General features: G+C 40.5%; 1 protein-coding gene across 4 annotated transcripts; it reads right to left on the reverse strand.

Moving 5' to 3' along the window:
• Positions 1-1,665: 1,665 nt before the first annotated feature.
• On the reverse strand, positions 1,666-103,938 carry HACD1 (3-hydroxyacyl-CoA dehydratase 1). 4 transcript variants are annotated; one of them, XM_074865274.1, is made up of 9 exons: positions 103,605-103,938; positions 48,357-48,452; positions 38,232-38,330; positions 32,615-32,701; positions 20,827-20,971; positions 18,469-18,581; positions 17,048-17,140; positions 13,628-14,100; positions 1,666-9,296 (listed from the first exon to the last, which is right to left on the reverse strand). In XM_074865274.1, the coding sequence occupies exons 1-8, from the start codon at positions 103,730-103,732 to the stop codon at positions 13,632-13,634; spliced, it is 1,230 nt and encodes a 409-aa protein (XP_074721375.1). In that variant the 5' UTR covers positions 103,733-103,938; the 3' UTR covers positions 1,666-9,296; positions 13,628-13,631. The 4 variants fall into 4 exon arrangements, 3 of the variants coding, with proteins under 3 accessions (XP_074721375.1, XP_074721384.1, XP_074721394.1); XM_074865283.1 differs by lacking the exon at positions 103,605-103,938 and adding an exon at positions 48,745-48,919; XR_012628608.1 differs by lacking the exons at positions 1,666-9,296; positions 13,628-14,100; positions 17,048-17,140; ... (3 more) ...; positions 38,232-38,330; positions 48,357-48,452 and adding exons at positions 85,994-90,854; positions 90,970-91,446; positions 92,916-93,094; ... (2 more) ...; positions 98,321-98,339; positions 99,565-99,682.
• Positions 103,939-113,288: the final 9,350 nt, after the last annotated feature.

Raw genomic sequence — 113,288 nt, forward strand, 5'->3', positions numbered from 1 at the left:
CGCATACTTTTCCAGCTGCTGGCTGTGATGTGGTCATGACCCCAGCTCCCCTAGCCCACTGCCATGGCTTTCAGCTTTTGGACTAGAATTTGGCCATTCTCCTCTCCTGGACTAACCCAGCGCCCTTATGTTGTAACATCTTCACGTGACACTTTTTGCCAAATGGTATTTTGAGGCAGGAGGAAAACCTAACCTGGTCTTGGACAATCTTGTCGCTCATGGGAAAATTCCTTCTTAAGACCTTCTGCCACCAGTGCCCATGTGTTTCCTATAGCAGAAGTGCCCCTAGGAGCATGGTTTGCGCTCAGTGTGATCCAGAGGTCCTACAGTTGTTTGACAGGCATAACCTCAGCGCATAACCGCTCCCCTCCCGCTCTCCTCTTGCCCAGCCACCTTTTCCCAGACTGCTCCCCTTCTAAGCAGGGGATGAGCAAAAGGCAGTGCTTTGTCTGGGGCAGCACTCACTCTGTACCTGGACCAAGCAGTCCTAATCACCAGGCAGTGCTGTTCTTTCAACATTTAGCTGTTCATCAGCTAATATTTGATATGGCTAAGCTCATTCTAAGACACTTACTTCCCCTCGCAGAAATCACACTTCTGCTTTAGAAACTGCTCCAATTATGAGGACACATATTTGCATGTGCATCACTCAGATACGCAATTCCAGCTGTCAGCACAGCAAACAAAAGAAACCCTTTGGTTTTGATCATCTGTGAAAGACTCACACACTACGGGAAGGAGGGAGGCCACAAAGATCCAGATCTTAATCTTTGGACAGCAGCCACTTGGTGGTCCATGAGGCCAAATAAAACCTTTCAGTTCCATCTTCTGTTCTGGCTGCAATAAAATTTGGCAATTGCAGTTCAGTCCCTAGAGGGCCCTAAAGGATAATAGTCCACATCACAAAACAGCTGCATGTACATATTTGACCTGATTTGATGAGACAGTCAGCTTCTATTTGGAGAAGTCACAGTAAGCAGCACAGAAGCTACATGGCTGCCTTCTGGCCCAAAGTAAAAAGTTAATGTTTTGAGGGAAAACGCTTTCTCTGAAATTCATCTGTTTGAAATTTGTTCACTACAAGTATCTGGGTATGTGACTAAAACCTATATTAAGAAAAAAAAAATACATATGCCACTAAAACATGTCTAGAGGTCTACTAGATACTCATCTACCAGACATGCATTCATGGTCAGTATTTTGCATGAAAAACTTTTGCATTGGTGGTTTTAAAATTTTCAGTTAATGACTGTTTTCAAAGTGTTCAGTTATTTTTGAAGATAGTTTTCATAGCTACTTATAGAGGAAAATAATAATAATTTTTGTTTCTTGTTTGATTCCTTGTTTGATTTTACTTCAATAAATAATTTTTAAAAATTATTTCAAGTCATTAGAAATAACAAAAGAAGATGATTAACTGTGTTGCCACACAATAACAGAAAAGACTGAAATCACATGAAGGTATTATTTAAGCAATATATATGCACCAATGCCCCAACCCCCCATACCTGTTTTTAAGCACAGCTTGCTTTTTTCCTTGTACAATTTTAAGGAACTCTCCATATTTCTACTGTCAGTAATGCATTTTCCACACTGCTGTGCTTCAGAAGACATATTTTTGATTGTTAAGTCTTGGGAATTCAGAAAAGAAAAAAAAAATCACAATTATGCCTAATAAGTCTTTATTTCCAAACAGAAATTGCAAAAATATTCTATTACAGAACAGATAACAAGTGCAGAATTCTAAGTATGCGTTGTAACAGTGAAACCATTGCATCCTTGACAAAAAATCATTAGGCACTTAAAACATGAAAACAAAGTACAAATTAAATCAGCCATAATAGATGACTCAACAATACAAATTCATCTTGGTTTTCTGTAATAAAAGCACACACACAGTTGAGGGGCTTTCCATGCCTCCTCCTAAATCCTGCGCAGAGACACTTCTATGTTACGCTGCACACATTCTACTCAGACAATATCAAATTCACATCTGAAAACATAAGTAAGTTCAGCACTGAGAGAATTTGAGAGAACCTTTTTGGAGACAGCAGTAGCAGAGCCTACACTAGCAGCTTCACACAGAGCTTGGCGCATGTGGAGGAGCACAATTATACCAGCTCCGGGGGCAGGGGGGATAAGCTCTGCTTCGACAATTGCATTGAAAAGAATGGAACCAAAATGAATGCGAACAATACACATTTTAAGAGACAATGAAACCTCTGGCCAAAAGCTATCATGGAAACTTTATGGAATTACATTACATTTTGACACATGAAACAGTCTCTGAAAAGGAAGGCCAACGCATTTGCCATCCCTTAGGAGCAGCCCTGGGTAGAACCTCTCCATTCGCCTATCTTCTCACTTGCAGATCTTGAACTAAATCAGAAGCAGAGGTGGCCTCTTAGACCCACCTTAGAAAGGTAAATATAAGAAGCAAGTGTCCAAATGACTAACAAAAATACCCTTCTAGAAATCAGTCAGATGATACACTTAAAAATGATTCTGGGTTGTATCACTGTTTTTTTTAGGTGACATTATGTAACTTCCCCCACAGTTTACTCTGGTAGCATAAAATATAATGAGTATTTTAAATAATTTTAATTAGACACTCAAATAAAATAATATTAAGAATATTAACATAAAGAACACATATGAAGCTACTATATAAAATGTGCATATAAAACATGCAGAAATATCAGCTGTTATACTTCAATTTCACAAGAATTTAAGAATGGGTTTGTACCATAAGCACTAATAGTAAATACATCAAGAAGGAGGAGTTTTTAGGGAATCACCTCACAGCTGAGCCAAGAACTGGGAAGCACAGCAAGTTGTTGAACTACAGACTTGCGGTGAAGAATCTCCTCTTGTCAGGGACTAAAGTGAACAGTGAGGAACTTAAAACCAGCAATATTGTCTTAGACTAGACTATCCCATCACGACCATTAGCATGATTCATTCTGATGGCCTCTTGCCATGATACCATGAATTCATGGTGGGATCATTAAATACTTCCATCATACAATTGTCTGAATTTTCTCCCTCACTGGAGAAAAGAGGGATAAAAAAAAAAGATGAGACACAGCAGTACTTCGTGCAGCAACAAACACCAATGTATTGCTGAAGCCACGTCAGGATTTAGCAAAATACAAATCTGACTGTTTATCTGATAGCAACATGAGGATGTTACTCCTTGTATTTAACAGCCAGATTGTTTTCATCCTTGAACCAGTATTTGCCAACACCTGCCACCGAAGGGCAGTTATTGCTCACACAGGGATGTGAGCTCAGTCAACTATCACACATCACAGTACTAAGTTTACTCCTTGGTCTATGGCAAACCCAAGCTTATGTACTCCCATCATGTTAAGCTCTTGTATTGCTTGAATTTGATCGACACTGAGAGTGTACTGACAGGCTGCTACCCCAGCTGGACCAGTGCATGGTACCCCAGTAACCTGGGGTCATTCCCTTGGCGAGCTGGTGTTCCCAGAATAGGAAGGTATTCTGAAATGCAACTTTATGAAAGGAGATCACTAAACAACAGCAATAGTTCCTTTGTTTAGTGGAATGCTGCAGATCGTTCCATGCTCTTGACCATTATGATAATTTTGAGCCAATTAAGAAATATTTAATGAAAATCTGTAACAAAGTATAATAAATATAAATCTGCCCACTCATTGTGCATTGTAGCTGAAAGGCCCAAATGATTTCTCCAGAATACCCTGAGAGATCAGCAGCCTTGGCTGTCCAGAAACTCAGAGAAGGATGACATTCCTGCCTAAAATGACAGAATTCAAAATCAAGAGAGCCATGCTTTATATGGTAAATACACATCCCTTTATCACCGTCCTTGGCTAGCAGACCTAGAGATGAAAGAGATCAGCTGTTGAAGTACCACAAAATGAAGGATTACCTGGCTGTGAATATTTCAAACTAAGATATACTTAACTAACAAGCTCATGTGTAAGAAGTCTACTGCTTCAGAACGTGCAACAAGTGGCTATCAGCTGTTTGAAATAAAGCTGTCTCAGGATAAAGCACTCCACGGAACACTCCTTGGGCTTGATCTCACACAGACTCCTGTACACAAGTGGACGTGTGCTTTTTGGACATGAGAGTCCCTGGAGGAGCTACTGCACGGATGTTCAGGATCTCACTCTGCAGATTTGTCACATGAGAGCGAATGACAGGACAGAGAAAGACCTCCAGGTCAAACATTTTTTAAACCTAGATTCCCATGTCAGTCTGTAGCTCCACCACGGAGTCCATGAGGCTCAAGGTCTAAGTGATCAACTAACCAGACCAATTAACCAATCCATATATATATACCTGTACTGGATAAAATCAAATATTACATAACAACAGGAATATTTTGCTAGTAATTTGAGGAGCCCACAGAAGGGCTAGGTCACCTAGGTCATTTAGTTTCTTTTTCTGAATCACACAAGACAGAGAATTTTATCTTGCATGGTAATATGGCAGACATCTTACTACTGCACAAAGGAAAGAAAATCAAAGTGAGATTAACTGGTCTCAAAACCACCAGACCTTGTGCAGCTCTGTTCTCTGCAGATGCTGCTTGAGATGCTGGGATTAGCAGAGACTGAAAGCACAGGCGTGCTGAATAACGAGCAAGTTTATGCAAGTTTACTGTCAGTGAACTGAGAAATAGCATTTACAGTCAAAGGGGTTTTTTATAGTTATCATTTCTGAGCCTGCTGGTGGTGAACAGGTTTTTAAAATGACTGTAATGGGAAAGAGAGAAGAGGGAGCAATAATCACCCAGTGTAGGTACCTAGAGTCCTTAGTGGAGGTACCGTAGAGTCCTTAAGCGCCTTCTGTCACCACGGGGAGAGACGGGCTCCTGCCCACCAGAGCAGCCACCATGCTGCGATGCCCCCTTGCAGGAGCCCATCTCTCCTCTCTGACCAGGTAGGTCCCCAGAGATGTTACCTTCCTGACTGGACCAAGGTTTCAGGGAACTGCTGGGCCTGTCCAACAGCCGTCAAATAACAAACGACCTCTGCTGTGTCCCTTTGGTCCCACCTGCATGGTCTCACCCCATCCTTTACTTTGACTCTGAACTGCCCCTGGCCATACTGGCACAAGCCAATTTTCTCTTTGTTGCCATGTTAGGTTTTTGCTGGCTCAGTATGCCAAAACAGCTCAGTGCAGGATCAGACAGGAGCCAGAGACAGTATGAAGGAAGGGGTGCAGTGCAAGAATGAGGACTGGACTGCACAGTCAGCCATTACAGCTTAAGTCACTGTGGAGCTCCAGACCAAATTTAGCACCTCGTGCTAGGCAATGTGAATATCCCACCATGCTGCCTTCCTTGAGATGTAAACCAAGCCATTTAAAGTATGTTTGACTGTGCTGCAGCATTTGACTCATAGCCATACAAACTCCGTTAACAGACACCAAACAGGACTACATAACGCAGCGCTGGATCCTACAGGAAGACACAACATTAAAGATTCAGAGAAAAAGGAATAAAAGCAGCCAAGCAGGCTTTAATCTAACGATGCTGTGAAACAGTCATGTGCAAGGACACTGTCAGATTCTGCAAAGGTACAGCGGAACTATTAGCACGTTGTCAGTGTTTCTATCTTTAGAAAAACTATTTAATCTTATTATTCATTCCACAGCATGTGACCGCATTGGAGGCCCACAAACCCTAAAAAATATTATTCCTCATGTGAAGTAGAGGGAATTGAAAGGCCCTTTCTAACCTTTGATCAAGAATCCTTAATCAAAACTGCACTTGGCTCAGTCTTGCAAAAGTGTCATAACCATTCCCAACCAGGTACAAAATCCATTTATTCATCATTAATTTGCACAGATGTAAAATAAATGAGAAATAATTTATTCGGCTACCCGAGAAAACATCCTTTCCCACAGTGAGAGTACTTCAGCAAGTCTTGATCAATCTAACTTAACTGTACCCTGTCACACAGAAACACTGCTATTAACTTGCCCAGTCTGTGCACAAATTAACATGACCTAGTCACAGAGTACACAGCAGCAGTAGCTATAATAAAGCCGAGTACAAGGTCTGCACTCCTGTGAAGTGGATGCAACTAACATCTCATAATAACTTCATGTCTAGTGCAAGGCCTGAGAAAGCTAAATTAAAGTCTAATCGAGCATATTTTTATTCTGTGAGGAGTTAAGAGAATTTGTAGGACAGGGTAGAAAGGTTAACAACTCCTTGACACATTTCTTGTCAGTCCTGTGCTTCACACAAATCACTGAGAGCTCTGAGAGCGCAGAGGATCAGGTCTTCAGGTCAATGCTAAGTTTAAACTTTGCTGAAACAGTGCTAAAAAGTCAAAGTGTCTGTGTTACAGAGCTTTCCACTTGCTGTCATTTGTGAGTGCTGCATCACACTCCTTCAGTTAAGACCTCTTTTCGTCAAGGAAACTAGAATAGGTTTCTTCTTTTTGGCTAAACCTCTCTTAAAATCTCTCCAATAATTTTCCAATTACTAATACATGTGTGTTATAAAGAACATAGCTGCACGGGAATAGTCCAGACACACAGTAACTTCAGCTCTTTAAGGTGTGTCATGGTACACTATACATTTATTCACTGAGATAATGCAATACAGTGCTAACTAACAAACACTTTTGAAAAAAGTTGCTTCTCCACTGCAAATAAATTTAATTTTCTGCTCTCCACATTTTCTACTTACACACAACCAGGTTTTGCCACTTTACTCATGCTTAGTAATTAATTGAATTTAATCTGAGCAATGAACGATACCCCTTGCCTCATCTCTACATATACACAAAGCACCTGCAATTGTTCTGGATACAATGCAAGATCCTCTCAATCTCTAAAAGATGTATGAATTTTTCCAAGTCAAACCATGTAGCTGCTACACAGCCAAGATCATCTCATTGCACTGCACTAGACTGGAATAAGTTATAGTCCTTGACTGAACAACCCTGGTGCATCTTTTTCTCTCTGGATGAAATACGATGTGGTTCTCCTCAACCTAGGTTGTTGGCATCACCCAAAGGACAACTACATCACTTTGCACAGCTTCCAGCTACAAACACTCAGGGACAGCCTACATGAGTGATTTATGGCATAGGAGGAACTCTTTTGGGAGCAAATTTGTCTTTGATCTATAACTAGGGTCTTGAAGTAGGCAGCCATCCATAACACTTGTAACATGGATGCAGGGTCTTGCAGCAGTCAGATCTCTGCACATGAGCAGCAGATGTCTGTGGCCAGAAACTAGCACAAATTTCACTGCTGGTGAAGACAAAATGTGGAGTTGTGGTGCTGGAACCATAACAGATCACAATAAATCAAACTCTTGTGCTCGCCTCTTTCAGTCGCCAGCTGGTAACGCAGATGTACCCATCGACTCAATTCTGATGTCTTTGTTTCTGTTAAAAGCCCTACTGATATTCAGAGCTCTACTCATGTATTAGTGGTGCCATTCAATGCCCCAAAGTACTATCCATTTTTTTTAAAACCTTATTTTCAAAGATTGACTTTACTGCTTTATGGCAGTTCTGCTTGGGTAGGAGTAGTATTGGATTCTGCTACCATTATCTTGGAAATGGACCAAGATGCTGAATGTGTCTCAACTCACAGACCTGGAACCATAATGATTGATTCTAATACTTTCAGGATTATTTATGTGATTATAAAACTGCTGCAAGGTAAGCTTTCAAATACTACAACAATATAGAAATGCTGTTATGAAGTATCACTTTAAAAGTTTTTTTGAACCTTATTTTATAAGGTTAAACTATTTAAGACGGATTTTTTTTGCAGACATAATCCTGGATGAGTGGAATATTGAATGCTCTTTAAATCAGTTGACTGGGGATTTAATGCTACAGTGACAAAAGGAGTTTTAGTAGACAAAATACCCGATAATATCCGGCTGTAAAAGAAGGACACTCTATCTTTGAACTGATCATTCAACAGACTCTCGAAAAAGTCACTGAAACCTTTTAACAGAACTAGGTATTAAAAAAATGTGTGTAGCTTTTTTTTCTTTGTTTTTGTTTTTTCTCCTGCGGTAAAACATATAAGCAATAACATACAAGCAGCCATAGCTAGGGCAACAACTGCTTGTTGTAGCTGCTGTAAATGTTAATGTGATTCTTTCCATTGGGCTGATATTTCACTTTCTCTTGTCGCAGGATGTTGCTCCAGGTATTCCTGGACCGTATGGAAACTTAAAGCATGGGTTTTAAATTAAGTGACTGTTAAGTTCTTTTCTCTGGTATTGGAGAAGAGCTTGGGGTTGACTGTAAGAGGAACATTCTTCTACTAATGCTTAGTACAGTTTTCATATGAGCTATGCTAGGTGAAAAGAAATCGAAGAATTCATAGGTTTGGTACCTACCATTTTTCTAATGAATGGGCCATCTCCTATGTCAGCTGAGATACAGAGCTGGGATAGCAGGAATGTGTACAAAGTCATGCCCTACCAGGACTCTGGGGATTGCAGCATGGAACCTAGTTTATTGTCCTCATTTGGAGCTGAACTGGACCTTAGACAGGAACACAAGCGAAAACAGGGGTTTAAAAACAATTATACAGCTCTGGTCCTTCAAATACTTGTACACAAAATTAACATCATTCACATGAGTGATCCCATTAAATCCACAGCATTATCTACTGCCCACAAAATGAAAGCCCATTAAATCCACAGCATTATCTATTGCCCACAAAATGAAAGCCCATAAACCACTTGACTATCTCTAACCTGAGGGATTTTTTCATCTGTGCACCCTGGGACAAACTAAGAATGACATGGCTCTGAATGAATTACTCCTCTGTAGCTCTTCTCATCACCTTTCTCATGTAGATAAATGCTAGTGTTTACAGGATCAAGTTCTTAATTGAAAACGTTCACTGCCAACTCACGCAGCTGCCATATAGAGACAATTGCCTGTATTACATGATATTAACAAAACCAGAGATCTTATGTCAAAATATTTTAATAATATTTTAAGAAGCAAAACATGATGAATGTCACATATTGCCACCATCTTGAGATTGTGCTTTGCTACAATTAAACCAATAGTCAGGAGTTTCAGAATTTCCCAAATAAATGTTGTACTGTATTTAAAAAAACGATTACTCAAAATTCAGAAATGTAGCAGTCACTGTGTGAAAAAAATCACTTCCTTTTCTCCCCAAGTGTAAAATATTTCTCTATTGTAATAATGCAGTTTAATGCTCACAAAATCACATCAGATCAAATCCAACACCGAACTGCTGACATACACACAAATTGTCTCCTTAGGATCATCACCCTGGAATTAAAACAATAAAATACGTTATTGATATTTCTTGTATAGTAGGAAAGCTGCTTTTTATATTCAAAATAAGCCAACAGCTTTGTCTTCTGTGTATGCATTTCACCTTCTGCATCTGCTTTTTCATCCTTATGTCAGACTGGGAGTCTGTGACATTTATTATACAGCATCACAGGCTCACAAAATTCTCCTGGGTAAGCTGGACTGCTAGTGTCTGATCTAGCTCAAGCATCTGCCCTTTCTAAAGGAGGACTCCTTCACTCGAATACCCCCAGAACTGCTCACACTCACCCCACCTGCACCACCGTCTTCCTAAGCTAACCAAGGCGGGGTCCAACCAGTATATTCATGGGACATGTCCACTGCTAATCCAAATATGGATATGTTCTAAATTATATTATCATAATCATATTTTGAAAGAGCTAGAGATTGAATTTATTCTGTTTCTTCAGCAAGCTAGTTCTGCTGTGGAAAAACCAAACCAAATGAAACCCTTCTACATATGTAAATACTTTTTCATATGAGTTGAAATCTAACATAAATTCTAGTTTGATTTAATCTATATTTTTCTATTCTGGTGGGGTTTAACTAAACCAGAAGCAACTTACCTCCACTTGTTTCATTACTGACACTATTCTTAACGATTAAACTTACTTAGTGGCTGAACACATGAGCAAAGAGTGTGCTTAAAACCCTACCTTACGGGTACCAAAGCAGAACACCTTTCTTTCAACGATGTATACATCTAATAATTTCACGCTGGATAATATTTGCCCAAGACAAGGATAGGCTGAAATCTGGCTGCCTGACAGGAATCTGGAGGTGTCTTTATTTTCAAAATGTGGTATCATTTTTCTCAAGGTCATTAAAAGTGAATTGTGGGGCAGTTCGTATTTCTTTAGCTACACTGAGACACCACAAGCATAAAAGAATTTCAGCAGAATTTAAGCTCATGTTGGTATCCTTCTGTTAGAAATAGGTTATTTATAATAGTATTTATCACTTATTTGGATTGTACCAACTTTCAAGATTAAAAAAAAGATCACACACTGACAGAGTTTAGAACAAAATGATTCTCTTTGATGTTAAGTCCTGAGCAAGTAAGCAGTCAGCCCCCTGTTTTACAGGATGCTGCCCTGCGAGCTCCACCTTGAGTGAAGGGCTGCACTGCTGCTCTGTCAGAAACAGATGGCTTTTAATCATCTGTTTGGAATTAAAAAGCCCAGTTCCAATTTTTACTTTCCAGGTAAGATACACTCACACGTAGTCGAAGGTTCAGCAGTCCTTACTCCCTACGCACCAGCGCACCTCTGCTCAAGCTCTCCTCCTTCAGTCCTTCTGCTCAGACGACTGAGCACTATTCTCTTCCTCAGGCTCAAGAGTCCCAGTTTCATTCTTTCTTTCTGTGCTCTTTTGACTGACTCCTCTGAGCAGCTGTTTAATGTTACTGTGCTGTATGTCAAAGCAACACATACTCAATCTTTCCTGCTGTCTCTTTCTAGCAAACAGAAAACCTGATGGATTCTTGGTCAGACAAAATTTGCATTTTAACCAGCCTTCTGGACAATCAAATTTTTGTCAGTCTGATTAATTTATCATCTGGCAATTTTTCTAATCAGATTTTCCTGTCTATTTTTAAAAATGAACCAGGCCATTTCCACTCCTTGAACCTACATTTACTTTGAAGCTAATGACATGCCCTTCAGGCTTATCAGGTTAAACCAATGAACAAACAAGACTTCCTTCAGCTGCAGGGCCATACCAAAAATTATTTTGTAATTTAATACAGAATAATAAAGATCATTATTTTAATTACATTCTAAGGTCTTGCTGATGTCTCATTTTCCATTTTACCATCTGTGATAGGTATGCATCTACTTTAGCGAAGACACGTACATGTCTGTTGAGCATAATTATAAAGGTGCAGGAGCAGATATTAAGGCAGATGGAGTTTCCCACATTGCTCAGTGCCAGCTCTACAGGGCTCTCCTATCTGACAATTCTCTCCATCCAATAAGAAAAGTTCTTTACAATGGCAAGGATGGTGTTCAGGAGCAATACTGCCAAAATGATTCATTGGGATGCAATCATGCTCTCCCTATACTGTTCCAGAACCTGCTACCTGCTTGCAACATAGATGCTTGCAGCAGAGCAGCTTCCTTCACTTCTTATTTACAGCAGCAAATTTTTGTGGGCCAGGAATGTGTGAGGGAAGTTCTGTCTGAGACTTCTGTGGGCACTCAGTGGCGTAAGGAAGCTTCAGCCACCCACTAACAGGGAAGAGCGTGGAGCAGGGAAAACATAAAAGGGAAATTGAAAAGAGAAAGGAAGTTGTTCAGTTTTTAGAAAAGGTCATCTTCAGGGAAATATACTCATTACAGAATTTAAATTATCTCTAATAGTTGATAATAGTACCAGGATAGTAGCTTATACTGAAAGCATTTAATTTATTTGGTTTTAAAGGGCTAACTTCACTTTGTAAATGTAAGTGTAAATCAGGGCAGCACAACTTATCCTTCTGATTGCTTTTTTCTTTACAGCTTGTTTTGCAAATTTGGCCACAGAAGTGTTTTTCAGTCTGTCAAGCATGGACAGCATTTAATTAACCCATACAGATGCTTAAACATTTTTGTGGCTTCTATGTGCTTCTCTCTAGATTAAATATTCATAAAGAGATGCCTTTCATTTTCTTAGCTGCTGTAGTTACTACAATTAAAATTACATGGTATGTCTCCAGCGATTTATATTACAGGAAGAATAGATACAATAGAAACTGCAGGGTATAAACAGCTTAGCCACTAAGAAAAATTCATTAGGTATTTCTTAACCTTTCCAATATGCTGCAAGTTTTTACAAGCAAAAAAGCATACCATAGCCACATGAAACTGCATACACATGCACCTCCTCCTAGGTAATCTCCTGCCACGGACTAGGACAACTAGGATTCACTAGATGGCTTCTAAGTCCCTTCTCACATGTTTTATATTATTCTAATAATAAATGAAAGCAGTTTATTTTTCTATTTCTTCAAAGAAACTGAAACTGAGTGAAATTGTGCCTTCTTGGTACTAGCAATCTGCTAGTTTAAAATTTAGGAGTCTCTGATGATGAACCACGTATGAATGTATCTTTGATAGCACACTTTCTAAATACCATCACAGGATATTTTCAAATACATTTCAGAACCTAGCCAGAAGAAAAGCCCTTAGCTTTTGAACTTAAAATTTCTGGTTTGAACAAGAAGATGCTATTTTAATTTATTTAACTTGAGTAATACAGTCGTGAGATTGTATCAGTCCAATTAAAGCATATTGTATACAATGGTAGTTCTACTGTAAATTTTACTTACTGTTATATTAACTTGAATCCCCTGGAAAAATAGAGTTCTATGAAAGGCAAATCTGACACATTATTGTGAGCTGGGGAATTTCTGAGTTAGCTTAAAAGATGAGGAAGTATTTATACAAATTGGTCTTATTCTGTCAACAGGGCAAATGAAGACTGAAAACATGCAGACAAATCTCGTCAAAGTCATCTGTAATCCGTACATGGCAAACTGGCTCAAGGTCAGAGTCCAGACCCTGTGCTGCATTTCTCTGAGGCAATACACAGAAGGTAGAGGTCCAAGGGGGATGGGCCAGTTCAAAAGGACAGAAGAAAGCAAATGACACTTCATCCTGTATCTGTAACTCCCAGATGCTGAGCTGTCTTATGGTAAAATCCTCAGCAAGACCTGCTGTAGTGTATGGCAGCTTCCTCACTGCTGTTCACAAGCTGTTCCACAGCCCAGGGCTGCAAGACCATACTGCTCTAAACTTTACCTAACAAGAGGGAACAAGTGCACATAGGCATGCTCATCCTTCACGGGGCAATCTTAATCCTTACTTTGGCCTCTGTATACATCTGGAAAGGCTGTGCCAGGATTAGGTGTCTTCTCTTGTAGATCATAGCATCTGACTCCCTTTAATAAAGCAATTCACAAAGGAGGCTGGTTCATGGGAATTGATACCAAACCAAACATAGGTTGGTAGAGACATATATCTGAGATATGCAGACACTACTGACTGACTGTGAATTATGCTGATAATGTGTATCTATCTATGCTTCCCATCTAAAGTTCACAATTAGAAAACATTGCTCAGCTTTATGGTACATTATATTTATTCAGAAAACTCCAACCTTTCACTTATTTATGAACACAACTTTCACCAAGTGTAAGGTAGAAACATCTCTCTAAGGAAGAACAGACCCACACTGTTCTCAAAACAAGTTTTCTCTTGACACATTACTTGAATAAAAACATTTTATGTGGTAAGAATGTGACCTACCTTTTTAGTCTGATTCACATTTACCAAACTGCAACTTCAGAATGCCTTTGCCATGAAGTTGAAGGATCTGGTTGTATTCTTTGGGCATTGCATGGAAACCTGGTTTAGGCAGCTGGTTGTCGTAATAGTGGTGGCTGATTGGCATCTTCTCTGTGGATTTTGAGAAAGGCCAGAAACCATAGAGCTTCACATTCTCACACAGCTCAAGAGCAGCACTAGTGATCATAAAACCAGATGACAACCGGTAGGCTTTCACTCCCTTAGTTCTCCAGAACTGAGCAAGACTTTTCAGATAAGCGGGGTGAAAAAATATTGCCCTTTGGGTTGCTTTGAACTCTTGCAGAGTGTGATATACTTTAAAAGAAGTGGCTGTGTTGCTTCTGAAGGAAAATGCTGGTAATAAAAGGAAAGCATCTCCATAGACCGCAATGTTCTCCAGAAATTCTGTCTTCTTTTCATTTAGTTTGTTGTATCTGCAAAGTACAACATTTTAGGAAAAGAGTGAATGGAATGTACTATTGATATAAATATTACAGACCAAACCAGCACAACTGCACTTGCATATATAAGCTATGAACTCTGCTGAACCAGTTCAGCCCGTCTACATTGCAAATTTATACCAACCTGTTATATGTTGTCATACGTGCAGTTATGAAAATATGGCTTTATTGTATAATAAGAACACACTTCACAAGATTGAATTTGCAACATGGAAGCTTCTGAAGCAGATCAAATTCACTGCTAATGAGACCATTTTTGGTCTCATTCTGTTTACAGAATTGATCAAGAAATTTCAAAGGAGAATGAAAAAAAAATCGTATTTATACTTTCTCTGTTTAAAAATACATGCACTATGATATGTACTGCATGTGTTTGTGAAATGTGTTTCTTCCATGAATAGGTATACAACAACCTCTCTTCAAAAGCTGGGTGTCTGCCCTGTGTGGAAATACAAACATGCATGTGAGCAGTCTTGGGAGTGTTAAAGATTAGTGTGTGCTCAAGTTTTGCAGGGTCTTAGTAGCTTTTGATATACTTTTAAAATAGCTGAAAATATAGGCATGTCTATTTATCTCCTTCAACTACAAAGGGAACACATGGAGATCTGCAAAGACTTAGAGATTTCACAAATGATGAGGATTTATCCTCAGATGCTTTGTGTCCCCAACAACCAGCAAAGAGACCTAGTTCTCACCATTGGATAATTCTGTGCTCCCAAATACTGAATAGTGAACTTCCAAAGCTATCCAAGAAGAGATACAAGACACAAGGGGGTCACTCAACCTGTTTCCTCTATGGATCTGAATTGCCTCAACCACCTGAACACCCGATACTCCCACCCTACCCTTTGGGATTCAAAGCACTGCGTCCTCTCTTGTGGGTAGTTGTCTGTCTGAGCAGTGTATTTTCACATTTTAGGACTACCAGAACTCACTTTCACAAATGGCTCCATCAGAAACTGGAAAACTTAGTTTCATTTCTCTTCACAACTTGAGTAGGTTCAAACCCTCTTCTCATGCAACACTTCAAGACAAGAGGACAGCAGCCACTGCCATTTCCATTCAAAATGCTCATGGAGGAGTTATTGGTTACCTCTTGCACAAATGAACTCATGTGAGGAGTGATACACCCCTTCCCACCCTGAAGGGGTTTAAATTTACAGCTGCTGCTTCCCAGAAAACCACCATTACCACCAGACTCTGAAACAAAATGAATGAGAGAGACTCAGCCCCTCCTGTTGACCCTGGATCCCCGTGCATGCAAGAAGCACCCAGCCAAAACAAGCAAGAAACACCTGAGTCTAGGAATTGTGGCTGAAGGGCCACATTCTACTCCAAGAATGTTCTCTGTTTCTACTTAGTGTAAATTATATAAAGAGCCTTTAGGACAGAACTTAGATCTCTGTTATTCCTTAGCTAGAAGCCTGAACAACTCAACCTCATCTTGTTTTCCTTTGCAGCTCTGCTACTGTAAGGGGCAGTGTAGCCCAGCTCCATCAGGACACATAAGAACTGTGCTTCTTTCCTCCAAAAGAGTCACCTACATTGTACACCCTGACAGACACAGCTCAAAATCTGATTAACCTTAACAATAATAACATCAGACTAGACCAGTACCCAAACACAGAATTAGAAATTAAAGTGAGTAAAGTCAGAATAGGTCTTCTGAGACAAGAAACTTAGTTCTGTTAAATGGTGCCAAGTTGCTTCCTGCCCCTCCTTCAAAAGCATTTACAGCATTCTCTGAATATTTAAATAATTAATTTGTAAAAATCCTAAAGTTCTCTCATAATCTCATTTTGTCCTCACACAGGTTTAGCTCCTATTTCCTTCAGTGTAACTCCTATTAACCCTGGTGTGGCTTAATTTGCCTAAAAAATGAATGCAGCTGTGGCAGAACACCTTGATCAAGCCCAGACAAATCGTGCATCAGGTCAGGAGTCACCAATGATGCTGAGTCACTGGACAAAGTTTTCCTTCCTCATATTCTTGTGTCTCTCCACTAACACCAATGAGTTAAATCTGGTTTTGGGGAAGCAATAATTCATCTTCTTTTAAGTCAAAAAAGGCTGGGTAAGCATCAAGGTAGTTAGTACTCATTGAAAAAAATCCAATTCTATCCTGGAATCGATGACAAATGCCTGTTAGTCAGTTCTATGCTCACTGTACTTTATCCTTCTCCCTTTAAAGGAGAAAAAAGAAAGCTTTGTCTCATTGACAAATACAGATATGACAGACAATAAGATACAGTAAGATCAGTAAGCAGTAAATAACATGCCACAGCAGTCCTTTTCATAGATAAGCTGCAGTTCCAGCCTGCTGAAGATGTCAGATTAGTCAGCCTGGCCTTATTAGATTTTCTTTTCATCAAGAAGGTAAAAAAAAAAAAAACTTTGCTGAGAAGAAAGTGTGTGAGCAGCTTTCGTATGGATTGAGAAAATGGATGACAGAACTTGGGCCTCCATTCAGGAAACAGCCTTCATCAGAACAGCCTCTAAACACATTACCTAAGAACATGAGCTTACAGTCCTACTGATAGAGTCGGACACACATTTCCAAGCTTTCCTGATTTATGATTACAATTCCTTTCTTATGCTGGGGGTCATGAGGGTTATAGCAGGGGGAAAGACGAGGCTTGGGCTTACAATCATCAATTTTACTCTGTCATAAATTGTGGACTGGTGCCAACCAAGGCACTTGCTAATCTGAGTTTGGCTGACTCTTTTCTGCTACAAAAAAGGCCAGGTTTAACAGATTTCCATTTAGACTGCTACATATTTTACATGGAAACTAAGGTTTAATGAAGTAATCTGCATGCACTGCTCTTCATGCTGGTATCCCAATGGATTTCCAACAAAATCTAAATCATGTCAAACAATTATACAATATTGCATAGAACCAGTTTTGCAGTAGTACTTACTTCTGAGCTATGATACTTGGATTAACAGTCACAAGGTTTGTTTTATTGCCAACATCTTTGCTAATGCTTCCCGTGGTTGGAGGCAAGTTACACCTGAAATTGAGAAACATTTACTCAAACAAATGCACACCAGAAATGCTTTACAGTTATTATTTGCAAATTCCTCCTTGTTCAATGACACTCTCATGTCAGCTCCCAGGGATCTCTAAGCACTTTACAAATATTAAATAAGGCTTATGGCACTTCTAGTAAAAATATTTAATCTACTGTACAGATGGTTAAAATAGGGCACAGAGAGCTCATTTTCATAAATCATCTCACAAATCAGGAGCAAATTTAAAATCCCAGAAGGAGCCAGTCTATGAATGCCCTATGTTCGCCGCTAGGAAATACTGCCCCTCTTGCCTAAACGATGCATTTCTTCTGAAAGTCCTCTATTTTCTGCTTAAAAACAGTCTGATTGATCCCAGTCCCTAAGCTTGCACAGCAGTGTCGACAGCTGTTTCATGAGACAACAGCATAACTTGCCTAATTGCAGAAACAGTGGTTTCTGTAACAAGTAAAGAAAGCATTCTTTTAAAGCCAGTCACTTAGTAAGTTTAGCATCTTAGTATGTAGATTTCCCATTTTTATTAAGACAGTTATCTAACTGGAAAGACTGTTTTTTGTTTGTTTGTTTGTTTTTAATTTCAAAAGCCCAAGTATTAGTCAAAAGCAGGAAAGGAAACAAAATCCAGCAGACTCTGTGATTGGATGTCACTGAGAGAAGAACCTTCACTTGCTAACTCTGTTCCCTTGCAGGAGCTACAAAGTGGGAGTCATGTACTGATAGAGTGAACCAAATTATGGTTTGAGTATGCCTGGCTTTCTCCACAATCTACAGAGGCAGCTGAAGAAAAATACTTAAATTAGATGCCTACATTTTTAGATGGCTAACAGAAGGTGAGACAAATACTGTGGCCGTTAAATAACTGCATTAGTGAGACAAGTGAAGGCCACGTAAACCCTTTGCTAAACCAGAGTTAAACATGTGACATGTAATACCAGTCTTTCTTATTTCAATTTCAGGGTTTTCTTTATTCTCTTCTCCTGATTAAAGAAAAAAACAAGAAGGAAAAAACTTCCCTCTCCTAAAGAATGTTAAGTGAACAGAAATTTCAGGTTCTCAGATAATCACATTTCATATCACTGGCAAGGTATCTTTGAAATCATAAATCATACATGTATCCATACAGTCCTCTCTTTACTTAAGAAGCAGCGTTCTGAAATCCACAAAACAGAAGGACTACCCTTAGAGAGGCATAAATAAAGAAGTGTCAAGATCCCTCCTCATTGCTACAAACTGGCATTGCCATGCTTCCAAGCCTGCCAAGTTTTTAGAAACGTTTCCACACCCTTCAGTAAGACAAAGCAGCTCTTACCTAAACACAAAGTCAGAACGATCAATTTCAGCTCCGCAGCTAGAATTTTTCAGAATGCCTCCATTTCCAACCACGGCACAGGTCTTGAAGTGATAGACTGAAAGAGGAGAGGACTGCAAACAGATAAAAAAACATAGCCAATGCCTTATAAATCTTTTGATTGTTTCCTTGTGTCTTTAGTCATTTGTCCTTGCAGGTTTAATCCGGTAAACCCCAGTGAAAGCAGTCACCATTTAGCGGAGAGGGTTGCCAGGCCTGGACAGCCAAGAGCCAAAAATAGGCACCAACAGACTGAGAACTGCTACTTCTGTTGTCAGTACCTTGAGGGAATAACACTGGATTGTTAAAACTGGATGAATATCTTTTAAATACACTTAACACAAAAATTATCTAGTAGCGGACTGAATCCTTTACAAGCTAAGGAACTAACTTGTACTGAAGATAAATTAACCCATTTTCCTTTGCACTGTAACAGACTGGGGGTTGTCACATAGTCATTGACTGTCATCTAACAGAAGGTAACTTTGTAAATGCTTTGTCATCCCGCAATTACATTTAATGTAAAATAACAAATTTGGGGGAACCTGAAGATGCTGTAAAGGATAATCATGTGCCCTGGCTTAACTCATGGTGAATGTGAGGGCTAACTGAACAGGTTACTGTTTCTGGCTGTTCACCCTTCCTAGTGTTCTTGTTAGAAGTTGCTGTCTTGCAGTGGGGAAGCTGAATGGGAGCTAAGTGCATCCACTTGTGAACCAGCACAGATCACAACCTAGCAAATTAATGTAAATTGTTGGCTGTTTCGGATGACATTAATATAGTTGGCTGTTATCCCAGGGTCTCAGAAATATCTCATACATCTTGTTCAGCCTTTCCTGCTGTGGGAGCACTGACATTCAACAGAGAGGCCAACAGCTGGGCTACTTTGACTGCAGAAACTGAACTCACTTGTAAAATTGAGTCAAAACTTGCTTACACAAAGCGTTATCCTTCCTCATTCTCTCATCAGCTTGCCCAAAGAGAAGCAGGAAGGGACAATGTTATGAAAAGTGTGGGGAAAGTGGCAGACATCATGTTGCCTGGTAATATATTACAAAACATGTTCAAATACTTTGTTCAATTCTGAAAAGACAGTAGGAGAACACAAAGGCCAGACAACTCTGGCAAGCTTAGCAAGTATATATGCACATAAAACAGACTACTTTTTTCTTTCATTCAGTTTAAATTTGGAATCACTGTAACCTCTACTGCAATGAAGTTTTTAGTGATTCACAGCAGCGTGAGAAAGGACTAGACTCATGGTAGCTGGGATCTCACAAATCAAGAATGCCAGAGATCGGTAAGAGGGCTCCCATGTGCTATTACTTTTGAGAAATTAAGTACATCTCTGTGCCCCTGTTTGTCTGGTCTCCAGAGCTTGTATGCCTATTATAAGCCCTGAGCTACAAAATCTGATTTCTTTGCTCAACTTGTGTTTCTGGCTGCAAAGGCCCCACCTCAGCGGGCAGCAAAGCTGGTGAAAGGGCTGGAAGGAATGTCCTATGAGGACAAGGACTTTGGCCTTGTCTAGTTTGGAGAAGAGGAGGCTGAGGGGCGACCTCATTGCTCTTTACAGCTTCCTGAGGAGGGGAAGTGGAGAGGGAGGTGCTGATCTCTTCTCCTTGGTATCCAGTGATAGAACACATGGGAATGGTTCAAAGCTGCACCAGGGGAGGTTTAGACTGGACATTAGGCAGCATTTCTTTACTGAGAGGGTGGTCAAACACTGGAACAGGCTTCCTATAGAAGTGGTCGATGCCCCAAGCCTGCCAGTGTTTAAGACGCATTTGGACAATGCCCTGAACAACATGCTTTAACTTGATCAGCCATGAATTGATCAGGCAGTTGGACTAGATGATCATTGTAGGGCCCTTCCAACTGAAATGATTTTATTCTATTCAGTATCAGGTATACCACCAAAATAGCTTTCGTAAGTTATATGCCCAAGCCTGCACTGGAAATGGCATGGAATACCAGAAATATGAAATGTTGTTCCAGACTGAAATGCCTTTGAAAATGGGAATGAGCAAAGCAAGGCAAATGTTCTCAGACGATTTACTCCTCAATTCAGCTGGCTGCCAAACCAGGCTGCAACTTGTGTTCTGTAGTAACTCTGCCTACAATCTGATCTATGATACCCTGTCCATGCCTTCACCACTGCAGAGAAAGGCTAAAAAAAGGGTCTTAGAAGGTGAACGAAGTAGTGCATACAGGGCGTGAAGGGTCTCTTCCAGAGGAATCAAACAAAGCAGCTCTATTACTAACCCAAAATACATATGATACTGCAATTATAATAACAGGTGAAGATACAATTCTTACCACAGGCAGCATCTTAAAAATGTCCTCTGTAATGAGGATGGTCTTTTTACTGTCCACTTCATAACTCATGTTACTTCCCAGTGGGGTGTTGTTTTGAGAAGCAATAAAACTGTGAACTGCATCACAGCAGGAAGCTAATTCTGACCTGCAAAAAACCCAAACAAAACCTGCTCAAAGACTGGCAAATAAGTAGGAGATTGGTGGTAGAGAACTAGATGAATGAAAACCAGTTCTAATTAACTAAACAACAAACAGCTACAGGAACCTCTATCACGTCATTTCCCCCGACTTGCTTTGCATTTGCAAGTCCATTTTCACAGCAAATGTTCAGAAACTAATCAGACCAAGAACTCCTTTCTTAACCTGTTTTTCTCTCTTGGTCTCCCCTTCCCATCCAGAAAAAGTTGTAATCAGTCTTCTCCTTATTAATTGCTAAGTTTATTATAGAAATACTGAGAGACTTCAGTCCCCAAAGAATTAACAATGTGATCTCAATCAACACAGAATGAGTGACTGTAAGAAACTAGAAGGCTGAAGAAAGAAAGAACCAAGGAGGTGAAAGGAATGGTCATGGGAAGTACTGGCTGTAGTACTTAGTGAACAGCTAGATGGTTGCAAGCCAATTCATTAATAATTCATTTCTGCAACTGTTCGGCATGGTTTTCCTGTGCACAGTATCACAGATGTTAATAAATTACATCACAACTTGTAATTAAAGAAGATGATATCTTTCTGATATAGACAGATAGCCTAGCTGCTCCCCAAAACACCCAGCAGAAGTCCTTAAATAGATAAGAGTGCAATGGATTCACTCAAACTTTATGTAGGAGCAAAGGCTATCACCCATCTTACAATTTCTGTTACCTCCAAACTTATAAAAATATTATGTGTATAAACATCCTATATTATTAACAGTGAAATGCAATGAAAAGCCCCACCAGACCTGAAACGCTATAATTCATTTCGCTTTAGGGAATGATGTTCTCTCTGCTGCCACCGGATCCAGTTTCAGACTGTAAGGCTGAAATATTCATGGCCAGTCATTATCTATCAATTGGTAGGACATAGCTACTAACAGAACTACCAACCATTTAGAGAATAAAATCCATTAATAATAGAATTGCTTGGAATTTTGAAGAAGATAACACAGCATGGAAAAATAATAATTGCTATCCTAACACTGAAAGTTAATTGTGAAGAAAAAAAAAATTTACAGTTAGAGCCAGAGGGATAGAAAAGTTTTATTTCATGCTTTTTCAGTGAGCATGGTAAACCAAACCAGTGGAACTAGTTAAACAATACAGGTCAAATTCTTCTTGAAGTAAGTTGACTTTAATTAGCTAAGACACAGGTGAGAAGAGTAGCTTCGTTTGACTTTATCAACAATGTACACAAAGCAAATATTCTAACAATAATAAGATGATCGTATTTCTCATGGAGATGAAGCATAGTCTAGCACATGAAAGAACCCAAGGATTATGTTTCCTGGAAGACAGGGAAGAGAATGAACAGGTCTGGCATAACTCCCAATCTCACTTCTCTTGAAACAATGGTCAAAATGGGGGGAAAAAGGTTGGGAAGGGTGGTTTGATTCATACATAAAACACCAAAGGGAAGAGTACCATTTCAGTGGTATATTAACCCATTTTGAATACTGAGGTCTGAAACTCCTCAAAGACAAAGTTTCCAGATGTGTGAGTAATGCTGGGAATGACTGAATGCTGGGATGGCACAGTTCTGAAATAATCATACTAGGAGAGTTACCAGGAAATGTTAATGGGAAATATTACTGAGGGAGGAATCAGTAGGGCTCAGACTTCCACAAGCCATATTCAGCTCCACTCCCTGAACACAGTGATTACCACTGCCTTGCTCGAAGCCTTAAGGGGCAGGAGGGGTCTGTGGTCAATGAAAACAACTAGGTTCAAGGGTGGGGATGGAACTGAGACTATGCTCTTGTGAGTCAGAAGGTACACACATGGTGAAAACAATTGCTCTGGGCATATAGTGTCCTATTTTGAACGTATAGAAAAATACAAATGGAGCAATGAGGCACGAGAGTCAAATGATTAAGTCTGGGAAAACTGGATGCTATTGAACCACTCTTTTCTTTCTTGTACACTTTATCCTATAACCAGCTCTGCAGTAATAAGAGGATTCAGATATCCCTGTCAGGTCCTGAGGGCACCACCAAGCCTCACTACCCCTGGCCAGCCCCCCAGGGTCACCCTCACCCTGCCCACAGCCCAGGACCCCATGTCAGTTCCCTGGAGCCATCAGTCCCTGCCCAGCGACAGGGACACCACAGCAGGGACAGTCTCCAGCTGTGCCCAACCCATCCCCAGTTTGGTGCCTGATGCCTGGGGCTAGGGCTGCCCCACTCCTGGCTGGGGGTGGGATGGGCCCAGCTGCCAGTCCCTGCTCTGCAAGTTATTGTGCTTGGATCCCACTCCCTGTCCCTTAGGGAGCAGCCGTCCCTTACTGTTCCTTGGCAGTATGGACAGACATGGACATGAGGAATCACAAAACCCATACTTCTGATTTCCTTGAAGTTTTTCTTAAAGCTAAATGAAGCAGGCCTAAATATTATCTGTGTCAACCACAGGATGTTCAGAGGAGAAGGAATAATGCCCAAATATTGTTGCTCAGCTTTCGTAAAAGAGCTGTTTTGTGTGTGATGGCTACCAGAACCTGAAAACGCAAAGTGATGATAGATAACATTCATTAATACAGATGACGCATTTTGGCTTTTTATTACTCATTCCAGAAGAACGAGTGCTTCAATAAAAGCAGAAACAGTCGGGAAGAAAAACAGATATCAGAATTAATAAGAAAGTAATAGTTTAAATTAATATTATGGATCCACTGAGGAAGTAAAACAGAGCCAGGCTAGTTCAGAAATGCAGTGAGAACAGGAGAATACACATTGATTAATGATATATATTCTTATGTTACCTAAGAGCATATGTGCTAAAAATTTGGAGGTAACAATAAAAACAAGTTAGATCAAATCACGACACAGAATCCCACCATGCCCAAGCATCCATGTACAGAGCTCCAGTGGGAACACATGTAACCTGCAGACAGCAACACCCACTGGCAATGTATTTAGCGATCTGTTCATATAGGATTTTGTACAAGCTGTCACACATGGTACCCCTACAACTGACAGCAAACAATGAGAAAGGGGTAGAGACTGGGCAGGTCAAGCAATCTATTACTGCAGCCGTCACCACAGTACTAATGTCGTATGTAGTCTCTGTCATGAGGTAATGACATCCTAAAGAGCACGTACTTCATAAGATTATGACATGTATTGTACAAGCCTATATGTAAGTGCTGTATGTAAGGTGTTTCAAAGCCGAGACAACATTTTCACTCATGTGTCATGCCACCTGGGGAGAGAGAAATTAAGACCTACCATACAAAGATGTTCCTAACCAGATGGAGGGATAAGAGATGAGTCAAAATCTTAACAGCACCAAACAGTACTAACTTAAAGCCAAACTCTGATTTTTCACTGGAAGAGTAGAAAGTGATCCATGTTTGTTCTGACCAGGAGAAAACGCTGAGATATGGGGACAACTCTTGGAAGATGGGATGTTGCTATACAGGCTGAGCATACGTGTAAGAACATGGATGTAGCTTATGGTGAGAAGGCTTAAACTGCAGTTGTTAACAGACCTGCTAGGACTGGGGGTTGCCCTAGAACAAAGTGTATTTATGATCACAGCATTAGAAGCCCAGAGTGAAGGAAGCTGGAGACAAAGTACCTCAGTTTTGTAGGGCCCTAGGTTTGGAAAGTATCTCCTCTGGAGTATGGGTTGGTACTGCCAGTTTCTTATTTGGAGGAAGCCTTCTCTCCAACATTTCTCCTGCAAGTAGCTGGAAGCAGAGTAAGACTTAAGAGCTATTTTTAAATCCTGAGGTGTAACATCAACCACAGATATGTCTTATGCCAAGATAAGCAGAAAGGAAGTTGATTGCATTATCTGGAAATTTCACTTCTAACAAGTAAGGAACAAAATAAGTACCTGGAAAAAGACTACACCATTTGGACTGGTAAATACATACCTCATAAAACTGAGTAAATACAGTCATGATAGTCTTAATCAATAACCTGACTGGAGTGGTGTGTTGCATTTGTCTGTGAAGTTTTGTTTGTATCAGACAACATAGAAACATTGTTGCACTGGAGAATGTTTTTTGTTGCTCAGCAGGGGCTTCTGTTGAATTTCATCTTTTGTGGACCAAGGACGATGGACCCACTTTTGTACTGAGGCCAGCTGGGATGGAATTTGGAGTCCACATGGCATCCAGATAATTTCTTCAGGTTTGTGGCTGCTGAGAACTTAAGAAAATACTGGATTCTGAAGCAAGTTATCAAAGCGTTGAGACAAGCCAAAGGAATAGTATTGTTTTCCAACTGCTATGCAGTTAAGTCCACACTGAATTGTGGGCAGCAATAGAAGACTGCTGCCTTGATTGTACATGTTTCCAAACACCTGTGTGTAACACAAACACTTCACATGGAAAGTCCACTCTATCTAGTGGAAGTCAGTATCTGCAGGATCTAAACAGGCTGATGCAGTTTCTTTGCAGCTCCTGTAGTAGCTCTGTAGCCAAGAAGCTCAGTGTGAACTACTGCATCCCTCCTAGCACTGAAATTAATTAGCTTAGCTTGATTCTGCACTAATATGAATATATACATTTCAGCCAGTTCAGCGCTTGCATACAGGCTGCATGTGCCTGCTGTGTGTGGTGTGCACACATCCTGAAGAGACTGTAAGCGTCTCAACAGCTTTCTTCCAACAACTCAATCTGAACCAGCCGTAAGGGCTAAAGCAGCCAATGGTTAGTCAAGGGCTCGCAGTTTCTCAGCTGGTCCAAAACGTAGCACTACCCTTATCCTGAGTGGAATGGGAAGAATCTGTAATAAGGGTGAAATCTGTCCTTATGCGAAGAGCTTCTGCAGAGTTTAAAAACTCCCCACTCCTCCAAACTACTGATACAAGCACCAAGAGGACCTCTGATTGATCGTCCCCCAGTAAGTAGGATGGCTTTTATTCAGGACACCTTCTTTCATTAGAAATGCTTAGCTAAAGTAATTTTGTTCTATATTTTAAAAAATATTCAGATATGTAACTGGTGTGAAAAGGCACTGGTTTCTGCACCAAGACTTTATGCAGCCTTGTACTTTGGGACACAGGAAAGAGTATACCACTAGAATTGTCTGCTCCAGCCTAGAGCTGGACCACTGGGCCAACACAGTTAACCGTGATCTTCAGGGGGTTTCAGTAGCCCCAGGGGGACATGAGCCCGCAGAAATCTGATGAAGCTGTGTGAACTTAATAGTACTTCTCTTGTGTAGACTACGTTTCAATGTGACACCAGTGCCTGTAGACCTGGGGCCAGAGGGCATTCTTCATTGCTGAGGACAGTGTTCATACTTTACTGTCATTATATACGGACTAAATTGAGGTGGAAGGAGGGGAAAAGTGGATGGGGATGGACACTGCTGAAGTATCAAAATATGCAAAACATTGTTCTAAATAGTAGATGTTCAACTGTAAGGCCACAGTGAGGAGAATGAAGAAAATCATCTTAATCTGCACTAAAAAAAGCTTCAGTTCAGTTTTAGGAAGCACACTGAAACAGGTTGCCTAGGCAAGGTGCAGAATTTCAATGACTGGAGATTTTTTAATAGACATCTAGACAAACTTCTTTCAGTAATGGTGTAAGTCCATTTGATTCCAAGTCACCTTTTACAAACATCTGTACAGCAAACGTTTGTTTGCAGAAAGAATATATCAATCCTGTTATAAAGCACTTGCACATTATCCACACCAGCAATGCTTACACAGACATATCTCTTTGTGGATCTACAGTTACCCAACACACATAAACATCGCATAAAAGAGATAACCAAACACAAAGTAAGACTAGCAAATATTGAAAAATTTAACTCCTGTAAGCCTGATGCTAAGTGTATTTCATAACACAGTTTGTAATTTCATTCGAATAAAGGGCAAAGTGTTCCAAGAGACAAAAGTCTGTGGATTGCTAACAACCAGAAAAAGTCTCTGCTTGTCTAACAGCTTGTTTTAATAGCTCATTACAAATAGTTATTTGTAATCATTAGTTCATGTGAGCTATTGTACTATACATGTGAAGACAACAAAGACTTTGAGGTTTCATATTGAAGAGACTGTCATGACAGTACAGAGAAGAACCACCCAAATTTCCACTATGTAACAGCAAAATTTCAAGAGTGCAACTACAAACAGCAAGTCTACCTTTAATCTATGTCCACTGCTGTAATATTTTCTAATGAGCAAGCAATTATCTTATTGTACTGCACTGGAGGCTCTAGACAATGATATGGGTTTCTCCAGGCTCTTCTCAATCCACGTCAATAGCATCAAAGTGTAATGAGGCATATTATGACATATTCCAACCTTTTAGAAAAGAATGTTTAAATCTGGTATCTGAAACAGAACGTGTTGAAGTGGAATGCTACACTGACAGCCCTTGAACTGTCTATAGATGAAGTCACATCGTAGCTGTCTAAGGCAATGAAATCCAACAGGGTTGAATCTGAAATCAAGGCTGAATATGTAAAAAGGGTAATAAAATTTTCAAACCAAAGACTATTTAAAGAGTCCACCGTGAAGACATAATTAACTCAGTCTGATCCACAATTAGGTTCCCCTTATAGGAATCTGTCAACCTTTAGGAAAGTATATAGTCTATAGAGCAATTAAAAGATTCAACCATTTCTCCAAACTGTCACCAATTACTATCTCTCCACTCAGCCTTTTTCTCTTCTGAAATAGAAATATGTCTCGGAATATATACTCCTGATTTTACATATGATTTATTAAACCTATGCAGCAAATGTACTCTTAAATCACACTATAATCTCAAGAGTTCTGTGTATTTTCTTGTATACTGGAATGGAAGATTTCAGAGAGTACAGTGGAATTATTGATCTGTTTAGTGTTAGAAAAGCTATTGATTATGTGGTGGTGTGAGCTTATGTAAGCATAAATTGACCTTGCAGGGTATTTTATTTGTGTTTCAACTGTGGTTGACTGCAGTACACAGATGTGTTAAGCAATACTGTTATATATGTTAAGAGTGTAGCACGCTACAAGTTAACCTCTTCAAGGAGTGGGATTTTATAATCTGCAGGAATGTTTAACACACACTTTTCAGAAGAGATATTAAAGTGGGAAAAGGGTAATAGAGGTCGAGTGGAATAAAAAACAGAAGGGGAAGTTACAGGACTAGGAAAATAGGTTGATCTTTTAACTATTCTTTTCAAGACCCAGAGTTATTTTTTAAAGTAGTAATGTTTTCTTTTAAAAAAGTTAAAAATATTTTGGTGGGGTGGAGCAGTGTGCCAGCTAAACTGCAGTGTAATATCAGGGATTTTAAAACTCTATTTACACATTGGAATTTCCTTCTCCCTTCATTATCAGATGCAAATAAGGTTTATCAGAAATGGTATTTCCATGGAGAGGGGGCCCAATATCCACAGCTCACACAGGGCTATTCCTGTTGCACTGCTTTGCCAGGCTACAAGCTCAGCAAGATAGCCCAAAAATACAATGCCAGAGGCTTCTCTGAAACACAGCAACACTCAGCCTTTCTCCATATCCTCCCTCCCCCTCACCCCAGTCATTCTGAGGGTTGTTTTAACTATTTGATAGCTTCCAGCAAAAACAGGAGTTGCAACTATTTGGAAAACCTACAAATTACTTGCAACCTAATGAGAATAAATCAAACTTAAAAGTCTGTAAAGCAAAGAGATGTGGAGGTGTAAAAAACAATTACAGCTTGCACCCAATTGGGCTCTGTAATTTGTTGCACTAACGAAACATTTCTTTTAAGTGGAAAACCTTTGAAGAATACTAATATAATAATTAATATTCAGGTTACCTAGGGAACCTGAGACTCTACTGACTGTAGCTAGAAAAGCCTTTGCAGACGAAGTTACCCAGCACGGCTTTTTTTCTGGAGCTTTAAGAATGATGCTTCCAGGCAGCTGCAAGATTATTTCCCCCCCTTTTCCACGTTTCTACCAATCCTCTCTTATAACCAAGAAATCCAAGGACTTGCTTTGTCTAAAACAAGTCAGACCTGATGTAAATCTGAAAAGGGAAGAAGAATTCAGGTGGGCTTAGAAACAAAGGAATAATGTGGAGATGTGAGATGATTGTAGAGCCATAAAGAACAACAGAAATAACAAAAGAACAAGAGAAGCACAGCTGAATTTCATAAAGAAAAGGTCTGAATAAAAAACACTTAAACAGTTCTCTATATGTCAGTAGCAGTAAATGTTGGAGAAGACTTTCCCTAAATCACTGTTAGTAGGATGCTGTTTATACCACTTCTGGTGCAGGTACATCACCTTTGCTAGCTTCTATTGTGAAGTTAGATAAAACCTCTTCAGCAATGCCTGACAAACACTACTGTGGAGCACAATAAATCTTAACTAGATTGCAAGAGCAATGAACCAAGTGCTTGCACTTGCTCCTCTGAGGGCAGCCTAAATATGGCAGTGCTGATGTCAGCATTACAGATACTGAAATAAGTGAAGGGCCAGGAGACTGGCTCCCTGACAGACGCTTGGACAAAGATCAACCAAAGAGTGACTGTGAATATGGGAGGTATTAGAAAGAACATCATGGCTTGTACTTGCCTCGTGATTCTTCTTGATTTTGAAAAATACATGGGTAAACATCACGTAGCTGTCAAGAACCACTGACCACTGCCAGACAGCAACCTAGCCAAGTGCATCTGAGCCTGCACAGCAGAGCAGCTTTAGAGGAAGCCATTTGGAAAAGGAAAAGGGCAGCTCTCTGATGAGAAATGGACACAGTTTGCACGGCTGCATGGCAAAGCTGAGCTAGGTAGTAGAGGGTCAACCTGGAATCCTGTACTCTGTTTTTTGTACAACAGGTTGGCAGAAACTCTGTGGTTTGTGCCACGTATGGCTGTCAGCTGCAACCCTTTTGCCAAATACAAAGACAAGTATTTCTTTCCTGCATTGCACTTCTAATTCATATTCTGTTATCTGACCCAGATCTGCCAGGAGTGTGGCTTACAAAGAGAATTGATGTGTACTCATTGGCACACAGTGCTGTCTTCTAGGAACTTAAGAGTTACTGGCTCAGATCACATATTCCTTCACTCCACTACCAGTATGATGGTAGCCAACAGCAAAAGCTGCAAAGGAAAACACAAGAATGCTTCTCTGAGAAATTCACTACCCCACAGGAAGCTGCTTTTGAACCTTATTAATTAGAGGTTAGTTTATGCCCTGAAGCATAAGACATTAAAACCCTTATAAATATGCATGTCTGTTCTTCAGAACTTCAGGATAATACAGAGTCATACAATTGACACCATGCCTGAGAAGCATGTTAAGTGTTCACTCCATTTAACAGATGGGCAAACAGGAAAAGAAGTCAAGCAGCTTCTCTGCAGTCGAGTCAGCAGGCAGACTTCTGGTGGCACTGGCAGGTGAATAGTATGACACAGGCAGATCCAAACTCTCCTCCTGCAGGCGGCTAGCTGTTTCCTGCTGCACAGCCTCTTCTGCCAAATGGGTGTGTTTATCTACCTACTTAATGAGATTTTTAGAACTGAATAATATTTGTATTACACAATTATTATGCATTACTGACACTAGGCAAAGTTAGAAAAAGGAAGAGATGTACTGCCAAGGAATTATTAATTAATTTATTTCACCACATTTCTAGAAGCTTTGTTCCCCATAGAGCTCTGTCAATGCATGATTTCTCAGCTAGAGTGTCCTTGCAAAGCTAGTTCCAGGCTCTTGTGCTTAAGTCTGATAAATAAGTTTGGGAGTGCTGTAAGCATGAAGCGTATACAGATTTAGTCAGTAAATTTTATACTGAATGTTTTTTTCTTTTTATTTTATTTTTTTTCAAAGCCTCTATTGACCAACTGCTAAGAGCCTTGAAAGGCTCCAGTATGATCTGGGAGTGAGGAGAACTGTAAAATTTTAATATCCTATTTCCAGAAAACAACAGAGAGAAGTGGAGCTTGAGAGAATGGAAAAAGAAAGAAAAGACATGCAAAAGCACACATCTTTTGTAAAATAATCATCTGCAATGCCTAAACCAAAGTACCAGTCCTTGGTCGTATCAATGGAATTTTTGGATGATATCAAAGCAGATCAAATTTCATAGGGACAGAATAACATACAGTACCGTCATCAGAACTGCAGCATGGGTTGTGTACACATGAACTAGTTAATATTCTAGCTAGTTTGGATGTTAAAAAACAAAGAAACCATAACAAGGCAGCCTTTGAACATCAATTAGGTAACAAGTTTGTCCAGCCTGTGCTGAACCATGGGTTTCAAAAGATTTTTTTTTGCTTGGTATTTGAGCTAAGTTAAAGCTAGCAAGCTCACCTTAATGTACATACAGTCCACATTTTCTAGGTGGCTTTTCATAGGCCTATTTCATTCCCACAGGCCTAGAAGATGTAGAAGAAGTTGGCCCAGTGGAAGGAAGATTGCAGAAGCAATAAATGAAGAAGTCAAGCTGGAACAAGGAGTGGTTACTCTGCCACTGACTCATACACCCAGCACAGCAGGAGAAGTGGCAAATTGCTGGTAAGTCATGGCTGGTCCGTTGGGACAGAAGAGCAATTAAAAAAAGGCTGGAAAACAAAACACCTAAATGTAGAAAGGTGAAGAGCAGAAGAGAGCAGCTTCACCTCTTGTCAACTCTGTGCAAGACACCTGCCTGTTCTGAAACAGAATGGACTGCTTCTACAGCTCCTTATCACGCTCTGATATCTCTGTGCACAGCTAAAGCCTGTCTGAGTTAATTGAAAGTTTCTTAAACCTTAACTCTGTGTATCCTCCTACTTCAGTTTGGGAAACACCATTAGTCGCTTATGATACACGGCAAAACCAGCAATTTATGTTGCACAAAAAGCTTTACCCCTCCCCAAAACTACTTCTTCCAAGGATATCATGTCGAGCATGTGGGTATTAAGTTTTCATTGCTAGTTAACTCCAAAGAGTTGGAAGGTAGGTCATTTTATTTATTTTTAATGATCATGACAGAATTTTTAATTCAGATCCATGTAATAATGTAATTCAAGAGAGTATTTCCCCCTGGAGAAAACAGGCTTGGCACAGTGAAGCTGTTCTCTAAAACCAGCATGATGCATTTCCAAATGAGAATTGAAGCTTTTCAGGGATCACTGTCCCTACTGAGCATGCACTTATGTGCCATGCTGACCAAAGACCGATGTCATCACATGCTTACGCGCTCAGGGGCCATGACATGCAGCATCAAACCTAATGAGTGCCTTGGGCACTTCAGTAACAGAAGCAATAGTCTTCGGGTAAGAAATACACTACTTCATTACACACTCTTTTTACCAGAGTGCCAGTTCAGATGGACAAAATCACATTAGTGATTTTTTTTTTTTAATACTGTAGGTTTTGTGTCAGGAATATTTTAATCCATTCTACTTAACTTAGTTAACTATTCATTATAGTGGAGATAGGTGAAATTACTTCATTTGCATAGTTCTTTTAACCTACTCAGTTTGCACAGTTCAATTCAAATAAACAAGAAGAGCCCCAGCATCAAAAGATTAATAGAAATGTACAGCTATGAATGCAGTCTAAAAGCAATACAAAATCACCTTTTCAAAAGGGAAGATTTAAATATATGGCTTGTTAGACAAATCTAGGATAAACAGCTTTTCCAAATGAGACAATGAAAATTACCTGAATTTTGTAGATTCTTCTGGTCTCCTTATCCAGGTGCAGTTCTGCAGTTTGGTGACTATGTGAAGATAATAATCCTCTGAATATCTAAAAGAGGCAACAACATCAAACACCAGAATATATATGTATGTATATTTAGAAACAGTCTCTAAAACATTCAAATGATGCATGTATTAATAATAATGTGCATGGTGCATATATAATAGATTGCTTTTAGAACTCCATGACCTATTTTATTTTTGTAATTTGTTACAGTATTACCCTCATTTAATTAGCACGACCTATTAAACATCTCTTCTTAATAGTGATGTCCTAATGGACTTTTCTTTTCAGAAACTTTCAAAAGTACACTGGTTTCAAACTTAAATATTTGACCATAAATAACCTGAAGTTATTAGAAATCATCTCAAGTGCAAAAGTCCAAAATAATACCAAAAAACTCTTTCTTGTACTTGGTGTTTTAAAGTTCAAAAACGTTTTGAGATGTGGCTCTTGCAAGCCAAGATGAAACATTAATCTTTTTATGTCTGTTCTTTCATTTACTTTATAGAGTCCCCAAAGCTCAATTCAATCATCTAAGACCGCAGACCAATATTTACAGATGTAAGCTTTCCTTCAAATTATCTCTTAAATAAAACAATCTGTTGTTTTACATCAACCAGCACTTTGGTTACATTGGTACATGTAACCAAAGAGCTTTCTGCACCTTTTAAACCCTTTCAAGAGATTCAAATGTGTCCATATGTGAAATACTTCAGAACATGTAAGTCAACAGAATGGAGACATTTCTTCCCTTCTAGGTTTAATGTTAATACTTACCCCATTTGTGCCTGGATTCTCTGACTTACGAAGAGGATTGGGGGAATGGGAAGAGAAGATGATACGGATGCCATGACTACAAATTCTATGGGACTCGTCTCCAGAAAAGATCTACCTGTATTATTTTAGCAAAAATGGCTTAGCATTGGCCCAAACCAAATGACAATGAGTTTATTTAAGCTGGAACTTAGAAGTGTGTATTTTTAACAGTTTTACAAGAGTTGGGATGGCAAGAAACCTCACCTATTCTTAAATGGAGCATGAAAACTGACAAAAAGGAATATAAAAAAGGCTGTGGTGGCTTGCAGCAGCCGAGATCAACAACTCAAAAGCTTCCTTCTCTCTCTGTGTTCAACATGCTTTTAGTACTACAGCTTTATGATAAACATTTGAAAAAACAGATGCCTTGTTTGTTCGCTTCACAAAAGTACTGCAACTACTAAAGTTAACTTGTTTATCTACTCCTGAGTAAAATCATGTCCCATTTCCACACGGAAAAAGAAATGAAACTTTTAAGAGGAATACTGTATTAGAACTGGTCTTTGGCTCAAGTTTGTATCTGTGACAACATGTACAATTTTTCATTCTCCAGTCTTAGCAAACTCTTAAAGGAACTAGATGATTGTGACTAAACCAATTTTACTGAGCCCTTGCACAACGTCAAGAGAGCAGGAATTAATGGGCAGAAGTGGGAGAAGAGAGAAACTAGTTTCACTGCAGCTGATCTGACCTGGTGCAGTACGTTCTTCCTCCTTCCAGTCCTACTCTGAATCTTTTCTCTCTCTTGTGCCACTGCTGGTACTTACTTGACTCCACCTCTGTTTTGGTTTTGTCAAATGACTTCATAGGCCACTTTAATTTACTACCACGACAAAAAAAATAGCCCAGAAGGAAAAAGTATGCATATACATTTTCTTCTTCTTTAGTGTGTTAAACCAGATCAGGAAAGATTCCACCAAACACTGGAGCCCGTATAAGCAAGGAGTGATGGGAAGAGAGAAACTAGGAACAAGGCCTTCCTATTTTGGCAGCTGCCTGCTGGTGTGTTGTATTAGCAGCCTTGGAACTGCAGCCAGAGCAAATGGAACTACTTTCTTGCTGGAGCTGCTACCTAAATTGTCTCACTATGGAGTCAGACAAGTGTCACTACCAGCACAGGGCAGGACAGGGAGTGCATGTGGGGGGAGGAGGGGATAGAAGCACAGGACTGAAATAGCCCATGCTGATGTTGAATCACTCATTTAGTTTTCCTCCTTAAGGCTAAAAATAAATCTTAGATGCTGGGACTCATGGAAAAATTCCAAAAATTAATAGGATAAGAGGGCATGAAGAGTTACTTAGGCTATCATTATCCAGGAGAAAAAAAAAAAAAACATAGAAAAAGCAAATTCTAGCCTAAAGACATCGATAAGATGAAGATCAGAGTCAGAAATGAAAAGAAAAATTACCATCAGCTCAGAAAGAAATTGCATGGACTGACAAGTTATTAGCAAGTTACAGGGAAACATTCAGTAAGGAGAAAAATCAAAGCATCATCCGTAATGCTAGTTCTGAGGATTCATGAGAAACGTAGGCACTCACTGTCAGAAACTGTAAGGACCTTCTTATACATGTAACAGAAGCTGCACCTAGGATGAAAACACCAATTATAATGCAAGAACATTGCTGCCTTTCCACGGCTGTCTAAAGGATGGAATCTCTCTTGCTTGGAGGTGTCCAAGCTCACCTGCTCACCCAGAAAAGCACCACTTACAGGTCTTTACAAGGCAGAACAACACCTCTGCTTGCCCCACGTATCCAGTTTTGCTCCTCTTGGGACTTACAAAGACACTTCGGACTGTCAGAACTCCTCTTTGCCAGTGCTGGCACAGCGCTGCAAGCAGCGGAGACATCTCAGCAGCATGTCCTGTGGGACAGGAGCTCCTGACTGTGGCAGCTCTGCAAGGTGGCCGCCACATCTGCTCACACTGATATAAGGCTTCCATGAAACAAACTCTACTTGAATACAGTCAATATTCCCATAGATTAATTTTTTTAAAGACACAAAGTTCTGGGATATGCTGCAGCTGGGTTTACAGCCCAGAAAGCTTTGTTTTTTCTCTCAGAAAGCCTATTTTAGTACTTCCTGCTTTAAAGGAGCCTTGGGGACTCACTCCTCCAATGGAATCCATCCAGGTGGCCATCAGAATGTCATTTCATGGCTCTGCTGTAACCCACAGTCCTCTTCTCCACTGCTCTGTTTTAAAGAGCTGGGACAATACATATATTTCCACTGGCATGCAGGAGCTTACAGCACATATTCACTGACTCTAAAAGGGTTTTATTATTAAGATTAAAAAGCTTAGGCAAATTGAACTATAAAAGTACGTGGACAAGACAATAATTACAGTGCTGAGAATAGTGAATGAAATACGTTTCATCCTGGTTTTGTCTGCCACCTGAACCACAACCATTATAATAAGTTGTTGCTGTAGGAAACTCACTTACACTGTATAAGCCTTGCTGACAAATAACACCTGGAAGGGTTTTTTTGCCTATAGCACTTCGTCAGGTATGCAGTGACCTTCTATGTTAACTGCGGTGGCTAAGGTGGAATTATTATGCATAGTCGAGGCACTGACAAAGTGTAAGTATCTTCTAATTTTTGGCAGATATTTAAAGGACAACAGCAAGGACAGAAGTGCTGAGATAGTAGGAAGACAATAGGTAAAATGTCAGAACAGAGACAGATGCAGTCTCACTGGTTGTTTGCTAAAACTAAACACCTACTTGGCTATTTGAATTAGAAGGAAAATTGAGCAGCAGGAGTGAAAAAAAGAGATATTCCTACTTGGCAGCTTATGTTCAAGAAAGAAACAAATAAAAAGAAAAACAACGGCAGGAAATGCAAGAGAAAAGGATGATCCCTTTTGCCTTTCAACACTTTAATACTACCAAAACAACTATCAGTTTTTAAAGCCCTCAGGAGAGTGTGCACAGGGCTTGCTCTAGAATAAAAATGGAAAACTGCCAGCAAAGCTCAGCATTTCAGGCTTTTTATCACCACCAGCACATACTTGCTATAATAATAACTTCCCAATTACATATCATTTTTTACTATCAAATCATTTGACAAGCTTTAAACTAGTATTTTTTTTTCCCTTTCTGGCAACTTAAGAGGAAAGAATGTCCAGAATGTCCCCAAAAGTCTAGAACTGTAATATAAAGAATCTATATACCATGCCTGTGGGTCACACCTTGAAAAAGCAATGAAGATTCCTGTAGCTCTTCTCAGTGAAGGGCAATGAGTTGCAATATTCATGGCACAAAGGAATCCCTTGCTCCTCTGTTCCCAGCACCAGTTTCTCTTCCTACCTGCCCAATTCATCTTTTTCCTTGTTAAATGGTGCAGCTCCTGTCTCTTTAGCCACAGAACAAAGGTTTCACACTTTGTAAAGTTTCTCCTACGATCTCATCTCCAAAATATTCTAGATATGGCAAGCACGTCTGCATTGCTGCAGCCTGTACAACTTCATAATACACAGGATATATAACTGCATTTATATTGTTATAACTGGATTTTGGAGGCAATACAGTGACTGGTTGTCCTTCTCTTGGTGTTAAATCACTCAGTTTTTCAACCAACTGTATTCTTTGACCTCTGTTTGCCTGTCTCTGTTTCAGCTCTCACTAGCAGTGCAGCAGAAACAGTGGTCTAACACCTTTCAAAATAGTAAGGACTTCAATGATAGTGTTGCTGATGAGGTGGAATATTGGTGGGAGATGAGGTTATAGAGGAGGAAAAAAAAGAAAGAATTAAAAGTAAAGACAGAATGCTGGGTATATGGTAACTTAAAACAGGTGAAAAATCTTAAAATGCAATGAGAAAGTGAGGAGAGGGCAGAAAAGACGGGAAAAGTTTAAAAATTATGATTTAATGTTGTTTCTATGTTAAGGAAAAACTTGACTTCTCCAGTCCTTTTAACGGGAAAGGCACATAATTGTTTTTAGCAGAGCTTTTGTTTCCCATTCTACTTCTCTGCTCTTCACAAACGGAGGGGGGAAAAAAAAGCTTCCCATTTTAAAGACACCATGACACATAATTAATTTTAAGCTGGAACTCAGTCCTAATGGGAAGCCTTTCTTATTTACAATGTTTTATTTATTGGTGCATCCATATAGGCAAAATGTTACATGTCAAAAGCAATGGGCTGCTTCTCCCATTATCGCTTTAGAAAGTGGCAAGAAATTTAACCAGGGCTGATATAAAAGATTTTTTTTCCATGTCAGTAAAAGGCAGAACAGCAGGTTGAAATCCAAATTAATTTGGGTGTTTTTTCAATGTATCTAAAATTGAATTATTAGTTTCCTGCAGACTAGTTGTTATAATGAGTGCAATTAATTAGCAAGTTTTTATACTAGTATATTTCCATACTTACTCCAGCAAATATGCTGAAAGGAATCCCATAATTGAGGTTACTCATAGCAGGAGCATTTACCAATCAGGAAAAAGACACTCAAGAATGAAATTATACCTCACAGATTCTGTTCAACCTTCTTGTGAATATCTTGTAATAAAATGTTGCTAACTGGCAACGAGAAATCTTGTTGACTTATATTGTGAAAATAAAAAAATAAAATCCAATCTCAAATAAATCCAACTAACGTGAAAGAAAAACTGCAGGCAAACATTGTTTGAACAATTTCAGTTTCCTGTTGTATAGCTCCACATTAATATCATCAAGAATTATGTAAAAGAGGACAATCTTTTATCCTTCTATTTAAAACAAACAAAGCAGAAATCACAGCAAACACCTACCTTTTCTTCTTGATAGATGATGACAAAATGTTGTCCTGAATTGCCTTACATTTTGAAGCCTGTTCAAACTGGTACATTCCATTTTTATTAACAGTTGTTCTGTTAAAAGGGGGAGGGGGGGGAGAGAAAAAGCAACAAACTTTAAAAAGAGAGAACATATTCTGACAATGCTGTCACATTTACCTTGCTATGACAGTAAGATTAATAACCGTTGATTTAGCTGAAAACATTACCAAAGAAATCTTACTGAATTCTATTGTGAACCTCTTGTATAGAAGAGGAATTTGCTGCTAGTGACTATAAAATATTTGATTCTTTAAAGTAACCCTATTTTATAGTCTGAATTATATTTTCTGCTTTACACTGTATTCAGAAAATGTAATTTAAAAAAAGAAATTAAAAGGAAAGCCTCTTGAACATTATGTTTTGAAGATATTTAAAATGTTCACCAGTAAAATATTTAGCAGATGTGAATTCCTAAAGTTGTTGATGAAATGCAATATTCAGAGCCAATATAATATGTACAGGAAACACCACAGGTGAAGTGGATCTTTCTACTTGGACATTAACTTACTGACTTGAGCTTAATACTTCCTCCCTCATTTATTCTTTATTTACATAATAAGAATAAATATTTGTAAAAGGAACCAAGGCAAGTGCCAGACAGTGATCTTTAATTCCTGTTGTCCTATTTTCACCAAACTCCTGTGTGGTCCTCTTGCTCCGGCAGTCACAGTAGAAGACTGAGCTGTAAATCAGTAAATGACTGAGATATCAAGGTCTTATTCCATTCATCTCAGTTCACCCTGTATCTAGGTTCACCTCATATAGTCACCCTCTTCCATCACCAACCTTCTGCTGTGCGTACTGTCATTTATCATGAAGTTTTTTACCTCCAGCATTTTTATTTTCCTTGCTCCTCACCATCTTCCCCTCTCCCCCCTCCCCGTTCCTTTTGGGTCCTTTCCATTGATTCACTACTTATGGAGCACTTGGACACTACAGCTATTTGTCCAAACCAGAACTAGAAATACCAAAGACATAGATGCTGTGTCATTCACTCCTGGGTGAGAGCTGCAGCAGTGAACAGAACCCATGCTGTTCTTAGAAACACAGAACATCCAAGCCATCTCTGTACAAAGGCAGTCAGACACAAAGAGGAAGGGTCTTTCTGCTTTGTACACAATGTGCTCTGCTTCTGAACCATCATTCTTTTTACTCACAAGGACCAAAACTCCATTGCCTTCACCTGTTAAAATACAGAGACCACTTATCAACAAGATTTCTGACAAGCTGATTTTGAAGCTCTTCCTTGGGAAAGATGCCATTTCAAGTCACAGAATCACAGAGTGGCTGAGGTTGGAAGGCACCTCTGGAGGTCACCTGGTCTAACCCCCTGCTCAAGCAGGGCCACCTAGAGCCAGTTGCTCAGGACTATGTCCAGATGGCTCTTGAATATCTTCAAGGGTGGAGACTCCACAACCTCCCTGGACAACCGGTGCCAGTGCTCAGTCACCCTCACAGTGAAAACGTGTTTCCTGATGTTCAGGGGGAACCTCCTGTGTTCCAGTTTGTGCCCACTGCCTCTGGTCCTGTCACTGGGCACCACAAAGAAGAACCTGGCTCCATACTCTTTGCACTCTCTCTTCAGGTATTGATAAGGTCCCCCTTGTTGTCCGAAAAGCAGATTTGTCGCCTGGTGTGCAATAGGTCAATAATCACACACTCAGGAGAGATATTGCTTATTTATTTTAGGGTTGCGCAAGCCTTAGTGCTCCATGGTTTCCCACAAATCAAGCACACCAATGGGACTTTCTGTGCTATATTTATACACAAAACTTGCAGAGTTAGTAATTTTCGAAGTCCATCCTCTCTTTGATCATTGATTAGTAATTTACATACAATTATAATACTGCTGACACAATACTTCTACTACTACGTGTGCTCAGGGGAAGGGTCTTCATCTGGGCAAGGGTCTTCTTGACCTATAGGCATGATTTTTAGTATTACAATGAGGGTAGTTCTGCTAAGGATACATGGACCTTGAGTTTGCTTGCCAAGTTGGCAATGTACCCTCTTCAAGGTCTAATAGCTCCAGGAGGCCCTTGCTCAAAGAAGGGTATCTACTTATTCTTCTGATGCCTTCAGAAAGGGATGCCTTTGGCTTTACATATACAAAGAACATCTTTCTTGACCTAAGCATAATATTGCTACATTCTTCTAGAAGTTTAACCTTCAACGCCCTGAGCCTTCTCTTCTTAAACAATTCAAATGAGAAGAAGGCTGACTGAAGAAGAAAGAGCAGAATAAATGCTTGCTTATTTTGCTGCTGAACTGACTGCCATGTTCACAGCTATGACAGGGGAGGAAAAGGGACAAAGTGCCTTGCCTTCTCTTTCCATTGCCCATGAATTTGCTAGTGAATCAGTCACTCCATAGGAGCAATTCACCCAGGACACAGGCTGCAGAGGAGAGAGATCATCTCTCTTCCTTTCTTTCCACCATCAGTATACTTTTAGTGCCCCTAAGGAAGTATGCCCCTTGTTGAGGGCAATGGTAAGACAACACAACGTAAACCTCTGTCCTTTCAGTTCTGCAGTGACTTTAATAGATAGTAACACCTGGCACTACCAGCTCCTTGGCTGATTTTGCATACAGGTCCTTATCTAATTTTTTTTCAAGGAGTGACATACAAATGTGAGGGCAGAAGGCTCTCAGAGCACACTGTTCAGAGCAAACAACTCAGCAGATCTTACACAGTAAGTGCCAGCAAATATTCTGCCTATGCCATTTACACGCACAGGTTTATTGCGGCTTAGTCTGAATGGTTCTGTCTACACTGAAGAACCAGGTGGGCCCATTCCCAAAAGAACCCAACACCAGTTCCCAAACAAATTTAGCACTAAATGTTTCCTCTCTCTTGCTTCTTTAACTCAGTAAGGTCAAATGATTCTGCTGCAGCTGCAGCTTCAAGTAAGAGAAATGGCTACAGGCAAAGCTTAGCTACATAAATGGCACCTTGATAAAAGAACTATTGATGTCATAAGCCAAGTGCATGTTGCTGCTGCAAATAAGTCTTCCATTACAACTAAAAATCAAGATGCTGGATGCTGATTTGAGAAGTGGCCCCAGCCCTTCTGAGCCACAGTTGGCCAGAGGAGACCTCTTTAACACATGAAGCCTGCCAGGAAGACCAAGTCAACGCAGGCAGTTAGGTTTGATCAGCTCGCTGTGAGATGCATTTGCAGGCATCATTGGAGAACAAACATTCTTTCACAAGTAGGTTTCAACTCTGTGCAGAGAACCATTGCAAGGTCCTTGCAGCTTCCTATTGATTTATGTCCTGAGATCAGTGGAGCAGTGAATAAATATTCTCTCAACCAAATGCAAGCTTTACTCAACATACTTTTAGTCTTTTAAATTCACAGTACTAAGATCAGCTGAAGCAAGTTTTTTAATATGTAATTGCTTTTTATGCACACATTTTCAAGGCTTGAAAAATTCAAAAAGGAAGAAGTCAGATAAAAAAGAATGAGCAAACTAAATCCCCGTTCTGTTTTGTCATTAAATCCTGACAATCACTTCTACAGCCAGTGAGGGGAGAAAAAAGGAATAAGGAATCTTTCCTTCCTTTTCCATGACACATGTAAAGACTGGTGAAAATGGCACAACTGTGGGGAAGACCAGACACGAATTTTAATCCAAATTCTTTATCCCTATAATGCAGGCACAAGACAGATCACCAAAGTGCTGCTTCTGTGGCTTTTTCCACCAGTTTACTGGAAAAAGTTTACTCAATGCTCTGTATATGGTGCAAAAAGATATAAAAATAAAAGAATTTATTTGCAAGACATGCAAAACAATTACTCATTCTAGTAAAAGTTAAATTTCTGAATTTCTGTTTCACGGTCAGAGTGGCCTCTGCTTCACATGAGTGAAAGATTTTTGCATTCAGACAAAAGGGGTGTGCAAGGGGCAGTCCAGATTTCTAATGCATTATTCATTGCAGAGTTGTGCAGACATCAGACTCAGATTAGATTTCTGATCACTTCGGACAATTATGCTAGGCAATATTTATCACTTAATGAATTTACCTGACCTAGTAGATGACAGTCTTTGTTCAATACTTAGAACTGCACTAAAACGTCTGGAATGAAATCAGATAACATGCCTAAAACCACAGATATCAGGCTACATTCAACTAATTTTACAAATCCTTAAGCTACATGAGAACTTGAAGTGGAAACCATGTTATATTCTGTTGGCTTGAACTCATAAAACTGATAAAACAGGGAAATTTCTGCTGCATTTCCCTTGGGGTTTAGATGTTCTCAAAGCCAATCTCACTGGCCAAAATCTGAAAAACAGGGGTTTTTTTTAATCATATACGAACAGCTTGAGGACCACATACTTCCTATGGTAATTCTAGGAACTCTGAAAGTACACCATCTGTACTTTAATAAATCCACAGTAGATTAAGACCATGTGCCATATTTATCAGCATGTTGTTATTCTATATCTTGCTCTCAGGAAGACAGCAGTTCCTTAAACCATAGAATTCTTTAAGACAACGATTACACCCACCTTTAGAATAAGAAGTATTAGAAATAGAGAAATTACATGGAAAGTCCATGGCCCCTTTTGCTGCACCTGTAGCACTCAGTCTTAAGACTATAGGAAGCCTTAGTGCAGGGAATCACGGGACAAACAGGTACCTCAGTTAACATGGAGTTCTGGGGGAGCCGCGGTACAGGGCGGGAAAGAAAAGCGAAGTCCTTTAAAAACAAAACCAAACTCAACCCCAAACAGTTATCAGAGTAGGAAGATGGATGGACATAAGATGGATGAAAAAAGGATGAAGCAGGGGGCAGGGAAGCAGATGGATAAAAAAATATAGTGTTGTGAATTATACCATAACATGAAGACATGACCAGGACTGAGAGGCCAATCCTCCAGAATTCCCACAAAATCAGCTGTAAACAACTGAAAGAATGTGGAGTGAAATTTTCAGAAGATCTCAGGACTGGACTGTCTGGCAGCACTGAAAGCAACAAGAATTTCACCCCTAATTTCAGCAAGAGTTAAATTCACAGTGAACATAAGGAAGAATCCCACTCATGGACTCTATTCACTGTGTTCCCAGCAGAAGTAGTTCTTGCACTTTTCCTATGGCTTCCTGCTCTTGTCTGCCTGAAGCAGCACAGGACCTCTGATCCCTCTTCCAGCTGAGCATCTCCAGCTAAAATGGGTAACTTTTGCATGCAAAACTGCACATTTCTATCCTTCTACCAAAGTGGCACTGAACAACACTATCCAGATTGTGAATATCTTCTGTCTTAATCTCTCCCTTGAAGAGACTAATTTGTATTTGTATCTCATAGTCTATTAGTCAAATACTATTAAAAACCCGTAATCTATACTTCCCTAGGAAGAGTGCTCTGCTAGCTTTGACACTATTTCAAATGAATTGGATTATAAGAATATAGTGATGTTTTTAAGGTTCACAACACCTTGATTAATAAGGCAATACACAATTTAAATGTATGGTGAAATGGACCATAAAAATGACTTTATCAAACCATATGAGTAAGAATTTGTCTCGTAACATTAATCACAGTAACTGTGAAAGAGACTGATCCTACTATCCTTGTTCAAGTTCCCATGATTATCTAAAGAATGCTAAATCAGGTCTTTAAGACAAACTGTGTTTCGAAATTATTTAGAAGACCTCTGGTGCATTCACTAGAGTTATACATAACACCAGGTACTTCTTATAAAATCCATAAACTGTATGACAGGTAACATGACAAGCAGCATTCAGAGTCTCATGGTGGGTAAAGTGAAAAGAATAAGGAACTTACACTAAAATGATGTTACAATAGAACACAATAGACAGAATGACAGAGCGGTTTCACTTGGACCACGTAAAGAGAAAGAGGCTGGGAAACCTTTCACCACTGTCAGAACGTAAATGTGTCCTGGCAGCAGCTTTCAACTGAACACCTATTCATTTAGACAGAAGTAATACACAAGGCATGTGTTAAGAAATGCGCTTCTGAAATATGTCTGCATGCACCACTTGGGAGTGAAGGGGAAAAATATTAAGAGAGCAGTAAAATTAGTGAAGTGGCCACCAGTGCTGACTAATCTAAACTGTGGCAAATTATTTGTGCAATATACTAAGCTACTGTTCATAACTGTGGTAATAGCCTGTCTCTTCTTCCCCTTCTGTCTGCCAGAATGCAATATTTTGACAGGAGACAGAATGTACAGGTCTCTGTAGCATAGTTAATTAAGTATAGTTGTTTATTCCCTAGGCCTGCATAAAGATCTACTGCTGAGAGAAGAATTGGAGAAACCAACACTATGGAACACTGTATTAATACTAACTTGTTTACTCACAGCTCCTCAACCACTTCCTCCCACTGCTCAATTACCCTAACAGTCTCGACACTGTGCTTGCCTTGGACCTGCAAAGACAGAGAGTAAGTTAGGAAGATAGTAAGCAAATGCCTTAAAACTGGCGACACAAACAGAGTAACACAGTAGTGGTGGTCTGTTCTTCAGTGTAGTGCTGCCTTGTTACTACCTGTATATAAAGTATATATAAATAGTGCTTGAGAAAACTATTTTCACTTCCCTTGTAGGAGCTGTCATTATTTACCTGCTATATATTCCTGGGCAGTACAAAAGGAGCTAGAATTTCTGCCTAAGCTTAACATAGCACACTCCAGGCCTCACAACTAAGACCACCTAGCTCCTCTTCTTATTGTCACCTTCCCCTGATAAGCACTAGCAGTACTGAGCCTTCTATTTTGCTATTAATGCCGTGACTACACAAACAAATATGCTAGCACAAACACATCTGGGGAGGGAGAACCAAGTATCTGAAGGTGGGACAAGTGCAAGACTACTTCTTTTGTTTGTACTGTTGGTTCAAGCAAGTTTAAGCTGTACTTGCAGTTACAGCTTAAAAACTGAGAGGATGGTATGAGGCATAGACATGAGGATTTACCAGAGAACCATCGTATTGCAGTGTAAATGATACTAGTTCCATGAATACATTTGGGGACTACTATGGAAATATTACTAACAATGGCTTTTTTTTTTTTTTTTTGTAAGAAACCCTACTAACAGGCACAGTAGGCTGTGAAATAAACCCAAGACAAAAACTGGAAGTCACACTGTAGAGGCAGTCACATCGTTTATCTAACACTTAACAAAAAAAAAGTAGTAAGAAATGTCCTGTAAAAGACAAACCACATCTTCAAGGTTATTTGCTAAGACACAGATCTTCAGAGAACTTTATGTGCCTGGTCACCACCTAATTAAACATTGCTTTGCGTAGTAGCTGCCTAAATATCTACGAAGTCTGAATCAATCCCCTGCTTTTCATCCTTTCATCCTTCAGTTTCATCCTTTTAAAAGAATTACTCAAAGTAAAAGAACAGATTAGCTTTCAATATTGCGAGGCAACAGGATAATAGGGCCTTAGAGATTCTTCAGGAGATGTCTGGTTACAAATAAGCCTCCAACAGCAAAGGAAATCACGATAAGAAGATAAACTTGCGATTCTGAAGGCTATCTAGATTACTTTAATACTTGGATTTCAAGAAGGATAGTGCCCAGATTTTTTTCTTTTTCCTTTCCTGAATCCTCCCACCAAAGTTGGTGAGAAAATCTCAGCTTTCCAGAAAAATGTGTCAAACTGATTAAGAGATCAGAGTCTAACCTAACATCCATGCATACTCTTACACAGGAAAGGACACTGCTGTCAGCCACACAGCAATGCTATCCAAACTGTCAGGGTACTTCAGGAGAACAATACTTTGGGAAGTCTACACCAATAGATTGTTCCTAGTTTTATGCATCAATATACTTATGTAGCCTCTTCTGGTTCAAAAAATGCACCAACTCCTGTACAACCTGTTTCAACGAGGGACTCTTCTGACCTTTTGCTATACTCACGGATACTGCAGCAAAACCCCATTGCAAACTGGAATCCAATTCCTATTGACCAGACCATCCATCTCCATCACTGAGGGATTGGTCTGCATCTCCTGAATGAGTCCAGATGCTCTCTGGATCAAATCCCTCCAGCATGGCCTTCAGCCAGGCCCAGTCCAGCTGCTGCTTGGATCAAACCCCTGCAGCATGGCTCCCTGCCCAGTCCAGCTGCTCTCTGGATTAAGTAACAGCTCGCTCTCCTTCCTCATATGCCAGACATGCACCACAAACACCTGTCAGGCCAGCTTACTGAGCGTAGTCACTCAGGTGAGAAAGAACATCCTCTCTTGGATTCAGCCAGCAAGCTATCTCTCCAAAGACACTATGGTTATAGGAGCTAGAGTGAAACGAAACTTTTTTTGATGAATAATTCACTTGTCACACTTTTGGAGTCACGTAGTCACGAAGAAATACAGTTTCAGGTTGATCAAAACCAGTTCTGAATTTGTGCCAAAATCCTCCAATTAGATTAAGGAAAAACATGTATTTAAAATCTCATGATCACTTGTCACCTTATTACAGAGACTAGGAACTGACCCATACATGCTATGGATTTTCAGCCCTCTTCGGTATGTGCCGCTTCCACTTTGCTCCAGTTGCGACTGTACTAAGAGCAGATGGGAAGTAGCTAGACTCTGTTCTCTGAAGTGCTCTCTGCCAGCATTTCTAGTCAATTTGATTCCATGGTTTAGCACACAAAGCCGAGTGGAAGGAGACTGCAGCTCAGAAACTAGCAGGGAAAAGGAAGAGTATGAGAAGATGGGGCAGGGGGAAACCACAGACATAACAGAAAACAGAGCGGAGAGGAGAATGGAGTAACAGCTACAAAAAGCAAAGCAGAACAGATTACGTACTGCAAAACCAATAAATTGTAAGGAGTAGAAAAGAACGAAAAAAAGGCAGAAAGGGAAAAAATGAGCACAGGAAAGAGAAGCAGGCTAGAAGCACGTAACAGCAGTTAGAATTCTGCAAATGTTCCTGTTCCTTTTGTTTCACTCTAATCTTGAAAGATGTTATAAACTTATGGCTTGTGAAAGCTCTAAATTTTGAGTCAGGGAGCACAAGGGCATCTCATCAGAAACACGTAAGAAACGTACTTTAGGGTACACTGCAATGGTTACTACGATTAACGTCACTTGCGTTCACTTAGGGAAAGTATATGTTGTTTCAACCTCAGCTAGACTGGGTGAGATAGTGGCCTCAGTAAAGTTAACTGTATTGTCACCACTGACTTCGATATAACCAGGAGATCACAGTTCCCATTAAAGACCCAATTCACAAGTTCTTTTTAATTTTTATCATGTGTTTTTGATCATAATATATATTAACATATAATAATCATTGGAACTGCAATGGCAATGTGGCCATATAAAGTAAAAAAGAATTGCAAAAATACTTGCAAACTACTTCTTAGATAGTAATATCTCCTGCGTGGATTACACCACCCTCTTCTGCACTATTAGTTTTTCTACAGTGTGTGAAGACTCAAGAGCATGAAAACACAGTCATTAATATTGAAGCCTGCATGTAAGACAGCTAATTTTACCAACTATTTTCATATTAAACTTCACAGTATAAAATAACAGGCTGTAAACCAAAGATCTGCATTGATCGAAAAGATCAAGACATGGGATCAAGTGAAAGGGCTCCCACGAAGTACGATGCTACACAACATGAAAAAGGCTTCATATATCTTGCCTTCATCCTATGAATTTTAAAGGAGAAATCTGTATTTTTATAAATACACATTTCAAAAATGGTAACAACATTACCCAGCTCCAGCTCCACCTTCCTGGAAAGAAGAATAAAAGATACCTGGAACATGCCATTCAGCAACACTTTTTGCATCGTACGTTAACAAAACTGCTACACGCAACATTTTATTGGACTCAAAACCAACGGCAGAGTGACTGCTGTCATTAAAAGGGCCTATGAGCAAATAATTTATTACAGTTAAAGTGAATTTTCACTTTCTCAATCTAACAAGTCTCTAACGCTCTCTTTGACTAAGCTGCCAAAACAAGAGGAAGAATGAATTGGAGCGAAGGCAAATTTCTGCTTCTGTAGACCTTCCGCGCAGACCCACACCACGGGTGACCGCCGGCGGGCAGCCCCTACCTGTTCTCGGTCTGAGGAAGGGACGTCAGGGGAGACCTGAGGACTCGCACCACTTTCGGCGTGACAGCAGCTACACTCGCGTCCTCCTCCCAGCCCCTGGCAAGCAAGACGGGAACACAAAGTTGTCAAAACCAGCGATTAAACATCACCAGGCGTGAGCGGCGCCGGTCCCCTCCCCACGACTCCCTCACACGCCGCCAACAACCGAGCCCAGCCCAGCCCGGTCCGGTCCGCGCCCGGGGGCCGTCTCGCCGGGCTCCGCCGCGCCCCTCTCCCGGCGGAAGGCGGCGGGGGGCTCGCCGCGTCCCGCTCTTTCCTCCCCAGCCGGCCCCGGGCGCTCCCGCCCCACGGCCCCGCCGCAGCGGGCGAGGCCCCCCGGCCGCCCTACCTGGCGCGGAGGGGCTGCTGGCCGCCCAGGCGCAGGAGGCAGCCGCCAAGCAGCAGGCTGCCCAGCGCCGCGGCCAAGGCGATGACAGCCCGCATGGTGCGCTCGGCAGCGGCGCCCGCCGCAGCTACGGCCGCCCCATAGTATTTAAGGCAGGCTGCGGGGAGGGGGAGGCGGCCATGGCAGCCACAGGGTCTCTCTGCTCCGCCCCTCGCCCGCTCCGGCGGCCGCAGCCCTGCGCCGCCGCCGCCGCCAGCCCCCCTCCCACCGCGGCCGCTGCTCGGGCCCTGCCCGCCGGCGCGGCCGCTCTGAGGGGCCAGGCGGGCGCAGGCCGGGCTTCCCGCCAAACTTTCCCCTCAGGCGAGCGGCGCGGCGCCCCCCGGGCAGGTTCCCGAGGGCGGGCGGCGGCTTGGCCGGGGGCTGCCGCCCTGTTTTCTCCGCTCGCCCCCGGGGCGGCGGTGCCGGCTCGGCGAGCTGCAGCGGCGTCAGGGCAGGACCCGGGCGGCCTTTGCGAAGGGCCGCTCGGGGCGCCTCTCGGTAGCGGAGGCGGCGGGCGGTTACCTGCGGTGCGAGGGAGTTAAATACCATCGAAACTTTAATTGGGGGGGAGGGGGGCTGCGGTGCCGGCGAGCGGGTGGAGGCGCCGTGCGGGGGGCGGCGGGATCAGCGTGCGGAGATCCCGGCAAGGGGAGGCCTGGGCAGCTGCCCTGCCCTGCGGGGGGGCCGCTGCTGCTTTAATAGATCTTTATCTTGTTCTGAAATAACGTTCAGTGTGGTGTTTGTTTTAAAAAAATGTATTGGTGAAGAAATGTTTCTGTAGTAAGCTTGCATCTTTTTACCTAATTGTGCACTTAGTGTTGTTTTCAGAGGGCCAGCCATTGCTATGAAAAACCCAGTAAGGTGATGAGGTGCCATTAATTAGCCCCCTTTATTAGGAGAGCGGGGAGTAGAGGTGCTGTACCTTACATCAGCCTTTCAGTTGTGAACCAGCAGACACCTCGTTTTTGCAGATTCTTCCCTTTACTTACATTTTCTGTATCTGCAAGTGTTCCCTTAAGCCTCGGAGCTGCTCTTATGTTCTGAAACAATGGCTGGAAAGCCTCAGAATAAGAGCTCTGCTGCAGCTGTATAAATGAAGTAACAAGGGACTTGGTATTCTGACTGGTAAGTGGTTAGGTATGACAATGTGAAGCAGCATGCCTGTGGTCCATCAGAGGAACAGCGCAGCACCAGCTGTGATGGACTATGCCAGGAAACATCTAATTATTTTTTTAGGGCCTTTGTTAGCTCACTGGTGAGTAGTGCTGTGGGTGCTGGTGGGAGGGAGCTAGAAGCAGTTGCAGGCTGATGTTGCTAAGGGGTAGCAGGTATTGGACTGGCTCATTGCACAGTCCACCTGTGAGCACAGCTCAGCCTCTTGGCTTTGAAGTACTTAATTGTAATAGAGAAACAAAGCCAGTGTTAAGACTTCTGAAGTCTGGAAGAAGTTTGCTGTTTCGAGGTTGTCATGAATCATAAGTGTCTTGAATGTGAAAGTGTTTCAACAACCACTTCAGCTTCAGGCCTATCCTATAAATTCAGTTAACATTGTATATGAACATGTAGGGGCCAACAGTCAAGCTTTTCAAGGTACACTGGTCAGCAGATACTAGAAATTTCAGTCCTGCTGTTACCTCTGTAAAACTTGAAGGCTCCTACTTACATTAGTTGATATTATCAACTGTTTTATAATATCCATTAAATATGTAAAACAATAGATCTTCCATTTTTGGAATGTCTAGTGGTATTCTATTTCAGCTCTGAATGAAAGAAGGCTAAGAATTACAGTCCAGAAAAGTATTTGTTTTTTTCTCTCACTGTTTTTTTCCTCTGCAGTAGTATCACTGTCAGCTAATCCATGGGAAATTTAGTGAGGTCAGTGGGGACATTGTATTTCAAGTTAGAGGTCTGTTGCCAACACCAGTCTATAATATCAGGAGAGATTTTTTCCCCATCAGAAGGTTAATTTTTGTGTCATATTAAAGTTCTTGCATAGAAAATGGGAGGATTATAAGATATATCTGTTTAAATTAGACTTGGCACTTGGTGCTTGTTGTTTACCAACTTTACAAATATTTATTGACTGATTGTCACAATATCTCTAGGTGTTACCAGCCTCAATTTCCTAGCAGAGCTGCTTAGTAGAGAGGTTAAGTGACCTAACTAAAGGGTGAGATGAGAATCAATGGTAAATCAGGATTCAAATTTAGGAGTGCTGGATTCAAAGATCAAGTTTCTCTTGCATCATATTGCCATGTCAGAAGCGATGGTGTCAGGTAACACATTGTAGAGGGTCAAAATGATAAAGGCACAGGTGCCAAAGATGCCACATGGGAACAGACAAAGACTGAACAGTGTACACTGAGACTGTGTCCCCTCCCGTCCTCCTCCTGACAGCTGGAAGCTGCTGCATCTTGGCAGCATCCCCCAGCCTCTGATTCCCATTAGCTTCCGAAGTCAGTGGGAACTGGTAATTGCTGGCTCGCACAGAAGGAGGAGATCACTAATCAGCCAGGTGGTGTCATGATGACTTTGTTGCTGAGTTCCTACAACCCTATTTAGCTGCTAATTTGGAAAAGTAAAATGTAGCCTTGGGTCTCATCTGTGAAAGGCTGCTGCCCCCCCAGGACGACAGGATTGCATCTCGAAAGGAGTCTGATGGTAGTGCCTGTAGGGCTGCTGGTCACATGGAGCTAGCTTAGCTGCCTTATTTCCAGCAGCTAAATCATATTAAGAAGCAATTAATGTTCATTAAATGCTTTCCTAATGCTGCCTTCTCATCTAAGCAATGGCTGTCATAGGGATATTAGTTATTGTAAATAGGAGGGGAGATGACTGGTACAATTAGGAAGAAGAGAGGTACTAAAAATATTTGGTGAAATGGGAGTCTCACGGTGTGGCAAAGCATGCGAGTCCCCAGAGTGAGGTGTTGGTGCGAGACTACGATTTCAGTATCTTTAGTGTAGTCATCAATGTGAGTGCTTTTAGCAAAAAAATATAATCCAACAAACCCACCAAACCAAAGCATATGTGTTTCAAACTAGGAGAAAGTTATTGGTTCACTGCATTTCACAACTTTTTTATTTATTTCCACCCACAGTTCTGGGCAGCATGGTTTGAATAATGATAAACAGCAAGAACTGAGGTGCTGTCTGCCAAACTCCAGGACATCAAATTGTCCAGATCATTTCACAAAATAAAAACAGAAAAAAAAAAAGTGCATTCCTGTACCCTATTAAAAAAAAAAGTCAATTCCAAACTAAATAATCACCTTGTGTGGCTCTTGCTGCCATGCTTTTTCAGTCTTGCCTTAATGTTTTTCACTATTTTTTCAGGATGAGATTTTGTGTCCTCAACTTACAAATTAGGCTTTATTAAAATAATAATGTAATAACTAAATTTGCTGACAGTCTGTTGAGGTCTACGTAAAACTAGCTGAAGTATTAGGTATTTAAGAGCAGTTGTGTGTACCCCAGTTTTGACATGTTCATCAAGTGTGCCAGTGACGACTCATCCTGTAAGTCACTGTTCACTCTCCAGAGAAAGTCAAGGTGAAAAAGGGGCACATGGAGAAGTCTTCAAGATACTGAGGGTCTCATAAGTGTCACACTTACTGTAGGACTTGCCTCTTGTGCACAAAACTACTGATTTTTGCTAGAGTAATGTATTGTGTGTGCTTCACCAGATTCCTCTGTTTAATTTAACCAAGTAACCAGCTTCTCTTTAACAATCGTCATCCTGTCCCATGGCAGATAAATATTCATTGCCAAAAATGCATCTTGTAGCATAAGCAGACTTGAGGCCAGAAACTACTGAAAATTAGTGCTCTACTGGCAGCCACTGTGCAAGGCTTCATCCAATTAAGGGCACCACGGGAACTGAGCTGCCCATGATTGTAGTGCAGTCCAGCGTGTATGTTCTCCCGAAGGAAGCTGATGGGGGGGAGGTGGGGGGGAAGAGGATCTAAATTCTACTTAGATACAAAGGAGGATTTTAATGCAGAAACCCTGAAAACTTGCAAGTTGTTAACCTGAAGGGAGAGGTTGTGGTTTTTTCCTTTCTCTCTTTCTAAATGCTCTCAGCATGACTCCTTAACACCACACTGTAAGAAAGGCCCTATTGGGTCAGACTAGAACAGCATGTTCTTCAGGCAGTGCCCAGCAGCAGACTCCTAGGGAAGAACTGTGCAGTGATCCGTCCCTAGGATCCTTTCTCAGCTTCCAGCAATCAATGGCTCAGGGAAGTTCTGAACCAGAGCTATCTGTGTGTTTAGTCGCCTTTCATGGATTTTTTTCCATATTTGTGTCTAATTGCTTTTTGAAACCATGTAAACTGTTGGCATCAACGGCAGCTTGTGTCAATGTTTTCCATCCAAGCTGAAATCCTTCTCATTACGATTAGCCAAGGAACAATTTGCTAAAAAAGTCTCTGTTGTTATTTGGAAACTCTGATCTGCTATGCTAAAGGACATGAAGCGGTAAGTATTCGTCTGCAAAGAATTTTACTACACATTGCACAAATCAGCGCTGCTGTTAATACAAATTCACAGCATCCATTGCTAGAATTCAGAGTGAGTTATTACAGAGCATACTGTGAATGCAAATTAAAAATAATGCACAACACTCCACCAAATCCTAATGGACCAATGGCACAATGTCAAATACATCAGGAGCAAAGACTTTTAATACTATTATTACAACCCCAAACAAACAAAGCAAGTAAATCAGCACTGACAAAAACTGTTCGAGCAACATTTACTCATCACAGATCAGCATGCAGACTGACGGTACAGCTCCCAGCGGTTCTTAAAATGCCTGCACGGCTGAAGGGGGAATATGCCTCCAGGGATGTCACACAATGGAAGGGTTCTCATCAGACACTATGGTTGATGGTGGAGGTAATTATGTCAGGCTAAACATTTCTTTTCCATCAGTGAGTGCGGCACAGTGTGTCCAGCTGCTTATCTGTAGAAAAATCTGATTTGGGATCACGTGTTTGCTGAAGTGTGCATATAAAATACTCAACAATAGAAACGAGGGGCCATAGTGGAGCTCGGAGTCATCCTTAATGATACGTGTGATGGGCTGCAGTGGTCAGTCAGCATCGTTTATGCTTATGGGAAATAGGAGCCACAATTTAGAAAAACAAATAAATGCATGATGTAGGCAAATAGCAGGGATTACTCAGAAGAATAAAAGAAAGGGATGGCTGCATGAGGGCCTAATTTTGGATGGAAAAATTATCTATTGAGTTTCATCCAGGATGATGGCCTGACAGCCCGGTCCAAACTGGCTTCTTGGGATCACAGAGCACTGAAAAAAGCTAGAGCCCATTTTTCTGGGCAGTCTAACATTTCCTTTGTTGAAATTCACATAGAGTACAGTAAATAAAAAATTAAGGAAGCATCATATGCTGATGTATGAGGATAGACTACTTTGTTGGTACCGAAGAGAACAACAGAAGTGATACAGAGCACCATATACTCATGGATTTGAGGGGTGTGGATGAAGGGAGACAGGACCTCTGTGTTTAAACAGAAAAATCCATTAACCTCATTAAATAGAGTTAAAAATGTAACTGCCCAGATTGCAGCCTAAACCTGTTCTCTCATAAGACTGATTCTCCCGCTCTTTTCTGCAATAGAAACTGTTAAATACTCCACAAAAACATATCTGCTGTGAATCCCAGATTTGGCGTGTTCCATCATTGGGTACTTAAGCTGTTTGCTGCATTGTGAAGTTAATGCTGCTAAGGCTGTGGCACAAGGGAGGTGCCAAATGGGTGCAGGGGTGCCCAAGCCCCCTGCCTGAGAGAGGGACCTGGGGATCCACAGTGGGGGCAGCCATATGGGGCTTGTGATTGTGAGATCCTCCGCTTAGAAGAGGGTATTGCTTGGGGGAGAGCCCATATCCCAGAGATCAGGGGGCTGTGTAGGAAATTAATTGTGAGGGTGCTTGAGGGCCAGGGAGCCATCTCAGCAAGGTGCTTTAGCTCAGATGCAGCTTTAAGCACATGAATATTTCTGTTAAACTGGGGCCAGTCTCATGCTTCTGGTGAAGAACCTGCCAAAGTCCTCTGAAATCTCAATGTGTCTCCACAAGGAAACATCAGTTTTTACACAGGACAAGAGGCATATCTGTGCAGTGACAGGGAAAAGCAAGGCACTCACCAAACCTTCAGCATGCCCTGGGAAGAGAAATGATGTTGGAAAATAAGCCATGCAAAAAATACCTCTTAGCATCAGGGTAGCCTTCCTGTTTCAGGATCCTCAGTGAAACTGAGGAAAAAAAAAAGACAATTTTTTATTTCTGTTTGTCTAGTAACATCTTGAGCCATTTATGAACTGTTATTGAAGAACTTTACCTCCAGACAAATATGTTTGGGCTACTTCAAGAGACAGTGAGATGTACAGGTGTTTGGGAAGGCTTATTGTAAATTGGGTCGTCTCAAATGTCTTTTTTTTCCTCCATTCTGAAATATTTTGTGTCTAAATGATACCAATTATAGACCAGCATCCAAAATGGGCCAAAACACAGTGGGATTCATGCTGACAATTGAAAGAGCCATCTCAGCCAGCACACGAAGCTCGCTGTCCTGCTGTGGTCAGAAAGGTAGTGAGGGGAGCAGGGCTGGGGTCATCCCTGGCAGCCACGGAGCAGCACAGCCCCTCTTTGGCATGGGGAGCAAGTGAGAAACCTTGGATGAAATGTGCCAAGGCCAGGGGCTGCAAAAGCTGGTGGGTGGAGGCCAAGGGAGGGAGCTAGGACATTCCCCCTCTCCCAGCAGATCATCACTTGAGCTCAGCTCTCTGTTCTCTCTGTCCTCTAAAGAGGTAGTGCTAGGTACAGGACTCCATCCTCACAGTGAGATCCTTTGGTATATAAATATAATCTCCTCCGTGATTCATGCATTAATTAAAAATGACAATTCTTTTAAATGTTGCCTTCTCCATTTCAGTAAATATGCTGATATCCTGTGCCTCAGTGACAGGCCTTGCTGATCGTATTGCACTCCTGGCTCACTTTCATTAGGCTCTGCAAATATACTGCCATTCTCACAAAATCTGTGTGCTGGGTAAGCCAGAATCTCTCTTACGGTCCTCAGATAGCCACTTATGTATTTGTCTCCCTCTCAATTACTGTACTTCCAGAGAAAGCACATTTTGGTTTATTATTATCCAGTGCTTTCAATGGCCTGGCAGGAGAGAATTAACGTCTAGCAGAGGGGTAAACCAAATGTAGCCTAGGAAAAGTGAGTGCCATCTGACAAAAGGGATCATTAAATACTCTTATATTTAGCATTATTTTCAAAACAGGTATTCAGTACCTAGCTCCCAGGTGAGACTTCTGCAGCACATGCTCAATTTCTTCTTACAGATTGATCAACCTTATTTTTAACCTTGAGAGCTGTAACAACACCCATAGTACTTATTTAAAATGAGACCACTGTGTGAGGAGCTTAGAAATGCCCCAAATTATCAAGCCCAGCTAAGAAGACTAAGCTTATAAATGTATGATTTACATATAGCATTTCTGAGTCTTTATTCAACAGTCTTGGTGTCACCATCAGATCTGAAGGAAGCTAAAAACATCAGTGTTTGGGAGGAAGACCCAAAGGCGAGAGCAGGAGTGAGAGGGGGAGGGCAGAGGCCCTGGGGCAGCAAGGGGGTGCGTGGGGAGCCACCAGGGCTCAGCGTGGGGGACGTGCAAGGGTGTGTGGAGCCCCAAGGGCAGAGGGGAGGGAAGATGAAGGCGTTTCAGTGGAGGGGAATGCTGATGCTTAAAGTGCCATTATCATATGCTGGGGAGATGTGCATTTTAAATACCAACATTTAAAATCCTTTGCCTTTAATGTCGTGTTTGCATATTGCATGAGTATGCATCTGACCGAATAGCTGAGCATGTGTAAAAGGCAATTCTAAAGCAAGGAATCATCACTTGAAACCTGCAGCTGGAGAAAATTTATTCAGGCTTTCCAGATGTACTCAGGCTCAGCTTGGCTGTGCTTAAGAGCACTGAGAATTTAACAAGTAAGCAATATGTGATTTTATTGATAACTGTTGGGTATGGTCATGAATAACTGAATGAACCCTGCTGACAGCTGACCAGAGGGTAACAGACAGCAGCAAGGCGACACAGCAGCACCTCACCCCAAACCACACTGCCTGGATCTTCCTTGGCAAGACATGCTCTGCACCACTTTTTTCCTTCTTGTGTGAGTCACTCTTCGGTAATGGCAATAGTTTTTTTGGGAAAAAAAAGACATGCCCCCCCTCGATCTTTTCACCAGGGGTGAGATTGAGACCTCAGATTCAGTCCACGTTGGAAGAGTTGGAACTAGCTCCCTTTCTCAACCTTGGTAAACCAAAATATCAGCATTGAATCGCATGTTTTCATTTCTGTGGCCCATTAGCATCTAGCTAAGGATGAATAACGTGTAGTGGCAGGTATCTGAAAGAGCTGCTCTATGGGATATTTGCATGTAGCGTACTGAGCCCTGTAAGACAGGAAGCAGTGGTTGTCATGGGGCCTGTTTCGTGTCTGACCCAGTGAGGCACATTGAGATCTGAAGAAAGATGATCTCTGGAAATTAAAAGGTGTCGAGTAGTTCAAATTTGTGACATATTGATTTCTTCGTTCAGCCACTGTATGGTTTGTAAAGCTGCAACACAGCACTATAACTCAATGTGTTGCTCCTCAATGACTGGTCAGTAGCCCAGTTATAAATACTGTTTTATCATTTACTGACATTTTACATTTATTGAGCATATATTTTACCTAGACTCATAAAGAGAGTGCAGAACATTTTTAATAAACACGAAAATATTCAGGCTAAACAAAAGCAAGAATGCATGACTGTGGGAGTACATTGCCAATGTGTGATGAGAAGGTGCTGCCAGATGTTCTGCAGAAAATTGGGGAAGGAGGCACCAGCCAGGGAGCTGTGATGGAGCATGGACAGTTGCACTGGTAGGGCTCTGGTGCCAATCTGTGCCATGGACACCAGCTGGCTGAGGTCCTGAGCCTGATGTGAAATGAGTGGAGGTGCTTTGAGCTTTTCCCCCAGAGAAGGCATCATCCTAACCACATCCCGCAGAAGCTGTTGGAGGGGACAGCAGGGAAGGGAGCTGTGTCTTCCCCAGGCTCTGGGTGAAGAAGCACTGAATGAGCTGTGGGGTGGGCACATGAGGATCAGATCACTCTTGTTTTTTTCCAGTTACAGCAAACAGACATTGTGTTTTTCAGACTATACCATCTGCATTCCCGGGTCAAAGTAATGTAATATAAAAGTGACAGAACTCCCCCTTTGACTGTACTGATCTGTTCTGTAATCATAAAGTTAAGATTGTATAATACTTGGAAGCTTGTGTTAGATTCCTGATTTCATATTTAGTCACTTCTCTTATATTTAAGAACAGAGAACATTTCTGGAAATTAAGTAAGTTATTAAGTATAAACTTAGTTTCCCATTCACATTTTGTTTTTAAATAGCCTATAGATACTGTGTTTTCCCAGGCAGGATGTAAAATGAATAAATGGTGTACAAACAGGCTGGTTTTGCCAGCTATAGGTACAAAATGTTGTAAGGGCTTCTGGTTTAAAAGGAAGCTGAAATAATACATTTTTCATGCAAAACATGTACCTCATTAGATCTAGTTATTTAAAAGATCTTTAAAAAACAAAGACATAAAAGTCTACTTTTATGGGACACAGCTGGGACACCATGGCTGGATTTCACAGGATCAGATACAGTCATATGAAATATATACATCCACATCAGAACCATTCATCCTGGCTCCATTTATACTTAAAGGAAAGATACTTACTTTTGGGGAGAAATTTATCTCATCCAAAAGTGAACATATTTAAGCTCAGATCTCTTACCATGCATATAAAAAGATGCCAGAGAGACTGGTTCAGCTACATGTGAGATAAAGTCCTCCTCCCTGACAATGAGAGATATTTAGGGGAATTAAAAGCATTCCTGTCATCATCTGAAAACATAGATCATTTCCTTTATTCCAATGTATTGTGCTATGAGATGACAGCAAGCTTTTAAATGAATATTTCTTATGTGGCCTGGTATACAAGTTCTACTGAAGACACAAGGTTGAATCAAGTCACATTTTAACATGGACGGATATTTAATTATGTAGGAAAATTAGTTTAGAGACTTGGTACAGCGCATGCATTCATGTCGTTATTGATATGAGTTATCCTTTCAGTGGACACCCTGCTACATTCACACTGCCTACTTCAATTTCCCCTGAAATTAGAGGCAAAATTTGCTTCTATCTTCTCTTTCCTTTTCATGTAGAAAATGGCTGCCACGTTCTCTCCCACATCACTCTCTCCCTTACAGCAGGGTGGGATTTTCCAAGCACTTACCACTGAAATCAAAGGGAGTTTTGCTGTTAAATTTCCCAGGGAGCAGAATTAGTTGGTAGGAACTACTCAGAAAAATCCTGCCCCCACCAGAGTAACTCATCCATCATCTGTGAAGGGATCTGGTACCCTGAATCTGGACGGCACCAGCATGCAGAGCACCACCAGGCTTGTTGCTCACCGTGTTTATGTTAAGAAGGTCACACAGCATGTGCTCGCTTTGGCAATTCAATTACCAAAAGCCCATTTCCTCAGTTATTCTTCCCCCATTCAGAGACTTGGAAAGACTATTGGGTTAAATTTTTATTTACATTCATGGGAAAAAAAAATATTAATGGAAGGCTAGGTGCTGTAATGTTCCAGAAAGCTGAGAGAGGAGCAAATCAGTGAACTAGTATTCTGTCAGGCTGAGCATGCTCCTTCAAGAAAACAAGCTGCCAAAGGTTTTATTGTACTGAGCCATAAATGTGCAAGGTGATTATAGCAGATAAAGTCCCCGAAAAGAGTTCACGGGCCTGGGCACAAAGAGCGCTGAGATCTGCAAAGCGTTGTGAGTACAGACGCAGCCCAGCCATGCAGGAGGCCTTCCCGGGCAGCATTACAGCTGGAATATTTTACTGAACAAAGAGGAGCTAAACTCCTCGAAAAAAGGATTGGCAACAGTTTAAAAAAACCTTAAGCTGCGAAAAAAAATGAAAGACTCACTCTGTGATTCCTGGAAAATGACAGTCAAATTAAAGCAGGGCAATTTCTAAACCCCTCCTGTGAACCTGTTTCAGGAACTTTTTTCTGTTGCATTTGAGTCATTGTAATGAGTTACGGAAGTGGAAGTGTTAAAAGAATTTCCATCATGCAAAACATTCAAAGCTATTCTTAATTTTGTAAATTCCTCTTTAAGAAGTAACTGTTATGGGGAAGGGAAACTAGTAATTAATGTAGATGGTACTGTCTCAGGAAAGAGTGAGCTTGGCTGCACAAAGAGCTTGTTTCATGTTTCTCCAGCTATTACCTTTTCTTAAAAAAATATTTACTGAGGAGCCCTATTAGTTTGAAATAATATTTTTCATAGGATTTCTTCAATGCACATGCTATTCTTAATTTGAACAAAACAGACATTCTTTGAGTAGCTGTCCAATACTTTAGTCTATGCTTTATGTAAATAAATTTTATATTTATACATGAGCTGGGAACAGTAATTTGCCCACGATATAGCAATGGATTATACTGCCATGGAATTAAAAAGCAAACAATTTGGTCATGAGTTAGCTTCATTGCAAGCCCTAAATTAAATTAGATTAGGGGTGATTGCCTTTTCCTGGCCAGGATTAAAATATTAGCTGCTTTGGAGATCAGGAAAATATTCCCAGGACCAAATCTCAAGAAACTGAAGGATGCTTGTGATTTAATTATGCATCTTGTGATATTTAGTGTTTTTCCCACTGCTCAGTCACCGGAGTCATGAGATTCTGAGAAGCTGAGCTTTTTCTTTAAAAACTAAATTATCAGTCCTTAAAATTGCCGAGGGGGGAAAAAAAAAAAAAAAAAAAAGGAAGATCCTCAGTGTTAAAGAAATGAGAGAGAAAAAACATGAACTATTTTGGAAGAATTGGTGTGTTCCTATGCATGTTTTGAAAAGCTGTGTTTGATAATATCAGCCATTTCTTCTTTCTTTAGCAGCGGTAAGCAACTAATATTGACAAGAGACTGTGTAGTTCACAGGGATCATTTTTAAACCATTTTGCACTGCTTGGTCCGTAGAGGGAAGCCCCAAACAAATCAAGATCAGGCCAAAGAGCCCTGGGCCCTGTCAGCACAGAGCCCTGAGCCTCCTCCATCCCCACCACAGCAGACGGCGAGCGGCACACATGCCAGGCAGGAGTGATCTGGCACAGCTGGAACTGGTGCCTCCTGGCAATGACTAATATTTACAGTACTAACAACTCGATGGCAACTACCCTCAATCAACAAGCAGTGTTAATGTTTTTCTACAGATTTCACATCCATGCTCATATTCTGGGACCAGATGTTTATGCCAGGCTGTCCCGAAGGTGAGAGGAGACGTGGGGAAGGGGGACCCCAGGGCTGACACACATACACACCATCCCGATGAGTACCAGGTGGCACCAGGTCTTCGCCTCCAGAATGAAACGTGGACAATGACTATGAGACATTTAAGATCATAACAACCACCGTGTGGACTTTGGGTAGCCTCGATATCTCTCTCCAACCATGTCCAAGAGGAAGAGCATAAGGACAAAGGGATACACCCAGTAGGCTTTCCCTTAGTGCAACCCCTCAGCACTCTGAGTTACTGGTGATCTCTGGACTGTCTTGTGAAAAAACCTAAGGGATTTGTCTTCCAGCAATTTGTCTAAACTCCTCTTGAACTCACTTGCCGCATGGAATGGAATTCTACACTTTGGTTGGGCATTGTGTGAAAAAAAATGAAACAAACCTCTGTAATTTCATCTGTATATCTGATAATTTCACCACATGATCCTTACAGTGTGCAAATAGTGACTAACATTTTCTCATTTATCATCCTCATGCCAGTCATTGATTTAAATATCCTTGTCTTAATGCTTCTCAGCTGATGAGCTCTTTATTTTCTTTACATCTGGAAGCAATTCTTAAAAAGTTTGAAAAAAATTTAGAAACACAGCTTACAAAAATGCCAATTTTTCCAATACCTGTCTTTAGGACAATTTTGCATTGTCCTTGGTAATTAATTTGCCAATACTACATGCCACATTTTTAACAAGCTCTTTTTTGCACAAATTCAAAATACAATAATAAGGAGCTGCTTTCACCTGTGACTGAATAAAAGCTTTGAAAAAAAGCCAAAATAAGAACAACAAAATTAATGTTTTGTAAAGGAAAAATGTTATACGAGATTGTATCTTTTACCAGCAGTAAGAAAAAAAGCAAAGAAATATCACTTCAAGGTTTTGTAGAAGAGTCTAATTTGAAGGAGCTATTTATAGGGGCTGCATATTATGTTAATTTGGCTTCTCCTCCCATACAAAGGCTTCCTTTGAGATCTTTTATAGTAAAAGAAGGAAGAAAGCGAGGGGCTCTCGCAAATAGAGTTATGATAAAAGCTGCTGTTATTATAACAGATCATCAGAAAGAGAGAAGGAAATGGTGAGACAGCATTCATCACTTTGAGAAATGCTCACAAACAGCTCCTGGTTAGGTAGGACTAGCCCCTTTATGAAGAGGGATATGTTATCAGAAGAATGCAATTTTTCCTCTTTGCAGGCTGTTTACAAACTCATCCTGATTTCTTCCAGTGTATTTGTTATTTGCAAGAATTCATTCAAATACCTCACTCAAAACAGTAAGAAAGAATTATTTTGTATTTGAGAATTTCATTTCCCTGAAATGTTGTTGGGGTTTTTTTTGCATAAATGGAATTTAAAGTTTTCAGCTTGTAGACTGTATGCAAACAGGTCATTTTAAGCAGGTTATTTTCATTGTATTGAGGTCATTGATCACATTGGTTTTTCTACTGCATGGCTGTATGCGTGAAAAACAAGCTTTTTGATGTGGGAAAACAGACCAGAACTGATGAACTATTGACAATGAATATAAATAATAGATAGCAAACAGGAAGGATCTGTGCATTGTAGAATTTCAGGTTATGTTTTATTTTTGCTAGTTTAAAGGGGATAGCGGCACCCTGGCCGCCTTCACTGACTGTTTTACTCCTAAAAATATAATTTTTTCAGGAAGAGATAAAGAAAATCTTTACAAATGAAAGTCTGCAAACAGCAAACACAATATGGATAGAGAATAAATGTCATGTCAGAAATTATGCGTTCATGGATGCTGCTTTTTGGCCAAGTTCTTTTCACTCCCACTGCAGATGGCCATCAGAGTTAACCCTTTGCACAGTGAAACAGTCCCCTCACAATGTAGATATCCTCTAGAAATGTGGTGTTGGAGTAACCTTACTTAAAAATATTAAACACCCACTAGAAATAATTCACTGAAGCTTATGAGTTCTTATCTGTATCAAGAAGTTTTCCCATTAGTCCTTACTAGCAGTGTTAACCAGACACTCAAAATACCAGTCACTTTGGAAGTGTTCAAAGAGGAGCTCATATCCAAGGTACGTGGCACAGCAGCATTAGCCACTGTACAACTGCTTTGGCTGGTGTTTGGGGAGAAGCGGGGGGAGGCAGGAGGTGGCAGGCCAGCTGCTTGCCCACACGTGAAGTCCATCCACCAGCTGCTGGGGGTGGCCCAGGGAGCACCACAGAGGGTTTGCCTGGTGTGAGCAGGCATGCAGCGCTGCCCCAGGGAGCGCACAAACCACAGGGGTACTGAAAAGGTTTTAAAAATTAATTGTCTGCACTCCAAAATCATCAAGCATATCACATTTTGTATATTGCCCATGTAAGATGGACATGCGAGTTAAGAGCTGAGGCTCAGAAGAGCTGTTGCCTGTGCAGGTGCTGCTGGCTGTGGTGGCTCTGCCAGCTTGCACGGGGATTTTGCTGTGGTATGCACTATCTGGTGTTGACTTAATGTCATCCCAGACGTTAGCTGAATGAACTCACACCATCAGATCACATCTTGGGCCAGGAAATCTCCTGCATTTAGACCAGATGTAAGAATGTATGTAAAGCTATCTCACCATCCCTTTTAATTTTTACCCCTAGCACTAGTCTGCAGTCAGGTTGGAGGCATGTAAAATCACGGGCCTCATCATTTTTCAGATCAGGGATAGAAAGTAATCAGTAGCTGCCAATTCAACAATATGCCTTGAAACATCACCATCACACTCATCTCCTTTGAGCTGGCAGCCGATACCAAGATTACAGAGTCAAAATGAATCCTCCTGGACATATGGCTAAGTCAGCATAATTTCTTCTCTTATCACCCCATTCCTCAAGGGTGGAGGCAGAGAACATCCTGATCTCCTGCATCCAGTTATTTCCATAACTTCCAAGGATAGAAATACTCTTCTACTTCATAAGTCGTCATAAGGTGCTCAACCAGTGTCACCTGCATTTGGACAAGAGGAGGAGACAGCAGAAGAGCCCTGGCTCCTGTGATGAAACATCCTTGTATACACAGACACTGCTCCTCAGCTTTGTCCCATGCATTCAGGTTCATAAGTAACTCTGCCAGATTCTTCCTGTGACAGTCCCTCCCTCCTACACTAATATCAGACGAAAGATGGATTTCCTGTTTCATTAAGTTTAGGAGAGTTTCCACCCATCAATCTACATCACGTGCCTTGGAAGCCGGTTCTTAATTCCTAGTAAAACATTTCTATGTCTAGGAATGATTGCAGCTTTCATGTTATATGCAACGAATTTTCCTCATTAAGACTTTAATTTAACTCACATTACAGATTTCCTTTATCTACTTCATAATAGACTACTATCTAAAGAATATCTCAGTATAATTTGAAATGAACATAAAAAGGCTGCAGGCTTTAATCCTGAGAGCCCAAGGAAGTGGCTCAGATGCCAACTTCAATAAGTATTTCAGAACCAGAGATCAGAAGTCTTAATACATTCCCCTTCCATTAAAACAACTTCCCAAGGTTTAAAAAGTTACCCAAGCCTGAATTACTTGCTGAAAAGTAATCCAGATTTAAAAAGGGACACTTCTTCCTGCAAAAGGACCTGCCTTTAATTTTTATTCTAGCATTGCTCAGGGTGGGGGGTAGTGTTATTTAAAGGAGCTTAATTCTGCTAGGATAGTTAATTCATTGATACGCTTCTACACAACTACCTTTACCACACTTTGTCACTGAGCCACTCTGAATTTTCAGTTGATGCGGCCAGATAGAATTGAATTGGAAAAAGTTGACATTTCCAAATGTGTCCAAGTAGGAAGTGATTCAGTGGTTCCAAGGAATGGAGCCAACTGTGAAAGACCATTTGCAACATGATATATCTGGAACCCTAAGCCACCCTTTTGTTTTATGAGCTTCTAATCTTTCTATTTTAATGTGTGGTTCTTTTCCATAGGAAGATTTTGATCACATGCTGGTTTCCTTTGCATCTGCTGGGAGGAATTTGTATTGCAACTTTCTAGGGAACTCATCACAAGGACAACCAGTGGTCCCTGTCTTCTCCAAACCCTACTGGATCCCAGTCAGCCAAGGACAAGCTAGCAAAATACGGTGAGGCATACATCTAAAGAAGCTAGTTAGCAACTGAGCCATTGTCATTTTAATGATTAGACTTTGACCTTGGATTCAAAATATTAATTCACATTTGTCACAGAAATGGTCATTGAGGTATGCAAGTCGTGCAGGCTCATTTTATAACAGCCTATTTTGCAGCATATTGAGGTATTGTATGCCCTGGCAGAACAATCGAAAGCTTGTTTTAGCTAATAAGGAAACTGCTGAGGCACATGAATAACCGTACTGTTTTCCAATACATTTCACACCGATTAATTTTCCAGTTTTATGAAACAAGCTGCGGTTATCTTTGAGTCAGGTTCAGTGAACCAGTGCTTGACTTTAAATAGAAAACTACTGATGTCGCTGGGCAGATGTGTGCAGGCACTCGAAAGACCAGGGCTCCCATCAACACTGAATGACACTATCCTCTTCAATCTCCCTCTTGTCTCCCCTGCTTGCTTCTGGCTACAGAAATACTGACTTCCCTTGTAACTAAGTGGTATTTTCATTTGATACTTACTACATTTTCATTTAAGAACTTATGTATCTGCCCTGCAGAGTTTCATAAAAGAAAAAATGAAGATCAATTTTTACTTTTCTAATTCCTTTTCTATACAGTTTACAGGTTTCTCTGAATCAGGTACTTTGTGGTATAGAAGCTGAAGAAGTGTTTGGTAGGCTGGCTGAAAGAACAGCAGAGCTGTTTGCTCCTCAGATGGTTTTGTGTTGCGACTCTGTCCATGAAGGGTGTTCCATAAACTACCAATATTAATAACTAAATAGTCTTCTCTCGGATATCTGCACATCAATCTTGGCTTCCCTATTATCATTAAATAATCCCAATCTTCAGTCTGTCATCTAAAAATTGCTAGTGGCTTTTTTTCTTTAAATTGCTGCTGAACTGCCAAAAAGAATAGATCATTCTCCTTTTGCAGCATGCTGGTAATTTAGAGTGGCACTGAGATATTAATTAACAGCCCGTGACTGAAGTATAGAGCTCAGACCTTTTATTTCAATCATATACAAGCACTTCTGCTTTTGAACTGTACTTTACACTTAAATATTCAAGCCTCCCTCTTTGATTCAGAGCTTTCCTTGCCAGCAGACATGGCATCAGTCCTGGCTGTTTGCACAAAAAGGTAGGAAGAGTGACATTTACGCTTACTAAGAATCATGTTTCTTTTTGACATAATGGATCAATCTGTAGGCTCTTGTAGAGCCTGTTCTTTTTCCCTCTGAACTCCCTTTTCGTAATTACAGCATTAGGTACACTCAATCACTACATGATCAGACCGACAAATTCAGGAAGGACATTCACACTCACATTTTACCTTATTTCCGCTTTGATCTAAAATGACATCTTTATTTTTCAGGAACTTTGCAGTGCTACAGTAACAATTTCTATAACGTCATGGTCTCACATCTTACTGAGCTGGGACTAGTTAGCAGCTGGTTGAGAAAAATCACAAATAAATTCAGCAATGGCTACAGAAGGTTACTCTGAAAATTGAGTTGGGAATATTTCTCAACCCAGCTCCTGTGTACAATTAAGATATATATTAGTGAAAACGGTAAATGAGAAATAAAGCAAAGGTCCTCTTGGACAACACAGATAAGTAAATATCCCAAAGGTGTTATTAGAAAATAATGGAGACTATAATATGTAATATAAATAATAGACTCCACGTCATAACTGACTCCCATCAAGCAACATCTCTTTCCTTTGTCTGATTATTTCTAGTGTTGCTATGCTTGGTTAGATGCATGTTAGTGGTGCTAGGCACCACATTCCTGAGAAAGTAATTCATGCTTCTAAGATGCACAGTCAAGTCTTGCTTATGTTAAGCCAGTAGGAACAGTATAAACATAAAGCTCATGTCACTTACCTTTTCATACTCAACTGCCTGGATATCTGCAGTAAAAGAGCGCTGGTGCGCTAGAGGATGGAGCTGTTGGCACACTGCTGTTAGGAGGGATGAGGAGAGATGCCGGTGACATGGCTGCAGGACCCTCCCACAAGGACTTGCAGTCCCTTCCATTGCTGTTCCCCGCAGGATGGCATATGAGCACCATAACTCTCCACCTAATACTTATGTATGCCAGCTAGATCAGCTGGCCGACACAGAGATCCTTTTCAAAGCAGCAGTGAAGGGCGTTGAACCCTCACACTGAGACCCCTGGTCTGTGCGGGTAGAAAGGCTCCAGCACCATATTGACAGCACAGCCAGCAGCCAGGGCAGAATTCCACACATAGGTTTAAATGTTCTTAGCATGAAAGGTGCCGTATAAGTGTCAGTCATCGTGTTCGCTGTTGGCAGAGGGTTAGGTGACTCATTTTATCACCAAGGCTATTCCTAGAAAAAGAAAATGTAAGTGCCTTAGAAAGGGAGAAGGGCTCTAAGTACAAGAAATCTTATAGTCTTTATAAGGGTGCCGTAGGTATCTTGATTAAGTACCAGTGAAATCCTGAGTGATTAATGATCAGAGGAAATAGCAACGGGTTTATGTTACTGGTTGTGCAGTATCAGCCCAGGACCCGGTAGGGGGATCAGAGATCTGCAGTACTAGAGACCAGAGACGCAGGCACAGGAGACCAACCTCTTCCAAAGCTGTGGGTCTGTGGTGCTTACAAATTGTTAAAAGCTGCATAAGAAAGTCTTCAACATCCTAAATAGAGAACTCTGGAATAAATACTGCTTTGTTTCCTGTGACTACTAATTTACCTGTTACCAAACTTTTTCCTGCCCATAGGAATGATTTCCACTCAGCTGTATTGTTATATATTGTTAGAGAAGTTGAGAGAGGGTGCATCTGCGCTAGCATTTTACACTCAGAGAATATGTTTTTAAAGTCAGTCACCCTATCAACCCTATTTTTGTTTGCTTTGTGGAGTGGTCTCAGGGTGCACAAGCTGGACTGATTTCATATTAAACTAAACAAGAAAACATGCTTCTGGACTGTACCTAATGTGCTCCAACCACTAATGGCATTAGTAACCTCCTCCATCCCCCTTCACCCCCCCGCCCCAAACAGTGTGGACATTGGATCCTCAGTGCCAACTGTTTCACTCCACAGATCTACTCCTATTGCAGGGCACTACTTGCTGGTGTGGGTATCCATTCAGACACTCCAGCCAGACTCATGCTGATTTATGCCTCTGCTGATCTGGTCAGCAATATGGGGTCTCTGCTGCTTCCGATTCAGTTGGAGCATGTCAGCTGACACACCTTCAGCCTTGCAGGTTGTAAACTTCAAAATCTGTAGACTAAACTCACTGATTGTATGTCAGGGTGTCCATGCATTCCTCCACATACACTCTCTCACAACCTCCAGCTCCTTCCTTCATCTTTCCTTATCACTTTTTACACTGGTGGATGCAGTCAGCCCTATTCCTTTCCGAGATACAATTTAAAATCATGCAATGTAGCAAAGCACAGAGAAGTTAAAATCCATTGAGTTAGCAGGTTTGAGAGAGGGCATTATTACATCAGAAGGCATTCTGGATACTGCTCAACAGTTATTTCACCTATTTCAGTTACTCTGCATACTGCAGATGTGTTTCTATCTTCTCTGCATTTTCATTTTTCCCAGAATGATTCAGGAGTAGATGGCTTCCTGATATCTGAGGACTGGCCAAAAGCCCATATTCAAAAACTGCTCTATTTCAGACAGAAAAAAAGCCATCAAGGTAATATATGGACTTGAAAACTCAGCTATAAGCACCTGTTCATTTCTTCATAGATGAAGTTCAGTTGAGTGCATCTTGCTTCTAAAATTGTCCTGACACTACTGGGAATGTTGGCTCAGAGTAAAGGAAATGAGCAAACCCAACAGCTCTGCCAAACTCAGTGCTACGAATGCTGAATGTATTGGGAGCAGAGGGAAGACTTATTATTCACCTTGTGGCCACTGGCAAGTTTGATTGTCATATTTCATTTTCCAGGACATTATATTTAGACAGAGGAGGGATGTATCAGAAAGAGTATTCATGTCTTGATCTGGGTCTGCACAGAGAGGGGCTCTCGGTGATAGGAAGTCTTAACTAAGGGGTTTATATTTTTCATGAATGAGGACAAGGTTTTCAGATGTGAGCAAGTTGTGGTCACTACAATGAGAAGGGAGTTTTGCCTGTCAAGTCAGATCTCCATGCTGCTGCCAATTTATTTGCTGCTGCTGCTGCTGCCCCTCAGAATAGTCTCCAGTTAAGGAGGTGCTAAAAAGACATTGATGTGAAGATAAAAATAAGTAATTTGCTAAACAAGAAACATTTTAAAAGTATGCTCATTGAGTCAGAACAAAAATCCCTACAGTACTTTGACCCAAGCTTCTTCTGAGATTGCCAGTGGCAGGAAACAAGGCAAGAACCCACCCTTGACCGAGAAAGCTTTTTGTTAGGTGCTTTATAAGGCACGTAACATATTCTTATTTCCCTTGACAAAACCCACTTTTAAAAATCAACCAACTAAACAAGCAGGACAATACAGTTGTGAAGCTGTTTATCCAATGGGAGAGAGGGCTATTTGCCTGAAGCCTATGACCCAAATTCAGGTCTGTTTGAAAAATCTGTAAATTCAGACATCACCAAAAGTTGTTGCCAACTTCATAGAATTGAGGTGCCTGGTTTTCACTGAACTCTTGGCTTGATGAAAAAAATTTCATTCCTCATACTCAAAAACTAAACATTTTTTCCACAACAAAGTTCACTTCTGAAGTGAGCAGCTAGAGACTCTCCAATGGAAATTGGTGCAGCTTCGTTGATGTCAAGGGAAGATCTAACCCTTTGCGTCAGTAGCCTGGAGAACAGGACATGAGAAGATTCCTGACTGAAAAATGTGGCTTCACTAGAAGGCTGGTAAACAAAACGTGTTTGTTCAGGTTTTATTACAAAACAGCACAGTCACATGAAAGATGCAACACCTCTTTGCTTTGTGCATTGACCTATCAGTTGAGAAAGCACTGTTGCGTTTTCTTTCAAAGTGCACTCTTGCTTTTGTTGTCCCAATTCACTATTCTTAGAGCCACCAGGGGCCCAGAGCCTTTTCAAGTCACTTTTCTTATTTACCGTCATTTGCTGATTATCCCAGCTCCCTCACTCTCATTCACTCTCAGGTATCTCCTGCTGCTGCTGCTATTGTTGTCAGCTATTGGAAAAAGAAAAAAAGAGCAAAGCATCCCTCCTCCCAGACACGTTATCCTCCATATTTCACCTATAGAGGTTGTCTTTCACATCATTAAATTGCTTCCTCTCCTGCTGCCAGTTATGCCTGCAGAGCTTTTGGTAGGTCCCTGTCACTCCTTCTCAACATGGTACACCCTTCAAAAGAGCTGTGATTCTTAAATGGGACAATAACCATTTGTCTCTGCCGTCTCTGTTGTCTCAAGGCTTTCAATAACAACCTTTCCAATAGTTATTTATTGCCGCTAACAACACACTAGTCACTAGTCGGGTTCATCCTGCAAATGCAGAAGAGCACATTTTGGGAGCAGCTATTAGGGTAGCAGTGCAATTTTTCTTGAGTTAACGTGAGTCATGGGGCTTAACTTTGTCTTGCACACACGTATCCATCCCCCACTGGAATTTAAGAAGCATCAATCTCCAGAAGCACGAATCCTCTTCACAGTCACCTTACAGCTCAATTTTACTGTTTGTTTTTTTTCTGTCTTCCAACCAGTATTTTTACAACCAACCGAATATCACTTTCTGAGAAACGTTTCATATTTTACAACTACCCTATTATTTCTTCCGTCAATAGCTGAAATAATTATCTACACCTTTTCTAGTACAGAGGACTGTATTACTGCTTTTCAGTGGCCAGAATATTTCTTTAACATGTTTCTGACTTACCCAATCAAGTGAGTGTTTTGCCTAGAGTGCAGGTAATTATAGACGTGTGTGTGCCATGCACATCAGGACAAGGGGCCATGACAGAGTCTAAAACATGCTGGCTTGGAGCAATCCTGTCAGAGCTAGCTGATGTGCAGGCAGGCTGAGAGTGGGCTACGTGGATTCCTCTCCCTCCTTCATATACTATTTCTTCACATTGTCTTTATTTTTACCTTTTGTTGTAATAATGACTCACTGTGCTTAAAAGCTGTAACTCTGAATTCTCCAAAACCTCGCAAACCAAAGAATACTCCTTGATGCAAGGAGTGAGAGAATAAACAAAAGTAGATTCAAAAACAGAGAGAGTGTTTTAGAAAAAGAAAGAAGTAGTGAATAAAGTGTTTCATGGAGAGGCAGCTAAAACTGCAAGAAAGGTGACATTTTCCACAAATGTATCAGACAAGGAGAAAAAGCTCAAGTGACCATTCTGTTTTCTGGGAAGGTAACAGTAAAGAAAGATAGCCTTGAGGTGGGTATTTTTTTAAATATTGCTAGGAGACAGGCACTAGATTTTTGTCTATTCAGGTTTGCATAGGGAAGTGCTGAAGTCTGAGCCAGTGATCAGGCAGCACGAAAGATCACATCTAGGAGAAAGAAAGTATGCTTGAAAGGTATTGGCTTTAAAAGAGAAACCAGTCAGAGAGGAAAAACTTCTGAGCCATGTATAGCAGATTTGTAACTCATCTTAACTCAAAATACATCATATATTACTACAATCACTGTGCCAGAAAAAATTGTAATGGGGATCAGATATCAAAATCAAGGGGAAATATCTAATCAACAGTCCTGATTTATCCTGTGAAAAAGCAGAGATTATTTAGCATTAGCAAAACAGAACCAGATCTGATCACAAGAATTAGAAGGAACAGAAGACAGTATTACAGTACAAAGGATAACCAAACCCTAAATCACCGAGGGACTGAGGAATTCCAGGATTTTTACAGGCCAAAGACTGAAAATCATGTGCACCTACAGCAATTTGAAAGATTGTGCAAGATGTGTGTGTTTTAAGCATCCAGACTTTGGCCAGAACTGTTACATTTGTAGGGAAAAACATTTTGTAAAAGCTTGCAGAGTAGGATTTAATGTACCTATAAAGAAACGACGAGTCATTCACAGTCTATACAGTGAAAAAAATTTTTCAAATGTGAGCAGAACATCACCCTGAATACTGGAACCCCTGTTAGGAAGTCGTCTGTAACCACTTGATACAGGCTTTTGAGCTAACCTGAGATATCAAAGAGAAAACCTCGTACTGCTGAGCACAGCCATGCCAGGCACAGACAGAATGACTGCCACGGTGGGTGTTCAAGAGCTCTATGCAGAAGGGCAGTAACATCTTGAAAATTCATTTTTATGGAATGGATTACTGCATTTGTTCTAAGGTGGAGAACAGGTCAAATACCCAGGCTCATTAAAAAGTAAAAGAAAAGAGTCCATGAAGACAGAAAGCAAACACACAGATAAAAAGAATGATGGACACAATAAAGGTTTAGAAATGGCAAACAAAAAGTTTAATTCTGAGCAAGCAGACAAAGGACAGAAATAAAATAACAAAAAATACTGTTGCCATTAAAAATGTAAAGAAGAGAGTCTCATGTTTTATGCATAGTGTTCAATATATTGTGAAATGAATTTATTTATGCTAACTACACATATACCACATCTGGATTATTATTCCCACTACTTAGAAACAACACTACGACAATGCAAGACACGTAATCTCATACTTATCTATTGGCCTCCACATACCAGCTATGCTAATGATAAATAATACACTACCACATGATTATGATCATTTCAGATGCTTTTCAAAATAGTGTAAGCCACAGTCTAAAGCCTTCCTGGAAAATAGTACTCAAATTGCCAAAAGGACACTTGAAAAGACTAGCAGGTAAAGCCCTACCAGATTACAGACCAGTACTTGTGGGACTGGGACTGTGGCTTCTTATTTAACAGACCTCCTTACCTAACAACTGATGTTAAAAGCAGGGCACTAAAAATCCTTAAAATACAATGAGAAAATAACAGATCAAACAGAAAATGTACATCACAAAAGCCTTTGTAGTCATGGAAAGATTAATTTAAATATAGGTATAACAGTGAGTAACCTCTTGTGAAGCTGTTTCTTTCTCTAGCATGGTGATTTCTGAATAACAAAAGACACACAGCTAGAAAAGGAAACTGGATTAGCTCTTTTCAGAGATAAAGAAGGAAAAAAGTATGCCAGTATCATGGATACTCAAGCAGAAGGGCTGAGAAGTTGGTCAATAGGGCAGGCCAGAGAGTAAGGACTGCACAGAGCAGCGCAGAGAACGAAGGGAGCATGTCAGGGACTAATGCCCATGAGATACTCTGAATACCCACCCAAGACTAACTCAAAGACTGAGGAGGTTTAAGTTACTAGCCACAGTATTGACAGGCACATGCTGATTTTAAGCAGTTGTTCAAATTGGTTATAAGCAGCCTGACAAGTGGGGGAACACATTTGTTCTCCTTTTCCTACAGATGTTTTAGCCTGGATGCTGATCCCCTTCCACATCGAATTCGTGTTGTCATCTTGCAGAGTTTCCACTGTTGACCTTTCCATAGTTCCTGTGATAAATTGCTTGGAGGAACAGCCTTTCTATACCTTTTTCTCTTGTTAAGATGTTTAAGTAGACTCATTAAGTATAGCATTTGGACAATACCCAGGCAGCAGAGATGACCTCTTTTCTGTTAGCTAAAGAGAAGTGCAGACAGAGAGCAATTTTCTTTAGGCTTGTAAGTGTTTCAGGGTGATGCCAAGAGGGTTTCACAGTAAGAAATTGGGGATTGTAGAAAAGGATGCTGCAGGTGAAGGCAAGTCAATTGTTTGCTCTTGTTTCTGAACAGTGTGTCCATCTTACTCTCTCAAATTCTCCTGGTCCTTCTTTGACTTCTAGAAGTTAATGGTATTTATGGTGTTATGAGTGATTAGGAATGACATGTGCAGAACAGTCAGTCTTAGCCTAGATTCCTATGGATTTTTATCTACCTAGCATTTCACCACAGACTCAGCTATTCCCTATTGCCTTTCTGCTTCAGCAGTCCCAGTTTCTCCTCTTACATTCCTGAAATTCTTGTTTTTGTTTGCATCCCCTAGATACCAGCTAGAGAAAGGCAGTAGGGTGCAGTGGCTTGTCCAGGGCCCGTTGGTGCTGGTAGAGCAGCCAGTGTGTGCAGCCTGGTTCGAGCCAGCGGCGAGTCCAACAGAGCAGGGACCTGCCCAGCTGATGTTACCTCCTTTCTTTTATGGTGACACTCACTTGGCTCTTCCTTCTCTATTCAAGCACCAATTTTCTAAAAAACTTTTAGGAATACAATGTCTTTGAGATATTACTGCCTCTGTTTAATGTGGCTGAAATTCACAGCTGGGTGGAAAAGCCATTGGAGAGGAACAAGCATGAACTGAAAATACACTCACATATGCATCACTCCTTAGGAAGCCTCCAAAAAATGCAGGACTTTTAACTTTCTCAAAGCAAAACCTTCAAAAATATGGGATTGATTTCCCCCATGAGAGATCATCTGCAGTGTTTTCCTCCAGTTGCTCCAGGTGAGGCTTGTAAATCCTGGAAAGTGATCTGTTTTGGAGAGTTTCTCAAGTTAAAGATGTTATGGCATGCACCCAGTGTTCTCCTGATGGGGCAGCCTATGAACAGTGTGGATGGAGGAGACCTTTATCAGTGTACCCGTAGGAATATTGCTTTCAGAGCCAAGTGACGTATGCTATCTTTACAGCCCGAGAGGCTAGAGTGGGATTCACCTCAACTCAAATTAGATGTCTACAGAAGGTTAAATGAACTGAGCCCTCCAAGTGCCCATTTCTCTCTCCTGACTCCAAAGGGAAACTTCGGTTTCCCTTTCCCTGGTTGCAAACATCTGCAGCAGAAAAATCTAAAGTTAGGTGAAAGGAATCTCACCTTAATGTCCAGCCCCAACTTCCCTTTCATTTTACTTCCAAGTAGCAATATTCTCAAACAGAAAAATACAGGTAAACATAAAGCAACATGGCAAGACATTTTTAAAGCACAATCTTGCTATAAAATGTATGGGTGCCAAATAAATCTGTCCTCTTGGTGACAAAGTTGTCAGCATTCTCTTTACAGGATGCTATCATTCAACTTGCAAATGCTGAAGTTCCAGTGGACTAAGAGAACTGCACTTCATTAAAATCCACTTCTCAGTACAACCAATGCCAACACCACAAGCTGTTTCTGCAATTAAGAAAATGTAAAATGATCCCCTGCAGAGAAGAGTACAGTAGCAATGAAGGGAACAGAGTCAAGTCCAACCCTACGCCAGCAAATAATTTTCTTTTTACAGCTTCCCAGAAAGGACTTGACAGGGGACATGAGCAGACAACGGAGCACAGTAAATTGGTGTTTATCATGAACCTACTTCTCTGTCATGGTGAAATGCATTCACTAAACTGTACTACACAAAAATATATTTTATATTTATATATGGATGTATGTACATATATAAGAGTATGACTACATATGAATGCATGTATTTCCTTCAAAACAGAGTATTTTGTAACTAGCTCGAAGCTTGCAGCAGTCACTGCTGTCAAGAGTGACCACTCCTGCCTCTTTGCCTTGTAGAAGGAGCATTGCCAGCTAGTCACTGACACCACTTACCCTGGCAAACTCTAAAGTTCAGTTCCACGATGTGTTTTTCTGCTAGATTCTCATTATCACACATTCTGATCTGCCTGAGGCAGCTATTAAACCCCTTGTCAAGTCACAGCTTACATCTTGACTGTGAATCATATCTTCTTTTAGCCCAAATTACCTCTGCATTTCAATACTCTGAAATAGATACTGTGCAATTAAAGCATTTTAAAAGCATTAATTGACACTTACAGCAATAACTCATTTTGTTGTTTTGTGTCAGAAAAGCTATTTGTCTGCAGATACTATATTATTATCATTGTTTTTAGTGCCCCCTTTAGTTTTATGTCCAATAAACAGCATCAATCCTTTGTGAAGACAATATAATGTTCTCAGTGTCAGAAGGGACTCACACATAACAGTGTTTGCCATAGCCTTAAACCAAGTAAGGCCTAGTACAACGAAATGAGAGAGTGGCTGAATTTCTTTCAGATTTCCAAAGAAAGATCTAGAGAGATGTAGTTTAGAAAACTTAAAGCAATCTAGAAAAGAGAAATACACATGATGTTTTTTATAAACATAAAGGGCCATGTATCAATTGGTGTAAACCAGCGGCGTAACTTTCATGGCACTACGCTAATTCCCACCAAATGACCATCTGGTCTACTTGAAGTGTCTGAAAAATCTGGGCAACATGGAAACCTCAGTTTACCTCAGATATGCAAGATCAGCATTTATACTTTGGAACTAGCTTGTTTCTACTGTGTACTGTTGTTAAATCCCACTTCCTACTCTCTAAACAGTTCTTGCTGTCATTTCATCCTTTGTTTTCTCAGTCAATTTCTTGTCTGTCACAACATTAAGCCTCTTTCTAAGCTTTTGAGAACAAAATTTGGTTCTTTCAGCCAGTCACAGTCCCCAGAGGGCATAGTGGTAAAAAATTAGATGGGTGAACTCTTAGAACAAGGATTATTTTAACTCAATCTACACTCCCAGACTGAAAGCAATGAACCACTGCAAGAGTCCAGATACATGGCAGTGGCTGGGCTTCCTCTGAAGACCTGCCCCCTCTAACAGAAGAGGGTTGGAGGCTACCCAAGTCTGAAGCCAAGTCCTCTTGTCTCCTGCAGAATAGATCACCTCGATAGAGGTGGATCTTGTATCGCTGAATTGCTAGCAAAACTCTGACTACTTCAGGGATTTCCAAAGGTTTCAGGGAAGTGGCTGTGTAGGTGTTTCAGACAGACCCTAGAGAGTTTTCTCACTACAGAGCTGAGGCGAATCAGGGGTAACCTCCTGACTCACAGAACAACCCAAACATTCCTTGGAGGTATGCAGTACAAAGGCATGCACAGCCTCCACAGGAGGAGGAGTTAGCTGGTTCCTAGTTCAAGTTCCTTCCACCGTTCTTCAAATTCAAAGTCAAAGGCACCAGGAGAGAAAATACATGCCATGACATGTCAGAAGATGTTTCCATCCCATTTCTTACATAGGGAAGAAACAGATTAATTCAGGATGAATGATTACATGGTGTAAGTGACAGAGTGGGGTAAAATTAATACAGTGGAATCTCACTGAATGCGACTGTATTTTTCTCGAGTCTGGGATTATTTAATCCTTCACCTCCTTCTTCTCCAGGAACATTACCTCTTTCTTTTGCAGGGCAGAAGACCCAGGAAATATTTCCTCTAGATTTAAGGACCGTGTGTTAAGTGACTAAGGACTGTTCCAAAGGACAGAAGTCCCTTGCTCCCTGTGGCCACTCCCTGCTTCCCCGGCTTGGCAGGCTTCACTCTGTATTACTCCTTCCACAGCTTCTTTCAGCTGGTACCTCTAAAGCCTGCCCCTGGCAGTCGGCTGTCTCTCCACCTACTGACCCCATTCTGCTGGGGCTGCAGCTCCGCACAGTAGCTGTCCCGGCTTGGAAGCCTCCGCCGGCCGCTCGCAGCTGGGGGAGGCAATACAGCTTTTCATTCACCTTCTTCCACCCTGCTCCCTACACCCACATCCTCAGTGTCAGGACTTGCAGACTGAGCTAGCCAGGAATTTCCTAGGGAAATAACGCATTTTAGACAGAAAATTGCATTTTCACAGTATCAGAATATTCCAAAAAAGGTTTAATCTAGGACTGGTTCAGAACAAAATCCCTCACTGTTTCCAGCTTTGCTTTTCTACAATTCTTGTTCTGAAAGAAATGCTGGTATTTCTAGCATTTGTCCAAATTAAAAAAGAAAAATATCACCATTTCCCATGGACTACATGTTTGAATTTTGAACTATTCTTCTTAGAAAACCTCTTTTAAGAGTCAAGTCTTCATATTTATATAAATCAGCATAATGCCATTGAGGCATGGCAGCAGAAGATCTGGTCCCATGATCCGTATCTCCAAACCTACTGTGAATTGCAAACCTACTCAGCTGTGGCATTTTAAAATCTGAATTCTTAAAGGCTTTTCTAAATTGCCCCATCCTTCCCATGCACCCTTTCAAGAGGTATTATTCACAGAATCACAGAATTGTCTAGGTTGGAAAAGACCTTGAAGATCATCCAGTCCAACCATCAACCCAACATTAACAGTTCCCAACTACACCATATCCCTCAGCGCTATGTTGACCCGACTCTTAAACACCTCCAGGGATGGGGACTCCACCACCCCCCTGGGCAGCCCATTCCAACACCTAACAACCCATTCTGTAAAGAAATGCTTCCTAATATCCAGTCTAAACCTTCCCTGGCACAACTTGAGGCCATTCCCTCTTGTCTTATCGCTTGTTACTTGGATAAAGAGACTCATCCTCAGTTCTCTGCAACCTCCTTTCAGGTAGTTGTAGAGGGAGATGAGGTCTCCCCTCAGCCTCCTCTTCTCCAGACTAAACAACCCCAGTTCCCTCAGCCGCTCCTCGTACGACATGTGCTCCAGACCCTTCACCAGCTTCGTTGCCCTTCTCTGGACACGCTCGAGTAATTCCATGTCCTTCTTGTAGTGAGGGGCCCAAAACTGAACACAGTAATCGAGGTGCAGCCTCACCAGTGCCGAGTACAGGGACAAGATCACTTCCCTGTCCCTGCTGGCCACGTTATTTCTGATGCAAGCCAGAATGCCATTGGCCTTCTTGGCCACCTGGGCACACTGCTGGCTCATGTTCAGCCGGCTCTCAATCAACACCCCCTGGTCCCTCTCTGACTGGCAGCTCTCCAGACACTCCTCCCCAAGCCTGTAGCACTGCTGAGGGTTGTTGTGGCCCAAGTGCAGCACCCGGCATTTGGCCTTATTGAAACTCCTACAGTTGGCCTTAGCCCATCGCTCCAGCCTGTCCAGGTCTCTCTGCAGAGCCTCCCTACCCTCGAGCAGATCAACACTCCCACCCAACTTGGTGTCATCTGCAAACTTACTGAGGGTGCACTCGATCCCCTCGTCTAGATCATCAATAAAGATGTTAAACAGGAGTGGCCCCAAAACCGAGCCCTGGGGGACACCACTCGTGACCGGCCGCCAACCACATTTAACTCCATTCACCACAACTCTCTGGGCCTGGCCATCCAGACAGTTTTTTACCCAGCAAAGCGTGTGCCCATCCAACCCTCGAGCAGCCAGTTTCACCAGGAGAATGCTGTGGGAAACAGTGTCAAAGGCCTTATAAAGTCAAGGTAAACAACATCCACAGCCTTTCCCTCACCCAATAAGCAGGTCGCCCTGTTGTAGAAGGAGATCAGGTTTGTCAAGCAGGACCTGCCTTTCATAAACCCATGCTGACTGGGCCTGATCATCTGGTTGTCCCGCACGTGTTTTATGATGGTACTCAGGATGAGCTGCTCCATCAGCTTCCCGGGCACCGAAGTCAAGCTGACAGGCCTGTAATTTCCCGGACCATCCTTCTGACCCGTCTTATACATGGGCGTCACATTGGCTGATTTCCAATCTGTTGGGACCTCCCCGGTCAGCCAGGACTGCTGGTAAATGATGGAAAGCGGCTTGGCGAGCACCCCAGCCAGCTCCTTCAGCACCCTTGGGTGTATCCCATCCGGTCCCATAGACTTGTGTATGTCTGTGTGATGCAGTAGGTCAGTGACTATCTCCTCCTGGATTGTGGGGGGGTCGTTCTCCCAGTCTCTTGTCTTCTGGCTGAGAAGGCTGGATTCCCTCAGTACAGCTAGTCTTGCTATTAAAGACTGAGGCAAAGAAGGCATTAAGCACCTCAGCCTTTTCCTCATCACTTGTTACCATGTTTCGTCCCGCATCTAGCAGGGGATGGAGGCTCTCCCTGGTCTTTCTTTTGCTGTTGACATACTTATAGAAACATTTCTTGTTGTCCTTGATTGCTGAAGCCAGATTAATTTCCAGCTGGGCTTTAGACCTCCTGATTTCTGCCCTGCATAACCTCACAGCATCTTTGTAATCATTGTGAGTGGCTAGCCCCTTCTTCCAAAAGCAGCAAACTCTCCTTTTCTCCCTGAGTTGCAGCCAAAGCTCCCTGTTCAGCCAGGGTGGTCTTCTTTGTCACTGGCTTCTCTTACAGCACCTGGGGACAGCCTGCTCCCGAGCCATTAAAACTTCCTTCTTAAAAAGTGTCCAGCCTTCCTGGACCCCTATACCCTTCAGGACTGTCTCCCAAGGGATCCTGTCAAGCAGGTGCCCAAACAAGACAAAGTCAGCCCTTTGGAAATCCAGGATGTCAGTTCTGCTTCCCCCTCTCCTGGCCTCTCTAAGAATAGAGAACTCTATTATTTCATGATCGCTGTGCCCTAGTTGGCCTCCAACCGCCACATCACCCACCAGTCCTTCTCTGTTCACAAAGAGGAGATCCAGCAGGGCACCTTCTCTGGTCGGCTCACTCACCAGCTACATCAGGAAGTTATCTCCCACACATTCCAGGAATCTCCGGGACTGATCCCTCTCTGCTGTGTTGTATTTCCAGCAGATGTCTGGGAAGTTAAAGTCTCCCACAAGAACAAGGGCAAGCGATCGTGAGATTTCTCCTAAATGCCTACAGAATATTTCATCCACCTCTCTGTCCTGGTTGGGTGGCCTATAGTAGACTCCTACTACAACATCTGCCCTGTTAGCCTTCCCCCTGATTCTAACACAAATACACTCCACCCTGTCTTCACTACAGTTGTGCTCAAAGCAATCATAACAGGCCCTAACATACAGCACCACCCTACCACCTCTCCTTCCTTGCCTTTCCCTCCTAAAGAGCTTGTAGCCATCAATTGGCACGCTCCAGTCATGGGAGACATCCCACCGTGTTTCTGTAATAGCCACTACATCATAATTTTCCTGTTTCATCATGGCCTCAAGCTCCTCCTGTTTGTTACCCATGCTGTGTGCATTGGTATACATGCACTCCAGATGGGCTGATGTTTTGCCCCCTTCCCCCTTCAAATCTAGTTTAAAGCTCTGTCAATGAGACCATTTGCACATGAAACCTCTTGGTAAACAGTACACCTGAAGAATAACAGCTATTTAGAGCTCAGTGTACTTACACAGTAATTATTTCTCAGTTTCCCATGGAAGAGGAGTTGCAATGGGAAACTACATTAGTAAAGCTGGGTAGTGCTCTGAGGGCATTTGCTGTCATGAGACCAGTAAGTCTCTACCTGTGGTTTCTGAGAGAGAAATACTGAAATAATAGATTGACTGCAGCTGACTTTAAAGCATGCCTAATTATCTCATTCAATATGTACCTGTTACAGGTCTCAGAGTTTCTAGTAAATAATGAAGTAATTTAACCCCTTCCTCCAATTTAAGGTTTCCAGGTTTCACCATAGACCTCACAGCTTTGAAACTGAGCATTCTTTGATCAAAAAACCTCCATGCTTACCATCACCAAAACAAGGGTAATACCATTTCTCAATCAAGGAAATACTAGCTAATAAAATCAGAGAGGCTCTGAACATTTTTAAGTACAACAGTTACAGCCGCTCTGGGAAATATGAAATACAAACTGAAGAAAGATCATCACTGAAGGGATGGTATGGGCCTATAATGGGAGTATAACTGAATAGCAGAGGGGTTACTTGAAAGGTAGAAATCTTAGTACTAGCACAAGGCACCCTGAAGGTTTGAGCATCACCTCTAAAGTGAAATACATGTAGTCATCTTAAAGCAAAAGACACCCCAACATGCCTTGGGAAAAAGAGCTTGACTGACTTTTCAGCAAGCATTTACAAAAACCCCATACCTGAGCAGATTCCCTTCGAACTGTTTCATAGTCAGGAAACTTTAAGACCACTGTTTGTGACCGACAGTTTTGATGTTCCTCAGAATTGTTGATCTGACATTCTTCCCACAATTGCCATGAAAGGTTGCAGTAAGGAAGATCGGTCTCATCTATTAAGCATGCCGGCCCACCTGCATACCTCGTATTTCTCTTTCATGCATACTTTATTTTGTGTAACCAGATTTCATAGGCAGAATGAATTAGAAGATACAGGCTATGCTGGAAAAGACAACATCAGAAAGATGGGAGACAGGACTAAATTAGCTGCCAGAACTATTTACTGAGGGCACCCAAAACCCTGAATAGATTTACTTCTGCTGCTTGAAACATTCATGCTCTCCGGGTGGAATCAGATCAGTCAAAAGCGCTATTTCTTCCAAGAAGTTCTTGACATCTCAGAATTAAACTACATTAAAACACTGGAGGAAGATGTTCATTCTGTTAAAATGTAGAAAGCAGCACCTGTGAACTGTGCAATTGCAGGCACATAGTGTGCCCAGAGATGAAAAACAAGAGCAGATATAAAAATGGTACCACTCATCAGAGAAGCACGTCTCATGTGTCTTCTCAATACCGAGGGCTAAATAGCAAGTTTGTTCCAGTCACAAACACAGCAGCCATCCAGGAGTGACAGACTCAGAAACACACAGTCTCCTTTTCAGTTCCCTATACATATATCCTACATAGTACCCTCAGAGCATGGCTAAAGCCACCCACTCTTCACCTGACACAAGCTGTTAGCTCTGTTGTTCTCTGCTGGCTTTCTGTCTTTGGCACACTATGCCCCCTAATACTTTAAGACCATAGGAAGGTGATGAGTTATCTCCAACTTAGTGCTATTTAACAGCTCAAGGGCTGTAGCAAGTGTTCAGAGGAATCAGGGGAGTGAAACAAGAACTGACAAAAACCTGATGTTATTTACAAGAGGTCTTGTGATTGTTCCCCCTCTGTCAGTTGCCTGCACAGATCAGCAGGGAATCATGCTTAAATACTGAATGTACTGAGAAAGATATCCTGAAGTTTAATGCTCACTTCAGACAGATGGTGAAATCACTGTATCTTTCCCACAAACATGTGCAGCTCAGAGTTAAAGTTAACAATCAAGGTAGTGGACTACAAACCTGTCATAAACTCAAGGAACTCACATATATGCCAACCACAAAAGCCCACCGACTTCATATTCAGTAGGTAATGATGGAATTAGTTTGCAAGTAATATACAGGTGGGAACAAACAAACAAAAACCCAAACCCCTAAAACCTGTTCACGCATAACAGACATTCAGGAGGCAATCATGTTCATACAAAATATTAGTCTCTAATATTTTATCTTCATCCTGCAATTATTGGCAGAATGTAGTTTTTTGTAAAAAAGTGTAGCTATTGCACAATTTAGGAATATCATGATGCAGTGTTCTTTCAGCTGTGGACTACCACTGGCTCTGAGACAACTGAGAAAATCATCTAGACCATATACTCATTCTCACTCAGAAAAAAAAATTGGGGGAAAAAAATAATCTAAAAAGTAGCTTAACTTTGGTTTCACGGCAGCTGAAAAATACCATGGCAACACTGTCTACTATGGTTTTTAAGATAAGACAATCTTTCCATTTAAAAGGGTTGAGAAATGGAGAAACCATGCCCTTTTTTTTCTGACCTGAGCTTCACATGACAGTAACACATTTCTATCAGTAACTACTTATGTCTATTGATTTTTTTTTTTAAAAAAATGCTTCTATACCAAGTATGAACACAGTGAAATTTATAACATGATAGACAACAGCAGACACTGTCTATGGATCAAACAGAGCTGAATAGGCAGACCCAAGATTTGAGCTACTCTTTCCATCTGAGAAAAGTTAGTTTGTGCCTCCACTTTCTTTCTGTTAACCCTAAGATATTACCACCTCTTTAAAGATTCAGTACGAGAATATTTAGTATCTGGGCATTGTTCTCTAGATTTCTAACTCCTTTTCAAGCACTGTATTATTGTAGTAAGCACAGATAACAAAATAAATAAATAAATAAATCATCATATGATTTAAATTATTATTTTTCCTTGAGTATGAAAATGTTCAAAAGTGTTTATATCTCATGAACTCCTAGGTAAATTTTCTATTTAGGAACCTCTAGAGGAATTGTTTCCAGGATCTTTTCTTCTTGAGAGACAGAACCTTTTGTTAAGAGTTTGCTGGATATGATGTAGAGATTGGAAAGTTAAATCAACTGAACCCCAGTCAGAGATGATCACTGTAAAAGACTCCTTCTGACAAGAATTCAAGATTGTTATTCTCAGCAACATCACCTCACTTTGAATGAAAACAGGAGTAATGTTAAATACTTGGCTTTCAGTTAGCTGCATGTTTTGGCTGCAAGATGCACAATTCTGTCTCTGTTTTGTCACCAAGTGAATCCGTCTTAATGGTCTTCCTAGACTTAAACAATAAATTGTAATCTGCTGCCTTTAGTACTCAAATTTGTTTCTTTCTTTCATGAGTTGAAGGTCTATTCCATTATACAATGCAATTTCATACGTGATAAATTAAGAGGCACAAAAATTTGACTGCACACGTGGGATTCTCTTCAGAGCGCAGGAGAGTGCTGGGCATGTGAAGCAGGACACCCATCTGAATCTTTTCTTGCTCGTCATTTGCAATTTGTTCTACTGAATCTGGAACAGCCACTTAAGGGCAGGCAAAGTGCCATTTTATGAGCGTGGTATGTGCACAGACCGCCAAGAGACTACATATGAAAATTGAAGTTGCTCAGTGACAGGAGCATTCCAAGCTAGGAATGTCCAAGCAGCTGGGAAGGCTGATCTACCCTGCCTATTTTTAATGGGATGTGTCATTTGGCCTAGATTAATTTCAGAAATAAAAGATACTTCTGCAGATAGGTGAAGGGAGTTTCTATGACTCTGCTGAATTCAGATTAGTATAATGCAATAGTAGTGTAAGGCTGGTTTCCTGGTCCTTTGGCGCATTCCACAGGGAGCAATGCTGGGTGCAGCTGAACTGTAAAGCTGGGAGGCAGGCGAGCGAGCCACCATGCAACACCTACTGTGCAACAAGCATGTGCTCTCTCCCAGAGAGTGCTAACAGGGAGGCTACAGTTTACACTTTTCCAGGTAAATCCATATTTACGCATAACAGAACACGTGAATGTCTATGTCCTGTCATACTCCTGTTGAGATCTGTTGATATTCTTCAAATAGTTTCTACAGAAATCTGACTGATTTAATGTTGGTAGAGAGCCAGGACAAGTAAATCCTGTCCTTTAAAATTAGATCAGAAGACCACTTCTGCGACTTTCAGATTAGGAGATCTATGTCTCCATTATAATGCATCCCACTAACAGGATTTAGCCTTTGTGTGCAGTTAAGCTCCTTGGGGTTACAACCACTTGATTCCTAATTCAAAAGAAGTAGGTGTGAATGCTCAGATATTGCTTTATCGTGTTGTCACGGCAACAAAATCCTCATAGCTGCAGTGTCATTGTTAAGTCATATAGCAAAGGACAGCCAGAGGATGTTCACTGCCTCCATCCCCCTCAAAGGTTGATACCACAAAAAAGTCCTGTTCCAAAACACTGAAATATCCACTATTGTAATACCTATTTCAGGACCACTGTAATGCAATTGTCTTCATACATGTTGACAGATGTTGTATGTTCTCTTTAAAGCCCTGTGTTCTTCCCTCTTGTTCACTAAACCAGTATTACTACTCAAACCTCTTTTTTAATGGAATATATTTTAAGAAATATAAAAAGAAAGGCTGGGTAATAGTAAATATCTTACAGGGGACCTCGACATTAATTTGTGAAATAATTCCAGATAAGAAAGTATATCTGTAAACAGATACCAGTCTGGTGTAATATGATGAGCATTTATATGAACTGGCTTCTACATGCTACAAAAAAAAATAATTCAAATAGAACATAGTTTAGAACATGTCTTTTAATTGATGATTAATTTCTACAGTGCTACAGTATTAACAATCTCTAAAACAAATATCTGAATCTATAGCTCAACAAATCTTATAATCTTTGCAAATAAATAAGTTATTAAAAGTATCATATTGTGTGGTTTTCCTGTCTGTGTAAACTGCTAATGATAACGCATTTCAGAAAAAATAACAATAATGAGCATCCACGGTGCATTTACATTATCAAGAACTTTTAAGTACAATTCTATACATTATATGCTTAGGTAAGTATTTCTGTACTTACACTTTTACAAAGCCATCAACTGAAAGGACATAAAATACATTCAAGACTGAACAGAAAAGCAAGAGAGCTGTGAATAAAAAGACAACATGTTTCAGTTGATACAACATGACACAGAAAATACTGTATGTACATTTTAGAATTGGAAAGCCACTGCCAGTTGCAGGCCTGAACTTGAGAGCAAGTTCCTATGAAAGGGCTAGTTACCCAACATCCAGGTTCTCCGGTTTGTCTTGGTACAGCCTTAAGTTCACTTTCAGACTTACTCAGTTTCTTGACCTAAGAGTTCACAAGACAGGTCTTCTCAATCTGGTAATTCATAAGGATGAACCACTTACTGACATCTCTAAAGCCTTCAGTCCTACTGAAGGCGCTCAAGACCCCTAGAACGGCATCAGTGACGTACAGTACCAGACACTGAACCAAGAGTACCACCCACTATTAAGGTGTGTCGTCATGAAAGCAAGTTTCAGGATCTATCCTTGGCAAATATTAACCTGCCACTTTAAGAGCCTTGCAAAGCTTAGTAGGCACTAATAATACTGTAATCCACTTGAGCCAGACAACACAGAGCTTTGCAGAAACAGGAGGTGTTTGTTTCTTAAACAGTCATTGCAACAAACAGAATAAAACATTTTAATGGGCTACAGTTAATCATCTGTAAAAAGTGTATGTTCAGCATCAATTTAAATTGTAAACTGGTAAATAATACAGTATCTCTGAGCACATTTTAAAATATACATTATGAAATAAAATTTAATTTTCAGAAAAGCTTTCAACCTTTTTGTTCAAAAACACATTTAATCAATCCTTTATAAACAACTGCAGCCCGTTTGCCTGCCTGAAAATTTTGATTTATGAAGCCCTCCTGCCTAGTGCAGAACACTTACTTGTATTAACTTTCCTTCCTTTTTTTTTTTTTCCTAAGGCAGATTAAGTAAGAGCTGAATTCACAAGAACTGTTAATGTAGCAACTACTTTAAATTATAATTTATTATCATGGTTGTAATTTGTTTTCATTATAGTTTATTTAGCAATCATATAAATATCCAAATATCCACTAAAGTAAGCTACTGTGAAGACTGCAAATACCACAGTCAGAGCGGTAGCTAGACCTACCTTTAAAATGCACATATTTATTTCTGGATAAGAAAAGGTAGGTTCCCTCTGGTCACAGAAAAGGTCTCCATGCACCTCCCTGTTAACTACTCATTGCAATCTGTACATTAACATGAACTCCGCTAAATATTATGTTCAATGGGAAACAGAAACAGCACACTGCACCATTTCTCCAAGGCTGTTGATTTTGAACTGTACTATTGAGAACAGTGTGGCATAGCTATCTTGGCATGCCAGTATTTCAAGAAATATAGTACTAAGATAGCTGAGTGGAGCAGAAAAACCCTTTCTGTAACACCCTCTATGCACAGAGATCCTCCCAGCTGATCTCATGAGCTCACTACACAGAAGGTATGAGAGCACATTGAGCTTCCTCTCTTCTCACATCCTCAAAGTGAGAGGTAGTGAGAGGTGAGAGAAATGACGTCTATCAACTACTGTTCACAGTGGCCTCACTAACCCTCTTGGCAGCTAATGTGGAAGATGCAATTTCTCAGCCTCCTATTCCCTTGTACTGCCCATGCCCTGAGGCCAGGATCTGGCTCTAGTTGTTCTGGGCATAGCTGGGAAACAAGATGATTCACCCAATCTGTCCTGGAACAGCCTCTCCCAGTGGGAACAGTGTGTGAGTGTTGGGGGGAACCTCAAGAAATCCACCTGCTTTTGGCTGGAGTTTGTAAAAAGGACGGTGCGTTTATGTTACTACCAATAGTAGGAAATGTCACCTGATGAATAGGAATCCCTTTCTAAATTCCTATTCCTATTTATTGACATTAAAAAAGCTTCATAAGGTCATACTCTATATTAATCCATTCCAGAAGGCATATGTAGCACAAGTAAGAAAACACCTTTATATGAACAATTTGTTAAAGACTACATCAAAATATTAAAGACGTTGTTTGAATACATTCCTAATCTTTCATAAACAGGAGGATTTCAATGCTTTAGAAAACTAGGAATATGGCAGAGAGGAAGACAAAAAAGACAGGTGTCAAAAAGAAGTTGGAAAGAGAGCACCATATGAAAATCATACTTAACTTTTTATGTCCATTTAACAAGCTAATTAAATGTTTCACGATGTTATATTGAAGTTTAATTAAGCTACCTAGGATAAAATCCTGACCCATCTGAAGACAATGGTAAGAGGATTTTACCTGCAATTCTCACTATCTTTGAGAAGATATTAAAACAAAAGGTACACATTGAGGCTTCATTGAAAGGCTTCAATCACAAAAGAAGAGGAAGAAAAGAACTTGTTGCTTTTTTAAAGTACCTGCATCTACATGGCAATCTCTCTGGTCTATGAAACACTGAATGCAATACTGTAATTTTTAGCTTTATTTTTATTCATTTATCATTTAGCAAGACTTCTATAGCTGTAAATCACTTTTAAAATTGTATCATTACCTTGTACACTGTTGCTTTATGAAAGTGCAAACCCAAGATTTCAGCAAACAGTGCTGTAGTTTTTTCATGTCCCATGTACAAAAGGATATAAAAATAGCTCCTTGATTGACTTACGATAATATCCTTAGGCCACAATGAAAACAAATGTAATACAGTGTTATAGCACAGGTATAGCATCTGTGGCATACACTCATCTATCTGATCAAGGATTTAAAAATCACATCTTTAAAGTATCCAACACATTTTCAATGAATTGATAGCTCTGGTCTTCAGTGAGCTGCCCTGACAGTAAAAAAAGAGACACAGAACTTAATCTAGTCTTAGTTACTCATATTTCATCACACTCTTTGCTCGCTGAGAAATATTTCTAAAAACTGCCACGATGTTCCTCATGGATCAAAAAGCAAGTGAAGTTTATAAAACAGTACTCTAAGAACTTTGGACGAATACAACTGCTAGTCTGAACATGTGTATCACAACTATTTTGTGATTCAGTGTTGTAAATGTATTTCATATTTTAAACTTTTCATAATTTTAGCTGCATATAGAACACAAGTAATAAGTTAAATTATAGCACCTTGCGTGAAATTTGTTCTAAAAAATACAAAGAATACAGCTTCTAAAATTGTAAGAAATACCACTATTCTATCTCAAGTCCACTATGCACTTATCATTTAAAAGGAAACTCATTTACATGTAATGAATACATGCACAAATACCACAAATTTAAGGCACAAAATGGAATTTGAAAGTTAGGGATGTAGTAAATCCTTGATTTTTCATCAAATTACCTGATACACCAGAAAAAGGTGCATCTACAATTTTCAACAAAGCTGTATTATCATAGAGTCATTGAAGCTAAAAATGGAAACTGCCTATTCAAGTATGTAGTTCAAACTCTTGCCAAAGGAAGATTATTTTCCACTGTTGCATTACATCTAACTTAAAACCTTCCAAGAACTTGTATGCATTGATAAGCACTACTGTGTCATTCTATAACCTAACTGATCTCATTGGTAGGATCTTTCTCCTGATATTCATTGGATATTTACCTTGTTTCAAATGTATATAATCAGTTCTAGATACACCTTCATACTTAGAAAGCCTCTTCCTTTACATGTATGTCATATTACAAAAACTTATAAATACTTAACAACTTCTTTCTCACTTCAACTAATTTTGTTACTGTTCTTTGACTTTTCAGGAGATCGACTCAATTCCTTACCCCCGAGGTACGCAAAATATAAGACCGTACTCCAGAAATGACCTCAGCAATCACAAGGAGTATTCTGATTTCCAGCTGCCTGATGCAGTTCTTCTGCATATATACTCTTCTTTTGACATTAGTGATGCCAGAAGCAACCTTGTTGCCTACATTGTCAAGGCTTCTTACTACATTATTACACTTCAATCTTCTCTCTCTCTCACACTATAAGTATCCAAGTTTCCTCAAATGCATTACCTTTTCTCTGAATCTTTTAGGCTGCGTCTGATTTGTTGGACCTCTCCTACTCAGGTATCATACAGTGTAATATCATCTGTAACTTTTCTTAATATACTGTAGATCCCTCTTGCAGATTATTGAAGACATTAAATAGAACTAGGTCAACACAGTATAAACAATTAATGGGGAGGGAGCAATTAACATTGCACAATGGGATGATTCAAAGCACAATTTATATTTTAAGACACTATTTCAAATATATTTTATCCCACTTAGCTATTTATAAGAAGTTAAACATCTCACTATAGGTACAGTTTCTAAATGCAATACCATAATTTTTCTGCACACATAATTAAACGTAGAATAGGAAACATGCTGACAATCAGTCTTCCTCTGCAAACAAGTCCCATTCCAGCCACTGATCAGAGAAAGGTAGGCACATCAAGTCTACTCCTCAGCACAAACTTTTAACCAGCTAATATTATATCTATTATTCTACATATCTTTGAAATTACAAATGAAAGTACACAGAGATCTAAATTTGCGCTGACAATCAAGAATTCAGCTCCTCTCAAAAGTCCTTCTGGAATTCTACAGTGTGATCCTGTAATTCAAAGAATGTTGAACAACATGCTAACAGTACTTATAAATGGAAAGGTATTATTTAATATAAAGCTTAATAACATTTAAGCCACCTAGTCTATGAAAAACTTTGTTACCTAATTTATGTTCTGTTTTCCAGAAGACTCACTTTCAGTACAACTTATCAACTCTCCTTCTGTTCTTGATGATGACTACAGGTCATAACAGAATTTTCAGAATAGAAAGCACAGCAGCCAACTATTCCAATTCTTAAAGCTATTTGTCAACCTATTGAGAATAAGAAAATAATTTGTCTGAAGAAATGCACAATTAAAAATCAAAGTGAAACCAAGAATGAAAAGGTAAGTCTGAAGATATATTAATTGTAAAAATAATACAGTCCATGCTATTTTATGCACAGTTGTTTATTCTTGTTCCATGTTTTAAAATTTGGACTCAGAAAAATCACAGGAAAATTTGGTTTTTTACCCTCTTTTTTCCATTAAAAGCACCATAGTTACAAGGCTTGATTCAATCGTCCTTTTCCACAATCACTTCTCCATGAAGCACCCTTCTTCTCTGCCGCAGCATGTGGAAGTAGAGTTGTGGAAATACTTGATCAAAGCATAAAAGAAAGTAAATTAGATGAAAACATTCAACAGATCACATAACAGAAAAATACAATTTTGCTGAATGATGAACTGAGGAAAAATTATGGCACACAATGCTGCAGTTGGTTAAGGTAAAGAATAGCAAGTCATGAACACTGCAGTGAGTTACACAACAATAATTACTCAAAAGTCAGACATGGGCCCCTGAATGTATAGCTTGTGTTCAAATTACTTCCCTCCAACACTTTCTTTGTATAAACAGGATTTAACCACTTTCTGGTAGTGCCTGAAGTCTTCAAATATGTGCTAAAGTAAGCATGTTTGAATTAAGACTTTGAGGAGGATACAAATCTACCCCACTTGTTCAAGTCTGAAGTGAGGAGCTCCCTCTCTCCTGGTCCTCTGAAATCTATTATAATACTGTCCTGCTGACATTTGATCCTTATTTAAAGGATAGAAAATAAGATTTATTCCTGAAGCATAAGTTATATGAACAATTGTAAAACTGTTAGTAAGTTATGATAGTTTAGGACATATAAATCTCTCTAGTTGGCCTTCATGATTTCTTGTGACAAAAAATTTCACAGTGTATGTGCATACTGTGAAAGTCCATGTTTAAGGGCAACTTCTTAAATGAATACCTTTTCTGGATGCAGATCACAGACCCTTTTAACTTCAATTTTCCTGGTTCTCAATGCCATAATCTCTTGCCTCGTTCCTAGTCTCATTGTCCAGATTATCTAAAATATTCTATTTGCCTAGTTTGGTCTAGCCCTATTCATGGTGCTGTATCTGAATTACGTTGCTTTCTCCTTGTCTGCACTGCTTAGTGGAAATAACACTGAAAGTGAAAGACAAAGAGTTTCTCTAATCTTAGCTCTGGTTAGCCAGTTGATCTGTGGCTTATGGTATCCAGAAGTACAAGGACAACCAGGACAATCTGATTAAACCGGGGACTGAAGTAAGTTCAGAGAGGTCTGGGCGGTGGATTTCTGTGAAAATGAAATCTTGGAGAATACTGCTTCAAGTTTTTCCCGAGCATACTCAAATGGTGATTTTCAGAGGTGACACGTAAATGGATATTAATAGCAATAAAAACAAGGCAAATCTCTGGCACAACTTGCAGGACAATTTTTGAGCCACTGCTTCAAAGTGGCAGAGGCACTAGAAATTCTCAGCAGCACAGTTACAGACATTTCTGTGTGTAAGCAAAAAGGTTTTTTACTTTGTCCAAGTCTTAGAAACATTTTTAGCATTTTCACTGAAATTTTTAAGACAGCTTATGTTCTGAGGCAGATAACAGGATGGAAAATTTCAGTCTAACCAATTAAAGCACAGCAAAGCTTGGAACAACAGAAAGCAGGCTTTAATAGTAGAAAGTGTTCAGCAAATGTAACTACAGGCAGCGTTTCCAGCATTGCTGCTAATTGATTATTATGTTGTTAGCATTACTACAGTTAAGTAATACTTACACGGCACATAGGAGAACATGACAATAATAAGGAAGTAATAGTAGTCAAAGGAGACATTATATTTGTTGGGAAGTCTCAGTGAAAACATTCCTGTTTTCTTCACATAGGGTAAAGCAGCATATATGGTTAGCAGTTCACCTGCAACCCCAGCAGGATACAAAATGATAAAAAAGTTGTATCTGCATTAAAAAAAAAAACAACACCCTTGTGAGAAACACCCCATGAATTTAAAATTTCCTCTCGCTATTATTAGTGGCACAGCAATGTATTACAGTAGTTCCTGCACCAAAATCAAGGATCACATCCTGACTTGGCACAGGATACCAGTTTCGGTTACTTTGGATAGCATTGCTTAGGTTTACAAAGAATGCATTCCTCCGTCCTTTTATTTAAAAACAGCAAAGTATCAGAATGTTTCTGTCTTTCTGATATTAAAGAGTAAAAAAATCCACAAATTTGTAGTCTCCAATAATGACTTTTTAAAAAATGTACTGATCTTTCTCCCGTTGTCACCAACAGGATTCAGACCAGGACTGGATCCCAAATTCAGATGATCCTACATATCTTTGTCACAGTGCACACACTGGGTCAACTCTATGCATTATAATCTCTTTGAAGGTAAATGAAAACATTGAGAAACATCACAAGACTGTTTTACCCACTACCACATGGGAAATCCAAATAATACTACATTTACTACTAATGGAAATAGAAATAAAAGAAAATGAGAGTGCCAGAAACTTATCAGATCCATTTTAAAATGGAAAGAAGATGTTCAAATAAAAGGTGAAGGTGTTCATCTTACAGAAAGTGTGGTTTGAATGCCATAGGCCACATAGGTGGTGACAAAATGAAAAATGTAATCAGTAGGGTTTGCGCTGTCCTTAGGCATAGTGCACCATGGAGACGCAGTTTCTCCTAAGGAACAGCTCTCAAGTTCATGCAGGGAACAGCAGTGAGAGCGTTGCACAGACAGAAAGGTACAGTGTGCATTCCATGACCAAATGAGATAAGATCCAGAACAGCAGCAGCCAAACATGAAACCCTCCTAGGAGCAAATGGGCTAAGAGGACTCAGAGCTCAGAGAACAGATTAGGGGAGGTATAAGCAGGAACTGATCCTGTGACCTACACACAGTTTGTCTCTATGCAGTGGAAAAAAAAAAAGTAAAAATTCTGAACTAAAATTTAGATCATACCTATTCCATTAACAATGGACAGACAAATCTTTTACAATTACAAGCTAAAATCAGAAATTTCCAGCTCTCTTGAAGTACTGAAATTATGCCCAGTTGTGCTGTCTGATTATCCATAAATCTTGATGGGATATTTTGGAGTCTATGAAAAGATAATAGATTTTCAAATGTTTTGTTTATAGTATATTTGACCATATATCTCTGCTGTGAGAATGTCAGTTTTCCTTATTGTCTATTTTAAGGAAACAAAAATTTTGTCATTCAAGACACACTGTGACTTGATAGCAAAAAGTATATTTGTCAATGTAGTTCTTTTCTGAATGCATTTCTCTTTCTGAAGTCTACATAAAAAAACAATGAAAACAGCCCTCTTATTTTTAAGTTTGCCTTTTAGTACTTAAAGATAATCAAGCCTAGCACCTTAGGTACTAGCAAAAAGGTAATGTATTATAAGAACGGACATAAACATCAAGCATATCAAAGAAGTGCATTAGAAGCATCAGAACTGCATTGTCTATAAAACAAAGGAAAATAAACTAACACAGTCTTTAAAATAAGTCTGTGCTGAATATTAGATAGTTTCCTTCTAATAGTGTAAGTCTGTCTTTCATGTATTTTTCAAATAATGACTACAGAGAACACTACTCTTCCAGTTAAGTCTCATGATAAACACACAGTCTCTGTAATATATGTGATCTACTGGCCAATCTTAAGTATGCTTCAAAATCAAAGCAGTTTTGATATGAAAGAATTTTTTTTTATGTGGGCTAAACTAAATCAATATTTAGACTCACTACATGGGTATAACCTTACAAAAGCTCTGATAAAGCAGAACTTCTCATAAAGTAGTAATATGCATACAGCTTGAGTGACAACAACTCCCACATCTTCAAAGACCTGAAATCCACAAAGTCCAGCACAGGTGCTTAATTCTGGGCATTGTATTCAAAAGCATCTTAAGGAGTCATACTGTAAGTTAAAAGATGACTCCAAAGATAAAGAAAAAAACCTAAAGTAAATGAAAGCATAGTTCAAACCACGAGACATAGAAAGCAAAGAACAAATCACACCCCAAAATCTGAGCTAAAATATTTTTAACATTTTATACCAAGTAACAATGATGCCAAGTACAGAAAGCAACTGACTTGCACTCTGCTGACACATAACCAAAGCTCAAACATCTGCTCTCCTGTGTGTTAGCTCAGCATGCGTGAAACTAACATGCACAGAACCATGAAAAACTAAAGTGCAAGACTCTCCACCTGGCCCATTTAATGAAGTATGGCAAATGGTTGAGCAGGTTGAATGTGTAGAAGGAATATCGAGTAATCTCTGTCACAGTCCATACGACCAGAAAAAGAATAACGCTCTCCTCATTCTGGATCTGCAGAAGTATAAAGAACCAACACTTTCTTCATCCTTAAGCTTCTTTTCTGTGCAAACTGCAACAAACTTCTGTTTAAGATATATGGAACAAAACTAACATCTTGTAAAGAAAGAAAATTTTGGCATAAAAGTGATATGCTGAAATCATTACCATGTAAATCATATGTATTTACTAACAGACAGTTACAGACGTTGTGCGAACTGAACAATATTTATCCATTATGCAAATATCAAAATATAAAACCCTATAATTAAGCTTATTCCTCCTTTCTTTTCCTTCATTTTCACTATGCTATCTGTTTCCCTCTTTTTATTTGTGGTTGATTTACTTGTTTATTTTCTCACTCCTCAAAACAGCAAGAAGAAAACAATGCTACAGAAGATACATTCCTTTCATAATCAGTTTTTATTCATTCTGCATTTCACTACTGTCTCCTAGACATTCTCTTACTTTTTATCTTGCTTCTTCCTCACCATATAATGCACGTCTCCATGAAACTTCACACAAAACTTACACTTGCTTAGTATAATCTACTATCTGGAACTTGGTCGCAGAAGATCAAATTTGGCAGACTTCAAGGAGCTGTAAGATAGTTAAGGAGCTGGAACACAGATGGATCTTGTAGATCAGGAGCTTTGGGTAAACTCACTCAACAATCCCATTTAAGATTTAAGTTCTGAGTCATTAAACTGCCTCATCGGTAGGTGGCACATCTCCCTGCTGTTTCAAAACATCGCTTCTTTTTCACTCTAAGTGAACAAATAAACAAAAGTCCCCAAATACAAAGAAGGTACGTGGGGATCTCTTACAAACACTACCTTCTGAGAAGTAGAATTACACGCAAGTAATTTTCTTTTCTTTAAAAGGGGAGGAATTTTGTAATACACTTCCATGCCTGAAGGCTGAAAAGCTCCAGGGATGTCTGTGAAATAAAATAAAGTAACACAAGTTTTGTTAAAATTACAAAAGAGGGAAACGATTTTTTTAAATAAAATGCAACACGGTGACAAAGCTTAATACATCTTAAAGATGCTGAAAATCCACAACTCTGGCAAAAGTCAAGAAGAATTATAAACGCTCATCATCTCATAAAATTGCGTCCTCAATGTGTCAGTCAAAGAAGGTGCACTTTTAGTGAACGGATCTCACCAACGTCACAAAAGGAAAGGAGATATAAAAATACCGCCAAACTCACAGACAAATAGCAGCAACTGAAGTGCAAAGACACCCAAACAAACAAGCAAAGGTAAAGACAGAATTAGGCTGTTCTTAGCCTCATGCGATTAGAGACAAACATTGATAACCCAGACTTGAATTCATGTCACAGTGCTAAATTCAAGCAGAAGAGCTTTAAATAAGTATACAGAGAATTCCTATCTGTTGCCTTGCAAATCTCCAGTCAAGTAGAGAGATCTGGGTCTGGCTGTTATCACTAACACACCTCTCACCACCTAAAGTGACCCTGAACATTCATGCCTGTGTGAAATACAATCAGACATACATTCAGATGTATTTTTTCTTGGACACAGCTTGACCTACTGCATTGAAAATGGAGGAAACAAAAGAAATGACTGGATATGCTAAAGATTTAATTCACTGCAAATAATAACAAAATGGCAAAATGCAGTGCTATATTCCAGCATTCATGTAAACATTCAATATAAAAAACTTGTTAATCTTTGAGACATTTTCCCTTAAGATAAAAATGAAAACACTTAGCTTACAAAAAAACCCAAAACAAACTCCCAACACTATGAAAAGGCTATTCCATGTTAAGAAAAGCGACAGCAAAGGAAAAGATGAAGCGTAGAAAACGAGTCCTCTGTGAACTGAAACAAAGGAATTTCACAACTGAGGCAGGTGCTATGATAGCCCATCAGCAGAAAAGCATATGCCATCTGCTGGTGAGACAGTTTAATGGCTCAGCTTTTTCAGTTTAAAGAAATTCAGGAGCACAGACTCAAAATCCATTACTTAATTCTTACATGCCCTTCACAGAAAGCAGACCTCAGAAACTGAACTGAACGTCCTATCTACTAGCTGTAGGCAGTCTGCTTGTTTCATTCTGCTAACAAATCACTAGACTTACAATAACCACCTACAGCCAGGCAAATAAACTACCGTCATTTACACAGGACCTCAAGTGCCACTGTGGCATGCTGGATGACTTAATATATTTTTCATGAAAAAAATGCAGTATGCATGCCATCAAATATTAATATTACCATAACATTAAATCTTGAGAAGGTTCCTAGAACAAATTGCAAAATCACAACCCTGTTTATCCAGGTAAATTCAATGTAAGACACATTTTCTTTTCGACTAATTCAGTAAGTGCTAATTTAAGTTTTTGAAAGGGAACCGGTAACACTGTGGTAGATTTGCTGGTAAATAATAGCAGCAGTCATTGATCTCACTTAGGCAGACCACAGCCTGCACGATGCCGAAGACAGCGCTGGTTCACGGCTAAGAGGCAGACTTAAGTCTCCTGAGTAGAAGCACATAAATTCCATCCTGTAACCCCAACTTCCAAAATCACACTTTCTCTGTAGGAATGTCATTAATTTTTAAATTGATCTTCCTTGTGAAATGAGAACTGTATTAATAGCTTCTCCTTAAAAACAATCAAAACGTGACCTGCTCACGCACATACCTGTTTTATACTATGTGCAATGAACCACACCATGAAGATTCTTGAACTCACTTGGACCCCAGTCACAAGCACAGATGTGCGAACTATTCCTTAAAAAGAGAAACATGTTATCTCTGTTCCACAATTCATGTTTTAATTAGTTACAGGAGAAACTAAAACAAAGAACTCACCAACTGCACAGTGGACTACCTGTAAATAAAAATAAGTTAGAGGTTACTGATGTACAGTATGTTACTATCTACGCTATAAACATGGCCTTTTGATAGTAATATAAACCTAAGCTTAATTCCGAAGGAGAACTGTTTTTTTGCCTCCATCTAACAACCTTTAAAAGAAATACACATCAGAGCTCTGGCTACCAATGCTGTGATGGGCTCAGTATCTGATCTGTGCAAACACATGAAAGAGACTTATTTTCCTAATTAATTGTACATATTACATATTTAGATACTTGCAAAGCATTTATTTTTCAACTAGTAAGCTTCTCTTCCATTATCTTATTCAAAGAATAATTTTACAGGACAGTGTAGAGGGAGTTATATAAGGGATGCTAAACACATAGCAATTTTCAAATGTTCTGTATTCATTAGGGATTAATAACATTATTATAATTTTGCCTATGACAGTTATGAATCTTCAGATTTATTGCATTTTCTGGGCAGCAATGTTTAGCAAATAGAGCGCTTTTCATTATTTTGACAGATTTGAGTAGAATTGCTTATTGTGAAAGTTTAATAGCATAAAAGCCTATATACAGCTAGCCACATGATTTTAATAGTTACTTGAGCTACAGATGTTGTAGGCAGATTGAGAAAAAAAGTTTAAATGTAGATAGGCACTCTTTGCTGTGCCTGGGAAAGAACTGTGAGTGCTCAACACATGCAACAGTTTCGTTCCACAGATGTACCATAAACTGAGACCGCTAAGTGCACAGCTGGCAAAAGTAGTATATACTTTGCAAAACTTGCACAGAGCATTTTGTAACAGATTATACGGGGCATATGAATCCAGTCTGGAAATAAGAAGGAGGAAAGGCACAGAAGGATAATGAGTCCAGTACAGGAATAAGAGGGAAGCTATCATCTCTGGAGATGGAGACGAGGTATCTACTACCCTAGAGGGTCAATCTGCTGGCTGGAATGCCTTCAGAAATTTTGCCTTCTGAGTTAAAGACTCTCAAATCAAAGCAGTTCCCAGGCAGTATTTGATTTATAGAAATACTAGAGTTAAGTTTGAAAAAATGTGCCCGTTTGTTTCAACTAATCAACTTGCCCCCCAAAAAACCTTCATTAAATAATAAAGTTAAAAGGACTTTAAATATGAATATAATATTTTTATATTAAAATCAGGTTAATAATGTGTTTTGCCTATGATATGCAGCATCCAGTAAAGCAAACTAATGTTTAAAATTTACCTCAAGCAAAGCAAATGTCTGGAAAAATTTAAGCGTCCTTTGAACGCTTCTGAATAAGCCTCTATGTGTTCCTTTCTGTATATAAAACCGCACCATGGCAATACCTAATACCAGCCACCTACAAAAGAAAGAGAATGGATACATTTCAAATTAGAATTCTAAAAATATCCATCCACCGTAAATAATTTAGTAGAATATTTTCTTCACAGAATATCTTTGCCTCTTCACTTTTCAGTGTTCTCAGGCGATTATTAAAAATATTTTTAGACATAAGTATTATATAATGTTATATAAACATTACATTCTTTTATCTCTTTACTTGGAAAAGGATAGAGAATGACTTGTTTACCTTCACAGGATTGACTTGAATTGAGGGGACACCCCAAAACCACAGGCCCATTAGACTTTTCACTAGCAGTGACTACATATTTTTACTATTAAATCATTACTGTAGATTACTGTTATTTGAAAACACATGATGAACTTGACACTGAAGCCACCATTTTGGGTTGCAGGTTTGTATAAGTAAAGCACCGGAACCTACGCACATCATTTTTACATTTTCCATAATTTTCAGAACTGACTAGTGATCTGAATGCTTCTGTCTGTGATTGTCCTACTGAAAGTTACCATTACAACTCAGTTTTCAAAAGTGTTGAGAAGTTATCTTTGAAAATCAGACTCTGAAGTGCTGAAAGAAGGGTGCTCTATGCTCCCAGCTTCCAGAGGCAGGTATATTTAACTATTACATTTGATGGTGTTAGCTGATTTTTTTCTACTTTTTAAAGGAAGCTGAACAGTGATACCAACTGATAACCCTTCCAATGTAAAAGAACAAAAGTAACAGTATCTTTTAATCAAACTGGACTTTGATATAAAACTTAAATTGAAATCTCAAATGGAAATTGAGACTAAAAAAAAATAAACTTCTAAACTGTGGTGGGTAGATCCCTACCACCAAACCCAGACCCAGTACAACAATGCAAGGCTAGCACAATTCCTTCCACATAATTAATTCATGTTTATATAATTATGATTTTTAGAATAGTGTACTATATGTTGCATCCTTAATGCAGAGCTATAGCACATTCTTACAAACATCATGCTAGCGAGATGCCTTGAAACTTCAGGTTTCAATACACAAAGACTAAGAATGTACGAAAATTCTTTAGTATAGACTTATAGGCATAACCAGAGCTATGGATGGCTATTTTGAGAGTTAAAAATTACAAAAATCACCATAACTTTTGCTTAACTTCTTGTCTGATGATATTTGGAACAATTAGTCCTTTCATTCTACATAAAACCACAGCAAGCATGCTGTACAGCGACACGAGCTCTGGCTAAGGAAGGGTCCAAGTGACAAAGCAGAGGGGTCTAAGAAATACTCAGAGGCAGACTCAGAGAGCACACAGACGTTTGGATAAATATTTAACACATCTCCTGTTCTTATACTCTTCCCTAAGCATAAAGTATTGGCTAACATTGGAAACGGTACCAGGAAATACTGCCCTTAGGTCAGACCCATTACACTGTAACAGCATGGGAGTCGCATGGATTGTGACAGCTCTCTGTTCTCCTTGAATGGCATGTACTTCAGTATCAGCCCCTTAACGACTCTTACACATGGTGGCTATTGCTACGCAGTCACTTGGCATGGCCCATTCCAGCACTTCGTGACAGCATTTCAAACTCCCATAGAGTTAGTCAGGCTTCCCAGCACAGTAGGAACGATTCCCCTCCTTGATCCCTTCTACTTTAAGCCCATGAATCTGATCTACCAGAGCTCCAAAATTTGCCCCCACAAGTGTTACTTAGATTTTGTAACAGATTTTAAATCTGAGTGCATTAATCTGAGGTTGTTTCCCACCACTGTGGAAATGAGGAATTAATGGAATATCACTGGTAGTCTTTCACAGTGAAGCTGCCCTGTTTTATAGTGAAGTGTGTGACAAGAGGAAGGTGACAGGGAGTTTACATCCAGCTGGCAGCAAGAATGGTGACAGCAACAGCTCTGTCCTAGCCCTAGACTGAGAAGTCATAATACATCTAACCTAACGAGGCCTTTTCTGCACCTCATTCTGTAACAAAAGGGTTGTGGAGAGAAGTAGTCTTGGACAACACTCAGAAGCAGACTGCAAATACATTTTTCTTAAATAAATTTTTATTGGAACATGAATTTCTGTGGATTGATTTATTTAGTTGTCAGTGGCTTTGACTTTGATCTCAGGAAAGACCTTGCACTGAGCATTGCAAATCACCAGGGAATGGAAAACACGTTCTGTAACAAAGGTAGTGTTTCCAGTTGGGACTTTCAGCAAGACTGGGTACTGATCTGTCATTTTAGTCCCTTAAACCTTTGTTAGAAAGAAAGAGAAGCCGCAATTTTTTTATTAGAATGGTTGTTAACATACAACTATGTATTAGTTTGTTAAAACTCTGGAAACACTTTGCTACTTTGCACTGTCTGGACAAATGGACAAGTTCTTGTTACTTATCCTGTGTAGTCCCCTTGTTAAGTATTGCTCTTTTTCAAATGTTTATTTTTCTTTTAAATTGTATCTGTAAAAGATTATAAGAATTTGTTCCTCTCATTTCTCTGTTTCCACATAAAATATGCAATTTTGCATGTCTTAATCCCTTTTGATATTAATGGAAGATGGAAGAGAAGGAAGTGGAAGATACTGAATCGGCACCTAAGATCAAAACTGATGTGGTTCGATAATCTTCCACAGACCTATAAAAGTCAGTGGTAAGAGTCAGTGTTCATTAGCAAATTCACACATGGAGCACAGGCTGTGAATTCAATGAGGTAATATTAACCTGCCAGCTAGAAAAAAATTACATTGAGTAAAAGCACTTTTCAAAAGGTGCTGCTGCAATATATGAACAGACGTGAATACGTGTTCAGGATTCACAGATGCTGGTGAGAAGAAAGCCATTATGATCACACTCCTGGCTTTCTGCATCAGTGCTTGAACTCCTGCTTCAACTACAGCGTACCAGTTTTGCTCTATGAGATTCCAAGGGCGGAGAGTTCACCCACTGGTAACCAAGGTAAAATTGTTCTTATGATGAATGTCAGCCTAGAAGTTATAAAATTTTCTATTCTTTGTTTTCTTTTAAGCATATGGAAATTAATAGTTTGGGGTTTTTTTCCCCCGAGAGGCAGTGAACAGACCAAATTTGCAAGAAGTGAAGGTACGTGCTTCAAGCACTAACAACATAAACCTGAGTGCTCTTATGATCTGTTGTTCAAAATAAATACCCACTTCCCTCTAGGCAAAGCATCGCGGTGTGCAGTACTAGCTCAAACGAGCCCCTTGGGTTATGACAGCTCCTTCCCCCTCCTCCCACCCGCTGCCCATCGCTAATCGTCCGCTGGCGCTGAGGACCGCGCTCGGCTTTGGACATCGCTACCTCGCAGGGAGCCGATCCGGGCTCTGCCCGCCGACACCCGGGGCTCACGGACCTGATCGCGCTGCCCCGCCGGCGGCGGAAGCCCACAGAGCGCCCCGCAGGCGGGACCCGCCGCCCGGACAGCTCGCCCCGAGCCTCCGGCGCCCCCTCAGCGCCCCCTCGGCGCCCGAGCCCGCCCCGGCGGCACCGAGGGCCACTTTCGCCTCCCCGCGGCCGGCGGGCAGCCCCCTCCCGGCGGGGCGCGGGGGCCGGCCCGAAGGCGGGCGGCGGCGGCGGAGGGGCGGCGGGGCGGCGGCGGCTGTGCCGAGGGACGCGGCCTGCGCGGCACCCCCGCCCGGCATTCCTCGCTCGGCTATACTTAACCTCCGCGGCGGGCTGGGGGTGACGCGCCGGCGGCTGGCAGCGCTGCACCGTATTAGGCAATGCCCGGCGGGCAAGGGCTAGCCCCGCTCCCGGCGGCTCCCCTGCGCCCCCGGCTCCCACAGCCGGTTGCCCCACGGCTCCGCCAGCCTGCCGGGTCCCCGGGACCCCGCCTCGGCCGCGCTGCACCCGGCTCCCGCCGCTCCGCGCCCCGCTGAGGCGCCGCGCTGCCGGCCCGTGGCGCGCCCGCGCCCGCTTACCCCGCGGTCATGGCGACGTTGTAGAAGATGAGCCAGGCCGTGGCCAGGGCGCCCAGCCTCCTCTTCTTGCCATTCTCCTTCTCCTCCACCGCGCCGTTGCCGCCTCCGTCCTCCTCGCTGGACGCCATGGCTCTCCCCGGCCGGGCAGCGAGAGGCGCACACCCGCGGGAGGAGGGGCTCCCTCCGCGGCGGGGCTGAGGCCGCGCTGGCAGCCGGACCTCGCGCTGTCTCTCACCCCATCTGTCTTCCTCGAGGGCCGCTGCCCGCCGCCAGCTGCTCGCTCTGCGCCGCCCGCTCCTCCCTCCGCCTCGCAGGGGCTCCCCGGGGCGGCCCCCGGGCGGGGCGGGTGAGCCTGGCCGGGCCCCCGCGGGGGTCCCCGGGCGGGCAGGGCCGCCGCCGTCAACGCCGCTGCCCCCTCCGGCATGAGGAGGCTCCTGGGGGCCGGTAGTCTCTAGCCTTGCTGGTGACCCTCAGGCAAGAGCGGTGGGCGTAGCCCACCCCAACGAAAGTGGCGGAAAATACCACAGTTCTTGAAAACGCAGAACTGTGTGTCTGAGGTTGAACATCTGGGAGTCTGGTGAGAGACCAACCAGTGGGAAAAAAGGACATTGAATTACTTGAGCGTGTCCAGAGAAGGGCAACGAAGCTGGTGAAGGGTTTGGAGCACATGTCGTACGAGGAGTGGCTGAGGGAACTGGGGTTGTTTAGTCTGGAGAAGAGGAGGCTGAGGGGAGACCTCATCGCCCTCTACAACTACCTGAAAGGAGGTTGCAGAGAGCTGGGGATGAGTCTCTTTAACCAAGTAACAAGCGACAGGACAAGAGGGAATGGCCTCAAGTTGCACCGGGGAAGGTTTAGACTGGATATTAGGAAGCATTTCTTTACAGAACGGGTTGTTAGGCTTTGGAATGGGCTGCCCAGGGAGGTGGTGGAGTCCCCATCCCTGGAGGTGTTTAAGAGTCGGGTCAACATAGCGCTGAGGGATATGGTGTAGTTGGGAACTGTTAATGTTGGGTTGATGGTTGGACTGGATGATCTTCAAGATCTTTTCCAACCTTGATGATACTGTGATTCTGTGAATATGCCCAGGCTGCTGCCTCAGAGGCCCAACAGCCACCCGCCAGGGTGACCTTGGGGAGGGGACACCTTCCAGTCTGGTAGCTCGCAGTAAATACCACCCTCAATACACCAGGAAGAGTAAAGCCCACCCCTGAGAAGGGAGGAAATGTCTTCCCAGCGCCTGAAGAGAGCCCAGCCGGCAGACTGAAGGGTAGTCAAATATGCATGTTGTATTGCAAGGCTGCTCCCAGGGCACGTGCACAGGGAAGCAAAGCCAGCGCAGGGAGTGCTGCTGGGACTCACTCTGGAAGCGGGGCAGCCTTGGCCTGAGCTAGACTGGTGTGACATGGCCCTTCAAAGGAGCAGACCACACTTGCCATCTTGGCGCCTGGGGATGCCTTTCGCTGCTTCGGGCAGCGTACATGTAGCCTCAGGCTCCTCATTTCCACAGCTAAGCGTGGTGACTGTGGCCACTCAGCCCAAACACCTCGAACCCCGGCATATACAGACAGAATTCCAAAAGCAGGTCAGGATCTATCTTTGAAATGATACTTCTTCAGTCCTAAAAGATCTCAAGAGTCCATGTCTACCTCCTTTAGGATGGGGTAGGTCATCTCAATGTTGAAAACATTGGCCTCAGTTGATGGCCTCAGTTCATGGGCCTTCAGGTAAAAGATAAGTAGATGTGCCATATAAAAACTCCGTCTCTCTCCCTCTCATCAAAGCACACAAGCAGATGTTCAGCTTTCAGCCTCAAAATACACAGCCAGTGTCAACAGCAAATGCATAACGTGCCGGCAAAATGAGTAGCTGGCAAACCAGCACCATATATATGCTAGTAAGATTACAGTAAATACCGATGTTATATAGACACAGATGCTTTTCATGTTCAAATAGTCATAAATATAACCCAATTTGGGAATCCTATAGTTAAAAACTCTAGACAAAAGGATTTACACACAGGATCAAATGACCAAATTCAGAAGCTTTTGCCAACTTTGGACTTCAAAGGAAAGTGCAAGAGACTGTGCAGTGAGCAAATATGGGATAATCTGAGCCTAAATTTAATCTCAATGTAACAGTTATAAATTGGCTTAAACTCTGTAGCTCTCCAAAGTATTTTCTATATTTACTATTTTATTCTGGGTATTTTTGCTATCTTACTTACACCTTTTTTCTCCTCAAATTTCACTTCTCCAAACCTTTCTAGTTTATTGGCTTTGTCCATGCAGTCTTGAAATGGGTATCACAAATTAACCACGTACTATGTGTAAAGGGTTTTTTTGTCTCCTTTAAATTTGCCAATTTATGACTTCATTAACTGATGAAGACTTTCTAATTTTAAATTATGATACACGGAGGAAGGCATGACCTGATCCCAATTCTTAATATTAGTTGTGATTTTTTAATACTTTTAGCTATCCTTTGCCATTTCTCTCTTGAGATTTTTCCACAGCAGATTTGACGGAACAAATCCTATTTGCTTTCTGAAGTAAACATTTTCCATTTTTAAATCCCTCCTTGGATGTTTTCCATGCTTTTGCACAGAATCTTTTGAAATTTGATAAGCAATGTTTGATATAGTCTCATTAGAATTCTGTATTACTTTCCTTCGCCTTATTTATTTGCTCAGACTTATTGATTTTGGATGCACAAATTATCTGTAATGTTGACCAGGTTTGTCTTCAGTTGATTTAGACAATTAAGAATTTATTAGTGAGGATAAGTAGCTCAATGTTTTTGCTCTAATATAGTGGTTTTTATTTATGAGCATACAATTTCTCTTGCTATCACACTACCCCTTCATCCAATTGATGAAAAATTTCTGAATATCCTCATAATCCTTTTTGGATTTGAATAAACTAAACATTTTTTGTTATTTGCAGGTTTCGCCATCCCACACTTCCCTGTGTTTCATGATTATCATGAAGGTATTAAGCACAAAACTTATTACAGAACTTGCATAAACACCCCACTGATTTCTTTTTGCCATAACAAAGAAAACTTGCTCTTTGTTTCTGTCTCCCATGTTTTGATCCATGGAGATATTTTGTTCCTTAATCTATAACTTAATCTACAGCTACTTCATATCCTCGTGACTTCAATTCCCATGTGAACAATTTTTCAGCAGTATTTTCAAAATGTGTCTGTTGTGTTAATAATTTTTTTTAAATGTGTTTTTGTAATTGCATGTTCCAGGAATTGCAGTAAATTTGTTGAAACATAATTTCCTTTTCATAAGTTTTTTATTGTTATTATTTTAATCATGATTTCTGTCAATTTACCATGTATATATTTGTGGTTTACTAGTCTGCATTTTCTGAATCACTATGAGATCCTTTATTTAAATTTGATAGAATGTCAGCTATTTTTAAAGCATTAAGTACAGTATCTGTGCTTAATTAGAAATACTGTACTTTTATAGTGGCAAAATTATTTCATCTAATATTTCAACTTTGACTAGCACCTTTTGACCCAAAAAATATCAGAATGATCCATAAGACAGATTTTGTCTACACACAGAAATGTAATCAATGGAACTTAATAACCTTATGCATTAGTTGTAGTATCTAAAGCAGCTTCTAAAATCAAGTATGACTGGCATATCAATTCAGCTCAACTTTGCTGTTATTCAAGTGGAGTCTGAAATCAACCTTCCCAGTTAATTTTAAAATAGTCAGATCAAGGTCTTTTGTATTGTAGCTGACCGCATCATTATGTTTCATATTCATTCTCAACCTTCACAGGCGGTTCTCTTTTATTCACTCTAGTTCCAAACCATCAAGCATTGCTGTACTGTTATTACAAAAATGAGTGGTTTTCCTGGCCTTCTTCATGATTGATATTTTCAGTGTATGTTTATCCTCTAGGTTCCTATTGCACAAGTAGATATTCAATACCTTATAAAGCTGAATGGGTTTTATTTCCAATATTTTTCCAGAAATACAAGGTGAAGCTTTTACGAGAATTATTTTCTTATGCAGCGTTCTATAATGACTTTTTTTTTTTTTTGTTACAAAATTTACTTATCCAATATGGGAACATTTCTGTGAAATTAAAAGTTGCAGTGCTGTGAAAATAACATAAAGACTTATCAGCTCTACTATCGCAGGGGAAGGTCATCTACTATGAAATGCTGCAAGAATTACTTAGTACAAGCCCTGCAAAATCATGAAATTACCTTTATAATTCAGAAAAGTTAAATGCCAGATGATAACTTAAAATCCTGAGAAAGGAGAATTTGTTAAAAAAAATTAACAACTTCAATTCTGCTTGTTCTTCTGCCCTGTCTTCACTTAATGTTCCCAACACACTTTGCAAGAACAAAGTGTGTTGGGAACAGGCTTCTATATAGTACTTGCACACTATTTTAGGTTTATGGTACGTAGTAATCAGTGAGGTAGTCAAGGATAAATGCAAGTAAACAGAATTTAGCTATGTCTAAACTGAACAACACTGTTTATGCACTTTTTGTGCATTCATCTGGGTATGTGTATCTATTATTTTATTTACTATTCTAGGAATAGGACAGAAGATGCTTTCAAAAGATGTGGTGTAGAATGAATTGCATAAGTCTTGTGGGAAGAGCTAGAAGATGTCTTTGTATTTGGCACATCTGAAGCAGTTGGAGTTTCGCACAGCTACTGCAAGATAGATGATTCATATTAAGCCTCTGACTGTACAGTTCAGTAGTCAGCAAAGGAAAACAGGTGCTGTGAACAGGCTGAAGTGGAAGTTTATTTTTCTGTTATAAAAATACAAAAATTCTGGTGTGAATATTTGGAAGTCTTTGTATGAAAACTATTGATTCTATGCATCTGAAAAGCACCGGTATATTTATTTTATGTTCTGAAAAGCACCAGCTTGAGATACCCTTGTGTATTGTTCTATTTAATCCTCTTCAGAAGCAAAACTATAACCCAAACTGCAATGTTGAAGGACACACCATATTAAAGGGAGATGACTATCCTGTTCGTCTGAGTTTGGTTTATCCAAACTCAGTGTACTTTTTGCTATAATAGACTAATTGGGCTCTGTACAATAATTATTTTCTTTATGGGATATTTTGGACTGTACCCCTGTTTAACTATCCTGACATTTCGTTGCATTGCCAGGCTTAGATAGGTTTATCTATAGACCAGTCCCACAGGCTGTAATCTGTGCAGTCGGCACCTTTGCACACCACGCACACTGGCTGTATCAAGAAGCTAACTCCACTCTAATGTTCTAAATATATCGATATACATATGAAATGTTAAAAACTTAAAAATAGTACCATTAACTTCAATGGTACTGTTCAAGTGAGTAAAATAAAGTACATGCTGAAAATTAACTGCTAGCATAAGTAGGATATTCTTAAATTCCCTTCCCTATATTATGCAAGAAATGTAATATTTTTCTTAAAGAAGCTTTGCTACCTTGACAACAGATATCAGGCAGATTTTTCACAGGGCTTCACAAAACACACTTCAATAATATTAAATAATATTAAAAATACCTTCTGATTTTCAGTGTATTTCAACGGTAGCTTGCTTGTGTGAACACTGCAATCTCTATAGAGGAGACCGTTTCCATTATTAGTTTCAGAGCACACACAATCTTTGCTTGTTATTTAGTTTTATTTCAAGGACTTGAGTTAAAAAGGGCTCTTTATCAAGGGAGTAGTGTTCCTATCTAACTCCCATTATGGTCAGTGGAAGTATTTCTACTTTCCTTCTTAGAAGAGTGGTGGAGAATGAAAAGATTAATTTTAACCTCATCATTGGTTAAAAACTGGTCTGAGTTATCAGCAAGAAAAAGTGACCATATTGGGTGTAGTCCCTTTGGCCACACTGGCAACAGGTGTTCATGCCAAAAAAAGCACTAGGACAAGTGGTTCCCCATGGCAGTGTCAGGAAGCTGGCACAGAGAGATGCTCCTGACAGCATCCTCTGGGAAGCCCAGGCACCCAGAGCTCCCAGCATCCAGAAGCTTCCAGATTCATGTGAGTTTTTTTCCAAGTCCTGTTTTGAATACAGAAATATTGAGGAAGATATAAACCCTGTTTCTGCCATCTATATGTGCAAATATTAACTAGAAAGTTGCACATTAGAATTTTTAATGTGGTCAGGACAAAAATTAATTGTTTTATAAAGTTTATTATTTGAATACTTGCCTAGTTCTAATGTTACATGGATTTGAGGGAACTCCAGCTATATTCTTCATATAATCCTACTTGCATACTTCATAAATATTAAGTCCAAAAAGGACAATTAAATAATTTTAGCCTCACTTCTTGTATAACAAAGGACACCAGACTTACCATGTCGCTATGTATCATATATTCTCTTTATATAAGGAAACAGATAAGAATACCATAAGTAAGCCATGTAACTTGGACACTTGCAAAATACTAGGACATGTTCAATAAGGTTATAGATGGGAAGTAAATCACTGTACCTTAGTACTTAAAACACTTACATGTGGCCTGTGACTGAGAAAAATTTTGTCTTAGTCATATCGTTGTATTGTTATGCATTACAGCATCTTGTAAGGCATCCAAAACATCTTGTACTGTCAAAGACAAAAGCTGTGATTAAATGGACTGCTGGCACTTTCTCTATTCCGAACCTTCCTCTTTTCCTTTGATTTTCTTTTCTGCTCAGCTTCCAGTTCTGAAAGCAATGTACACAGTGGACTATAATGGAAAATGCAGTTAAAATAGAGGTCAGTGTGACTGATGCCTACGACAACCATTGGCCTTCATATTTGTCTCCTTGCTAAAAGTGTACTGGCCTGACTTTTGCCTGGAGATATACACCCTATATTTACAGTGTAGCAGCTAGTAAATTGAAATGTGCTAAAATAAATGGGCATTCCAAGTATAATACTCCTCCAGTAAACTGCAACTGCAGTGGACTTCCCCTCCATGCCCATAATGGTCTTGTCTTCCTCTAAGAAATACATTTGTCTAATGCAGATGTGTGTCAGTTATGTGATTGTAAAAATATTAGGACTTCCCTAGCAGATTGTCATTTATAAGTTGCTGTTCCTAAGTACCCTTACCTACCAGAAGACTATAGGGCAATGAATCATTGTATATCATCAGAATCCACAACTAATCTTGGTATGGATAAACCTTGCCATAATTAAAACAAACAAACAAAAAAGTAATAAATTATATAAACAAACAAACAAATTAAGCAAATTTAGAAGTATTTCACATCTTTAAAACCCACGAAGTAAGTTGCACTGGCAATTAACTGAGTACATGCCTTTATCTCTTAGCAGAATCTGAAAAACAATGCTATATAAAAAATGAAGCATGCAAAGAAAGAAGAAGTGTCTCTACCAATCATCTGAGACTCTTTACTTTGGTTAAAAGTAGCACATCTTTTTAAAAAACACCCTACTTAAAACTTGCTGTAAGGCTGTCTGGAGACAAGTCCTAAGTCAGAGAATTGTTGGGTGGATAAGCTCCTCTATGAAATTGATAGAGTCAGACTGTTGCAGAGGCCATCTTCAGAATGCGGTCTGAAATAGAACAGATGAATAATCCCCTGGACATGCCTGTTTTTCTTGACCCAGTCTGGTGAAGTACAGTACCCAGCCATGCCTCCCCACCTCTTCAGTTGCCTGGGATCTAATTGCAAGGTGAGTCAGATGAGTGACATGATCCAACAGGGAACTTTCTGCAATGAGGTAGTTTTCGGCTGGATCAGCTGATTGTGAAGCCACAAATGAATTGGATCAAATTCCAAATCCAATATGAGAAATGTGGTGGCAGCACATAGTTGTGGGTACAGGGTTGCTACATTCTCTATCAGCTGTAGTTACCCTGAAATTAGATGCAATTTGAGACTACCTTTGAACTAGATTCCTTCCTTTTAGATAGCCAACTCAGGCAGCACAAGTCCCATTTCAAATGCAATAGGAAATAATACAAACATTTTGAACTACATCTAACAAAGGAAGCTTAACACACCTTTTTAAAATAGCATACTCATTATACTACTCACACATATGGTGGAAAAGCTGGTTTTCATAGCCATCTGAGGGCAAAGCCCACACTTCGTGGACGTGTGCTCTAACCACCATCCATTGCTGTGCCATGGAAGAGTCATGGGACAGGGAGAAGAGGGAGATACAATATAATACAGAGTATTCAGAGGTCTCTCCTACTTCACACTGTGTTCAACAGAAAAAAATTGCTACAGAAACAAAACATGTGCCATGACTCCAGAGCCTTAAAATGCTCCCTGAGTATAGATTATCTTTTTCAAAATGTTGAGTAGGGTGTTGCCTGGGAAGTAAAGTTGGGTTGGAATCCTTTCAGGTTGAAGACGGTCTAAAACCCCAGTTCCCCACATCTCTCATGTTTGTTCTTACTGCAGGACTACTGCATAAAAGCTCTGCCTCTTTTGAAAGGATTCTTATAATTCATTTTGAAACCCATCAGAGGGAAGGGATGAAAAGAGAGGGGATAAAACAGGCTCTGAGAACATCTACCATATGTCTTTTGTGAACATAATGGGGGATGATGAATGGTGAGGACGTAAAGCATCCTCTGAGAATATCTAGCAGATGTCATTGAATTGAAGCGGAATCCAAAGAAAACATGCAATTCCTTAAAAGTAGTCAGTCCTAAGCAGTACATCAATGCTGACCTGCATCAGCTGCTGAAAACAGTTGTGGATAGGGAAAGAAGCTGAAATTGATATCCTCGAAAAAATTTTTGTAGAATAAGGAAGTGCCTAGTGACTGTAAATCCCTGTGGGCACAGGCTTGGTGTGCAGTTTTCATCTGATGTGTCAGAAGTCTGCCTAATGCATGCAATCCCATTCATTATTGAGCATGGTTAGTGCTATTGATTGCATCTAATGTTTCTGCACTGCAAACAGTAGTAGTGTCTTTCTCATTGCTTGTTTGCACTCTTGTGATGTGCTCGTATCGCTTTTAGATGTCTATGACTATTCCCTCACATGTGTGCATGTGCCCTTTTTTGCTTAATTTGCGATCCAACTAGTTCAGAGCAATTAAACAGTACTAAAAGTCCTTAAGGATAATGACTTGAGTTTTACTTGACAGCAGGAATAGGCAGAACATGTCATATCCTATGAGTCAAATTGTTATCATGGGATACAGCCCATCAAAGCCAACAAGATACTCGTACAAAGTGAAGCAGCAAGATAACAACTGTGCAAGCAAAGGCCACGGGATATTCAAGGTCCTGTGAGAACTGATAGCCGCTGATCTCGACAGGATCTAACCGTGGAGACGTGGTCAGGCTCCTGTGCTATGCTGTGAAAGACGCTGTCATAACCCTCCACCTTCGCTGCCAGGCCGCCTCCTTCAGAGGCATGACGGCATCCACAATGACAAGAGCCAGTCAGCCCGATGTATAGGCAAGCTCTGAACATTGTCTTTAGGGAGCGAACGTGTCTGGGCCTGAAACGGACTCACCTCCTAACTAGGGAGGCACGAAAGAGCTCAGCAGAACTAAACAAATAAATCCCCGCTTTGAGCGGCCCCGCCGGCCCTAAACTGCCTGGCTTAGGGCGGCTGGGCTGGCAGGGGCGGGGCCGGTGCTGGCGGGACCCGGGCGGCAGGCGAGGCCCGGCGAGGCCCGGCCCGGCCAAGCGGGGC

Source organism: Strix uralensis, chromosome 1 (genome assembly GCF_047716275.1).
Source record: "Strix uralensis isolate ZFMK-TIS-50842 chromosome 1, bStrUra1, whole genome shotgun sequence".
Taxonomy (NCBI): Eukaryota; Metazoa; Chordata; class Aves; order Strigiformes; family Strigidae; genus Strix; species Strix uralensis.

Bases quoted from the DNA above. Each gene is read 5' to 3' on its own strand.
- HACD1 (XM_074865274.1), bottom strand. From the start codon at position 103,732: ATGGCGTCCAGCGAGGAGGACGGAGGCGGCAACGGCGCGGTGGAGGAG. The intron at 38,331-48,356 runs GTAGGGGCTGCC...CCCTTTTAACAG, and splicing joins CTTCCTCAGACCGAGAACAG to AACAACTGTTAATAAAAATG. The intron at 17,141-18,468 runs GTAAGAGCTGCT...TCTCAATTTCAG, and splicing joins CGTTCTGACTTTGTGTTTAG to GTGTAACTTGCCTCCAACCA.